We start from the raw sequence: 121,896 nt of genomic DNA, 5'->3' as shown, positions 1-121,896 counted from the left end.
TCCACATTCAGATCTCAGCTCACACATTCCTTCCTCGAGGTTGGGGGTCCTGCTGTTCTAGAGGTGCTGGCCTGATGAGTGCACTAAAGACGTTTGAACCTGTCTCCCTATATCTAGTTTGGCCTGGAAACTAGAGGAAAGGCTGAATCTTCCTATTCAAAGTCCAGCTTGTACCTGACACAGAGGTGGACTGAGTCTCCACATCCACTCATTCATTTTCACTATGCAAATATTCACTGAGGACAACCTGTGTGCCGCACACTCTGCTGAATTATGGTGACTCAGAATTGAACATCCAAACATGGCCCCTGCCCTCCTGGGCCTTCCAGTTGTATAAAGGAAATAGATAAAGCATCACAAGCATCCTGAAAGAGGAAGTAAAGGGCACAATGGCAGCTATGGGGAGTGGAGGAAGTAGGCAGGGCAACATGTGGCATCCAGTTATAACAAGGGAGCTATAGAGACTGGGAAATTGGCAGGGCCCACCCCCACCTTGAGTCCACATGTAGACATTTTTCTTTGAAACGGGACAACAGAAAGCTTGCATGTATATCCTAACAGTTTTCCTCTATAAACAGTTTAAAAATATATATTTCTTAGAGTAGCTAGGAATGTAAAATAAGGTATAGGACCTGGAAAACAATGGGTTCTTAAAAATAATGTCAATATTGGTGGTTGTTTAGCATCATTATCATCACTGTCAGTGTCCTGCCGACGATAGGTACAAGGTTGAGTGTGAGATTGCTGTCAGCCTGTGGAAGATGTAAAAAGCACAGTTTTCACCATTTTGTCTCCCAAGACATAAATAGAGATGAACAGGTTGTAGACAGAGCAAAGGATCAACTGGGGAGACTGTAGTTCTCAGCCTAATATTCTCATATGAAGGTAAGGGTCACATAATTTTTCACCAAAGCAAGGCCTTTGACTTCTCCCCTAAATCCTTCAAACCTTATAAGCTACTCCAAGAACAATAACAATGATAACAAAACCAAAACCAACTTAAGAGCCAACAACAGCTTAAGTGAATCCACACTTCCATTAATCTAGTCCTCCAGAAAAGGTTTCTGGAAATTACATTGCTCTTTCGCCTTTCTCTAGTCACAGAACTAGGGTGCTGCTCAAAACATTTTCTTTTCCAACACAACTGACATTTTCTTTTCTTCCTTTTTTTTTTTGAGACAGGGTCTGGCTGTATCACACAGGCTGGAGTGCAGTGGTGTGGTCATGGGCCACTGCAACCTCCACCTCCCAGGCTCCCACCTCAGCCTCTCAAGTTGCTGGGACTACAGGCGCACACCACCACGCCCAGCTAATTTTGTATTTTTTGTAGAGACAGGGTCTCATCATGTTGTCCAAGCTGGTCTTGAACTCCTGAGCTCAAGCAATCTGCCCACTTTGGCCTCTCATTCAGGGCATAGCAACTTTATGTTACCCCAGGAACCGTGAGTGGGGCCTGTATATGATTGTAACCGAGGGACCCAATCTGGTGATTTTATCAAAACAAACAACTGTAGGCATTATTGTTTATTCTGAAGTTGGATAAAGCAGAGCCTTAATAGGCAGGACTCTTCTGGGCAGGGAAAATAAGGGATTCTAGCCCCAGAACCTACTGAATAGATGCACTGAATTAGAATTTAAGAGTGTTCTGTTTTTTGTTTGTTTTTATGTTTTGTTGTTTTTGTTTTTAAGGTGGAGGTGAAACATGAGCAAATTACTTCTTTTACTCAGTGATCCAGAAGGTGGACCGTGAGATCCAGGTAGAAATCCAGGTAAGGGACACTGTGAGATTCTGGGGTCCCTTTGCCTGAGGAGCGAGGGACTTAGCTGGACAGTTTTCCACATCATGTCCAGCTTGTTCTCAGGACAACCAGATGCTGACTTTGACTTGGCCCCCTCCAGGTTAGCAGAAGCTGGGCCCAGCCTTGCCGCCTGTGCCCAGGTTTGGGTTCCACCTGAAGAAAGTTTTATGGCCAGAGCATCAAGTTCAAATTATTTCACATGACTTCCTAAGATTCTCCCCGATCTGCCTCCTTCAAAACTCTCCATTTTTCACTGATCCCCTGTTGTGGGCTATTTTAAAGCCATGTGAGATTTCTTTCAGTTCTTCAGCAGCCAACCCTTTTCTTCTTATCCAGAATGAATGCTTCTAAGCACTTCTCTCTGCCTGCAACTTTCACCTGCGAAAACACCTACCTATTCTTCAGGCATTTGCTCAGTCATTACGCCCCAGCCCAGAGGAGGTTCTTTGGGTTTTCTAGGAGGGCATAGATGACACAATCTTGCTCATGCATGCTGTATTTCCAGGCTCACTCAGCGCAATGCACACAGTCAGCAATAAATACGTATTGAAAGAATAAGCGACTGACTGAATGAATAGATGAAAGAAATATGCCTGCCCTCCACAAATGGCTAATCAGAGGGTTACTTTCAATAAGGACTTGGAAGGTGATGGCTGTTTTAGGTATCCTTGGACTGGGTGCCTCTGACTAAGGAATTGAAGCTTGTCTGAAGCACATGGGAAAACACTTACTTATTAGTTAAAATAAATAACAGTAAACTGACTTAGCCAAAATAAAATAAATCATGGAAAACTGATTGACTGTACTGAGCTTAAAGAGGATAAATATACAGCAGTACTCAGTGTCAAGGACACATCTGCCAGCCTGCTTCTGAGGATCTGATCTATGCTTCTCACGGGGAGAACCTTAGGTAGCACAGACCTACCACTAATGAAAGTCTTCAGATGGGTCCTCAGGCATGCTGCACAACAGCACTGAACTCACAGAACATACACTAAAGGGCTTATCCCCTCTGACTAGCAGTTGTAACTCAAGATTTGATTGTATGTATGGCCACATGTGGCAGGAAGAGAGGCCAAGACTTGGCATGAGACCTACCCACTACAATGGGACAGGCTTTGAAGAACTAATCTAGGTGCAGAGAATAATGCCAGTGGAAGAGCCAAATGGGAGTCATTATTAAGAGATACAGTAGCCTCAGTTACAAGTCAGGCAACAACTGGCCAGGGGGTTTCCAATCATAAGTATTGGGAGTTTGAAGATGGGTTCATGGCTGGCTCCAACAAGAAAGAGTCAAAGTGAAGGTCCCTACCGTCAGGACTCAGTTCAGGGCTGGGATACGGACAAGACATATTGGAACTGCCAATTGGCAGCAGGAGAAAGAAGCCAAAAACAGGTGGGACTGGGGCTGGGGAAAGTGACCTTGCTGAGGCACTGGCCTCTTCAGAGAATGGCAGCAGTGGAACACCCTGTGCCTGTGTAGGAAGGACCTAAAGATGGAGTGGGAGGCACAGAGTCAGTGGACAGTCACTAGACGCCCAGAAAGTCGGGGGGATGGGAAATGAGGTGGAGCTGATCCTCACAGAATTCCACACTAAAACATAGTAAATTCCACTGGGAGGATGAATGGCATGAGGTTCCCAGACCAGAGAGCACTTTGGGGGGGGTGGGTGTTGAAGCAGCTCTGGAGTTTGGAGTAATCACCTTGGGAGAGAGAGAATCATCCATAGTGATTTGTTCCTATTCAAATAGGGGGAAGAGGGCCTTCAAGCTAAGCATCTGAGGAGGTGGCTGGGAACTCTTGTGTGGGGATGGTGTTGGTGTGTGTGTGAGAAGGCAGCTTTGATACAGTTGGGAACTGGTGCCAGGATGTGAAGACACCTAGAGAGTGAGGCTGTAAAATCAAAGTTTGTTTTGTGAGTTCTGAAAGAGGAAAGCACCAGAAGATCATTTGAGTGTCTAGTCCTGGCCAACAGGGGCATTGCAGTGGAGTCTGAGGCATTCTTCCCAGGCCTGGGAGAGGAGGTGGGAGTGCCCTTGACCCAGGTATGGGAGACAATAGGGAGTCCTTGTTCTGTGTGGAGACCTAGATAGACTACTGGGTTAGCAGAGATCTGACTCATCCCTCTCTAATAAAGCGTGGATCCAGTGACTTTGGGTGAGGTCGCATGTGTTGAAAACTGAGAAGAACCTGGCCCCATCTGACATCAGTCTGGGTGGTGATGGAGAACTCAGGACCAGAGTTCGTCACTTAGGGTGTGGCTAGAGAGCTAGAGTTAGGGCCCTGGCAACTTCAGGAAATAAGATAACAAAGGAAATAAATGGATACTTTTATAATGACATAAGATTTCTAGCTTGTAATAATGTGATAAGTGAAATGATAACCCCATACTATAGAGGGACACTGGGCCAAGAGAAAATTAACTGAATTTAGTGACTGAGTTGCTGCCTCCTTATCTTGCTTCATTCAGAGAAGTAAAGATGAGACCAAACTACCCAAAGGGAACCTGGAAATCTCCCTGCTAAAAGAATTCTTGCCTGCGTATTTCTACAATTTTAAAATTAATTTGGGTTCACAAGTTTCCTTTTTAAAATGTTAGTATCCCAAGGAAGTATTCCTGCTTTAAGTAAATAACCTTAAGCGGGGTCTCACTCCTCCTAAAACCTGCAAGAGAGAAGCTGCATGAAGAAAATATGAAAGCTGGTTGAGCTGCAGGAATAGGAAATGGTGTGTTAATATTAGGATATACTTTGAGTGAGGGGAGTATTGGGCATTCAGAGGATAGCTTAGGGCACCACTCTCTCCCTGGCACAGGGGAATCGGGAAGAAAGAAGGGAATATCTCACGTGTTCTCTCAGCTCCAGCATTCTGGATGGTGCCCCCCCCACCCCCCTCCTGCTGACTTTTGGCTAGGCTTCCTCCTACTAATCCTTTAAAATTCCATTTAACCTTCACCTCCTTCCCAGATTTGCTCAAGCAGAGTTAGCAGCTCTGTTCTTTGGGCTCTCACTGTTGTTTATACACATATTTTGTTTTCATCTGTTTATAGCTACATTTCTCCTACAAACCATCAATTCCTTAAAAGTAGAGATTATATCATATTCATCCAGCATCTAACATAGTACATAATAGGATTCTATAACTTTGTTTTATTGGTTTTTTTGTTGTTGTTGTTTTGTTTTGTTTTTAGACAGGGACTGGCTCTGTCACTCAGGCTGGAGTGCAGTGGCACAATCTTGGCTCACTGCAACCTCCAATTCCCAGACTCAAGCCATCCTCTCACCTCACCCTCCTGAGTAGCTGGGACTACAGGTGTGCACCACCATGCCTGCCTAATTTTTGTATTTTTTGTAGAAATGGAGTTTTGCTATGTTGCCCAGACTGGTCTTGAACTCCTGAGCTCAAGCAATCTGACAGCCTAGACCTCCCAAAGTGCTGGGATTCCAGGATTCAATAATTTCTAAGGTGGTGAATGAATTTATGACAATTAAAATATCTCACCTTGAGCAAATTATCAGTGTTAATAAAGTGGACTTATATGAGAAAGACATTTCTAAATAGCACAAGGAGCATACACCTTGCTATGCTATTTTTGTGTAACTTTTAAATTCGTGAAAGTAGATTCTTTTCATACTTTTCTAAATAGAACTATGCCCAGTTAGTTACCAAAAACTAGAGATTTAAAAAAATTTCATCCTGGCCGTTTCTCAAATTAGAACAAGTTAACAAAGTATACCAAAACCATGCAAGCAGACTGTTTCACTGAGGTTTCTGGTTTAAATATAGACTGGCAGGAATTAAATGTTTGACAATCCCCAGAAGGAATACTATAGAAGGAATATTCTACTAATTCAAGGATATTGCACAGACCAAAAAATCCCAAGGGTAGCCAGGTAAATTTGGGAAACTTGGCGATATCACTTAACACATACAAGCTAGCAAGAATTTTCAAAAAATATAATATCAAGTGGGTTCAATGTTTGGTGAAGTAAATAGTGCCTTGCTGGTGGTGACAGATTGGTCTAAGTCTTCTAGGAAATAGTACAACAATGTATATGAAAAGCCAAAAAGACATTCTGTAATCCAACTCTTGGAAATTTATCCCAAGGCAATATGTGAGAAGAAGAAAACAACTTATAGGCCTAAAAATGTTCATTGTTCTATAATTAGGGTGTCCCCTTTTTGCCGATCCAATTCCTCCTCCCCATCAGCCTTTCAGGTAAGGGGTAATGTCTCCTCTGGGCTTACATTATAAAACCTCGGGCCTAGGGAAATGCTCTGGATGCAAGTAACACTTTGCTCCCCCATCAGGGAAGCCTGAATATTCACCTGGGCTCCCGGAAGTGGTTCCCCTTTTTGTCTGTCATCTCTGGGCACTTACCTGAATGCTTAATTCAGAGGCCATTTCTGGTCCCTTTCCCCTTTTCCAGTCTTTGGCTCCCACCTACAGACCCCTTAAAAATGAGTCTTCCTGTTAGGCCCCAATAGCATTCTGTGGCTTTCAGGAAGACAATAATTGCTGATTTAACCAGACATCAAAGTCTTAATAACCAAACCAATCCAAAGCAAACCAACCAAACCAAACAAAAAAGTTGTCCTTCCCATTGATGGAAGGTAGAAAAGAGGTGGGCATTTAGAAACACAATGTAAAGTCTATATAAAAGGAAATTTAGTTGATTTTCTATTTAAGAAAAAAAATCAAAGATTAGAAGAACAAATGTTCTTTAGAAATGGAAATGACCTCCAATAGGGGGTTGTGAATAAGTCTCCAAACATTTCAATTAAGTCTTCAAACATTTTTACTCATGGCACATGAGATGCTATCTACCCTCCTACATATTTTTCAATTGTCACCTAAAATTTTTCATCATAAGTTTAAGTATTTGCAAAGGTTGCAATTTTCTGCATAATGTAAAAATTAACATTTTCAAATAAAACAGTCATGCTTTTAAATGAATCCAACGAAATCTAAGTATCATAGCAGTTATGCTTACCATCAACCATTTAAAAATATATGAACAAATTATTATTTACCTATAGGATATTTTTACATAGTTTATTTTCTCTTCGCATTTATAATTCCATTCCAAATCCCATTCCCCAGGAATATATCCTAATTAATGTACTTTTATGTTTGAATATGTTTTTTGTTTTTGTTTTTGAGACAGTATCTCGCTCTGTTACCTAGGCTAGAGTGCAGTGGTGCAATCACAGCTCACTGAAGCCTCAACCTCCCAGGCTCAAGTGATCCTCCCACCTCAGCCTCTGGAGTAGCTGGGACTGCAAGCATATACTTCCACGCTTGGCTAATTTGTAAGTTTTTTATAGAGACAGGGTCTCACTCTGTTGCCCAGCCTGGTCTTCAACTTCTGGGCTCAAGCAATCCTCCTGCCTGGGCCTCCCAAAATGCTGGGATTACAGGCGTGAGCCACTATGCCTAGCTGAATGTGTTTTATAAATCACTCTATTATATTTCTCTGCAATGAAAATACATATAAAGGCCAGGCACAGTGGCTCATGCCTGTTATCTCAGCATTTTGGGAGACCAAGGTGGGTGGATCACCTGAGGTCAGGAGTTCAAGACCAGCCTGGCCAACATTGTGAAACCCCGTCTCTACTAAAAAATACAAAAATTAACAGCGTGGTGGCAGGCACCTGTAATCCCAGCTACTCAGGAGGCTGAAGCAGGGAGAATTGCTTGAACCTGGGAGGCAGAGGTTGCAGTGAGCCGTGATCGTGCCATTGCACTCCAGCCTGGGTGACAACAGGGAAAACTCTGTCAGAAAAAAAAAAAAATACATATATATATATATATATACACACACACACACACACATATAAAGAAATACATATAAGTTGAAATGTTAAGTTTCTTATGACTAAAGACTGTAAGTGCTCATTTTCTTCTAGATTGAGCCACCATTGTATTTACTAGTAATTCTCAAGTATTCAAAACAATACAAAATATAAATTTTTTGATTATTAAATGTGATGTTTTACAATTAAGTGCACATATTTATTGTTAAATACTACTTCTTACTAGAATGAGACAAAGTTCAGATTCAATGTTTTCTCAATTTTTCATTTTTATAAATTCTGAGAAAATGTTTTCACATTAATAAGTAGATGGAGGCTGGGTGTAGTGGCACACACGTGTAGTCCCAGCACTTTGGGAGGGGGAGGCAGGTGGATTGCTTGAGCTCAGGAGTTCGACACTCGCCTGGGCAACATGGTGAAACGCTGTCTTTACCAAAAAAAAAAAAAAAATTGCCAGGTGTGGTAGTGCACGCCTATTGTCCCAGCAACTTGGGAGGCTGAGATGGGAGGATCACTTGAGCCCAGGAGGTCGAGGCTACAGTGAGCTGAGATTGTGCTACTGTACTCCAGCCTGGGCAACAGAGAAAGACCCTGTCTAAAAAAAAAAAAAATAGTAGTTGGGTCTATAAGGAGTTTTGTCATTATATCAATGTCACTTAGTTCTTTGAACTCCTTCTAATCGATATCAGTGATCTTTAGGTCATACTTTGTTCAAAGCAATTATTTGGAAATCATCTGACTTGCAAAAGAATTTGTTACCCAGTCATTAGAAGTATACACTTTCTAATATAGACCAGTGTTTTAAATTTATAAAGAATTGGCAAAGATTGCTGAGGCTTTTGTAACCCAGAGCAATGCCTGTAAGATTCTCAAATGTCTTCCCTTTACAAATTGGGAAACATACAGCTATTGTCAAAGAGTTGGGAAATGAGACACCTTGACCATATTCCTTTACCAGCAGATCAATGTTAGGAAAGAACGTAGGTGTAAATAGAAGATTCAGAAACTGGTAGCCTTTTTTTCTTTTTTTTTTTTTTTTGACGGAGTTTCCTTCTGCGGCCCAGGCTGCAGCACAGTAGTGTGATCATGGCTCACTATAGCCTTGATGTCCCCAGCTCAGCTCAGGTGATCCTGCCACCTCAGCCTCCTGCATGCCATGCCCGACTAATTTTGTGTGTGTGTGCGTGTGCGTGCATCTGTGTGCGCGTGTGTGTGGAGTTGGGATTTCACCATGTTGTCCAGGCTGGTCTCGACCTCTTGGATTCAAGCAATCTGCCTGTCTCAGCCTCCGAAAGTTCTGGGATTACAGGCGTAAGCCACAGCAGAAATTGGTAGCCTTTAAACTAAGTGTCCATCTATCCCTTAACAATCCCATGGGGGATACAGAGCTCAGTTTGAAGATGGCTGATGTGAATGTTTACATCTTATTGAATTAGATGAGACAGACAGGTCAGTTCAGGTTAGGCCTTGGTTGGGACACTGTACACTGGTATCTGTACCCTGGGAGAGTATAGAATTGTGACATATGCTGGGGATAAAACAGCCAGTCCTCTTGGTTGGTTAAATTTTTATGGATGGTCGATCTTATCCTTTATACTCTATTCTCTTATATTTTCTTCTCAGTGGCAATTACCTTAACTTCAGTTTTGGGAATCTGATGTTGAGTGTAGTGTGATACTGACTACCTAAGGGAAATACTATGCTATACTTAAAAATTATTAAGACTGTAAAAACATAAGAAATGTTTAGAGTATAGAAAGGAAAAGCAAAATATATAGTTGTATGAAAATTATTTCAATTATGCAAAACTACATAAACTTCTGAACACCACCACAATATACAAAAATGAAGTTGTGATTTTTTATAAATGTTTTTAGTGCTGCATGACTTCTAACACAACGTTATTGATTACATATACTGAGGGTCAGACTGTCTACTGTAATATTCTATTTCTCCTAGTGGTACTAAGGAATTATGCGAGCTTAAGTTCCCTCAAACAAAGTGATTGAAGGTCCACTTCACTCTTGAGGGTCCATTTTCAAAAATTCTGTTTTCTCATCAGGATTCATTATGGGCATTATTCCCCAAACACTTTTAAACTTTTTCATCCTAGTTTAATGCAACCTAGATTTTAGCATCACAAATTCCAGAGGTTTATCAACTACTGTATGAAAAAGTTTTTCATTCATATGTATAACCTTTTAAGCTTTATTTCCCGGTTTATTATTCAGAGCTCAAGAAATTGACCTCAATGACTTTACATTGCTCTTAGGGTTTACCGTTCCTCGTAGCCTTTATGTTTTTTAGAGGCTACTTTAAAAAGAGAGTCACGTTTGGCAGCCTCCAAAACTAATCACATTTTCTGAAATTTCGGTTTCCTTTGTGTGTGTTCTGAGGTGTAATTACAAGCTTGGTAATTTCCAGGGCCCACCAGAGTAAGGACAGAAGACTAGTCCGAGAGCCTTCAAGTGTGTGAGGGTAATACTGGTCCGCACCCAAATTTGAATTTTAGCTCCCATGATTCCCACTTATTGTGGGAGGGACCTAGTGGGAGATAATTGAATCAAGAAGGCTGTCTCCCCCATGCTGCTCTGGTGGTAGTGAGTAAGTCTCACGAGAGCTGATTGTTTTATATGGAGTTTCCCTTTTTGCTTGCCTCTGATTTTCCTCTCTTGCCTGCTGCCAGGTAAGACGGGCCTTTCCCCTTCTGGCTTGATTGTGAGGCCTCCCCAGCCACGTGGAACTCTGAGTCCATTAAATCTTTTTATCTTTATAAATTACCCAATCTCGGGTATGTCTTTACCAGCAGCGTGAAAACGGACTAATAAACTTCCCTTCTGGGGTCTCTGAGATGGGACCGAAAGATTCCCTAAGGGAGCACTCCGAAAATCCGAGAGGAGAAGAGCCAGCGAGATATCAGAACTCGAGCTGCCTCGGGCCGCTTTGATGGGCACAGATCCGCCCCCTCGCAGCGCCCCGCCCCCCGGCGCGTTGCACGCAGGCACGTCCTCCCAGCAGCTCAGGCCCCGCCCCCTCCCCGTCGCCCCGCCCCGGCCGCGACGCGCCGCCCCGCCCCTAGGCGGTTGCTGGCCGCGGCCGCCGCCCTCCCCCGGCCCAATGGCGTGGCGGCACAGTCAGTGATGTGAAGCTCAGGCTTGTCCGGCCCCCGGCTCGCAGCCCATTACACCATCCGTCGCAGCAGTTGCTGCAGCCGCTGCAGCCCGAGCCTACTGAGGGCGGGAGGCAGCTCGGGTGGCGGGGCGGGGCGAACAGCGCGGCCGGATTCATTCCTGTGGGGCGCGGGGCATGGAGGAGCTGTGCGGCCGCAGGCGGAGCAGGGTGGCCCGGGCGGCGGCGGGGACAACGGTTTCCCTTTGAAGGGGACGGCCAAAGCCCAAGTGACCAGCGGCGGCGGGGAGGACTAGTCCCCGGGCAGGTAGTGGCGGCGGCGGCGGCCTGCCAGGGCTCGGGCCGGGGCCTGAGGTGCCCGCGGAAGGCCTGGGCGGGAAGGAGGGCGCCGGGGGAGCCGAAGGCGGGCAGCGGGTTGGAGGCCACAGCTTGGCCCATTGGGAGGGGGTTGTGGTCGATGGAGGAGACTGGGGAGGGGGCTGCTGTTGTTTGGAATTGGGAGAGGGGAAGGTTGTGTTGGGGCGACTGTGGTTTGAGGAACCTGCGGATCATCCCTTGGCGGGGGGTGGGGGTGATCAAAATGGGGCCGGCGAAGTTAATGACTAAAAGGCAGGCGGATTTCCTGAGAGCCGTGAGTAGTTTTAAAGGAAAGAGAATCTTTCGGGGGCAGAGTTTTGGCCTTAGCCGGGGTTTGGTGTGTCCGACCTTTTTGTTCCTTCTCGAAACCCGGCCTCAGTGAGGCCTTCCAGCCTGGCGCCCTTGGCCAGCTCTCCTGCAGTTGCAAGAAAGAGAAACATTTCTGAACCCGAGTCTCCTGCCTCTTTCGGTTGTACTCTCCCTGGGCGTGTGCAAAGCAAAACTAGAACAAAGCTTGGCTGGTTAGAGCTGGAGGCGAGAAAACGGGCTGCCAGTAGTGTTTAAATTTTCCGCACATGGAGGAGACTGCCTGCGACCAGAACATTTGGGTCTCTGTGTACCCTTCTGTATTTTTCTTTACCACCTTTTCTTTGGGGGGGGGAGGGGTGTGATGGAGTAGTGCCTGAAGTATAGCTTTTATTCCTTTCTTCCCACAGAAGTGGAAATTAAGAAGTGTTTTGCCTTCTTCTATAGAAAATTAAATGCTGCTACTTTTTTTTTTCTTTCTCTAGTTTGGTGCCCTGGTTGTCAGATGTTGGAAAGCAGTAGGACGCAACATACTCTTCGTGGTTGTATCTTCGTTCTGGGGTGCAGCAATTAACATTGAACTTTGGTTTCTGTGATTCTTGCCTGTGTCGATAGAGTTAAACTGGAGCTCTGCTTTGAAAGATAAATAAAGCACAGCCTCTCAACTGGACATAAATGGATCTAAAGACAGCAGTATTTAACGCAGCTCGGGATGGCAAACTCCGGCTTCTCACCAAATTGTTGGCAAGCAAATCCAAAGAGGAGGTTTCCTCCTTGATCTCTGAAAAAACAAATGGGGCCACGCCACTCTTGATGGCCGCCAGGTATGGGCACCTTGACATGGTGGAATTCCTCCTAGAGCAATGCAGTGCCTCCATAGAAGTTGGGGGCTCCGTCAATTTTGATGGTGAAACCATTGAGGGGGCTCCCCCTTTGTGGGCCGCTTCTGCAGCAGGACATCTGAAGGTGGTCCAGTCCTTGTTAAATCATGGAGCATCTGTCAACAACACGACTTTAACTAATTCAACTCCTCTTCGAGCTGCGTGCTTCGATGGCCATTTGGAAATAGTGAAGTACCTTGTAGAACACAAAGCTGATTTGGAAGTGTCAAACCGACATGGGCATACGTGCTTGATGATTTCATGTTACAAAGGACATAAAGAGATTGCTCAGTATTTACTTGAAAAGGGGGCAGATGTTAATAGAAAAAGTGTCAAAGGTGAGTTCAGCTTCTTTGTTTTTCTAAGTGTCTACCACTTGTTTTCAGGAAGTTTGATAAATAATTATAAGCACTGGTGTTGAGTAAACCAGCATTGACAGACCTGTTTTGATTAGGTAAGTTTTCCAGTATGACTTTGTTGAGTGTTTCTCTGATGTTTGGTAATACATTGAAAAAGTGTGATAAAAGACTTCTGTTACGCTGTTAGGCAGTATTTTCTCTCTTATTTGGAGTAACTTAAAATTCTTGGGAAATGGGTTCCCCAAAGTTACAGAGCATGTTAGTGGTAGCTGATCTTAGCCTTTAGGCTAATGCTTAATCTACTTGGGAATATGGTTAAGTGTAATACATTTTTCTTAGCTTTTTGTTTTGTTTTGTTTTTTTAGAACAACCTTGGAGTAGAAATTACTATATTTATTGAGTCATGGTCTTGTTTGTTCTAGGCAGTCATTTCACTTTTTCTGTCACAGAAGGCTAGGCCAAACTGACCTGGAAGGATTAATATCAGTGGAAAGGAGAAAATCTGTTCCCTTATTCTGTATTTGTTTGTGGTCAATAGATAATCCTTTTATAAGAACATGCATTAAATATAGCAAGAGAGAAAACACATTTTTAAAACTGCTTCAATACTGAGATTGAAAAACAAGGACTAGATTAAACAGATGTAGATTTGTTGGCTAGCAACAGTGTAAACACCTTTGTCCAGAAGAAGGGCTCTGGTTTACGATTGTGTATAATTTTGGTTGATTTTAATAAACTAAAAGCAGCAAAAAGTAGTTTAGAATTTTTTTAACCCTTAAAAGCAACTGCCTTGATAGCATAATTTTGATACTTGAAAACCTTAACTTCCCTTACACGAATCTATTTATATGACAGCAAAATAATTCACTACCTAATTTTTAAAAGCTATTAAAATTTAAAAGTAGCATATAGACATGTTAAAAAAAAATCAAACAGTGTAAATTGGTTTACATTGTTGGTTTACATTTGAATAAAAAGTCTTATTCCTGATTTGCAGATCTCTAATGCGCTGACAACCACTATTTACAGTTTTTTATGTGTCCTTTTAGAGCTGGTCTATGCAAATACAAGCATACTTGTCTATGTACAAGCATACTTGTTTGTGTAACCCTCCGTCTAGTGGTTGATTACATACTTTTCTATCTTTATTTATTTATTTTTCTAACCTTGGATGTCATTCAACTCTAACACACATAGTTACCTCATTCTGTTTCATGGCTATACAGTGTTTCGTTGTATGAGTGTTCATAATTTATCTAGTCTCTATTGGTTGATATTTAGGTCACATCCAGTACTTTGCTAATATAAACAATGCTGCTGTGAACATTCTTGAACAAAAATGTGTCTTTTCACACTTGTGTGAGAATAACTGTAGTATAAATACCTGTGTTTAGAATTGCTAAATCAAAGTGAATGTACATTTGCAGTTGTGATAGTGTCTGCCTTTCAGAAAGGTTAAACCACACAATTATGGGGCACTATATAGTTACTGAGCATATTTGCTGTAGATCGTATGATCTTTTATAAAAATGATACAAGTGTGATCTTTTATAAAAATGATACAAGATCATTGTGATTTTTCTGAATTTTTTTTTCCAGAGGAAGTGTAAAAATCCCACAAAATCCCAGTACTCAGGGATAATACTTCCAAAGATATTTCTGAATTTTGCGTACTGATATATGTATGCAGTTTTATATGCTGTTCTATAACCTGTTTTTTAGCTTAATAAATGTTATCTTTAATATTACCAATTATAGCTCTTTAATTTCAATAGCTGCATACTCTTCTACTGATGGAGTTTTATGTTGCTTCCAGTTTTTCAGTATGATAAAAAAATGTTTCTGTAAACATTCTTTCTAATAAGTGTTTTTGTTTGTTCCTGATTATCTTTAGAGGTGGCTTGGTAGATCAAATAACAGCATGGCTTTTTTTTTTTCTCCAAACAATTATCATTCTTTTGAAGAATGCTTGTTTTAAGACGACAAATTACTGCTGAACTAACCATGTTAGTATTGGCAATGGTTTGAAATCATGGCTGCTTGTTTAGGTTTGTTGAATTTTTTGTTTCTTTGTTTTGGGCTTTTTATTCATCAGCTTGATGTAGATATTATTGATAAACTCATATTTAAGTCAAATTGGGATATGTTTTAAACTCCTATGTTATTGGAGACATGAGAACTGGTATTACTTCCGTTATATTTTTCAAAGCTTCTTTATATACTTGTGGAGATATAGTATATGAGAGAACTCTAATATAAATAGCTCAGATTTTTTCAGCATTTTCTCCTGAGAAGCTGTGAACAGTATTTAACTTGATTACCTTTGAGCTCTTTCAAAACAATGTTCCCTTTGTCACCACTGTCATCTTTTAGCCTTATATGTGAGGGTATGTCTATTCTCTTTTGGCCAAACTAATTCTAAGTCATTTTTTTCCCCAGTATCAGTATCTGATATGTATGTCTTTAAAAAAACTACATATAACATGAGAAAACAATTTCATACCAAAAATTGTTTTCTCGTAACATCAACTTTATACACATACACGTGCATATAGATATTGTCACTTCATGTGCAGAATTTTTACCTTTCCATGGTATCTGTTAATTTCCATAGTGATTCTTCATGAATGTTGGAGGCACATTAAAGTACATGTTCATCCTCCTCCACTCTGATCCTGAAGCTTCACTGCTCATTCTCTCATTGGTTCTGGATTTTTTTCTATGGGTTAATGGTAACAAAAGCAGGAACCAATTGAAACTAAGGCAGGGACACTGGAGAAGGATGTGATTTAGCAGCAAGAGAGGATTTTTCCCCACTTTTTTAGCCCCATTCAAAAAGTAGAAAAGATTAATAAGACTAGAGTTGAAATAGAATAATTCCTTAGGACATTTTGTGTGTCATTCACTGGAAATGGTTCTGAGGAAAGAAAATGTCAATACATTGTGCTTGGTCTGCTTAAAGATAAAATGCATGTGACTTTTACATTCCATTACTTTTAAACAGGCGGTTGATATTTGAACATATTATTTAACCTCTTTTCATTACTTTTTAACAGGCTATTGGCATTTTGAACATGTTTTAACCTAAGGTGGAATTCACTAATTGAGAGAGCAGTTGTTGAGTCCCTCAGTGTGCCAGGCTGTTAGACTTAGGATATACAAAGAGAAATAAGACAAGATAGCCAGTCCTTGATTCCCTGCTCTTGAGGAGCTCATGGTTTGATTGGAGAGACAGGTTCATAAGCAGATACTTAAACCACAGTATGGTAAGTGCAACAGTAGTGCTTTCTTCTATTAGATATTTGGAAATGCTTTATCCCCAACAACTTACAACCTGACGGGACAATGGTTTTCTTCTTTTCCCATGGCATTCCAAAAGGGGAGAAAATCTTTGATATATTTAGGAATACCTCTTCAGTTTAACAGTCATAGCAATTGAGTTTTGAGACAGGAGTTGGTTCCTGTTTAAGAATCTAGACTGTAAATCTGTAGTGATTAGGTGAGTCCTTCTCAGAGCTATCACAGTGATCTCAGCGCTTCATGGTTATAGTCATCTTTGGCCTCCTTTGGTTCTTTTGTTTGTGTTTTGGGGTTGTTTTTGTTTGGACTTAGAACTTTGCAGATCCAAAGTGAAGTCCTCTTCAATTCCACTTTTACACCGTAATTCTAACACAAATTGAGCAGCTAAAAGTTCTTGATTCAGTACTACAGACCAATAGAAAACTCTGTAGGCTCAGATTTGGAGACTGGCTCTAGAAGACATTCTGTCCTCATTCCTCAGTCAGTTTAGATACCCAAAGTAAATAAGTAAATTGGTAATAAGGTAATTAACATGCACTTTCTGTAGGCAAGGCATTCTGTGGGACATTTTGGAGGTTATGAGAAGATACGAGGTGTCACATTTTTAACTTATGAAGGAATAGCATAAGCAATCCATGCTATAGGATTTTAGAGCGAGTGTACTGACTAGGAATGCTTCATGGAGAAAGTAGAAGTTAAACAGGGCTTTGAATTTTGGGGTGTTAGATCTACGGACAGGTTGGGGCTTAGATCTGCAGAAAGTTTATTGGGATGTAGATCTGTAGAAGGGTTTTGGCAGTTTTGCAGGTTTAGGAAATGGCATAAGGAAAGGCACTTTGAAGAATATGCTTGGTGGGTCCAGGAATTGGAAAGTAGGCATATTTGAACTAAAAGGCACTCAGGGCTGAATTTTAAAGGACATTTAATCTAGGTACAGGAGTTGGATTTTATTTTTCATGCCAGTGAAAGTTTTTCAGCAGAGGACTAACTGGAGTGGTTTGTTTGTTTGCTTGTTTGTTTTCAGAGAAACTTATCTAACTGCATTCTACTACAACATTGTGACATCTAACCGCATTTTACTACATAGTCTTTGAGGCTAAAGACCTGGTGTTTTTACCCCATGCATTAGGAAGAGTATCTGGCCCTAAATGAGCTTGTTGAGTGGACATGTTGGATTTAAGAGAGGAAAGATTATAAGCTCCTTGATGGCAAGCACTATGTTTTATAGGCCTTTCTGTAGGGAAATAAATACATGCATGAAGACTTGAAGTAACAAAGTAAGACAGTAGTTGGACAAAAATGAATAGCACAGGTAGAATATAGGGGTTCAGAAAAGGGAGAAATCCATGTAGGCATGTGGCAAGGATTGCTAGCATTAAAAGGGTTTGAGAGAACTAGTTCAGACAGATTATTTGCCTTTTCATTATGGAAATTTTTTAACTTACACAGAGAGAATACATTGAACCACTGTGTATTCATCATCTTCAACAATTATCCATTTGCTAAAGTTTAAAAAAAGTTTCTACTTTCCTTTTGTTTTCTATAGTAGTTTAAAGCAAATCCAAGGCTTTATATTATTTCTGTCTCATAGAATGGACATTTAGAGTATAGATGTATTTTAGTCAAGGAAATGCTAAAGAAAAATCTTATTTAATTCCCCACTGTAAATGCACAAGAATCTCAAATGAGAAAATCTCCATTGTAAACTAAAAACTGTTGGTATTCAGATAGACTAAGATAATGATTGCTGTCATTCTAGGTTATTTTAGTATACTTTAGTACTATCTGAGTGTTGAAAGGTGAAGTTCTCTTTTCCTTCTTGACTTTGAAAACTCTTCTCAGCTGTTGGTTACCTCAGCACACCTACTTACAGAGAAAAATAAAAGGGGGAAGGGAGGGACTTAAAATTATACTTTATAATATATCTATATTTATTTTGATTGAGTATAATGTTTAAATAACTTACTAGTTGAATTCATTAACACTTTAATCCCAAATTATGAAGTTATTCCTGCAAGTTGCTCCGTGTTCATTCTTTTCCCCCTTGTATCCCCTGGCACACTTTTCTGTGTCCTTGGGAAGAATTAGTATCTTAGTTGGATAAACTAAGCTGTAGATGGTGTGCAAATTGAGTCCAATAGGGAAATATCCATGTGGTCCTTTGTCCCTGGAGATTGGATTTTGAACTGTGAATCCTCACAGAATTGAATAGTTTGGTGAGAATGAGTAGATCCTGAGCACTACTGCTGTTCATATTGTTCGTGGCAGTAACATGAGCTTAAGATAGAAGTTACGTTTCACTTACTGGCCTTCGGGTACAATGTAGTTCCTTCACTGCTTCATTTTTTATCAGATTTTCATTGATTGATTGATAAAATATGTTTGTTTGAAATAAAATTCAGGAAACCCAGGGCATTACATAGATTTATGCTGTTGAGGCACCAGGAATATATGTGATGGAAGATAGAAGTGGAAGAGATAGGGAGAGACCCAGATGAAAAAGTCACATGGATGCATGTCTGATCAAAACATGTCTTCCTTCTTTTTTTCCTCCCTTTGGGAAGAGCTGTGATTGAACAGGGAGTCTGTGAACTAGAGGACAGGGAATTATAATTTTGAAGTTTTCTGTCATTAGATGAGTTTTTTACACATAATTAGTTGTTTTTAGTCCTCATCCCTTAGCTCCAGTGCTCTTAGCCTTGAAAATTCTACTTAACATCAAGACTCATTTCAAATGCAATTCCTCATCTCCCTCAGGTTATAAGAATGCATCTTACCTCTTTGGATGCAGATATTTTTTAGCGTTTAACTTTGTCGTAAGCTCAAGGACCTTTATTGTTAAATTTCTGTTTGTTCTTTGCTCAGTGTCTTATACAAAGAATTAATGAAGGGAGGGCACATGGTAGTCTTGGCACAGTTTATCTTCTTTTTTTTATTTTTTTTTGAACTTCTTGAGTATCTCTCATGATAGACTACACATAGGGAAGGGAAACATTCTAAGCAGAGAATCCTTCTAGTGCTCCTTTGATACCCTAAGTTGTTTTTTTCCCTTTATCCCTTCTTACCTTCTCCATCAACCTACACCTATTAGTTATTCAGGGAATAAAATACTTGGAATCAGCATTATTGTGCAATTGAACCACACACCCCATCCTCATCTTACAAGTGGACCACCTCTGTACTCAGCCCAACCCCAGCTACAAAGTTGAGGAAGGAATGGGTTGGTGCCAAGCATAGTAGGCTGAAGAAAGAGAGATGTGAGGATTGTTTTTGTGTCTTTCCAAATAAATCTATTATAATAAAAGACCCTCTAATTGCTGCTTCTATCAGTCAAAACTTATACTTTCACCAAAAATACAATATTTTTATTTTAATTGGATTTTTAAAACAGCTTTATTGAGATAAAATTCACAAAACCACTTAAAGTGTATACAATTCAATGGTTTTTTAGTATGTTCACGGGGTTATACAACCATCACAACTATCAGCTTTTCATCACCCCCGAAAAAATCTCATATCCATTAGCAGTCACTCCCTCCTATCCCTCCTCATTCCCCTGAAACTGCACTAGTCTTAGGCAACCAGTAATCTCCTTTCTGTCTTAAGTTTACCTGTTCTGGACATGTAATTTAAATGGAATCACATAATATGTAGTCTTTTGTGAGTTGTCTTGTTTGCTTAGTGTAATGTTTTCAGGGTTCATCCATTTTGTAGCATGTATCGGTGCTTTTCTTTTTATTGCAGAATAATATTCCATTGAAATAGATATATCACTTTTATTCATTCAGCAGTTGATGGGCATTTGGGTTGTTTATACTTTTTAGCTATTCATGGAGAAGTTCTTCTGTGGATACGTGTTTTCATTTCTCTCAGGCATATACCTAGGAGTGGCATTGTTGGGTTGTATGGTAACTCTTTTAACAGGAACCGTTAAACTGTTTTTCAAAGCAGTTGTACCAGTTTACATTCCTGTAAGCAATGTAAGAAGAGTTCCAGTTTCTCCACACCCTCTCCAACACTTCTTCTTCTTCTTCTTCTTTTTTAATATAGCCATTTTAGGAAGTGTGTAGTGATACCTCATTGTGATTTTGATTTATATTTCTCCAGTGGCTAATGACGTTGAGCATTTTTTCATGTGCTTAATTCGTGTGGTTATTGGCTCTCTCTGTCTCTCTATTTTCTTTGGAGGAGTTTCTTCATTAACCTTTGCATGTTTTATAACTGGGTTATCTTTGTATTACTGAACTGTAAGAGTTGTTTATGTATTCTTATGTATGTCTTTTATCAGATATATCATTTGCAAATATTTTCTCCCATTCTGTGTTTTTTTTTTTTTTTTTTAACTTTTTTGATGGTGGTGTTTATACCAATTTGGATTTTTATTTTACAAACTGATTTTTAAGGAAATTTGTGTGTCACTTATATAATGTCTTACTTAAACAAGAAAATTGTTAGGAGTAGACTGCAGAATTTACTGATACTATGCCATTTACTACGCAGGAACTTTTCCATGGATGAAACTTTGTAATCTAATTGTAAAACACAACCCTTTCCTGCTTTGGCATATGGTTAAATTTAGAGTAAAGAGGAATGATACAATTTTATTTCTATATGGTGTAAAACAGGGCTGTGACCTAGCCCTCCTTTTAAATTTATGTTCATATGACTTGATATTGCTATTAGATATATTAGCTATGTGGCAAGTATCTGTATACCAAACAAGAAAATAAGATTCCTTCTCTATTTTCTAGCTACTCAAGGACCAGCAGCATAGGTATCACTTGGATCCAGCCCAGATGATCTGAATCAAAATCTGCATTTTATTATGATTCTCTGGTGATTTTATACATGAACGTTTGAGAAGCACAGCTTTATTTGACTTATGCTAAACACAGACACACAACTTGAAATACATGAGGAATTTACAAATGGCAGAATCTACTGAGTTGTTATTGCTAGAAAAAGCAATTTAAATTAAAGATATTTTGTGTTTGTTAAATATTTTGCAGTCCTTAGGAGGACATTTTTGTTTTTTTAAAAAGAGCAGTAAATTCTGTCTACTCCATGAGGGTGGTTTAGAAACTGACTTGATCCTGGTGAATCTTGGTAATTTTATCCAAATTGAGATATTTATATGTTATGTTGAAGCTCTTTTATGATTTAGGTGGTTGGTTGGTAACAATCACTTGCCCTTATCAAACTCAAAACATTTGGTTTGGACCCAGATAATTCTTAGGCCTCTAACTAGTTCTTCCTCAAAATATAGCTATGTTTTTGGGTTACCTAATTTGAAAAAAGTGTTGATTCTATTCCTAGGCACCTAAGCTTCACAGTTGAACATGAATTTTTAATGTCTTACCTGCTATTAAAAGATTACAGGTGTCTTTAAAATTAACAGCAGTGAAGATTGGCACTTCAGATGCTTCTTGAGGAATACTACCACCCTTTAATGCAGGAGCACTTACCATAGTTTCCTGACCTTAATATTCATCCCAGAAGAATCCCAGGGAAAATGGCACTTTTCATTCTTCCAGATTTTCTTAGCATTGTTTTTGTGTTAAATTATGACTTTGAAAATTAATGTATTCGTATCATAATATTTTCGCTTTCTAGAGAAATGCTTTAACAGAATTAATACTTAATGTTGTGCCATTAACCTGATTTCTAAGAAATGCCTATTTAACAAACATGTCTTTTGAGAAATCATGAAATTTTTTTTTTATGAATTCAGTGCCAGAATATTTTTTTTCTCCAAATGAACTTTTTCTTAATCAGGCATTGAGAATTATTTAATATAATATGTTTTTCTTTTTCTCTTCCTTTTTTTTCTTTAGCCAAAGGTAAATTCATTACATTTCATTGCTGCATATCCTTAATTTCATCTCAGATTCCTGGTAGTATTTATTTTTGAACTTTGTGTTGTTTTATTTTTCATTGTCTTTCTCATTCTGAGAATGCAAAAAGAAGACATGATGTGGAGATGGAAAATCTTTGGGAAGTACGATCACTGTGTTATGGGAATGTTTTTAAAGGGCCTATGTAACCAAGAGAAAAATCTTGAGCTAAATCTATAGTACTTGCCATATATTGTTATGCACCAAAACTTTAAATCAATTATGTTAACTAGCAAAAAAGAAAATATGATTTTAATGATCTTTGGCATGTAACAGTACATACTAGTCACAAGACCGTGGTAACTCACTTTTTAAATTTGGCTTGTTATACTTTTTCACAAAAAATTACATTTAATACTTATAGCATATCTAACACTTGAAAAAACTGACAAAGCAAAATATTTACAGTAAATTTAACAAACTGGTTATCATTTTATAAAGTGCTTATACAGAGAAAGCCAGATTAATCTCAGAAACTGAAACATAGACATGTCATAAAAGAAAATAAAGTTTATAAACAGATATGAGAAAATATTCTATTTACCAAGGAATAGAGGTAATATAAATTAAAAAGTTAATTTTAGTAGTAGAAAGAATACTATAAAGTGGAACTTTGAACAATTTTTATAATCCCATTGATAGTGAATTGAAGATGTGTATTAAGCCATCACACATTTGTGATTCTATTTTAGGTAGGCGTTAATTTTTTTTGTCATTTGTTTATTGACTTATTTAAATGCAATAAAATTCATACTTTTTAGGGTACAGTACTGTAATTTTTGACAAACATATACTACTTATTTATTAAAGGTAAGAACAAAAATGTCCTTCATGCTCTTTTGCATTAAACCCCTCTCCTAGCCCCCAGCCCTTGCCAATCACTGCTCTGTTATCTGTCCTTATAGTTTTTTAAGCATTAATTTTAATAGTAAAAATTCTGAAGCAGTGCAGATGTCCATCAACGGGGAAATGTTTATGTAAAGTATGACTTGCTCCCTTGCTTGAACTTTCACCATAAAACCATTAAGAAGGATTATGTAGAATCTGTGTAATTACAGAAACTATGCAGACGATGTAATAACACATGACAGAATGCCCAAGATGTAGGTAAAAAGCAGGAAACAGTTATATATGTACTGATTATAATTTTGTCAAAGCATACTATATAAAAAGACTTGGAGAAATGACACAAAAGTTATAATTGCTTTAAGATCATGCCTTTTTTTTTTCCTCTGTTTTCTAAGCTGTAAGTAATAATGCTCTAGGCTATAATTAAAAAACTTACCTTTAGGGCATTCCAGGGCAGAAAAGTGTAGCGGTTATACACTTAACCTGTTAGAGTAATTTAAAAGATCTCCTTCTAGGATATTACTTTTTGAACTTACTTTGTCTGCAAAAGCTAAGATTGAATTACTTTTTGTGATATCAAATATTAAAAATTTAGAATCTACCTTAGCTTTAGCAGGTTGCTAGTTGCTTCTGGGATATAAAAGAAATGTAGGATCTGTATACTTTAAGAATAGACTGTTTAGGTAAGAACTTATTTGTGAAGCAGTAGCATTATACTAGTGTAAGGTATTATAATAGTAGATGTTATGTGAATAATTATTAGGATGACTCATATATTTATTCACCAGGCATTCTCACGATGATAAAATTGATATGATAAAACCAAGAAAACCTCTTTAAGCAGTTGAAATTTCTAGTGAAATTTGAAGGACAAGAAGTTAAAATGGTAAAGAACGAAGTGCTTTATAGGAAAATCAAGAACAGAGGCACAGAGGTAGAAGTGAACAGGGCTGTTTGTTCCTGGTGCTGGGAGAAGTGCTTAGGATGGAATAATGTGAAGCATAAGCAGAATTTCTCCCTTGTGTGTGGGAGTTGCAGACAATGTCTTCTGGGTTAGAGCAGGTTTGGCAAACTATGGCCCAGGGTTCAAATCCAGCCCACCCCATTTCAGTACTGCCTGAGAGCTAAGAAAGGTTTTTGCATTTTTGTAATGGTTGCGAAAGAAATCAAATGAAAAATATTTTATGACACATGAAAATCAAATTTTAGAGTACATAAGTAAAAGTTTTGTTGGGAAACAGCTATATCCATTAATTTAACATACTACCATAGCATATTTCATGGTACTTGGCGGAGTTTAGTGGTTACAACAGAGACCTTATAGTTTGGAAACCTAAAATGCTATCTGGCCTTTTACCGGAAAAGTTTGCCAGTCCCTGAGTTAGATGCACAGGGAATCATTCATTCCAGAGATAATGAGAAATGAAGCTAAAGAGATAAGGTAGGGAAATATTTGTTAGTCTTTTAAAATACATATCCTTGAATATCCAATATTAAACTTTACTGCACATAATGTTTTCTGAAACTGTAGATTTCTTCCTCATTGCTCTCTCCACACAGATAGTGCTTTGAGAATCAATGATGTAGAATTTTGAAGGCCATTTCAAAGATTGTCTGCTTTTCCTTAGAGAAAGTGTGAAAGTTTTTTGAGTTGGAAAGTGATGTGATTGGTTGAAGTTCTATTATGAAGTTTGGTTTTATATTAGATATAATTTATTCATTGAGGTTTAATATGACTGGCATTTAAAATATGACCTTAGAAATGAGTAGTACACTGAGTTGGCAGTTGGGAGACAGGAGTTTATGTTTTCCCACTAAATTCTCTTTTCTATTTGTATGTAGAATGAGTTTATCACCTCTACCTTGCAAAGTTATTAATATAAGATTAAAAGGGGGCAACAGTTAAATAAAATGTGGGAATATAAAAAAATGCTGTATTCGCATACTTATCCCTTTTTTCATTAATTTTTTTTTTACTGTTTGTTTCTTCTTTCTCTAATGTAATTTACTGTTTTTTCTTGTAACTTCTTTAGATGGAAACTTAGCTATTTAAAAAATAAGCCTTTTTATCTAATTTGTTATTTAGTGTTTTTATGATCACCCAGTTAAAAAAATTTTCTGATTTTCATTTGGCCTCCTTCTTTGACCGACGAAGCAAGTGAATATTAAAAATTCAAATAGACAGGTTTTTCTAGTTGTCTTTTTGTTTTGTATATCTAACTTCATTCATAAGTGGACTTAGAACGTACTCAGTGACCTCAGTCCCTTGACATTTGTTGAGACTTGCCTTACGGCCGAGAATATGGTCAATATTTGGATATGCTCCCTGTATCCCTGGGGGCAAAATTGTTTTCTATGGTTGTTGAGTGCCATGTTCTTTTATTTATGCCAGTTAAATCAAGTTTGTAATGTTCAAATCTTCATCCTTACTGGTTTTGGTCTTCTAAACTGAGAAAGATATGTTTAGATGTACTAATGTTTGCAGATTTGTTTGCTTTCCTAGTAGTTCTGTCGATTTTTACTTTACGTAACTTAATTCTCTGTTATTAGGTGAAAACAAGTTTAAAATTATTATATCTGTATATTTTGAATTTTTTAACATTATAAAATATTTCCTTTTTTCGCTAATTATGTATTTTGCATTAAAGTCTACTTTCATATTTTAATATCAGACAGCTTCTTAATATTTAGCTTTTGCAAAGGACATTTTTTTCCCAACCTTTCACTTCTAAAGATCATTTTCTACCCATATATTTAAGGTGTGTCTTGTAGGCAGTGTGTCTTGAGTTTTCTTTTCATCTTCAGTCTGACAGTTTTTGTCTTTTAAGTTTTTGTCTTTTCTTTGTATCTTCAGTCTGACAGTTTCTGTCTTTCAAATGTTTAAATTAAACATTTAGTTTACTTACATTTAATGTAATTACTGATATTTTTGGATTTTCATCTCCTGGGTACTTTTCTGATTTTTATTTGTCCTGCCTGTTTTGTGTTCCTCCGTCTTCTTTTTTGCCACCTTTTGGATTATTATTTCATTTTTTTCTATATGTTAGAGAAAATGTAGTTATATGCATACCCTCTATTATTTTAGTAGTTATTCTAGATAGCATTACTTTGACTTATCAAAGGCTAACATAAATTTCTAATTTTATATCTTTACAAGAAAAAGATCTTAGAACACGTTAACACCAATTACCCTCCTTAATTTCATGGTATTGCTGTCAAGTGTTTTATTTCTATGTATGTATTTCAAGCCCTACAAGATACTATTTTTAAAATCAGTATTTATTTAGATGTACTCACAAATTTACCCTTTTTGTTGATGTTTTTGCCTATATCTCCAGGCTTCCATGTGGCTCATCTTCCTTCTGCCTAAAGAACGCCATATAGTATTTAGATCTGCTGGTAATAAATATCTTAATTTTTTCCTTTTCATTTCTTTATTCCTGAAAGGGTTCTTTATTTGACATTTATTCTTGATATGGGTATAGAATTCTAAGCTGGCAGTTACTTTTCTTTCGTGCTTTTAAATATCGTTTAATGTCTCCTAGTTTCTGTTGTTCCTGATGAAAACTTTGCTGTCAGATTGTTGCTCTTTTATAGGTCATTTCCATTCATTCTCTTGTTTTAAGATTTTTCTCTTTGTCCTTAGTTTTCAGCAGTTTTGCTGTGTTGTATGTCAATGTGTTTTTCTTTTTATTTATCCTTCTTGGAGTTTGTAAAACCTACTGAATTTGCAGTTTAAGCTTTCATCAGCTTCTGAAAATTCTTGGACTTTATCTTTTCTTAAATATTGCTTTGGGACCCATTTTTTTGCTCTAGAATTCTGGTTTTGAGTATGTTAACAATATTCTGACATTGTTCCCTCTTTCTCTTATAGTCTCCATCTTTTCTGTTCTTTTAGCACTCCCTGCTTCTTTCCGTATATTTTCATCTGACTTACCTTCCAGTTACTAATTCTCTATTCAGCTGTGTGTAAATCCACTTTTAAAGCCACCCACCGAGTTTTTCAGTTCTAGAATGTCTACCTGAATTTTTAGTTTCCAGTTTTCTGTTGAATTCTCAATTTTAAAAAACTCCTCGGATATGCTAAGCATAGTTATTATTTGAAAATCTGTGTTGATAAACTGCATTATCTGGGTCTCCTGTTGGGCTTTTCTGTCACCTCTTTATTTCCGTTGTTTTTTGTGTTATGGTTCCTTATTTTCTTTTCATTATTTTTAATTGGATAACAAGCATTACATATGAAAAATATAAATAATTTGAACCCTAGTATGATAATATCTTCCTCTAAATAGTATTTATATTTGCTTCTGGCTTTTAATTATGTATACTAGCAATCCTGGATTATTTTAAATCAATAATGAGATGATCTTAAATTAGATTTAAGTTTTTGTGATAGCTAGTCTATTTGCAGTTAACTTTAACTCCCTAGGGTTAAAGTTGGAGCTTTAACCCAAAGTGTGGGGAATTTTCTAAGTTCCTTTCTTAGTAGGCTGTAGGCTCCACTTTTCCCCTCTATCCCTGCAAGGCTGTCAGAAGTTCTGCTCAGTTTTTCAGCTAGCTCTTCCAGAATTGGTGGAGGCCACTGTGGGAAAGCTGCCTCAAATTCTGGACTTGACCTTTCTAGTTTTTTCTTCTCCTGCATATTGTCCCCTTGTTATGTCTTAAATCCTGTCAAGCAGATTTTTAAAAATAAGTTTTTCAGCTTTTTAGTTGTTAGTGGCAGGGCGATCATGTTACATTATCTCTGCCATTACCGGATGTGAAAGTCTTCCTTATTGTTTGTTTTTTTAAAGCTATTTTTTTTCTTCTGGTATGTGGGTGTATTCAGAATAAATATATTTTGTATTTTTTCAATAAATACAGAAATATAGTTCATTAAATTGGCTTTTGCTACCTTTTTTTTTTTTTTTTTCTGAGATGAAGTCTCGCTTTGTCACCAGGCTGGAGTGCAGTGGCGTGATCTCTGCTTACTGCAACCTCCACCTCCCAGGTTCAAGTGATTCTCCTGCCTCAGCCTCCCAAGTAGCTGGGACTACAGGCGTGTGCCACCACGCCCAGCTAATTTTCGTGTTTTTAGTAGAGACAGGGTTTTACCATGTTGGCCAAGATTGTCTTGATCTCTTGACTTCATAATCTGCCTACCTCAGCCTCCCAAAGTGCTGGGATTACAGGCGTGAGCCACCGCGCCTGGCCAGCTTTTGCTACATTTTATTCTTGATTTTGTGCTACTCTAAATAGAGAAAAGTGCCATCTAAGCCATTTCTTTATATTCAGATTTCTCTTATATTGCCTATTTCTTAGAAAAACATGTATTGAGAAAAACTCCTCAATACAAAACAGTGTTTAAAATATACTTGGTATAGTAGTCATGTTTAATTGAAATTATTTTAAACAAATGAACATCGATAGTCAGAAGTTCTGGGCTCTTTCAGTGCTTGGTTAGCTTACTCATTGTTAAAACATTTTATCAAACACTATTTCGTTGTAGACCATTGAAATCTTGGGTCAGAATAATTATATAGTCCTTGTAGATATCATAGAAGACTAAACAGGATAAACTTGTGGAAAGACTCAATATTTCATATAATAACTTGTTTTTTTCTAACTTTAGTTACAAAGTAGATTTATTTGAAGTATTCAGGTTTAAAATACTTTCTGGTACACATGCTATGTTGGGCATCCCCAAAGCCACCCCCAAATTTGGAAGTAACTCACCATACAACTGTACTCATAGGTAAGATTTATTACTGTAATGTCATAAGGACATGCAGCTGAATTATGAGGGGTAAAGGCGCAGGTGAGGTGTAGAGAAATCTTTTTGTAGGTGTTTTTATGCTTTATTCCTCTTGTGAGGGGTGACATAGAGCATATTCTTCCCCAGTAATGTAAATACGTATGTGTCATTTTTCTACCAAGGAAAACCCATGACAGACCCAGTGCTCAAGGTTTTTAGTGGGGGCTGGTCATGTAGGTACCCTTTGCCTAGCTCATACCCAAAATTTTAGACTCCCAGAAGGAAACCAAACATTCAGCCTAAACTGCATTGTTCGTACAAACAGTTTAGGTACAGTGAGACACCCTTATCATTTAGGGAAAGTTTTAGATCAGTATAGAGAACTGTTTACCAGCCAGGTTCCCAGCTACCAGCCAAAGGTCTAACCTTGCAAGAAGGTTTTTCTAAGGATAGTGGTCTCAGCCTGCCATGCTACCTCTTTTCTACAGACATGCCTAAAATGACTGACTGTTGAAATTTTATGTAAACATTGTATGTAAATACCAGAGGTCGGCATGATAATTCCTATTTTGACGATTAGTAGAATGTTTATCATTAAACTTAGCTAAAATACCTGATGTTTCCGATGTCTTAATATGTTTCATACAGGCTTTTACTAATGTGCCAGCGCCTGTTGTCAGTTTTAATCTGTGTGTGGGAAGAAAAGGACAGTGTTAGAACATTTAGTACAGCTATAAAGAATGTTTAAAAAGTTAAATTATAATAGGAAATAATCCATTATGAAAGGACACTTCAGATATCGCCTTTTAAAGTTCATATTGAAGCACCCACATATTATTCAGATTCCATGAATTTGTTTTTCTTACGAGAGCTTTTTGGGGAAAGTCCTTTGTTACCAAGAATTTTGGCTAAGACAGTTGAAATTCAACTTGGCAATCAGAAATAAATATTGAAAAAATAATTTATGACTACTATTAGAGTCAAAATGAAGAATCTTAGATATATTAAAGACCAGTCTGGCCGGGCATTGTGGCTCACACCTGCAATCCCAGCACTTTGGGAGACTAAGGGAGGAGCATTGCTTGAGCCCAGGAGTTTAAAACCAGCCTGGGCAACATAGCAAGACCTGGTCTCTAAAGAAAAAAAAAGACCAATTCCTTGTTTATAAATGTGGAAACTGACCTGGAAGTTAAGTGACTTGTCAGTAAAATGGTGAATATCTGGTTATTTGTATTCTATCCATTTTTAGATCATAAAATGTGCACTTTAAAACATTAATGAAAAATACCAAGAGACCATGGATTAGTTTGAATTTCTTCTGGTGACTTTGGATGTCTTTTTATACCTAATTTGGTCATGTCATTTATTCAATAAGTTTAATATCAGATACTAGTTTTGGGTACTGGGGGAATTTTTTTTCTCGTTTGTAAACCAAGTATGTCCTACTTAGGAGCTTAAAGCTGCCTGCTTTTCTTTAGGTTCTAAAGTGCATATACATTTTACATTATATTTTGGTCCCTCAATGTATGTTATTTCTTTTTTCTCTCTCTCTCTTTAAGGTAATACTGCATTGCATGATTGTGCAGAATCTGGAAGTCTGGACATCATGAAGATGCTTCTAATGTATTGTGCCAAGATGGAAAAGGATGGTTATGGAATGACTCCCCTTCTCTCAGCAAGTGTGACTGGTCACACAAATATTGTGGATTTTCTGACACACCATGCACAGACCAGCAAGACAGAACGTATTAATGCTCTAGAGCTTCTGGGAGCTACATTTGTAGACAAAAAAAGAGATCTGCTTGGGGCTTTGAAATACTGGAAAAAGGCAATGAACATGAGGTACAGTGATAGGACTAATATTATTAGTAAACCAGTGCCACAGACACTAATAATGGCTTATGATTATGCCAAGGAGGTGAACAGTGCAGAAGAGCTAGAAGGTCTTATTGCTGATCCTGATGAGATGAGAATGCAGGCACTATTAATCAGAGAACGTATTCTTGGTCCTTCTCATCCTGATACCTCTTACTATATTAGATATAGAGGCGCTGTCTATGCAGACTCTGGAAATTTCAAACGATGCATCAACCTGTGGAAGTATGCTTTGGATATGCAGCAGAGCAATTTGGATCCTTTAAGCCCGATGACCGCCAGCAGCTTATTATCTTTTGCAGAACTATTCTCCTTTATGCTACAGGATAGGGCTAAAGGCCTGCTGGGTACTACTGTTACATTTGATGATCTTATGGGCATACTTTGCAAAAGCGTCCTTGAAATAGAGCGAGCTATCAAACAAACTCAGTGTCCAGCTGACCCATTACAGTTAAATAAGGCCCTTTCTATTATTTTGCACTTAATTTGCTTGTTAGAGAAAGTTCCTTGTACTCTAGAACAGGACCATTTCAAAAAGCAGACTATATACAGGTTTCTTAAGCTGCATCCAAGGGGAAAGAATAACTTCAGCCCTCTTCATCTGGCTGTGGACAAGAATACTACATGTGTAGGGCGGTACCCTGTTTGTAAATTCCCATCTCTACAAGTTACTGCGATATTGATAGAATGTGGTGCTGATGTGAACGTCAGAGACTCAGATGACAACAGTCCCCTGCATATCGCTGCTCTTAACAACCATCCAGACATCATGAATCTCCTTATTAAATCAGGTGCACATTTTGATGCCACAAACTTGCACAAACAAACTGCTAGTGACTTGCTGGATGAGAAGGAAATAGCTAAAAATTTAATCCAGCCTATAAATCATACCACATTGCAGTGTCTTGCTGCTCGTGTCATAGTGAATCATAGAATATATTATAAAGGGCATATCCCAGAAAAGCTAGAGACTTTTGTTTCCCTTCATAGATGATAACTTGACTGTATTTTAGCACTGTTAAAGCACGAATTGGTAACAGTTGTTTCATAAATGAGCACTGTTGTGATAACACCAGCATTCATTTAGCTTGATTGATATCATCGTGCTCTCATTGGCTAAAGCATTATAAGCATCAAATTTAGAACATTGGTTTCCCAATATTTAATATAAATATACCATATAATATATTGTTTGTGAATTATTGAGAAATGTAACATTCAGATTTCTAAAATTGTCTGCCAAAGGCTTATTCATTCTGGTTTTGTTTGCTGTTGGGTGTTTGGGGCAGAGTTAACCATTTTTCCATGGTGTCTTTATACTTTACTGGTTTGTGAATTTTATACGATTGAAAGTCTTTTTTTCTTGCTTCTTTCTTCTCTTCTCAAGTTTCTCCCCTGTTTCTACTTTATTTTTTGTCCTAATCATTTCTACTACAGTTTTTTCCTTATGGACCCATACTAGGTTGTACAAACTTTAAGGACTTGTTACCATTTGCAGTTACCATAAGTGCTTTATCTTCTCTATGCACAGGCTTAAACTTGACTGTTGTATGTTAGCATATTTTCTATGCAGCAGTTGGTCAACTTCAACTCAAAACACTGTTTTCTTATGTTTGTTACGAACTTAATTTTTTGAAAGTACTCTGTAGCATGACAATTTTTAGAGCTGCAGTTTAGCTATTTTAGCTCAAGCTTTTTTGTTTGTTTTTTTCTTCATTTTCTTCACATCTGAGGTTTCTTTCTCTAATCCACTGAAATTATTGTGTGCTAAATTTGGGAAACAGATCTATTCTAACTCATTAACCCAGTTGAAATTTAGGTCTGTCATCTTAATATATCATGCAGTAAAAGGAAGAATCTTTTTAAAGTGACCCACCTTTCATGCTGCTCCAGCATTGTCCTGCTTGTGCTGATGGTGTGATTAGGTGTAGAGAATTTGCTTAAATTTAACTTCAAAGTTTATCACACAGCTTAATGAGTCACATTGAAATATTCAGTAATTGAACTGCAAATCACTTTTAGTTACAAAAAGAGCTAAAGCATGTCAGTGGCATGATGCTTGCCAAGCCAGATCTAGGCATCTAGGATAATTAAGGTATTTTAGTACGCAATTTACTGCCATAATATCAAAGGTCAGTAACAGTGTTTTCTTTCTTTCTTCAGGCTTACGTATACCTTTAAAGATAACTTGCATGAATTACTTTGATTACTTTGGTCTCAATTATTTGTCACCCTAGTTAAACATGAAAGGTTGCAGTGCTTCCTGTTCCCTTACTGGAAGTTAGCTTTTTCTTTTCCCTTCCTTTCTTCCTTTCTTTCTCTCACTCTTTCTTTCTCTTTCTTTTTCTTTCTTTCTTTCTCTCTCCCTTCCTTCCTTCCTTCCTTCCTTCCTTCCTTCCTTCCTTTCTTTCTTTCTTTCTTTCTTTCTTTCTTTCTTTCTTTCTTTCTTTCTTTCTTTCTTTCTTTCTTTCCTTTTCTTTCTCTTTCTCTCTCTCTCACAGATTTGCTAATGCCACAGAAAGGGCTCTTTTAACTTGAAGATAAGTGAAAAGTACTAAAAAAGATTCAGGTAATTATCATTCAGCACTTTATTGTAATTCAGAATAAAATTTATGATGGCATATTTGCCCTGCAAATGTCTTAATGAAGTTGTTCTGAATAAAAAGCTCCTTATTGATTTGAGAAAAACTCAGTTTACCTGTGAGTTTAATGAGCTGGATCACTCACTTGGATTTTTGTGTTGACATTTTATTCTGAGGGTTGATGTTACACTATTTAAGGAGTCATCAATGCAAACAGTCACATTAGGTTTGTCATCATCTTTAGTCAGTAAAAACCTTGTAATGAAGAGTAGTAAATAAACAAGAGAACATTAGACTTTTTGGTTAAATAATTGAGATTTAATTTTTAAAAGATATTCTTACTTATTTGCTAGGTTGTAAATTTGATTTCACCATTAAGAAAAGGTAAATTGGATATAAATGAACGCTCTCCAACTTTTTGATGAAGAGGTTTTACTATCTCTTATTGTGGGAAAATTTGATGAAGTATTTGAACTGTCACGTATATTAAGAATACTTTGTGATTTAGACCAATATTCTAGAAATATCAAATGTCAGTGTCTTGAAATCATCTGCCTCTAACTTTGTGGTATAAGAATTATATATGAATAAGCTATTATTTTTATAAAGGAAAACTTTGCCATTATAGTAAATTACATTAGTTGATCTCGATAATTTGAGGATAACAGATGATAACTGAATTTTGAATTGATTTAGTATTTCCTCCTCCTCTTTGGGGGCTGGATGGGAGGGCTTACATGCTCTTAGAGTGAGGCACATCTCACTGTTTTGCAGCTGAATTTGAATTGTGCAACTCCTGTGTAAAGTAAGGATTTCTTTAAATAGCATTTTTGCACCACTAAAAATAGATAACTTAGAACTCAGTCTTGATAACTAAAATGACTTATTTCACTTAGAATACATTTCTCCCTTCTCTGCCATCTCCACAAATGCCATTGGGAGGTTTTGAAAAACCAGTTAATTTAATAGCTCAAAATTGTCCCTGATTTTATTTTCTTTTAGGGAAAATTGTTTCATAAATGTGACACAGATAAAGCCTTTGTCAGAAAGTATTCTCAAAATTATGAGATGGATTATAATAAAATACTTAAATTTGTGTTATTTTTTGAACCACAGATGAGTAAATCTAATAATGAACCAATTACACTCGTGAGTCTAACTAAACTGTACACTGTAGCATGGTGTTATTGACTGGAGTTAATGTGTAAGTTATTAACACTTCTATGGAAATGCCCTTTTGGGGCCTCCTGAATTTTAGATGTTCCACTGTTTTTGATCATTTCTATAAAAGAAATGGTCATTTTACTCAGATGCCAGTCTACTTTATAAAAACAAATGGATTATAGACTTAAAAATAGTCATTTTTCTTATTCATAAATCTGACAGGCATAAACCCAAATCAAAGATAATTTGGTGCCCATTATGAATTTGAAGTTAAGTGATAGCTCACTTGTAAAGTGACTACCTTAATGTGTATAGAGACCCCAGTCTACTATGATTTGGGAAAATTGTTTAGCTTATATGGGAAAAGTAGCTCTTTAAAAATCATATTGCCCAACAGAAACCTTAGGCTGAATTTACAGGTATGATAATTTTTGTAATTAATTTTCTTAGAATTGTGCAGGTTGGATGAGATAATGACATACTCTTTTACACTGTAACAGCAGCATTATTGCCTAGAACTTTAACCATTTTAGAGTTAGATACTAAGGAAACAAACTAATTGGTCATCATCATTTTCTTTTTTTCTTTTTCTTTTCTTTTTTTTTTTTTTTTTTGCCCTTATGTGTCACTAAACAACTAGTTTCTCTCCCTTTTGTCAGTTCCCATTGTGTATTTTTTCAAAAGAAGTACTGTATTCGGATGCCAGCTAATAAATTGTCACACAATGGAAAATCATATGCCACAACATTCATTGTAAGGTTTAATAAAATTAAATTTGCATCAAATTTAAGTGTATTCTTATTAACTCTTAATACTTGATTGGTATTATCCTAATGCAAATGATAGTAAACTCCTGTTTCAGAAAAACTTAATTGATAATTTGTAGCCAGTTAAAACTTAAAAGATAGGATTTATTGTTAATACTTCTATGTAAGTATGATTTATGTACAGTTTATTCTAAATTCTTTTTCTAGTAGAGATCACAGAAACTAAAGATGTGGGGAGACTTTTGTTGTCAACTGCGTAAGAGAAGGGATGCCTTTAATTCTTGTTTTTTAATCGGTTTGCTATGATCAGAAGTATATCATAAATATATTACTATGAATGCAAGTTTTATACGTTTGTTTGCCATCACTTTTCATTTGTAAAATCTAAGTAGTCATTGTTTCTTTTTATGTTTAACTTGCCTAATACAAAAGGTCTAGTTGAGTCAGAAAATGAAATGGCTGTAATTTCTAAACTCCAAGCGTAAATTGAAATCTCCAGTTTTATGGGTTTTTCCCTTTTGAATTGTTAATATCCCTTATTCGTGACAAGTATAGGCTTTGTCTTCCTTTGACTGGGACCTTTTAAACATTAGTCTTCTTTACCCTTGGTCTTGTGGTTCTATGGTTGTCTGCACTACCACCACCAGTATTTAAGAGGACTCTTACCAAATTTATAAGTAAAAGAATATTGTATGTTTAAGGCTCTAAATAAGAAAAAGTCTTAGTATGTCCTCAAGTTACTCTATTTCTTCAAGATACTTTATTTCATTTTTTTAAATCTCTGTACTAGTGGATAGAACGTTCTTTGTTGAGAAGTTTGGGGCTGTGGGAGTTAAGTGAAGTCATTGATTCCTGGGTTCCGTGTTACTTTATTGCATGTTTTTTTGTAAAGCTCTTTTAAATAAGATTTTGTCTCATAAAATTACAGCTTTATATAATTATGTCAATTTAATTGATTTTTCTAATATATATACATCTGTTTTCAAAAGTGAAATAATACACTTCCCTACCTTGAAAAAATTGAAAACCCTAGGATTGGTATCTATTTTTAATATCTTTTCATCCTTATAATTGTAGATTATGCAACTATAAAAGATACTTGTAGTAGTACATAGTTGTTCTAAAACCTAGTATCTTAGGTATGTTTTCCTTTTTTCTTTTTCTCATGTTGAATCTTAAGTTTTTTCAAGACAGAAATTCTTAAAGTAGTAGTAGCTAAAATTTGGTAAATTATGAAAGTGGAATTAAGTCACGAATGAATTTAAATAAGTGTGATCGGTATTATATACTGGAAAGTTGAGGGAAAATTAGGCATATTCCTCATGCTCTTTCAGAGTAATCTTTCACACACACAAAAAATAAGCCTGCATTGTATGCCACTAGGCAACAATATCTTTCTACTTATCTCTGCAGTAGCTGATGGTAGAATAGCTTCTACTCATCTAAATGTAACTTTTTACAGAAATGGTAGAAGCTTTAGTTATACAGAATTTGTAAAATGCATTTAAACCTTTCCGATGATCATCTTAAGAATAAACTAGTGTTTTGTACTATTTTGCATCACTTAATGCCTAGGATAATGTACTGAGATGTGTCCTTTAGGTGATTTTGTCATTGTGAGACCATCATAGAATGTACTTACACCTAGATGGTCTAGACTACTACATTACCCTCCTAGGCTATATCGTATAGCCCATTGCTCTTACTCTACCAACCTGTATAGCAAGTTACTGAATATTTTGGGCAATTGGAACACAATGGTAAGTATTTGTGTATCTAAACATAGAAAAAGTACAGTAAAAATATTGTTTAAAAGAAAGAAAGAAAAAAATCATGGGGGACTTAACCATGAGTAGAGCTTGCAGGACTGGGAGTTGCTCTGGGTCAGTTGGTGAGGAAGTGATGAGTTAATGTGAAGGCCTAGAATGTTATGCATTATAGTAGACTTTATAAACATTGGACTACACAGCTATACTACATTTATAATAAATTCTTTGATAAATTAGCTGATTATAACTTTTTTACTTTATGAATTTTACCTTTTTAATTTTTTTTGTAATATCAGTTAAAACACATTGTACAGCTGTACAGAAACATATCTTTATAAGCTTTTTTCTATTATTAATTTTTTTTTCCTTGTTGAACTTTGTCAAAGACAGATACAAACACACACACTAGCCTCGGCCCACACAAGGTCAGGATCATCAATATCACTGTCTTCCATTTCCACATCTTGTCCCACTAGAAGTTCTTCAGGGACAATAACATAGGGAGCTGTCATTTCCTAGGTTAACAATGCTGGAATATATCCTGAAGGACCTGCCTGAGGAAGTTTTTGCAGTTAGCTTTTTTAAAAAAATAAGTAGTAGTATACTCTAAAATAATCATAAAAAGTGTAGTGTAATAAATACTAGGTGATAGGAATTTTTCAGCTCCATTATAATCTTAGAGGACCACTATTGTATGAGCAGTCTATTGTTGACTGAAACGCATGGCTGTATTTAGTTCTCTTCCTGTATCACTGACTTTGAACGTGTTGATATATTTGAATTATGAAAATTATGTTTTTATTTTACAGATAAAATACACAAATTAGTAAGAGTTGTAGAATGTTTGGATTTCTTTAAATACTCCAAAACTTTAAAAAACCTTGGAGTAATTTTAGACTTACAGAAAAGTTGCAAAGTTAATTAGAGTTCCTACATTCACCATTCAGTTTCCCCTAATGTTAATACTTTAAGCGTGGAACATTTGTCAGAACTAAGATGTCAACATTGGTACAACACTATTAACTACAGACTTTATTTGGATTTCACCAGTTTTTCTACTAATGCCGTTTTTCTGGTTTTGGACCCAATCTAAGACACTACATTGTATTTAATCATTATGCCTTCTTACTCGAACAGTTTTATCAGTCTTTCCTTGTTTTTACAGATCTTGACATTTTTAAAGAGTACTGGTTAGACATTTGGTAGAACATCCCTTAATTTGGGTTTGTCTGATATTTTCTCATGACTATACTGGGATTATAGTTTTCCACGGAAGAATACCACAGAAGTGAGATAACTTTCTCATATCGATATGTACATGATATCGACATGACTTATCACTGCTAAGTTTAACCGCGATCACTTGGTTAAAATGATATGTGCCAGGTTTCTCCATTATAAAGTTACTGTTTTCTCATTTCATATTCTATCGTGTGGAAACAAGTCACTAAGTCCAACAGTGCTCACAGGGAGAGGAGTTAAGCTCCATTTTCTTGGGAGGGTTTGGAATTCTAATGTAGGGGAGATCAATTTAGTCACTCATTTTTCATTGTAGACTTGTAGATACGTATTTTATTTTTTCGGCCGTACTATCCAGTACTGTAATTATTTGTTTTGTTGCTCAAATTTTTCCAGCTTTGGCCATTGGGAGCCATATCTTTTTGACATGCTCCCATTTTTTTTCTTTTTAGCTTTTACTTTCTGGCACTACCACGATGCCCCAGCCTCATCTTCTGTTTTCTCTGCCCAGCCCTAGAATCAGTCATTTCTCCAAAGAGCCCTGTTCCTTTTATTGGAGGATGTTATTTACAATCCAAGATTTGAGTGCTGAATGCGCTTATTGTTACTGGGATGTCATGGCTTCTAGACCTCAGTGAACAGAGCTAGGAAATACATGAATGTTTACTAACATAGGTATACACACATATCTGCAATGATTTCTGTATATATTTAAAAATAAGTCTATATGGATATCTGTAACTCCTAATCCAGCACCATAGGATTCATTCTAGCTTTTCCCCTTCATTTATTTGTAACTTCTTTCTCTGCCAGTGAGAAACTTAACTTTCATTATCTATAATTTATGCCCCTATTTTTTTCAGCCCTAGTACACAGTAAAGTGGTTGCAGAATTGCTAACCTAGAATATGCATAATAAGTTTACCTACTGGAGTACACTTCTTTTCATCTTTAACCTTACAGTATCCAGTCAAAACATATTCCGAAGTTACTTAAAGCAGCACCTTTTTTCTTCCAACAAAAATTATCTTAAATGACTGTTTTTCAATAGGAAGCAAAGAGAGAGACATAAGATTCTGATTACCAGCTATAGCTCGCCTCCATCAAAACAAGGAAATGTATAAGAGGCAGTATAAGAGGCAGTTAAAATAGAGTCTGTTATCACTTAAAATTGTTCTCTTTTTTCTGTCCCACCCAATTGTTCAACAAGTCTAACTCTAGTATCTTTTCACTGCTTTTACTTGACTTTCTAGCTCACTTTATAATTTTTTTTTTTTTTTTTGAGTTGTAGTCTCGCTCTGTCACCCAGTCTGGAGTGCAATGGCATCTTGGCTCACTGCAGCCTTTAACTCCTGGGCTCAAGTCCCAAGTTGCTGGGACTACAGGCATGTGCCACCATGCCTGGTTAATTTTTTTTTTTTTGAGATGGAGTCTTGCTATGTTGCTCAGGCTGTTCTCAAACTCTTGGCCTCAAGTGATCCTCCTGCCTCAGCCTCCAGAGTCATTGTGTCCAGCTGTAGCTCATTTTTAAAATGTAGCAGTGATTATTAAAATAGAATCCAAAGTTTTCAACTTGTGAAATTTGTTTCCCGTCATTTTGAGTAAGGCCTTACAAATAGTGATGTCTTTTAATTATCTTTTAAATTTTATTTAAAAGTAACTTATTTAATAAAAGGGAATAATTTATTAAAAGAAAATTGTTCTCCATGTTTAAATAATAAAATACCTTAATTTGTTCTAAAAACCAAAATAAGAGTTAGAATTGCTGGTCACTTTCATAATACCTCATAGGGCTGTGGATTGAATGTACTGACTTTTCTTTAGGCCTGAACTACTTTGTTCAGAGAATAATGTGGGGTCAGATTGTCAGAACATAAACTCTTCTGGCCTGCTAATGTCAAAGCGTGGGAGAAAGAGTCTTTATGACCTAAGGGAAATCAGTTTTGGGGGAATTTATTGTGTAAATTTGCACATTCAACAAATTTATTGACCATCAAGCACTATGCAGTGAGACAGGTATATAAAGATGAATTATAGAATCCTGCCATTGAAGAGAGCAATATTTTGGGGGAGGCAAACAAAGCTAATTTTCAACTATATTTTGAAGGGCAGAGAATTAGTCTGACTTTTAGGTTTATAGAATTGGAGTAGGTCTTGAATTAAAATTGCTTCTATATTCATTGTCCACTTAAAAAAAACAATCATAGTTCACATTGTTTAGGGCTAGCTGGCTATTGCATCTTTTCATCAAGATGGGGGTTAGGGGAAAAGTCCATTTAGTCCATTGATGAAATTTTCTTCATCTTTTTTACATCATTGTGCTCAAAATTTGTATTTCGTATCTTATTTTGAAACTCACACTTTTTCTTAGATAAAATTGTAGGAGCTACCGTTTGGATGTGCATGTGTGTATGTTTGCAAATGACTTTTTAAAAGAAATTCTGAACTCATTAAAACTGACCCATGTTGTGCATTCAGAATTCGTGTTCACCATGCTTGAAAATCAGTCATAGTCTACAGGTTTGGTAAAAAGAGTTGTTCTTTGTAGTCAGGAATTTCAAAGAATTTTTTTGGTAATTAAGACATGAAATTGGCAGAAGAATAAAGATGAGTGGGGGATGAAAAATAAATCCTACAGCTTTAACCTTTTACTAATGTTTTAAGCCATCTAAAAGTACTTCAAAAATAAAAAATTTTAAAGCTGATCCAGAAAAATTAACTCATTGGCTACCACCTGAAAAGGAGAAATTTGGCTTGAAAGGGACTTTTTTCCTTTTTTCTATTCTGTAACCTCTGTAGGCTGAGCTTAATGTCACAGGTGAAAATGATTTGAGGACACAAATCAAATGAAAATGTACTTCTATCTTGCTAAGCTAAGGCACTGAAGAAGGTATTAAAGAGAATGAAACACATCTGTGAATATTTAGAGACGCAATGGTATGTGTGGGTCTTGTTTTTAATCTGAATTTGTCTTTTAACAATTGCATTTTAACTTGTTTGTATGTAAAATCATTTCTAATTTATTTGGACTTTGGTTTATGATTCACCATGCTTTTATTTCTTCTTTCCTACCTTCAAGGAGATTTCTATTACTGTTTGTTTAGAATGTATACATTCTACTTTTTAGAAAAACCTTCTTAGTAGCTAATTCTACATTTTTAACGTGATCACTAGGTTGACTTGTGGTCCTCAAAAAATATGTCCACCCAGAACCTTAGAATATAGTCTTATTTGGGGTAAGGGTCTTTCCAGATATAATTAAGGTAAGGATCTCAAGATTAGGTCATCCTGGATTAGAGTGGGCTCTGAATTCAATGATGAGGTTCTTTGTAAAAGGCAGAAAAGGAGAAGGCACATGAAGGCAATCTCACAAAGGGGCAAGCCACGTGAAGACAGAGGCAAAGATTGGAGTCCTAGCTACAAGTTAAGGAATGCCAAGGATTGCCGGCAGCCACCAGAAGCCAGGGGATTCATGAAACGGATTCTTCCTCAGAGCCTCCAGAAGGAATTTACCCTGTTAACATGTTGGTTTTGGACTTCTGGCCTCCACAACTGTGAGAGAATACATTTATTGTTTTACTTAAACCACCAAGTTTGTGATAATTGGTTGTAACAGCCCTAGGAAACTAAGACAACATGCATACAGGCTTAACAGAACACGGACCTTGGAATGGTTTAACTCCTGTCATCTTGCCCTAATTTTTCACATTGTTATAGATCACAGATGTTTGTTTCACCTTGGTTTTCATCCTCCTCCCATCCTCATTTTGTTGTTACTGTTTTAGTTTGTGATCAGTCGTACTTATTTACCAGTTTTATTGATAGCACTATTCATTACTTGCAACCCATTCCTTCCTTTTGGGAAACGTTTTCTTCTTCCTAAACTACTTCCGTTAATATTCTTTTGAGGGCAGGAAAAAGTGGATACTGTGTAAAACTACATTTGTCTCACTCAGACAGCTTTTCCCTCAATTTTTGTTGTTGTTGTTTAAGGAGATTCCTTTAATATAATGAATACAAAAGCTGTTGAGATAGTACCCCTACAATTACATAGCTTTGAACACGTCAAACTATGGTTACCGAATGGCTATTTTTATTATAGTATCTACAGTGTCTGAAAACGGATATAATAAATAACTGTAGATGCCTCACAAGACATCCATTTAATCACAGTAGTGGATCTTACTACATAGTATTCTCAGTGTCTTTATTCTTCAGATTCTCCAGGCTTATGAATGTCATCAATCTTCACAATCATTCTAACCATTTGTGTTGTGAAAGATGTCTGTTGCTTTTTGCCAATTAAGATTTCTATGACATGCTGTTGCTTCATATCATTTGTCCCCTTGTGGAAACAGTCAGTACCGAGAGCAGGGTTCATATCCTTCACTTGTCTGGCTCGGACTTTTGTCATAGTCTGGATGGGATTCATGCCACTGTTTTCAAAAAGGCCCATGGGGCGACTCCAGAGCGTTGGCAAACGCTCTTGTGGTGTACTGGTCTAAGGTGGGGCGCTTATCCACCTCTTGGCTAACTGCCAGAGCACAGGATATCTCAGCAAACCCTCCTCCGTATGCCACACAATTATTGCGGATGAGGTTGCTGATGACACACAAAGCATCGTGAAGGGATCGTTTCACCTCCTCAATGATCATCTTATTTCCTCCTCTAATAAAAATGGTTACAGCTCTGGAGTTCTTACACTGCTCGATGACCAGCATTTTATCCTTAGTTGTCCCAAATGAGATCTCCTGTACAAGACCGGTAAAGCCCAGCGTCTCGGCCGTGAGCTCTGAGAACCTGGGACAATCCGCCCTTTTGTTGAGATGGCAATAAGTTCAATTTCAAGTCCCCCTACCCAGCGAACCACAGGCAAGTTGTTCTGAAGAAATAAGTGATTTGCTTCATCATCAAAGCCCCACTGACAAATTGCTAGGTTAGCACCAGTCTGTTTAATTTTTTGAATCATCTCTTCAAATTTCTCCTTTTCATATTTCTGAAGAGCTTTATGATCTATGGAGGTCACATCCAGCTTATGCTTTGTTTTTTGGCTTCGGTGGTTCAAATGGACATGTGAGAATTGCAATCTTGGCATCTTCCACTTTTTTCGGCACCTATAGGTGACTGGAAATCCTTGTCCACAATCACGCCCTTAATCAGTTTTCTGTCCTCCAGCCTCCCGCCCACTTTGCCTTCTACGTTGATAAGCTCAAAGTCAGTATCTCTCCGCTCCATATCTGCTACAGTGAGGACAGCATTCACAGCAATCTCAGCCATTTGTTGGTGCCAACTTTGACCACTTTGGAGCCCAGCATGGTTTTTGCAGTTGGAATCAGGGGTTCAGTGTCCTTTATGTCGACAAGGACACTATGACTGATCTTGTCCAGGTGTTCAACAGCAACGCTGACAGCCTGCTCATAACCATCAGCTATTCTGATTGGGTGAATGCCTCAGTCTAGCAACTGCTTGGCTTCTTGTAACAAGGCAGCAGCCAGGACTACCACTCCTGTGGTTCCAAGTCCAATTTCATCATCCTGAGACTTGGACAGTTCCGCCATCAGCTTAGCAATTTGATGATCGACATCCATCATGCTTAAGATGGGGCCCCATCATTAGTTACAGTCATCTATCGCAAGAACAAAAAACCAAACACCGCATATTCTCACTCATAGGTGGGAATTGAACAATGAGAACACATGGACACAGGAAGGGGAACATCACACTTCGGGGACTGTTGTGGGGTGGGGGAAGTGGGGAGGGATAGCATTGGGAGATATACCTAATGCTAGATGACGAGTTGGTGGGTGCAGCGCACCAGCATGGCACATGTATACATATGTAACTTACCTGCACATTGCGCACATGTACCATAAAACCTAAAGTATAATAACAATAATAATAATAATAAAATATTTCCTTAACACAGTAGCAGCATCATGGCAAATATTAGTCTAAGAATTTTTTAACAATTCTTTCAAAAAATAAAAATTAAGAAATACAAAAAAAAAATTAGTTACAGTCATATCACCATCCTTATCCACCATCATCTTATCAAGCCCATTTGGCTCAAGTGATGTTCTCATCATATTTGCTACAGCCTTTTCTGCCACTCTATGAGACTTAAGGGCCTCAGTCCCATAAGACAGGACTTGTGGTCCTGATTCTTGATGATGAGGAAAGGGTGCCCATATTCATCAAAGGCGAGGGTCCCCATGGATGCCATGGTGCAGCCCCAGGAGCTACTTTTTCCTCAGATACTAATCTGAAGATACTAATCTATTGTTTTTTACCCTCTGAGGCTAGTGAATTCAGTCATTCTTTGCTCCAGTGTGAGTAATCTTTTTTTTTTCTCATGTTCTTTTAGATATTCTCTCTCTGTCTTTGGCATTTTTCAGTTTATGATGAACCTTATTTTTGATTTATTTATTTATTCTGCTTGTGACCACAGTATGATTCTTTAATCTGTGGACTCATGTCTTTCTTTTTAGTTCTGGAAAATTATTACTCATTATATCTTTCTATGGACTCTCATTCTCTTTATTCTTTCTTTCTGAAACTTCTATTAGGCATATTGTTAGACTTTTCCAATCTGTTCTTTGTGTCTTAATTTTTCACATATCTTCTATCTCTCTGTACTTGGTTCTAATTTTCTTAAATCTTCTATTCACAAATGATATTACTTTCTATCTTGTCTGCTAACATTTATTACTTTTTTAATTTCTATGCCTGTATTTTTATTTTTAGAAGTTCTATTCTTTACAAGTTTACCCATTTTTTTGTTTGTTTGTTTTCAGTTTCTACATATCATTTAAAACTTCCCTACTTTCTGGTCTCCTTTGGTTATGCTACCTCAAGTTCTTAGAGTGCTGATCCTCCTGTTGTAGTGCTGCTCACTGCTTGATGGATACTTGTCTCATGTAGATTGTCACTGTATTTTTGTAGGTATGCTCAGCAGTTAGCATTTCTCCAAGCGAAAATCTGTAAGCCCAGGGCTTTGGGAGAATTCCATCACAGTAATCAGGGCCCCTGCAATTCCAGAATCCGCTTCTTACATTAAATTTCCATCTTGGGCATTTTATATGAAGATGATGGAGTTAATTCGGATTCAGTGTACCAAGTACAGGGTTTAAGTTCCAGTTTTTAATGGGAGCATTTGGTTTTTAACCCAACCCAGAGTAATGGGCAGACAATGGAAGTTTCTTGCTGTGTCCCTGGACTTGAAAACTAAAGTTTTCTTGGCCCCCTTTATGCAAGGAATAGCCTTTTCAGAGTTCCTGCAATTATGTGAAATTCAGTTTCAGATAAGTTTCAGCTTCTGTTTAACTGAGACTCAAGGAGATGCCTTCTGTAGGTGCTAAACCCTCAGTCCCTAGCCATTAGATGGTCTCACCCCCATTAAAGTTGGTATTTTCTCATAGACTTACTATTCTGACTTTGAATAACTCTCTTCATTTTTGAAATTTACAGATTTTCCTTTCAAGCTTAGCCGTTTACTTAAATAGTTTTTTTGTGCATGTATCTAGCTTTTCCACGTGTTTGGAATGGGAGAATAGTCTGTACTAAGCTAATCCACCACTGTCATTTCAAACTATGCTGGATCTTAAGTACCAAGTATTAAGGGAGTTGCTGTTTTATAAATCAGAGTTGATTTAAGAACATTCTTATATTGACATTCTCCCTAAAGTTTAATTACACTTTGTTAATAGATCAGAAAAGTATAGAATTATAATTCTGCTGAGAATCATATGTGACCCTGGGTATGCCCATGGAATTCAGTTCTGAATGGGAACAGTGTCATTCCTCTGCCACAATAGAAAACAAAGTTGCTTAGAGCAACCTGTAATGAGGCCAAGATTTGAGACTGAGAACCTTTTGAGCCATTGAGCCTGTCTTCATTTTGTAGTCACAGACTGTAATCCTAACTCAACTAAACCTTCCTGCAAGGTCCAGGGTACAAGGAGGTTAAGAGCTTGTATAGTGCATTTCCTTTAATTTATTAGAAAAATTCACTCCTGTTATTTTACTGTATAAAGTACAACTTTTATTTATATTCTTATTTACTTGTATATGAATCATTTAATGTTTAATGGCCCTTTAAAATAATGTCATATGCCTCTAGCAATGGACTACTACCCCGAGGTAGCTAAAGGAAGAAAAGTGTATTTAATACATTTCTTTCCTCATAAACACTCTTTTAAATATCTATTATATTTTTATCCTTAAAACACTTCATTTAACATATACATATATGTAAATATATAGAGAAATACCTATATATCTACATACTCATATATTTCTATATATATGGAAAGAGAGAGAGATCTCTCCCAAGACACTACTTAATATAAAGCTGAATGATAATGCACTTTGTTGGATTGTGCCAACAGCATAACAGATAGTGCATTTGTTGGGGTGTTCATGTTGAAGTTAAGGAGTGGCTTATTAAATTATAATGGCAAGACTGTTTTTAGTCATAGAACATGCAAGCCATCAAGTGTCAGGTGTCTAAGAAAAAATCAGAATAATCAGATGACAACACACTTTAAATAATTGTGACCAAATTTGTTTTGCTTGCTAGTCACCTAGTTATCCACAGGACATGACAAAATTGCAGACACAGCGAAGATGGGATAAATCATCCTATTGTCAAACAGATGAAAAATAGTTTGGCTCTGGTGATGAGAATCTTATCTGAAATAACTCACAGCTCACTGAAACTTTCTAACTACATTGAATTCATTCAACATACCTTCTTTGCAACCAAAAATAACAGTGTAAAAGGATTAAGTGTTAATTCTGGATCTTTGCAACATATAATGACAGTGTAAAAGGATTAAGTATTAATTTTGGATATATTCAAATTTCCTTGGGAAACTACTGAATATCACCTTTTCTAGAAGTGTAAAGTTACATATGGTTTTATTCATTCAATTAGATTCAACAAACTAGGTCAAAGATAGTGATGAGCAGAGCACAAAATAAAGACAAAAAGGGAAGAAATAAATATTGGAGAGTAAAGATTAATATATTATTTACATGGCTGTCTACTAGCTGTGTGGCCTTGACCTAGTTAATTGACTATTCTAAGTCTCAGTTCCATGTTTAATGAGAATTAATACTTTTCACACAAGGTTTTTATGAGGAGCAAATAAAGCATTTAAAAGGCTAAATAGAGTACCCGGCACATAATTTCTTTTTTTTTTTTTTTTTTGAGACGGAGTCTGGCTCTGTCTCCCAGGCTGGAGTCCAGTGGCTTGATCTCAGCTCACTGCAAGCTCCACCTCCCGGGTTCCCACCATTCTCCTGCCTCAGCCTCCGGAGTAGCTGGGACTACAGGCGCCAGCCACCGTGACCGGCTAATTTTTTTTTTTTGGATTTTTTAGTAGAGACGGGGTTTCACGAAGTTAGCCAGGATGGTCTCGATCTCCTGACCTCGTGATCCATCCACCTCAGCCTCCCAAAGTGCTGGGATTACAGGCGTGAGCCACCGTGCCTGGCTCCTGGCACATAATTTCTAAATAAATGTAATAGTATTATTATTGGATGGAAAAGTGAATCATTAATATATCATGAACACTAGATGTATTTGGATTTTAACCTTTAAACAAACTTTATGCCTATAATGAGCTTATTTTATACTTGATTAAAAATGTAGGCTGGATGCAGTAGCTCATGCCTGTAATCCGAACATTTTGGGAGACCGAGGCAGGAGGATCCCTTGAGCTGAAAGGTTCAAGACCAGCCTGGGTAACATAGCAAGACCCTATCTCTACAAAAAAATTTTAAAATTAGCTGGGTATGGTGTCACAAGCCTGTAGTCCCACCTACACAAGAGGCTGAGGTGGGAGGATTGCCTGAGCCTGGGAGGTTTGAGGCTATAGGGAGCTGTGATCATGCCATTGCAATCCAACTTGGATGACAGAGTGAGACCCCATCTCAAAAAAATAAAAATAAAATTTTATTTTTTGAAATCTGGAATACAAAACTGAAGAGTGCAGCTGATAGTCAAAATGAGTGTGTTGATATACTTTCTCAAAAGATGAATTTGAGAGGTAGTAGGAGGAAAGAGCTTAGAATTAGAAATGCTTCATTCTTAATTTTGAATCATGACCTAATACAGTAAAATTCTGTAACATCATTAAAAATAAGCCCTGAAATAGCAGGCCCTAGAATAAGAAATTTGCTAAACTTTTCAAAAGCTGTACGTTGAAGGGTCTCAATTGTATTGTCTTTCAAACATGGAGAACTGATTTCTAATTCTGCATATAAGGGGAAATTGGCCACATTTTCAGTATTACGAGCAGACTCCTAATGCTCAAAGGAATTATGTTCTGTCTTTTATTGCCTGTGGGAGGAGTGTTGCTAAGAAACAGAATTCCTGATACATTCTGAGGAAAGCAGCTTGTCATTTTAGTGATGCACTGAGAATAAAATGCAGTGAAGGCAATGTATTTTCAAGATCTGAGACTGTTTCTAGCCAAAGAAGACTGCATCTCTGGCTGATTGGATGTAATACATTTGGTTATGTGAAGCTCAGAAAACAAACCTTTAAAGCCTGTATATTGATGCTCTGAAGCCTATATGGCCTGCCAAATCATTATTTTGTGTTTGATGGATGAAAAGCAAAGAGCTACAGAGTTTGAAGGATGGAAGGAAACGAATATACCCTGAGCACTTCCATATAAACATTAGGCTGGGCTCCCTCACAGCCACGTCTCATGGACTCTCCATGATAACTTGTGAAGGAGGTGCATTACTTCCATTTTACAGATGAGAGAATGCATTCACCTGAAACATGACCAAAGTCACAAGGTTACTAAGTGTCAGAACTCATAACATCAAGCCTCTGCTCTCTGACTCCAAGTGCAGAGTTCTTGCCACTACACTTACCATGTGTCTGTTTCCATTTTCAGAGACGAAGTAGGGTCAGAGTTAGACCACAACTGCAGACGAGATTGGGCAAATTATTTAATGTCAAAACACAGGCCTAGACTTTGAAGAAGGCCTAGATTTCTGGTTTCCTTTGTCTGCCTCAGAACGGGCACTTCCTCGTCACTTTTTGTCCTCTAAGGTCCTACACCCTCAGGTGAATATGCTTTCTTGACAAAGATCTGTAAGGTACACAGAGTAGCGAATTACTGACAGTCTTTCAGTAATAATACTGTCTGGTATAGTGTAGGTTATCTGAAAGGCTACAGATCTTCAGGGTCTCTTCTCATTTTGTTTCTGTACCAACACGTTTTTAGACTTTCACCCTTACCTTTGTGGCACTCATATCAGTCTTCTCCATTACGGTAACTGTGTTCATAAATAGCTCGTGGGAATAGACATTGTATTCAGAAGTAGAAAAATTCATTCGACAAGTATTAATTGAGAGTATACTATGTGATAGGTGACATTACAGGGCTGGAGAATCAGCAGCAATTAAGACAAAGTTCTTGTTCTCATGAATCTTATCTTCCCATGAAGGAGAAACATGCAAAAAGAATGTCAGATTATGTGTGCTGCAGAAAATCCCAATTTAGAGGGATGAAGAGTGAGTGAGAATGGGACTGGAGTGGCAATATAGAGGTGACTGATTACAGAGGCCTCTCCAAGGATCTGCTGTTTGAACTGAGATCTGAGAGGTAGAAAGGAGCAAGTTGTGCAGCCTTCTGGAGATACAGTGTGGAAGGCAGAGAGAAGAGCAAGCTTAAGGGTCTGAGATGGGCTCTCACTTGCTCATTCAAGGAATGGCAAGGACATAGCACAGGTGTGGAAGAGGTTGACAGGTGCATTATATCAGGTCTTGTTGGCCATGTGGAGGAGCTAGGGGTTTATTCTGGGTGTTATGGAAAGCTGAGAGATGGTTCTGACATGGAACTGACATACTCCATGTTATTAAAACATAACTGGCTGCTGCCTGGAGAATCAGTTGTTGCAGGTAGAAGCTTAGAAACCTTTAGAGGGCTCTTGCTACAGGCAAGAAGAAGGAGACTGGGACTAGGGTGTTAGCTGTGGAAATGGGAAGAAGTGGAAAAACAGGCTAACACTTGGAGGTAGTTCCTAAAGGATTGCTGGTGGATTAAATGAGGAGTGTGAGGGGAAGAAGAGGAATCAGGGGCTCTAGACAAATGCTTGGCAACTTGTCACTTTCTTAATAGTTATAGAACAAAACCGTCCTGCTTATGATAATCCAGTCATTTTCATTCTTCTTTGAACCACAGCAGCCAGCAGTCACTGGCAGTATATATTTATACATGAGTCCTAATGGAATTTTTATAGTCAAATATTTACAATTTTTAAAGATTAATTTAATTTTGTTACTGAAAGGAAAGAGCAAATATTCCTTTAGCTATCAGAGTCTTAAAAATTAAAGAAAATCCAAAGACATAAATAAAGGAACTCTGCATATGGTTGTTGGTTCACATGTGATATTGTTTCGATGTTACATTACCAGCGCTTCCCTCCAAATCTCATGTTGAAATGTAATTCTCAAAATTAGAGGTGGGGCCTGGTGAGAGGTGTTTGGGTCATGGGGCAGATCCCTCATAAATGTTTCGGTGCTGTCCTTGTGAAAGTGAGTTCTCACGAGATCTGGTTGTTTAAAGTATGTTGCACCTCTCCTCGCTCTCTCTTGCACCTGCTTCTGCCATGTTATATGCCTGCTTCCCCTTCACCTTCTGCCATGATTGTAAGGTTCCTGAAGCCCTCGCCAGAAGCGGATACTGGAGCCATGAGGTATAACCTGCAGAACTGTGAGTCAATTGAACCTCTTTTTCTTTATAAATTACCCAGCTTCAGGTTTTTTTTTATAGCAATGCAAGAATGGCCTAATGCAACATGGAACATAAAAATAAAATCTACAATGAAAAAAATTTTTGTTAAACATTGGCCATTTACAGATTCATAGGAAATATTAAGACAATTTAACTGTCTATGGTTGGAGTACATGTGTCTCCTCAAAATAATATTAATAGCTCAAAAGTGAAAAAAAGTAAGACTGTTTATGGGTCTTCAAGGAGTGCAGCAATTTACATACACCGAGTATTAAAACAAAAAAAGAGAACACGAATATATGGCATACACACTGTGAGAAATACATGCCAAAATAAATATACGGCATGCACTCTTTTTCATTGCTCTCTAAAATGAAAGGGAGACAGTATCTTCATTGGAACATAGGATATTCCTTCTGGTATAAATTTATGACAGTCACCATACAAAGAAGTCATCCTGGATTGCTAAGTCAATATTGTGTTACATTACATTGACATAATCTATTATGTTAGATGCTGTCATCAATTAATACTTAAAAGCACGTGACAGAGATGAAAACACTTTTATCAGTGAGTCACCTGGTGGTCTAGAGTGGACATTTATTCTCCTTCCCCCCACCATCCTAGCATCATCTGTTCTTGTCTTCTTGAAACAGCCTCATGATTTTGTTTGAGACTAATTCCTCCCCTCGTGGTTACAGCCTTAGTGGGGTTTTTCTGCTAACACTGATCAAGGTGGGGCAATCAGATGCACTATGTCCTGATTAGAATCTCGATGTAATACAAACATTAAAAAATGGCTGGCACTCATTCAACTCAACAATGGCATCTTGAAGAAATCCCCCCTATTGGTTTCAACTACCTAGATTCCCAGAGCAGCCTGGTTCCTGTGCCTGTTGAGACCTGGTTCTTCAGCTTTCCCTCAGCAAGTATCTGCTACCATATGCCCTTAATAAATCCTATTACTTGCTAAGTTAGCTGGGGTTAGTTTCTAATGCTTGCAGCTGAAGAATCCTAACGGAAACACAGTTAAATTTTATCTTTTTAGTAATAAATCCTTGCTTCAATAAAAACTGTTTCACTGTTTTGCAAAAGAATGCTCGAAGAGACTTCTGTGCTCTTTAAATACCTAGTTATAGCTAAGACTTTAGAAGGCAATTGTGTTAAGAATCTGTGTATTTAAAAATGACTTTAGATGCCCCATCAGTTCTCATGGCTTTCTCAGGGAGACACAGTGTGATATGAGTGTTCATTCAAACATATGCTGCTATTATTCCTACAAATTTTCTTTTTATATGGTTTAAAACAACTATGTGTCCTATACGGTTTTTGAAGGTTCATATTCAGTTTTTGTTGCCTTTTTTGTCTTTGGAAGTGTTCAAAATTTATTAAAATTTGCCAAAATGCCCCTTTTTCACTTGTGATTTGCTGTCAAGAGAAACAGTAGAAGGCACACATCGGGGGATCAGCCAAGGCACACATGGGGGATCAGCCAAGCAGAGATGTGAGCCTGGGCAGGGCCTGGCCTAGTGAATTCACACATGGAATGCTAGGCCAGCCTTGCCCAGGCTCATATCTCTGGATGGCTGATCCATGCAGAGATGGATGAGCTCATTTTGGAAGATGAAAGAAGAAAAGGGTGTTCAACTTTTCTTTTCTCTAGTATTTTTTTTTTTAACACCTTTAACATGTGTGATTCTGCACAATAAGCCTGTTGCTTTCATATTGCACCCTTGGTTGAAATGAAGAACCTACAATTTAAACAAGATATTCACAGAGATGTAGAAGGAGAATAAAGCCACTCAAGAGAAAAGCAACCTAAGTTGTAAATGACATGAATGGCAGGAGGAGTAGGAAGATAATTAACTTATGCAACCACGTTCATGCAGAAGGGGTGTTGGGCTAGGGGTGGGGCAATGCCTGCTTTTATTTGTCATAGGCAAGGTACCAGTAGAGTGTGAGCAATGTTCTGTATTAAAAAATAAGGTGTTGGATGTCATCACTGATGCTGCATTTTCTTCCAGCATTGAGTTATGGTTGGAGGAAATCTCTGAGAGACACACTAGTCACTCTACTTGCTTTTCAGCCAATCACTTCAAGCAATATTTTTTATTACCCTAAATTGTCAGATCCCTCTTCCCCAGCCTTCATCTTTCCACAAAGGTTCTTCCATTACCGGCCCTTCTCTCCATTCCTTACTCCAAAGGAGATATAATTACCCAACTGTGAAGCTTGTTGACTTAGACCTGTCAGGTGTCTCTCTGGCCAGCCTACTCTAAGACAGGTCCATTCTCCCTTCACCCCTGCCCCCCATGCAGTAAGCACATCTGGGTCAGGCCCCAAACCTACCTTCTGCAGACACTTCTGGATATCTCTGTCTCTCTGTCTTTGCTATCTAGGCTAAACAGGTACGAGGCAGCAATTTCCTTTGTAGCAGAATAGGTAAGCTTTGCATGGTCTGGATGCTCAGCCTCTTCTGCAGATGGATCTTGGTCAGTGCTATGAAGAAATCAAACCAGTGTAAGGGTATGTAGGTAGGGGAGAAAAGAGGATAGGCAGTGTATTCAGGGAAAGCTCCTCTGAGGAGGTGACATTTAAGCTGAGACATGAATGCTATAAAGGAGAAAGCCATTGTGAAGATTTGGGGACATACTGCTTCAGGCAGAGGATAGAGCAAATGTGAAAGGCTTGAGGTGAGAACTAGCCTGAATTTTCTAGGCTTGGATTTTCCAGGAATAGCAGAAAGGCCACGGTGGGAGAGTGGTAGGATATAAGATCGGAGACAGAGGTAAAGGCATGAGAAGAGATTGGAAAATTGAGACAGAGTTAACAAAGGAGACTGAGAAAGCAGCTGTATTCTGTTAGTTCTCCAAAGAAAGAGATCAAATTAGATAGATAGGTAAATAGATATAGATCTCATATGTGATATATATATGCATAATTCCATAATTATATATATAATTTATGATAAGGAATTGGTTCACAGGATTGTAGAGGCTGGGAAGTCTACACCTGCAGTGCAGGTCAACAGGCTCAAGACCCAGGAGAGTCAATGGTACAGATGAAGTTCAAGGGCAGGTCTACCGGAAAATTCTCTCCTACTCAGGGACAAGTTGGTCTTTTTGTTCTATTCAGGCCTTCAACTGACTGAATGAGGCCCACCCATATTATGGAAGGCAATTTTCTTTACTCAAGCAATTCAAATGTCACTCTCATGTTAAAATTTACCAATTTAAATGTTTATCTCTTCCTGAAACACCCCAACTTAGAACAGAAACACCCACAATAATGTCTGACCAAATATGTGGGCACTCCATGGTCCAGTCAAGTTGACAAATAAAATTAACCATCATAGCAGTACAGTGAAGTAGGAAAGTTGGCTTCTTGATACGATTTTAACACTTTCTGCTTTGCATGTCAGCTGAACAAAGGCAGCCAAAAAAAAAAAAAAAAGAAAAAAAAAAGGAACATTTAAGCCCACATTTTAACTAGAAGCACAGCTGCCTGGACGGGACATTAAGACTGGCTAGGCCAACTTTCCATTCAATGAAGATTTTTCAGTCTCTGTTTAAATACTTCCAGTGCTGGGGAGGTAACTATATTATAAGGCAAAAAGTTCTGTTAATGTGAGTCTCTATTAAACAATTATATTGAGGAAAAAATCTTGCTCATGAAGCCTGAATATCCCTCAGCTTCTCTAGCATGTAGTAAGGGCACAGCCCATTAATATTAACATCTGAATGTGTTAACTCTGAAGCACCACCCCTGCAGAGGACTTTGCCAGTTCTGGAGCATTGCAGAGTTTGGGGACAGCTCTATCAGTCCTGGACTACAAATATATTTTTTCCCAGGGCACAGTCATGCCCCCACATAGTTGGGTCAGGATGGATTCAAATATTGTTTATCTGAAACCACTTGTCTCTGACATGCAAGTCTTGCTGCCAACTCTGACAGGCTGCCTCAAAGTGGTGAATTCACTCTTAAAGGCCTCTCTGATCCCATAATCTGGCTTCTGTCAAAGTCCTAAAAGCTGTCAGCCTTGTCTGTATATGCCTGGACCCAACTGTAGACAGATTTTTTTTCCAGCTTACATATAGATCAGTAGACATAAACAGATATGAGGAGAAAGGGGTGTGGTCCAACTCCAAATACATATATAAGTATTAGCTCCATTCTGGCTAAAATGCTTTAGTTGGAGTGACCACACATTGGTCCCAGTTTTGTCTCCTGGTGACACATCTCCTTTTTACCCTGTAGTCAGAACACAACTTTGTCCTAATACTAACTCTATTTTTATGAAAATGTGATTAAATTACAACCTAGACATTGATGAACAAGACTATTTCTTTGTAAATGAATCTCCTGAATATAAACCCACCTGAAAGGCTACCACAAGACCAGTGTTTTCAATGTTGGTGGAGAAGCAGGTTTCAGAACACTGTGTAGATGCTGCTCTTTAAAAATCTCTGATTGGAAATTGGCCACAAGAGAATATTCAAGTTAGTCCAAAGAAAGAGGATTACAGAATAGAAAGTCCAGAAATAAATCCATGCATCTACAGCCAAGAAAATCTACTGATTTTCAACAAAGATGCCAAGAACACGCAATGGAGAAAGGACAGTCTCTTCAATAAATGATGCTCAGAAAATTGGATATCCACATGCAGAAGAATGAATCTGGACCCCTGTCTTTCATCATATAGAAAATTCAACTCAAAATGGATTAAAGACAAATGTAAGACCCAAAACTATAAAACTCCTGGAAGAAAACACACGGGAAATGCTTCATGACACTAGACTGGGCAATGACTTTTTTTTGGATAAGACCAAAAGCAACAGCAAAAAATTAGACAAATGGGAATATATCAAACTGAAAAGTTTCTGCACAGCAAAGGAAACAATCAGCAGAGTGAAGAGAACCTACAGAATAGGAGAAAATATCTGCAAACTATACATCTGACAAGGGGTCAATAGTCAGGATATATAAGGAATTCAGTAGCAACAAACCCACCCCTGAAAGTCCCAAATAATCCAGTTAAAAATGAGCAAAAGACCTGAATAGACATTTCTCTAAAGAAGGCATGCAAAGGGCCAATATGCATATGAAAAAAATGCTCAACTTCACTAATCATCAGAGAAATGCAAATCAAAACCACAATGAGATACCACTTCACTATAGTTAGAATGGCTATTATCAAAAAGACAAAAGATACAAGTGTTGGCAAGGATATGAAGAAAAATAAACCCTCACACACAGTTGGTGGGAATGTAAACTAGTATAGCCACTGTGGAAAACAATATGGAGGTCCCTCAAAAAATTAAAAATAGAACTACCGTATGATCCAGCAATCCTGCTGCTGGGTATATATCCAAAGGAAATAAAATCAGTATGTCAAAGAGATGTCTCACTCTCATGTTTATTGCAGCACTATTCACAATAGCCAAAATATGGAATCAACCTAAATGTTCAAAAACAGATGAATGGATAAAGAAAATGTAGTACTTGCACACAACAGAATACTATTTGGCCATTAAAAAAATGAAATCCTGTCATTTGTGACAACATGGGTAAACCTGGAGGACATAATGTTACATGAAATAAGTCAGAAATATAAATGCTACATGTTCTTACTCATATTTTGGATCTTAAAAAGTTTATCTCATAGAAATAGTGAATAAAATAGGGGTTACCAGAGGCTGAGAAGGGAAGGATTGGAGAGAGTTTGCCCAGTAGGTGCAAATTTAAAATTAGAAAGAATAAGCTAGGTATCCTATTGCACAGTAGGGTGATTATAGTAAACACTAAGGTATATCTTAAAATACTTAGAGGATTTTGAATGTTCCCATCACATAGAAATGATAAATGTTTGAGGTGATGGATGTGCTACATGATGATTTGATCATTACATAATGTATATATATTTTGAGACATCACTTTATACCTCATAAATACATATAATTATTATGTGTTAGTTAAAACAAAAAAGATTAATACAGGGCATGGCCCTACCTCTTTAAAGCTTTGCTTTCTACTTTAAGAAGTGAAAAACTTAATAAATAATATTCTGGAGGGGACTGGCTCTAATGTTCAGAACACGGCAGGCAAATCTCGAGTATTTTTAGCTTTCTATTGTGGATTAAATATGTCCCCCCAAAATCCATATATTGAAATCAAATCCCCAGTGTGGTGGTATTTGGAGGTGGGAACTTTGAGAGATGAGTGGGTCATGAGGTGGAGCCCTCATGAATGGGATTAATGCCCATATAAAAAAGACCCTAGAGAGCTCCCTGACCCCTTCTGCCATGTGAGGACACAGTGAGAAAACACATCTAAAAACAAGGAAGTGGGCCCTCACCAGATACCAGATATACTGGCACCTTGATCTTGGACCTTCCAGCCTCCAGAACTCTGAGAAATACATTTCTTTTGTTTAAGCCCTCTGGTCTATGTTGTTTTTGTTATGGCAGCCCTAATGGACTAAGACACCTGCTGTTTGCACAGACTAGGACATAACATCTTTTGTCCTGATTTGTTTCATTAGAAAATTCAGTAGCTATAACTTTTAAAAATGTATTTTTAATCCTGAGGAGGACTGGTTACACAAATCTGCACATATGATATTTTTGGCCACTGGGCTCTAGTAAGAAATTGAGGACACCACTGAACAGAGATTCTCAGCAGACATGAACCACTCTGTGTGCAAATCTTTTTTTTTTCTCCTCTGTAGTGCAATGTTCTTTCATCTCTTTCCCAAGCCCTTCATCCCCTCACAGAATCATAAACTTTGTACCTCCAAGAATTACATGTGCATACCAGCATTCACATTTTCTCCTCAAAAATGAAGTTTCTAGTATTTATAAGAATACTTATGCTTTTGTAGTATTTGTGATGATATCATTTGTTACTAAATTTTGATCATTTAATTATAAACTGCTTGAGAAAGGGATAATATCACAAATAACTTTTAGGCTTATATGTTTTAGATAACATCATGCACTTAAAGAACTATTTGGTGAAGGGGTAAAAATAATAAATGCATTATATCTATACATTAACATATTGTTTGAAAGTAAATTGCTTTCTTTTAAAAAGGGATTGTATACTTAGTATAAACGGTTTTTTAAAATATTTTACAAAAATGAATGTCATTGTAATTTCACTATTCACATATAATCACTACTAAAATTTTGATGTGTTTAGTCTCTGATTATTGAAAAATCACATTAAACAACTTTTTTTGTAAGTGGAATGTTTCTTGTATAATTGTATTGTTTCTAGCTCTTATCTCACTGCAATTATATGTTAATAGATACAAAGAAGCTAATGTTATTTCTCATATTTATTTTATTTAAAGAGAATCCTCCTTGGATTCAGGGGCGAGTGGCTTCATTGACATTACTGTTTAAATTTGAAAAGTGCCTGCAGAAGCTAAGGTTCATCACTCAGGAGAAGCAACCCCAAGCCTACCCTATTGAACTTCAGGGTTTGAGGATGTGCCTGTAAGTGAAAAAAAACAAAAAACAAAAAAACCCACTGAACCAATTATTTGAATGATTAGAAGTTTTTGTTTGTGTGTTTCTTACCTTTTGCTTTAGTGATCAGGCAAAGTTGTTTTGAGATCTGAGTTATCTGGAAGCTCTTCACTTTTCTACTTTTGTGGCTTTCACTAATGGGCTAAAAATGTTCCTGTTGTGTCAATCACTAGACAACATTTCCAAATGCTACTTTCTCCTCCCAAAAATGTAGTTTAGCCATCGTTGGGCTGAAACTCTCCTCCCTTGAAGATGAAGGGCTCTAGGCCTCAGGATTCACTTAGAAGATGCTATAAACTGTTCTGCTTAGCACCCATTCCAGCCATCTTTTAGCTTGGCTTCCAGTTCAAAGAGGATAGAGAGCTAATCATTCATTTTTCCACATCCCTTGAAGTGAGGGTTCTGCATGCGACCTTGCTTCAGCTAAGGTGATGGTTCTGTGTGAGACTCGGATGTGGAGTATAGTAAGGCACTGGCTGGGCATAGGAGTGGGATGGGAAATAGTTCTTTTGACAGGCATGGTGCTAGAGCCATCTGTTCTTTGGGGGCAGCCGAGGCAGCGTTTCTGGCATCAGCCCTTATCAATGTAGATGCAGTGCCACAGACAGCAGGAGCGTGTGTTTTGCCAAAACGGTCACGTAGTGTGGGGTGGCTTTCTCCTAGGGCTCAGCTCTCTGGTCCTCCCAGATTCTATAAGCTTCTCAGATCTTTTCATGAACCCCTTTGTTTACCCTAGACAGAAAGGACTCACTTGACTGTAAACAAGAACTGGACTGTAGAATAAGATGTATGGACTAGAGCCATGGGAGTTGGCAGACGTTTGAATTCGTTGGATAGTAAAATTTCAACAAAATATTTTGGAACTTTGTTAAAGTTGCCAACATTTTGTTTTTCCAAGAAAGGATTTTAACAATACACAATTTATTATCACTATAACTTAGCTAAAGAATTGTTTCGAAGACTAAAAAGTGGAAAGAACATACACTCAGAAAAAAATAATTTTCAAGTTGAAATAATCTTACTTGATGAAAAATCTCACAGTAAATCCTTATGTCTTCTTTTTATTGTCCTTGGTAAAACTCATTCATAGAAAATTATTGGGAAACCATTGGTCTAGGAGGGGTCAGCAAGCTTCACTCCACCACTGACTATTTTTGTAATAAAGTTTCGTTGGGATACAGTCTTGCTTATTCATGTACATAATGTCTATGGCTGCTGTAATGCTGCAGTGACAGACTTGAGTAGTCAAGGCAGTGACCATATGGCCCACAAAGCTGAAAATATTTACTATCTGGTTCTTGAACAAAATAAGTTTGCCAACTCTGAATGACCTAAGGGGTTCCTTCTATCTAGATGATTCTAAAAATCCTTGAGTGATACCTTTAAGGATTCGCTTAATAGATCCACTGTTTGCACTACCAAAGTCGTTGGGGAATTCATTCCTTCAGCAAACATTTATTGAATCCCTATGATGTGCCAGGCTCTCTTCTGGGGATTGAGAATATAGGAATGAATTAGAAAAACAAATTTCCTAAGTTCATACAATGCATGTTCCAGTGAGAGGAGACAGACAGTAACAAGTAAATGAATAAATAAATGATATTATTTTACGTAGTAATGAATGTTTCCATGAAAAACTAATAGGTGCTTTACTGAAGACTGATCCAAGGGGAGGGTGACTGTGTCCTCATTTAGGAGAGGTGCTCAGGGATCATTTTCAGCTCTTCATTTCTCTTTCTGTGGAATGGGTTTGACCGCAGAAGAGTAGAGTTAGAGATCGTGTGTAAGTACTTATGCCAGGGCCAATTCATGATAGTGCGGTGAGGGGTGGGGGCAGGAAGAGGAGCATAAATACATAACCCAGAGAACATAGTCACGGGTTACAAAAATTTTAAGTCCTCAATCTGGGAAAAGTAGGTCAAATAACAGAGCTACGCAACTAAATCCTAGCTGTATGTTTTAGACTTTTTTTTCTACAGCAGAACACAAAAATAAGTTGAAGAAAAAAAGTAACTTACCTCACATAGAACATTGTGATACAGTTTTGAAGAGTTGGGAGCAACACATGCTTTTGTGTGTTTTCTATATGCTTTATATCTTTTTATAAAGCTGCACTGTAGGAGGTGGGGACATGCTCTCATAAGGATGGAAAACTCCTAAAGAGAAAATTAACAGTGATACTGAATTGGCAGACAGAAGTATTATAGTAACCCTCTTCTCAGGAGAGAAATCTTATTTATTTTTCTATTTTTCCTTGTTTAAATATAAGGTATGTTTTCCTTTAGTTTATTTTAGCAAATTCATGACACAAAATAAACCAGAATAATTAGACTCATTTATTCCAATCTAAATCTCTGGTCAGCAAAGTTTTCAAAGCCAAAACCAAATGAAACCAAAAATACCCTCAGTCTGAACTTTAATACCAATATAATTTCTTTTCAGGAAGAAGAACATTTTCTTTTCTTTCTTTTTTTTTTTTTGCCCATAGTTTCTTAAGATCAAATACCTCAAATCATGACCAATGCTAAAATATGGGTAGTATTGACTGGAGCCCTACTTTTGAGACTGATGTTAAAAAATGGATTAGAGATGTCTGATCTTTTGCTTGTTTTGAAACAATAAGCTCCATACTGTAAAAGTGGCAGAGTTCTTATGGTCCCTGGTTGAGCACAGCGAATTCCTGATCCGTGGGAGCATGTTTATATTGCAGTGATTCTAATTTACCCATAAATAAATTATTGTCCTCTGAGGCCCATAATAAATATAGTTTTAATTGCATGCCAACTGTTAGACCCTAAAATTAGACAGCTTTGGTCCTCCTTTGCCAATGGGAGGAGGTGTTCTAGAATATCTGAGTTGAGATTTGCCGTGGCTCTAGAGGCACTTTGGGAGACAGAAGAGGCAGAGATATTTTTGATGACTGTCTAAACAGATTTCAGTTGTAGAAATGTTATTTCTGGGTCAGACAGAAGCCACGCTCAAATGTTTTCCAACAAGCTGAAGGGTCGTGCCTGGCCCTGCTTTTTATCATTTCTCTTCTTTTGAATCCCCCGAGTCCATTTTCACAGATGAAGCCAAAGAGGGTGAGTCAGAGACTGCCCTCCTGGCTTGTTCCAGTGTTCGCTCTTCCTTAATTAGCAGAAACAGTACCCACTTAGAAAAGATGTTTGTGCCCTGGTGACGAAGTGCCTTCAAATTGAGTCACTCTCTGAAGAAAAATGTAGGACAATCTTACAAATTAATTTTAGCACAAGGGAATACAGGCCATGTGTGAAATTAGGTTGACCCCAATAGAAGTGAGCTTATGAGCAAGCGGGAGATTTTGAGCTCCCCCAATCCCCATGAGCACTCCTTTCTCACCTCTGCTCAACATAGCAATTTACACACCCTCAAAGCTGAGCAGCTTTGGGCAAGGGTTTCCCGATTCCTCATTGGAAAAATAGGGACAATAACAGTACCTGCCTCATTGAGTTGTTGAAAGGATTAAATCAGACGATGCTTATAAGGTGCCTGCACACATGTGTGTCAGAAAGAGGTTGCTGCCCCCTCCTCCCCTTTCCTTCTGGGAGGCATACTCTTCAGGAAGCATCTCTAGTTCTGCTTTATGCTTGTTTCCCATTTTTCTCTGTACTCACATTCTTTTTCTGTGTAATGATGAGGGCTGCTGCACCAGGTTAGATTTCTTTTGAGAGAAAATGTACCTGTATGCTAATACTGAACTCAAAAATCCCCTAGTTCTTGCTTAACATGGCAATTGCTAGAAATAAGTTAGCAAGCCAGGGATGCTGGAGGAACCTCAAGATCAAGTGTGATGATGTAAGTCAGGCCATTCCTGTCTGTTATCATTCTGGCATTCTGAAAGCTTGCTTTCCTCCCTGAACGTATTCTAGGGCTAAGCACCAAGTGTGCTTTAGTTCCTCAACTCACATTTTCAACAGATAAAAGCAAATCTTTTAAAACAATTATTCAAACAATGTTGGAGGATTCCACTGTTTTTTCAAACAGCGGGTATCATCTTTTTACCTTTTTACTAGTTAAAAATGTATTTATTTAGATACATTAAGAATGTCACTGAAATTCCTACAACTTTGTTTTTCAGTTACAAACTAGTATTTGGTCAGCGGCACAAAATTATTTGGATTTTTTGTTTCTTTCTCCTTTGGGAAAAATATGAATTTTCATTCCTCTTTCATAATGGTCCTTGTTCACCTTTGCCATGCTTTCAAATTTCTTTTCTGTTTAGATCTGTTCTTCTACACTTACAAGCATGTTTCAGAAATTTCCAAAATGCTGACTAAAACATTTGGTACTTCTTGTGCTTCTCCCAACAACTTTGCACCAAAAAGTTTATGATGACATTTTGACTCTGGGCTTCTTAGGATCTCCTTTGCCCACATTTAGTTATTTCTCCAAAGGTTAGAAAATAACGTTGCTGATTCTTGTGCTTCCATTACTTAAGAAATAAACAGGAAGCAAGAGAAACAAAGGAAACAAATTCCAGAAGCAAATTCCAGGCTTCAATTAAGTATAGATTTCCCAGTGATTTCTTTAAAACTATCTCATCTGCCTAAGATTTTGCTTCTATGAGAGTGGGGTAAAAGGCTTGTGTCCTCTGATAGGGATTAGGTATAGCTGTTAACTGCATTGTAGCTTACTTCCCTATTGGCTTAATTGCACAATGTATTTATCTATTTTTCCCTTTAAAATTTTTGAATAGGTAATACCTGTACATGTTCCATTCTTTTGTGGATCTGCGGGACAACACCATAAACTAGTGCACCTCAACTTTTGTTTGCTTCCACAACACGTCCTTCAGGAAAAACTGCACAAGGGAAATTGATGAAAAGTGTCCCTACATTCCCAGTCCCCAACCATCAGTCCCTGCCACCACGTCTATCAGTTCACTCATATATCCCTCCCGAGATAGTTCAGACATATTGCAAGTATGGGTGTATATATAATTCCTCCTTACTTTTACACAGTCAGTACCATATCCATCACAGTGTTCGGCAACTTGCTTTTCTCATTTAATAATATGTTTTGGTCATTACAGTATTGTAAGTCAGCACACTTAGCTTTCTATGTTTCTAAAGGATGGGTTTTTATCCCCTCGTCTTGTATGTGCATCTGTGCGTAAAGCTTTCACTCAGTGACTTTTTATGTGTGTGCAATTAATGCCTGGACCCCTCACTTTTAATAAATAGGAGAATAAACATAAAATTTAAGATCCCTGGCTGTTTAGTGAGTGTTATGGATTTAATGTTTGTGTCCCCTCCACAAATTCCTACTATGATGTTCTGTATGATGTCTTAACCCCCAGTGTGGTTATTTTTGGAGACAGGATCTCTAAGGAAGTTATTAATGTTAAATGAGATCCTAAGGGTTGTGTCCTGATCCCATAGAATTCATTTCCTTATAAGAAGATAAATTAGAGAACTCTCTCTCTCTTTCCCTTTCTGAGATGATAGCCCTCATTTACAGAATCAGCCGGCACCTTGATCTTAGACTTCAGCCTCCAGAACTGGCAGAAAATAAATGTCTATCATTTAAACCACCCATTCTGTGGTATTTTGTTATGATAACCTGAGCAAACTAACACAGTGAGGATTCTGTGATGCTCCAAATTATTGTCTGCTGCTTCCCTCCGTGACTTAACTCTTGAACATGTGTCCAGGATGGTTATTTTCAGGAGAGGGCCATTGTGGAAGGGTCTGTTTCTGGTCCCACTCCAGCACAATTTGATCCTAGAACTGGGGTTTTCCTCTTTGCCATATTCAAAGGACTCTTGGAGTCTCGTGCCATCAGAGGAATTTTTGATCTAATAGTCTATGATACCTTTCTTAGTACAATCATGTATTGCTTAACAGCAGGAATACATTCTGAGAAATGTGTAGTTAGGCAATTTCATTGTTGTGCAAACAGCATAGTGTGTACTTACACAATCCTAGATGGTGTAAGTACTACACACCTAGGCTATATTCTATAAGGCAGAGTACTATACTAAATACTATAGGCAATCATAACACAATCGTGTTTGTGTATCTAAGTGTATCTCAACATAGAAAAGTACAGTCAAATACAGTATTATAATCTTATAGGACCGCTATAATATATATGGTCTGTCATTGACTGAAATGTTGTTACATGGTGCATGACTGTCTTCTTGCTTACTTACAACTTCCAAGCAAGTAGAGATCTTTGAGGTGGGGTGAGGAACATGAGTAAAAGTAGGAAGGTAGATCAATGCCAACAATAATTAAATAAAATAAATGGTTTTTTTGGTCCTGTGATCTTATGGATGGGTATATCCCACCCCGCCACCCAACACACACACACACAAATTGACATTAACTAGAGACTTGTTTCTTAGGTGTATTTGAAAATGGTCATGTTTCCAGATCTAGCACAGAATAAACAGCTATTAAGAGTAACAGAAGGCCTGGTGAGGTGGCTCAAGCCTGTAATTCCAGCACTTTGGGAGGCTGAGCTGGGAGGATCATTTGAGCCCAGGAGTTTAAGACCAGCCTGAACTCTATTTAAGAAAAAAAAAAAAAAAAAAAGTAATGGAGTCTTAAGGGACAGCTATAAATGTTTGATGCTTTAGGGTTATCCAATGAATCATCCTGGCTTATAGCACCCTAATCTTCTTTTGTACTCTGTGTCATGGTCCTGGGAGGAAGCCCAAGGGCCTAGCTGTGGCCTCTTCCTGCCCAGAATAGCCTGGGGGAGACAGGTGACTTGCGTTTGGCCATTGGATGATGCCACCTGTACGTGGCCTCTTGAGAGAGTGTTGTCCCATTGTTGCAGTGCTAACAGTAGACATTCATGCCAGTAGGGTGGTTCCAGGCAGCCCCAATGAGTCTTGCTGTGTGACAGACCTTTGCTGTAGGCAGGATCTTCTTTAGACCCGGACAGGAGGGCCCCCCTGGGCTATAGAGGGCCCCACTGTGATCTCTTCTGGCTTCACCTCTGCTCACCTAGAGTCCGTATTCTCTAGACTATCCTCCTAGACTATACTCTGGGTACCCAAAATCCTGGGATTCCCTGCCCAAAGGGCCCAAAGCCTGTGAGAGCAGATCAGGCCACCACTGTTTGCAATCACAGGTCCTCAGAGTGGCAGGAGCATCTGTTTGGGAATGTGAGCAATGCATAGAAAGAGCTTAGACAAGAGGGCTGAGTGTTCTCACCAATGTGCTTGAGGGCCCTTGTGGTGTGAAATGGGGCTGGGGCTAGGATGAAAAAGTGAGTAGGTTGTGAGCTCAACCATGGGCTCTATTTGTACTCTTGTTCTGGGCCTCATGAATGTTAGGAGGGAGACTGGCTGTGGTCTTGATGCCTTAGCCTGTGTGCAGCAGCCTTGATTCCAGCCTGTGTTCCAAGCCTGACCTTTAGCCTGCTGTAGACTGTGAGCTCCTAAGAACCTTCTAATAAATGTTGTTCCTTAATATAGTCAGAGTTGGTTTCTGTTGTTTATCACCAAGAAAACAGACTGAAACAGAAATGTTAAAGGGAATTCATTCTACCTTCCATCCAATAAAGACTGTTAATAAAGCACCCTGGTGAGCATTCTGTTTTCTGGGAGTTAAACACCCAGGTTAGAGGCCACAGTCCCACCCTGTGACACACAACCAGACTCTGCTTCCTCCTCAGGCAGGATCAAGAAAGAATGAACAGATGGAATTGATAAATATCTAAATACAGTTATAGCAAGTTGTCATGCAGGTTTCATTTGTTCTGGAAAAATGACATAATCTCAAACATTTAAGATATTAAATGTTGTTAAAGAAAATTCACCTTTTTTTAGTGAATGCATCTAGTGTTTTTTTTTTTTTTTAGATACGTCCACTTCAAAGTCTCTGAAATCCATCAATCTCTTTTTAATAAAAGATCTTGATTTCAGATAAAATTAATATTTCTATAATTAGAATGAAGCAAACACACATTCTTATCTTGAGTTTATTATTTCAGGTGATTTATACTAGAAATGACTTCCATGAGTATTAGAGTTCTGAGTGACATTCAAATATTTGCCTACATGCTTATGGGAAGCTTCTGTAGCTTTAACTTGGTAGAAATTCCAGTTTTTCTGAGTTCTTACATTCCTTCAGGTATTCCATTTTGTATTCTTTGTAAAAGACTGGATCATTATAGTAAGCAGTTAAGACAGTCTTTCAATGCAGAATTGTATTTCCAGTATTTTACCACCATAAGGATTCTAGAGTTCTTGCAACACTTGGTAAAATCTTGAACTTTTTCAGAATACCTCTCTCTGGCCATTTTTCTCATTATGTTAGGCATCAGAACATCTTTTTCGACATATCTTAGTTGCTGCTGGGCTTGAACACCATCTTGGTGGGCAGAGAGGGTGCTGTGTTGCCACCTGGGTCACATAAACCCATCAATCTTTCTAAAAGGCCTTTACTATTTTAGAAGTGTTTTATGTATAGTGCTTACTTATTCACAAGTCTTAACTCCCAAACTGGAATATGTCACCTCTTTGAGGCCAGGAACTCTTGTTAGAGTCATCTCTGTAGCACAGTGTTATACACACAGTAGGACCTCAGCAAACAGTTGTTGAAATCACATTTTATTTAGCATTTATAGTAATCACTACTATATGCTTCTTTGGCATTTTACATATTCTAATTTAATACCAGTCTCTGTGGGGCTGAGGAGGAGAGATTAAATTTAAAATAAATTTAAATGTATGTATATACACACCACTATCCTATAATAAAAGTTTAAGGCACATTTGAGAGATTGTAAGTAATGATACATAAAGATTTGGGTAGAAGAGAAAGTAGAGATATTGGAGATTATGGTAAGTAGTGACATAGTATAGGAAAAAGTTCCAGGCAGGAAGCCAAAGAAAAGCGTAGGTGATAAGAAAGAATGAGACAAAAATTGGAATCGTAGGAGATAATACGTATAAATAATGAGACATCATATGTTGAGTTTCAGTCTTCAAAACATTTTATTTGGAACCTCTCATCTCTGGAGAGAAAAGTGGGCCAATCCTTTTACTGAAGGAGTACCTGATACTTGGAGGCCATGTGGCTCCTAAGAGAAAGAACAAGAATTGAAGCCAGATTTTTCACTGCTCCTCTTGTAGTGACAATTAGCAAAGTAAATAAAAGACAGAATAGAGTAACTGCATCTTTATATGAAAACAGTAAATGTGCTAACAATGGCTGCCCTTATTCACCATTTACACGCAGGCATTTGTATTAACTTGTTTAATCTTCATAAATTAATGAGCTGTTACTCTCTTTTGCAGATGAGAAAACTGAGCACAAGGCAGTTCAATAACTTTCCCAAGATTCAGTAACTTTCCCAATAACTTTCCCTAAATGGTAGCAGTGGGATCTGATTTTGAATCCTGTTTGTCTCCACAGCCACTCCTTGTCTCTTCATTCTGAGCAAGCTTTCTCATTCTGGAGAAGAAAGAGTCTATTGAAGCACTGCATATAGACTTATGTTTGTATTCAATAATTTCAATGACTGTTGGTATAACAACCAATCTGATTCCTGTGCCTGTTGCTCGGCCAGAAGTACTAATGATAGTTTCACTTATTAATCACATACTCTGTGTGGCTTAATTTTATTTTCAAGCATCCATTAGATGTTGGCCTTCGATAGCTGTGGAAACAAAGGCATAGAGGGTAAATAACTTGTTTGCAGAGTTAGGAAGTGGCAGAGCCAAGAGTTCAGTTTGTGACTCCAAATTTTGTGACTCAAAAGACTCTTCTCTTAGGAGCTCCATTAAATGACTGTAGTGTCCTCTTTACCTCTGTCCCAGATGTGGCTCTCTTCCCTCCCAGAACTCTGTCCTCTAAGAGCCCATAGTTTTCATCACCATTATTGAGGTGGTTGATGTCAGTTGCCTTCTCAACCACCACATCCACCTTCTTGCTTGCTCACAGAGACATGATTTTGTTCATCTCTTGAGAGGCCAGTGATAGGTTCAGGCATCAGCATGTATAGGAATTCTGGTTAATGAGATATGAGGGAAAGTCTGCTGGTTCATGGTGGTTTCCAGAAAAATTTTCTTCTGTCTTAAAAAGAAAAGAGTGCTCTCTTCCTTCTTCCACTGTGGGAGGATGTTAGAAGATATCATATCTGGAGTAGTGCAGTCATCTTGCACCCATGAGGGGACAACCCAAGTTAGAGACAGCCAACTTGCTGAGAAACTCTGAGTGAAGACAGGAAAGAACTTAAGTCCTTGATGAAATCTTTGAACCAATGAATTACCCATTCGGGAACATCTTGAACTCAGGACTTCTTGTCATGTGAATAATAACATATCCTTGCTGTTTAAGTCACTTCTGCCTGGGTTTTCTGTCACATACAGTTGCAAGCATCCTAACTGATATAATTAATATATTCAGCATCACCATCATAATCATTAACACGTATTGCGTGCTTACAATAGCCACTGTGTTGAGCTCGTTATGTGCATCTTCTTATTTAATCCTCACTACAACCCTAGGAGCTATGTGCTTTTATAATTTCTACTTTACAGATAAGGAAACTGCAGTTTAAAGAGGTTAATCTGACCAAGGGCTCACAGCAGGGAAGTGGCAGAACAATGATCTGAAGAACAAGGCACTCTATTTCCTTCATCTTTATTAAAACTGCAATAAACCACAAGTTTTATTATCCTTGTTTTGTTGATAAGGAACCTGCAGTTCCTCATCTACAAAAAGAGATTAAGTTCTGCCCCCAACTAGTAAGTGAAAGATTCAAACTGAGGTTTCTCTGATTCCAAGCTTGTGTTTTTCGCTGTATGTTCAGGCTTCTCACTTGACCGCTTTCCCAGACTCTGAAAGGATTCCTTGTTCTCAGACTTTTAACTCTTTCTTCTCCATTCCTTACCTGTTTTGTGCCCCAGTCTGCAAGCCCCTTGCTTTCTCCTGAATGACAATAGATATTTATCTCTACTTACTAGTGATCTAATTAATCTACTACATCTCCTAGGAACTGGGTTCCTTAACTTTGTCAACACGCACCTGTTGCTTGGCAGTATGGACACCTTGCTGAGAGGATGGAGACCTCAGGCTTGTGGCATAAAAGACACTTGATAGGGTAAAGCATGTGCTTGGGGTGGATCGGGGGAAGGGGCTGGAGGGAATGCTTTCCTGTATGTGGCTCATGGGCTCTGCAACCCTGCTCCTCGGAACAATGAGAATGGAATACAGAAAGCCCCTAAATTTAGACCAAGGGAGAATCAAAATATTGACAATGTTCAAACTTTAGAGGCAAAAAGAGGAGGAGGACAGAGAGAAAGTTAATCGCTACTTTCAGTAATGTCAATTTAGTCCGGAGACTCAAACCCCTTGCTCCTCTTGCCCAGTATGCCTCCTTATCACTTCCTCTCCCACCATGGTTTTCCACATTTGAGCCGGACCCCTTGCCTTTATTCGTGCAGGTCTGGATTATTCCTGCTACTCTCCCTCCCCATTTTTCAGCCCAAATCCTACCCATTCTTGGAGACTCAGTGCAAGTCCTACATTCTCCGTGAAGCCTTTTTGAAACACATCTGCTTACATGAGTCTATATTTCCCTGTATTTAGGAGTTGTGATGATTCAACTCTGGAGTGTGGATGCTTCTGAAAGTTGTTTTCACCACTTTCTCTAAAACCTTTGAGCTTCTGAGCTATTGACATGATTGGTCCTTAGAACTGCTGACCCTTGAGTAGTCCTTACCTATACCCTCAGCAGGCTTTCTAAGACCACCACACACCCATCTAGTGTTTTGCCTGACCTCCATCCTTTCTGTCTTCTTCTGGTAACATCACCTCAGTTTTTCTTTGGAGTAGCTAGGGGAGGGCATGTGACCCAAGTTTTAGTCAATAAGCTTATTTATCTCCCAAGTCATCTGATTTGTGCAGAGAACATATCATTCAGGCCAGTCCAACAGGAATCTCTATGAGATTTATAAGGAGCTATTTAAAAGGAGAGAATGGGTAAGTCATGGTGGCTCATGCCTGTTAATTCCAGCACTTTGGGAGGCCGAGGTGGGCAGATCACTTGAGGTCAGGAGTTTGAGACCAGCCTGGCCAACACGGTGAAATTCTGTTTCTACAAAATATACAAAACTTAGCCAGATGTGGTGGCGTGCACCTGTAGTCCCAGCTATTCAGGAGGCTGAGGTGGGAGAATTTCTTGAACCCAGGAGGCAAAGGTTGCAGTGAGCCGAGATCACGCCACTGCACTCCAGCCTGGGCGACAGAGCGAGACTCCGTCTCAAAAAAAAAAAATAATAACTTAGAAATAAACTTAACCAAGGAGGTGAAAGATCTGTACATGGAAAACTGTAAGATTCTGATGAAAGACATTGAAGAAGACACAAATAAATGGAAAGATATTCCATGTTCATGGTTAGAAATAATTAATATTGTTAACATGTCTATACTACCCCAAGCAATCTACAGATTCAATGCAATGCCTATCAAAATTCCAGTGGCATTTTATACAGAAATAGGGAAAACAATCCTAAAATTTATATGGAACCATGAAAGACTCTGAATGGCCAAAGCAATCTTGAGCAAAAAAGAAAGAAAGCCAGAGGCATCACACTACCTGATTTCAAAATCTACTACAAAATTACAGTAATCAAACAGCGTGATCCTGCCATAAAAACAGATACATAGAATAGAGAGCCCAGAAATAAATTAATGTATTTACCATTAATTGATCTTTGACAAGGTGTCAATAATATACAATGGGGAAAGGATAGTCTCTTTAGTAAAGGATGTTGGAAAAACTAGATATCTACATGTGTAAGAATAAAATATGACATTTATCTCACACTGTATAAAAATCAATTCAAAGTGGATTAAAGACTTAAATGTAAGACCTGAAATTGTAAAACTATTAAAGAAAAATATAGGGAAAAATCTTCTTGACATTGGTCTGGGCAATGATTTTTGGATGTGAGCCCCAAAGCACAGGCAACAAAAGCAAAATAGACAACTGGGATTGCACCAAACTAAAAGGTTTCTGCATAGCACAGGAAACAATCAACAGAGTGAAGAGACAACCTAAAGAAAATGTTTGCAAATCATACATCTCATAAGAGGTTAGTATCCAAAATATATAAGGAACTAAAAAACTCAATAGAAAGAAAGTAGAATAGAAAGAAAGTAAAATAGAAAGTAATAAAATAAATAAATAAAGTAAAATAGAAAGAAATAAAATAAAAGAAAGTAAAATAGAAAATCTTCTTGACATTGGTCTGGGCAATGATTTTTGGATGTGACCCCCAAAGCACAGGCAACAAAAGCAAAATAGACAACTGGGATTGCACCAAACTGAGAGGTTTCTGCATAGCACAGGAAACAATCAACAGAGTGAAGAGACAACCTAAAGAAAATGTTTGCAAATCATACATCTCATAAGAGGTTAGTATCCAAAATATATAAGGAACTAAAAAACTCAATAGAAAGAAAGTAGAATAGAAAGAAAGTAAAATAGAAAGTAATAAATAAAGTAAAATAGAAAGTAATAAAATAAAAGAAAGTAAAATAGAAAGAAACTCCAGGCATGGGGAGTTTCAGGGCTCTCAGTAAAGCAGGAAGGCTAGAGATGAAGTGGGAAGGATATTTGCAGAGAATGAAGCAATTTTCAACCGGAAAATATAAAAATGTAGCAACTGCAGAAACCCAGAACTGATACTTCTCTGCTGCTTATATTGTGTGAACACGTGTGTGTTTGTGTGTGTAGCAAGGTTAAAAAATTGAGTAATCAGATTGTTTAGCAATCATTCCTCATTAGGCCCCGAGCCTTGGTTGTGGTGCCTCGTTCATGGTTTGGGGAGCACTGGCTGGAATGTTTGCCCTGAAGCCCCCTGCCTCACCTTTTCCTCTGGGGGTGGGAAAGAGGTGCAGTGGGCTCCATCCTTGAAACTTGGCCCAGTGACACAGAGCATGGGTCGCTTTGCTTTGTGCAGATCACCAGACCTCAAATAGGAGGAAAAAGGCTCTGATGCTGACAGGTTTCTAAGTGAGGCTGGCTGGAGGCTGATGTGGCATTGTCTGGGGAAGCTGGAGATCGGGATTATTGGCATTTTCCTTAACCACATGACACTGGACAAATACTAGCCAACTACCAGCTGACTTGGTACCTTTAGGCTCCACCTCACCCTTTCAGTTGCCTCAGTGGAATCGAAATATAGGTCTTTGTGCTGTAAGACTTTTTCTGTGTTTCCCAAGCCTCCCAAATTCCTTGAAATGTATTTTAGGCCAGTTTTTTTTCTTTTCCTCTTGTTAACTCTTTTTTCTTAAAATTACACCAAGAATTCATGCTTAACCATAGAAACATGAGAAAATTCAGAAAAACAACATGTAAGAGTAAGTATAAGCCCATTGTTAACATTTTGTTGTTAACATTTTGTTACATGTACAATCGTGTTAATCATTGTAAACATGTTGCTACATGTGCAGTCATGTGTTGATTAACAACAGAGATTTTGTCCTTATATGAACATCATAGAGTGTACTTACGCAAACCTAGATGGTACAGCCTACTACACACCTAGGCTACATGGTATAGCCTATTGCTCCTAGGCTGCAAACCTGTACAGCATGAGACTGCACTGAATATGGTAGGTAATTAGAATACAATGGTGTTTGTCTAAACATATCTAAACATAGAAAGGATAGAGTAAAGACATAGTATAAAAGATTTTAGAAATAGTACGCCTATATAGGGCACTTACCATGAATGGAGCTTGCAGAACTGGAAGTTATTCTGAGTGAGTCGGTGGGTGAGTGGAGTAAATGTGAAAGTTTAGGACATCACTGTATACTATGGTAGACTCTATAAACACTGTACACTTAGGCTATACTAAATTTATCTTAAAATATTTTTACTCAGTAATAAATTAGCCTTAGCTTACTGTAGATTACTTTATAAACTGTTTAATTTTTTAAACTTTTTGACTCATTTAATAACACAACTTAAAACACAAACATACTATACCACTTTATAATGTGTTCTTTCTTTATGCCCTTATTCTATAAGCCATTTTCTATTTAAAACTTTTTTAAATGTTTAAAACTTTTTTGTTAAAAACTAAGAGACACACACACACACACACACACTACACACTAGCCTAGGCCTGCATGCGGTCAGGATCAACAAAATCACCATCTTCCGCTTCCACATCTTGTCACTCTGAAAGTCTTCGGGGCAATATCATGCATGGAGCTGTCGTCTCCTGTGATAACAATGCGTTCCTCAGGAATACCTTTTGAAAGATCTGTCTGAGGCTGTTTTACAGTTAACTTAAAAAATATATATAAGTAGGAGTATAATCTAAAATAACAATTAAAATTATGGTATAGTAAATACATAAACCAGTAACATTTATTGTCATTATCAAGTATTGTGTACCGTACATAATTGTATGTGCTATGCTTTTATATGACTGGCAGCACAGTAGGTTTACACCAGCATCACTAGAAACACGTGAGTAATATACTGTGCTATAATGTTACGATGGTTATGATATCACCAGGTGAAAATTTTTTTGCTCTATTATAATCTTACTGGACCACAGTCATATATACGGTTCATCACCATCCATCATGTGGTGCATGACTGTTTTTTCTTTTTGTGTTTATTGCATGGTAGCCTCTTTTTTAAAATTGAGTATATTCTAGACACATTTTCTTATCAATAAATACTCTTCTATACAATCATTTTAAAGGTTGCCTGCATTGTGTCCTATTGTCTGGATATACATAATTTATTTTGCCAGTCCTTGTTGCTGGGCAAGAAAGTGGCTTCTGATTTTCCTGTATTCAGTATAATAACCTCCTTATAGTTACATGTTTGTGTACATCTTTGAATATTCCTCATAGCTTTCTTGAATTGGAATTGAAATTTTGTGGCTTATCATGTTTGTTTTTAAGGTTTTGATGACTTTGTCAAATTGTTCTACAGGAGGTTGTGCCACTCATTTATGAGTGTCCATTACCTGAGTACCAGTTTTCATGAACTAATGATCATTCCACCCACTTTGGGGCTGGAGCACAACAAACCACACAGACTCACTTTCTTTTTCAATCTATTTACTTCTTTGTAGTTTTGCTTCTCATTATCCTAGATACATTATGAATTTTTTGTGGAATGCAAGTATCTTGGTCCTTCCATACATTTAACCATGTTTGTTCAGTGCCAACATGTGCTCAGGCTGGGGCCCAGACTACACTCTACCCTCAGTGAGCTTGCAACCTAATGGTATTAGTTAGAACCAGAATTTCATGTAAGAAATAACCAATTCAGGCATAGCAATTTTAATGTTACCTCTTGATGTGTATTACCTCATTTAATGTATACAGTAACAGTGATATCAGTATTACTACCATCCATTTTGCAGATAAAGACATCAAGACTGAAAGATGCTGGTTAAAAGCCTATGCAACTGACACATGGCAAAGTAGCAATTCTAAATCTCATCCTTCTTCCTTATACCCCCAAGATGGCAGGAGGAAAGAAAGTATTCTATTAAGGACATATGGAAGGGCTTCTTACCCAGACTTCTTTGCCTCATTGTCTCTGCATCTCTGAAAATCCCCCATGCATTCCTTTATTATCAACATCACTTTTTGAGATAAACTTCTTTTTAAGAGGTAAATAGATATAAAGTTCCAATAAAAATAATAATGCCTATCAGTTTTCTCCTTATAGGAGGGTCTAGGGTGGAGGTGGGGCTACATCAATGGGAGGGAAAATGAGTCTACATAATGCCACTGGATTGTACACTTAAAATGGTTAAAATGGTCATTTTAATGTTATGTATATTTTATCACAACTTTTTAAATTACCAAAATAAAACATTAAAAATTAAACATCATCATCTGTGGGAGAAAAATAGGAAAGTAGATTTCAGGAGATGAGCTTCACCTATCCCATATTTAACATGCATGGACCTTTCTTCCATAAGACACTGGGACTGTCATATGGAAATGATTGATATTCTAAGAGATGCCAATTTTTAGAGTTGTTTGGATTTTCAGGTTCAATATTTCATTTTCATTTCAGAAGTATAATTTTAAACATCATAATGTCATTACATATTCCCTACATAGCAGCATATGTAAAACCCAGAAACAAGACAGTGGCCTCTGACTCTCTGGCATACGGCAGTATCAGTTCCCAAAATAACAAGACATTCTTTTTATGATTTAATCATAACTGGGAAAACCCAATATGTAGAGAGGTCATCTTAGAGTTTACAGGTGGAAAAATTTTTGTTTCTCTTAATGAAAAAATGTGTTTCCTTTTATTAGATGACAGTTTTTAAATTAATAGTTTTCCTTTTTTCACCTTGACTACCAGGAGCACAGAGCTAATTTGGGGGATGATTGCAATCATTTGTCTATAGCTTAGGCTTCATAAGTCAGTGTTTTCCTAGTTTTTCAATCCAAGTCTTGGTTCTTCCACTTTCGTTTTAATGGGTCAGTCGGATTTTTGACTTTTGTCATAAACGTCCTCATTTTTTTAAATAGGTAAGGAATAGAATATAAATAAATGGAAGGGCAGATGAAAAACAACCACTTGACTGGCAGGCTGAAATAGAAGGGCATAGTAAATTACTTTATCAGTCACCTATCCCAGTTTAGATTCCTGCCTGGCTACACTTTACTTAAGTTAGCTGCTTTTCTACTATCTGTATGCAAGGTATGTGTTCTCTCATCTGTGACTTGCTTGGGCCTGGCCAGCTGAAAGAAGCAGCTGGTCTTCACCTTCTGAAGCTAATATTGGTATACAGTGCTTAAAGAGCCTCTGTTAGAGGAGAAGTGCTGTGTAACATACCTGCTCTTCACATACTGTCAGAAGAAAAGTCAGTTGAGCAAGAGTGGGCAGGTTTAACAAGGTACTGCTGGTGGAGGGGCCAAGCCCAGGGCTTCAAGATAGTAGCAGAAGCAGGAGGAAGGCCAGCCCTGCTGAGCTTGCCCTGGAGGTTGAGCCTGAGTTGATGCTGTCTTTGTCAGAGATGGCCTTCTAATGATGGTGGGTGTGCCTGTGTACCCCTGACCCCTGAGTTTAATGTAAAGCTTCTTTCTGCTTGTGTTCTAGCCCCTGAGTGTCTGCCTTATGTTTTAGGTTGGTTGTGGGGAAGAGTTTTCTGTGTGAGATTTTAGAGTGTGATGCTTGAGGGAGTAGGTGCTGGGATAATTGGCTACCCACATGTAGGAGAACGAAACTGGGTCCTCATCTCTCACCTTATACAAAAATCAGCTCAAGATGGATTAAGGACTTAAACCTAAGATCTGAAACTAAAATTTCTGGAGGATAACATTGATAACATTGGAAAAACCCTTCTAGACATTGGCTTAGGCAAGGATTTCATGACCAAAAACCCAAAACAAATGCAATAAAAACAAAGATAAATAGCTGGGACCTAATTAAACTAAAGAGCTTTTGCACAGCAAAAGGAACAGTCAGCAGAGTAAACAGACAACCCAAAGAGTGGGAGTAAATCTTCACAATCTAGCCATCTGACAAAGGACTAATATCCAGAATCTACAGTGAACTCAAATAAGTAAGAAAAAAAAATCCCATCAAAAAGTGGGTTAAAGACATGAATAGACAATTCTCAAAAGAAGATATACAAATGGCCAACAAACTTATGAAAAAATGCTCAACATCACTAATGATCAGGGAAATGCAAATCAAAACCACAATGTGATACCACCTTACTCCTGCAAGAATGGCCATAATCAAAAAATCAAAAACAGTAAATGTTGGCATGGATGCAGTGATCAGGGAACAATTCTGCACTGCTGGTGGGAATGTAAACTAGTACAGCCACTGTGAAAAACAGTGTGGAGATTCCTTAAAGAACTAAAAGCAGAACCACCATTTGACCCAGAAATCACAGTACTGGGTATCTACCCAGAGGAAAAGACGTCATTATTCGAAAAAGATACTTGTACACACATGTTTATTGCAGCACAATTCACAATTGCGAAATCGTGGAACTAACCCAAATGCCCATGAATCAACGAGTGGATAAAGAAACTCCGATACACACACACACACACACACACGCACACACACACACACGATGGAATACTACTCAGCCATAAAAATGAATGAATTAACAGCATTTGCAATGACCTGGATGAGACTGGAGACTACTATTTTAAGGGAAGTAACTCAGGAATGGAAAACCAAACATTGTATGTTCTCACTGATAAGTGGGAGCTAAGCTATGAGGACGCAAAGGCATAAGAATGATACAGTGGACTTTATGGACTTCGGGGGAAGAGTGGGAGGGGAGGGGAGGGATAAAAGACTACAAATATGGTACAGTGTATACTGCTCAGGTGATGGGTTCACCAGGATCTCACAAATCATCACTAAAGAAATTACTCATGTAACCAAATACCACCTGTACCCCAATAACTTATGGAAAAGTAAAAAAATAATAAATGATGTTTTATTTTTTAAAAGTATTCTCTGACAATACTTAAAGGAAGAAAAACAAACCCCTTGGGCTGGGATCTGAGTGAGAACAGGGTGTGTCCCCCAGGGTGAAAACAACCTCTGTTCTTTGTAGTCCCTCATCTACCCCACTCATTTCTGCACCACTCTGGATCCAAAATGATAAGATTTAGAAGCTCACCAGCACATGTTTTGATTTTATGTTTTAAAGTCTCCTCACAACCCTAGATAGTTTATACTGAGATTAAGGAAGGGAAGGGATCATATTCAAATGACTTCGCTTTTTCTCTCTTCTCTCATTTGTTAGTCATTCTGGAAAATCAAATGTCAGGTCAAATATGATGAAAGTTCAAAATCTGTTTCTATGATTAATTTTAATATGTCCTTCAGAAAAGGAGATTCCTTCCCTTCCCAAAAGTAGACAGCTTTGCTTCCTAGGCATTTCCTTTACAAATGAAGTTTTCTCTTTATTTTCAGTAACCACACAAAGATGGCAAAAATGTTGTGAGCAGGGTCTAAATTTTAGCAAGTAAGAGGAAGTTTCTGAGGATTTATAAAAATGGAAGCAAAGCAGAGAGCAATGAAACCAACCCTGTAGTTCAAGTTCAGGGCACTGTTTAGCTCAATACTATTCTTTTAGAGGATCTATGGCCATGTGTTATAATTCCTTGCTACTCAAAGTGTAGTAGGTAAGCCAGCATATTTGACATTACTTGGGAAATTTTCAGAGAAGTCTTGAATGTCCTAAATTGACATGAATTTGAAAGAGGTCACATTAACTGTTAGTTAATATTAATATACCCCAAATTGTATTTGCGTCATCAGTTTATTGGTTCCAATGAGCTCTCATTACCAGTAATAACTGAACATTACCAGCTCAGTTTTCCCCAGCAGTGCCAAAGACAGGATCATGTTCATCTTCAGAGTGCCCATAAGCTTTCCTTGGTATCCTCCAAATGTCAACCATGCTACATTAGGAACAGATCCTGCCCCTGTCCCCTTGCCTGTTGCTTACTGCCTGCCAGGTGTTCCATGGGACTCCACTAGGTCATGAGCAGAAATAGGGAGGGTGCCGCCTCCTCCAGTCCCTGTCGGCTGTTGTGCCCGGGCCCACATAGTCTTGTGTATACCCAAATTTAACTCCCAACCCCACTCTCCACAGATCTAAGCTATCTTAAAGGCTACAATTTTGACTGACTTCTCTTGTTCTCGCTACTTCACATTTCCATCCCCAGGCATTCTGGCACCAGACCCCTCCCACAGGCTTCTTCCTCCATGAAAATCACCTCCTACAGAATGATCAATGCCTGTGGGTTACCATTAATAGCCATCCTTCATATATTGTACTTGCAACATTTGAATCCAGTTCAGGCTCAGCTGGAACCCCACCTCTGAGAAGCAACAGTATAATGTAGCTGGTTTAAACATCAGCCACCACCATCAGCACCACATCAACAGCCAATGTATGCTGTTGTTTCACTACTAATAAAACCGAAACATTCGGAGAAGCATTTTCTGAGATTACTAGAGATACTTTTTGAGCTATCTGCTGAGATCACAAGGATATACAATTTAATTTGGGGAACTACATTTTAAGATGGGCATTGATAAACTAGGGAGGAGCCCCGCATAGGCAACAATGATGTTGAGGTGTCTGAAAATCATTTACATAGAGTGAAAGGAAGTGGAGAGGGTAACTTGAGAATGGAGGCCAAGATAATGTCTTTAAATGTTTAAACTGCTGTCATGTGAACAGGTAGGGTCTCTTGTTCTGGATTATTCTAGTGTCCAGACTAAGATCAATGGGAGGAAACTACAGAGAGACAGATTCTGAAACCAGAAATCGACCAACAAGGAGTAAATGCCCGGGAAGGCAGAGTTCTCTGCCACTCATGTGTCTAAGCTAAGACAAGTATGTTTACTTTGGAGCACTTTAGGAGACATTATTGAATCGGGGGGAAATGAACACAGAATGCATTGTCTCTTGAAACATAAAAGCTGGAAGTAATCTTAAAGACTATCATCCAAGCTTAGAAGACTATGGCCCAGAGTGGGGATTTGATTTATCCCAGTTCACACTAATCACTGTCAGGGGGGACTAGAGCCTGCATTTTGAGTCTCTGTCTCATGATGCTTTTCTCTACATGCCATTCTTCCCTCTAAGATCCCATACAAATTTCAGCCTCTCTAATGAATGCCATAGATGGGAAAAGAATAGGCACAGAGAGTCCAGGTGACAGTGGCTGGGACAGACCTGGGTGGTGTCAATGATATGGAGACCAATTTTAGAGTCTACATTGGGATTATAGAACAAGATGACTTTTCTATTCATTTTACTCAGCAAAAATGCATTTTTGGTTCTTTTCTTCCCACATACTGAGTTTTGAAGAATCTGCAATTTCCTTTCCAGTAATTTTTTCTGATATCATTTTCATGTATGAGCAATATCAACATCAACTCAATCAAAAGTCACTTGTCCTGGTTCTTCTCAACTTCGTGTTTCCCTTGGCTGCACCATGCTAAGTGTCCCTGGGCTCTGTCTTCTCTTTTGTCCTTCCTTTCCCTGTCCCTTTCCTATGTTGCTTCCAGTGAGGTATGAAAGGAGGAAGTCACTTGGAACCTGTAAAGGGGAAGGGAAAGACTGTGGAAGAAGGGAACCAAAACAGGAGATGGATGGCCCAAAGAAACTTTGCTGACTTCTTCTAATTTTTGCCTCAACCTTTTCTTATTTCAGTCATCTGTGCTAAGAAAAAGAGAAGCTATGAGCACATGCCCTTTCACATCCTACCTCACATGCCCCAGGAATGATGGTCACAAGGCCCATGTAAGCAGAAGTAGCTCCCTCATGGCCTGACATTCAAAATGGCTACAATCATAGTAATTCCTTTGGGGGAAAAACACCTCTAAAATGGAGTTGTTATTGAGAATTTCACTGATGCCCGAACATCTCTGAGGGAAGTAAGACAGTGCTGCAAGGGGGTGGGGCATGACACTGGGCATCCTTGGGGATAGATGGTTAGAGACCTTCCTGGGAAGGGTTTGGAGTGGACCTCATGTATCCTGGGATCCCTGGGCTAAGGCATTAAGGATGCCTGAGACAAATCAGGTAAGTTCCCTGGAAGGTCAACACATGAATGCATTGACTCTTTGACTCCAAATCCTTTATTAAATCAGGGAATAAGGGAAGGGCTCAGCATTTTCTTAGTGGTTATATGAGGCAGTAAGAACTTCAGCTGGACTTTACCCTAGTGGATTGTCATTTGAGCTTCCCTTTTTAGGCATGATCTCTAAACCTCTTATAAGAACTGTGTTCTTATACAGTTGCTCAATAAATATTAATTTCCTGTTGTAACTGTGCCACCAGTTCAGTGACTTTGGATAAATAATATCGCCAATCTTCAGATTCCTTTGACTATAATATGGGGGCTTGAACTAAATGGTATTCAAGGTTCCATGTAGGCTTAATTGTTTAAGACAATTTAAAAAAAAAAAAATTGGTCTTTGTCCTCAGTTTCTAAAACCCTTGGAATTTCCTGAGTGATACGAGTGTATCTTGTTATTCGTAATGAGCCCCTTTCAACTACACCTGAGTTTATGCTAATGATGTGACCATTGATGGGCCCCTAGATAGCTTCAGGATGGGGCAGGAGGCCAGGAAGACCAAACAGGTAATTAGAAGTTTGCAGCTTTCAACGCTTCCCACTCTGGGAAGGAAGAGGCCCTAGAGAGTGAATTCAATCACCAATGGCCAGTGATAGAATCAGTCATGCCGATGTTAAAAATAAAGCAAAACTCCATAAAGACCCCTGGCAGCAGGGGTTCTGATTCTGTAGGCCCTGGATGGGGCCATGGATTCTGTATTGCAACAACTCTTCCAGAGATTTGGATGAGCAATCATATCTGGGAGAAACTTTTCTGGAAAACCCACTTTCAATAGTTCAAGTTGATCCAGGTCACCAACTAGTTTTGTTGAACTTGTTTTTGTTAACTAGACTTTGCTTCCCAGCATTCCTTTTCCCTTTCCTGTGATAATAGCATGTTGATTTTCATAGGGGACACCATCTCTTTCTTCTTTCCAGTCTGTGGGGCTCCGGAGGAGCTGACCCCACCTCTGGTTACAGCAGTAGCTCGTAACACGTGGTGGCCAGTTAATAGATTCTGTCCTTTTCGAAAAAGTGATTGTTTCAAGAATAGACATATAAAACAACCTGGTTCAGTAAAACCAATCCTTGCATTTTTGCTAGATATTGCAGAAGAAATTTTCTTTTTCTTTTGGGATTGCTAGTCTGGAGAGATGCAAACCATGGCCTGCTGATGGCCATCTTGCCTCCCCGAGGGTGGGGCTGCTTGGGAATGGAGCTGAGATACGAGAAAATTTGAGGGGATGGGAGTGCAGGAGAGAGAAAGTCAGATCCCTGGTAACATCATGTAAAGCCCTAAATCAATCAATGCCATGCCTAAAGCTAGATCATTACCAAAACTTTCTCTTATAGGCACCAACAAATTCCCTTTTCTTCTATTTAGCCAGTTTAAGTTGGGTTTCTGTCACTTAAACCAAATATATCCTTCATAGCATTTTCAAATTGCCCTTCCACTCTAGCTCCAGATGGCCTGGGAGGAACATAAACAAAGCTCCTAAATCTCACTGCCTGAAATAATTTGAGGTCAGGAGACTGAGTTTGAGTCTTAGTGCTACCATCATTCACTAATAATGATCAGAAACAAGCAATATTGTCTCCTGTAAAGCATGCACAGGGTTATTGTGATAACTAAATGGGATGAAGCATCTACATTTACTATCTCAGCGGTATGAATGTGTTAAAATGTAAATGTGGGGCTGAAGAGAAAAGCAGTGATGACATTTGGTGTCTGCTCTGTGCCAGGCACAGTGCCAGGCACTCTGCATATTTAATCTTATTTCATCTTTACAATAGTCCTGTGAGGCAGGTTGTGGTGAGGGTTCACATTCACTTATATAGCACCTAGTATATTTCCTGGTTTGGAGAAGTTGCTCAATAAATATTAATTTCCTGTTATAACTGTGCCACCAATTTAGAGACTTTGGATAAATAATATCTCCAATCTTCAGATTCCTTTGGCTATAATATAGGGGCTTGAACTAAATGGTATTTAAGGTTCCATGTAGGCTTAATTGTTTAAGACAAAATTTTTGAACATGGCACTTGGAAAAAGCGTTCCATGATCAGAAAGGCTGGGGACAGGCTGGGATCAAAGTTAAGCAAGGTCTTGTCCAGGGTCATGTAGCAAATCTGTAGTCAACCCTGAGGTGATGGTGTTCTGTATCTTGATAGGGATTTGGGTTACACAGGTGCATATGTTTGTCAAAATGAGGCACCTGTAGACTTAGTATTTGTGCATTTCATAACATGTAAATTTTACATCAAATGAAGTATTTAGATGGAAACATATTGAAGCCTGTAATTTACTTCAAAATGCACCAAAATTAGGAAGAAGTAATGGATGGGTAGAGGGAGAGCTGGATGGACAAATGCAACAAAACACAGACAGTAAAACTATAATGATAGAATTTAGGTGGGGCTATGCCAGTGTTCACTAAAAAGTGCCCTCAACTGTGCCATATGAGATTTTTCATAATAAAATGTTGGAAAAAAATAACCTAGAGCCAAGCCTGGATTTCTGCCCAAGAGCTTCGATCAGCCCATGGCACCTGCTTCCCTCGGGGCCTCCATGAGAGGCCCCATTGCCTAAGGGTATGAGTGCTCCTTCTCTGTAGGACCTCTAAGCTGAAACAGGCACACTCTCTTTTGTGGCGATTCCCCTCCTGGGCAAACAAGGCTCACCCTTTCTCATAAAAAGGGAAGCAAGGTTTCCTCTAGCTCATTCCCCTCATTTTAATGAGAGCCAAAGTGAAAGAGGCCACAGGGAACAGTTCTGAAATAACCCCTTTCTTCAGCTGTCATCGCCTCTACTCCCAGCTGCTCCTTTGGCTTCGGCAGCTCCTTTCCTCTAACAGTCATTTTAGCACCTTTGCCCCTCCCTTGGCCTCCCTGTCTCCTGTTGGCCTCATTTCTGGGCCCAGCAAAGCCGTGGAAACATCTAGATTCCTCTTTTGCCTTCCTTCTTTTCATCTTATCTGAGACAAGTCCAGGGGTTTAAGCAGACTCCTCTAATTATGGTTTTAATCTGTTTAATAAATTAATCAGGCACATCAAATCTGCTCCTGCTCTTAAACTCTGACTTCAGTCCATTTTTGCATAATAATAACTCCTGTCATTTGCATTTGCTTTTCTTAATTCCAAGCCCCTTTCGTTCTCTATTCATTGCTCTATATACATTTTCACAAGCTAGATTGGCAAGTATTATTTCTGTTTCACAGATGGAGACTCTGGGAGATGTTACAAATTAAACAGTTATTGAGTTCCTACTGTGTGCACTCACGTGCTGTCTGCTTCTGTGTACACAGTCCCACTTGAAATCCATAACCTCTTTGTGAGGTGTCTATTGTATGGGCACCACTTTTGCAAATGAGGAAACTGAGGCCCAGAGGGAATATTTTCTGAGGTACAACCACCAGATGGTAATTGCCATGAGAAGTGCAGTCCCACGGAATGTCAGAGCAGGAGGGATGTTGGTAGCTTCCTAGGCCAACTCCTATATTTTCCAGTTGAGGATATTAAGGCCTAGAGAGTTAAGTGAGTTATTTAGAAGCAAAGCTAGAATTAGAACTCAGGTCTAAATTTTCTGACTTGGCCCAATTTAGCAAATGAGAAACTTCACATAGCTCCAGACATATGGGGAAAGTTGGAGTGTTACACGCCCTCAGGGTATCTGGATGCCACTCTGTGCTGGCAGTGCACATTTAAAATCTGGCAGGAGCTGAGTTGGGTTGTCTTGAAAACTTAGCCACTCACAGCCTGTGAGGCCCTCGGGCAGCCCAGACATAACCGATGTTCCCTTGTGCAATACTTGTCTCCTGTGCCAGGAGGCTTTGAAAGCAGGAGCAGCATCAACAGTTGCAGTATAAACATGGGAGTGGGGAGTGAATGGAAAAACATGGTGCATAGACCCCAGACCAGCTGGGCACCAGGGTCTTTTCCTTTACAGCTCGCACCTGCCACATCTCGATTCAGTTTGATTGGGCTTGAGGGTGAATGGGGAATACAAAGCTGGATTTTTTCATTGGCCTGGGATTGGCATCACTTCCATGCCAATAGCATAAACTTGCTTGTCTGATACACTTTGCATATGGCTGTTCACACCCAAGTGTTGCAGACAGAAAGAGTCTTACTTCTGAGCTGGTAGAGCTGATATTTGCTTTCCTTTCCCAACAGAGTTGAGAGTTAGGTCAGAGGTTTATTTGGTTTATTTATCTGTATATTTAGTTGCTTATATATTTGCTAAAGTTGCTTAGTCCTCTAACACCACGGGGCTCCTATCATTGACGGGGAACCATGCCTTTTAAACTGTCCTGTGGACAAGTGGCTCATAAGTCTGAATGTTGTATAACAAGGGATTCTGTCAGGCTGGACTTTAAGGTTGTTTGGACTCCTAATCAGCAGAGGACTCACCTCCCACTAGAGGTGTGACTGAAAAGGGAGAGCACTGATCCTGCCACCATGGAACTTGGATTGGACTAGTGATGCCCACATATGGTATTTTGTAAGGTGGAATGGGCCAGACATTGGTAAATGCACTACTTCCAGACTCTTGGTGTATGACCATTGTTGGGCCCCATAAGGCTGGATCAGTCCCTTGGTGTTGGGATGGGATTTCCCAGAAAAGAATGGATATCCTCATGACCAGTCTTCCTAGAGCAGATTATTTCTAGACAATGTGACCATGTAGCTGAAAATCAAATTGGGGCTATTTAGGGAGTGAGAGGGGGAACTATTAATAATTACTAATAATTACACTGAGACATCAAGTGTAAACTGGGATGGATGGTCATTCTCCTCTTACAGCACTAAGAGGTGAGATAAGGGAAAATACTGCCTCTCTGGGCTGGGAGGCAGAAGCCTGGAGCACTTCACTGCCACAATGAGCCCTAGAGAAGAACAGGGACATAATGGACCCTGAGGGCAGGTCTGGGTCTTGGCACTTACTAGAAGCTACTCCCTGAATTGTACTTCTGATCCATTGGCCATTATGTATATTTATGAGGCATAGTCTCACTCTGTTGCCCAGGCTGGAGTGCAGTGGCACGATCACAGTTCACTGCAGCCTCAAACTCCTGGGTTCAAGCAATTCTCATGCCTCAGCCTCCCTAGTAGCTGAGATTACAGGCCTGCCACAACTCCCAGCCAATTTTTGTATTTTTAGTGGAGACGAGGTTTTACCATGTTGGCCAGGCTAGTCTCGAACTCTTGGCCTCAAGCAGTCCACCCACCTCGGCCTCCCAAAGTGCTAGGATTACAGGCATGAGCCAACGCGCCCGGCCAATTATGGTTCCTTAAACGTTACCACCCTGACAAATGTCCAGGTGGCAACGTTTAAGGAACCTGCACATAAAAATCAGAGATGTTTGTGATTGTGCTGGGCACAGAAGAGTCTGGGGGACTTACCTCCCAGGAGTGAGCAGGACAAGAGGCAGCAGATGACAGCAGCACCAAGACACTGGTGCAGGCAAGGCAGAGCCCAGGGACCAAGTAAGAAGAGGCAGGGGGAAGGGCATGGGTAGTGGCCATGGCTGGCTTGCCAAGGACCTCAGCCATCTGTGAATGCAGCGCTGGCTCTGAGAACTTTACTCACCTTCCCAAGTCCACCTTCACTCTTTCCCACCTGAGTGACCTTAAGAGGGTTTTTCCATTGCAATCACAAGCAAAAATGCTTTTGCTTTCTGTTGCTATTGTGTTCCTTTGTGTGGCTTCTTACCTTTGGAGAGATAACGGATGTCTTTGGGAAGAAGTCTGAGCTCAGGCTTCCCATGCCCTCACACACACCTCCAGAATGGCATTTGAGTTCTGAATTGTAATTGCTGTTGGCTTATGTCTCTCCCACTCCCTCTGCTAACAGCAACTTGAGGTTGTCACATGCCCAGTGTCCCATGCAATGCCAGGCAAAAAAGTTAATCTAATTAAATGAAGGAGAAAGATGAAAATGACGCTGAGCTGGCATATACAAAGGTTAAGATATAGACTTCATGTTCTTCAAGGTCTCAAATATCCATGTGGATTCTCCAAGATAATATAAAAACTCTATTCTCATTTTTCTATTGCTTTCAATTTGATTTTGTTAATCTGGTTTCTACCCTACAGAGAAAAAAAAAAGGATCTTGGCATTGCAGCTTAAAAACAAGAGGCAAGCAGGATTTATTCTTAATAAAATGCTTTCAGAAATATTTCTCAATGCATTTTTTTCTTTGCAGATCTTAAGTCTGATAATATATAGGGATGCTGTTTTTATCTTTTTTTTTTTTTACTTTCTCCACAGTACAGAAATCAATTTAAAAATTGTCATTATTGCCTTAGAGTTATTTGATATAATCTTAGAAAGAGTACTCCCCTCTTTTTAACTTGGCTTGCTTGCAATTTTCCTTAGAAAATTTTCTAGATTGAACCCGGGGTGTTAGGAAAAATTATATAACATATCTAGTTATTTGTTCCACATATTATAATCATTCAACAAATGTTACTTAAATAGAACGTTTCCTATTTACAAAAGCTGAATAAAGTATTTTTTTTTTTTAGAAAAAGAAAGATCACAGAAGCTTTAGCAGATAGAAATATATGCAGGATTTATGCGTGAGCACAGTTTTTATAAATCCCACGGTAAGTAATAGAGGGATAGTTTAAAGGTTAAGATTAAACCTTCACTTTGAACTCTTTTAACCTTTTTCTTTTTAACAGTTTTTATTTGAAAAATGTGAAAAAAGGAGAAAATGAAAGTAATAATCACTGACAACTTCCCCACATTTTTAGTTATGATCTCTCCATCATCACCACCACCAAAATCTAGTTACTGTTATTAACAATTTAGTGCATGTTCTAGGCTGTTGTTGTTCTCAATTTCTCCTTCCCCTGCACTTCTCTCACACATGCATACACACACACACATGCACACACACAAACTCATATATATTTTTACTTAAAAAATAGAATTATACTAATCATACTGTACTCCTATTTTCTTTTTTCACCTAAAAATAGCTTATAGACTTATTTCAAAGTCAGTACATACAGATATTATCTCATTCTCTTTAAATTTGGGGTTTTGCATTTAGCTTTTGGATCTGACTGAAATTTCTTTCTTTGTACGGTGTGAGACAGGGATCTAACACTGATTTTTCAAAATGAATTGCCAGTCATCAATTAACGATCCCTACTGATTTAAAATACTGCTGTTAAAAGGCTGCCTTTATCATGAAATGAATTTCCATATTAATTTGAATATTTATCCTGTTTAATGGAACTATTTGTTTATTTCTGTGACAATTATTGTTTAACTTACATAATTTATAATGTATTTTGATATCTACTTATGTATTTCTGTGTAATGACAATTTTAATTTCCATTTTAATTGTTATATCTGATAGGAAAAGGGCCCCTTCATTGCTTCTATTTTCTGGTTTGTTTTGATTTCATTTTTGTCATTTCAATTTTAACAAAGTAATGCATGTACATAATTTAAAAACCAAATAAAACAAGAAGGCTCATAATTATAAACAGCACTTGCCTCACTACTCTTCATCCCTTACCTCCTTCTTCTCAGAGATAGTCACTTGCATTTATTTTAGCTGATCTTTCTGGCACTTACCTCTATAATTCTAAATAATATGATTATGCTACCAATTCTTGATCTACATCTTTTAGACCTCATTTAGTGGCTTCTATTTTACCCAGTAAGTATTCCTCTCTCTTACATTCCACTCTCCTCCCTCTTCTGCTCAGCAGCGTGTATAACAAATTTTAGCTCAATTAATAAATAGTGTTTACATTGAGATTGGGCAAACACTTTTAAATTGTGAAATCAATCCACAGGGTATAATTGCATTTCCTTTCTTGTCTGAAAGAAACCTTTCATGGGATTTTTTACAATTATTAATTGCTTCTATTTTCACTGTTGTTTTAAAAAGCTAATATCCAAATTTTTCTAAATATTCCATCAGAGACACCATAGACCTATCAGCTGATCTTTTTCCCCATACTCAGAGGCATCAAAGGTTTATTAATTCTCTGCTTTACCTGGAAACTTTCTTCCCATAATCCTTTGTCTTCCAATGCCAGTCCCCTGTCTCCTCAATCTCATGTGTTATTTTTTCCTTAATATATTTTCTCATTTTGTTGGAGCATATTTTCTAGTTGCTGTAAACATTTCTTTATTTTTATGTTTTATTTTTTGCCCCTTTAAAATTGATTTTTATTTTTATGTCTTAGATATGTTACTTTTAAACAACCTATATCTGGAATTTGTTCATCAGTTTTTTTTTTTTTTTTTTGATCCAGAAGGACAATCTTAGGCTTCTAATTGCAGCAATTGTATTAACTGTACCTTTGTGTTTAAATCTACCATTTTATTTTGTACTTTCCATCATACCAGCTGCTTTATTTTTTCTCTCTTCTTTGCCTTCTTTTTGATTTTTCTAGTTTGAAGTTTCTTCCCCTTCATTAATTTGGAAGTTGTACACTTTGCTTCTATTTTCTTAGTGGTTATTCTAGAAATTACGATACACATCCTTGACTTACCAAATGTTCATTATTACCTTTACCCTCCTCCTAGACAACACAAATTCTTTACCACTTCCCCAAATTCAGTACTATTATTACAGTGTATTTAAATTCTCTATATATTTAAAACACTATAAAACATGTTATTATTTTACATAGTATTCATTTAGATTTACCCACATATTTACTATTTTTCTTGCTTTCCTTTTTTTCCCTCAGCTTTACCTTTTACCAATGATCATTTTCCTTGTGTCTGAACTACATGCTCCAGAATATCTTTTAGTGCAGATCTACAGAAGATAAACTCTCTTTTTACTTGTCAAATAGAGTCATCATATTACTTTAAATTTTGAGGTATATTTTTGATGAGTGTAGAATTCTAAGTAGGCAGTTATTTTCTATTACTGTATTCAAGACATTCCCTCGGTGCTCTTTTTTTTTTTTTTTTTTTAACTTTTAGATTCACGGTTACATGTGCAGGTTTGTTGCATGGGTATATTGCATGATGCTGAGGTTTGGGTATTAATGATCCCATCACTCACATAGTGGGTATAGTATCCAACAGTTTTTCAACCCCTGTGCCCCTCCCCCATCTAGTAGTCCCCAGTGTCTGTTCTTGACATTTTTATGTCCATGAGTTTAGCTCCCAGTTGTAAGTGAGAACACGCAGTATTTGGTTTTCTGTTCTTGTGTTAAATCACTTAGGATAGTGGCCTCCAGCTGTATCCATGTTGCCGCAAAGGACATGATTGCATTGTTTTCTGTGGCTGTGTAGTATTGCATGGTATGTATATACTACATTTTCCTTGTCCAATCCACTGTTGATGGGAACCTAGGTTGATTCTGTGTCTTCATTTTTGTGAATAGTGCTGCAATGAACATACAAGTGCAAGTATCTTTTTGTTCGAACAATCTATTTTTTTTAAATAAAAGAAATAGGATTGCTGAGTTTAATGGTAATTCTGTTTTTAGTTCTTTGAGAAATCTCCAAACTGCTTTCCAAAGGGGCTGAAGTAATTTTCATTCCCGCTAACAGTGTATAAGTGTTCCCTTATCTCTGCAGCCTTGCCAGCATCTGTTGTTTTTTGACTTTTTAGTAATAGCCATTCTGACTGGTGTGAGATGGTACTTCATTGTGCTTTTGATTTGCATTTTTCTGATGATTAGTGATGTTGAACATATTTTCATATGTTCGTTGGACACTTGTATGTCTTTTTAGTAGGGTCTGTTCATGTCCTTTGCCCATTTTTTAACGGGGTTGTTTTTGCTTGTTGATTTAAGTTTCTTTTGGATTCTGGATATTAGATCTTTTTTGTCCGATGCATAGCTTGTGAATATTTTCTCCCATTCTGTAGGTTTTCTTTTCACTCTGTTGGTTGTTTCTTTTGCTGTGCAGAGGCTGTTTGGTTTAATTAGGTCCAAGTTGTCAATCTTTGTTTCTGTTGCAATTACTTTTGAGGATTAGTCATGAATTCCTCCCCAAGGCCAGTGTCCAGAATGGTATTTCCTAGGTTTTCTTCTAGGATTCTTACAGTTTGAGGTCTTACCTTTCAGTCTTTGTTTTTTGATACTGAGAAGTTGGTTGCCACTCTGTCACGACCCTGAAAGTGTTCTTTTTCTCTAGCTTATGATATTCCCTTTCTCTTTGCTTTTCTTGCAAACCAAGGTATGGGTTTCTTTATGTTTATCATATTAGGGATTTATTGAACTCTTGAATTTTTTGAATTGGCGCATTCATCAATTTTAAAAAATTCTTGGTAATTTTTTTTTCATTTACTGTCTGTACCCCATTATTCTCCTTGTGGTCTATTTGGAGACCTATGTCTCCAAGACATAACATACATATGTTAAAATTTTCATTCTTTGTTAAGTGTTGATAAACTGTGGCTTTGGAGGCAGTCACCTGTTTTTGTAAATAAAGTTTTGAATATAGTCATGATTATTCAGTTGCTTGTTGTCTATGGCTGTTTTTGAACTATGGTGGCAGAATTGACTAGTTACCACAGAGACTGTATGGCCTGCATGACCTGAAATATTGACTCTCTGGCCACGCAAACAAATATTTGGCAATCAGTACTCATCCTTTCGTTTTTTTCTGGATACTTTCTTCTGATTTCTATTCCAGTTCCCTAATCTAATATTTGGCTATATCTGTTCTACCTGTATATCTGTTAAACCTGTAGAATTCTTAACTATAGTTACTGTATTTTTTAGTTCTAGAATTTCTACTCAGTTCTTTTTCAAATAAAAGCAGCTTTTTAAAGTTTCCACTTCCCAATTGAAATGTTCAAGATTTTCTTTTTCTCTCTGAAGACAGAAAACATGATTTTGGTGGCTGTGCCCAATACTTTCACTATCTGAAATTTTTGTAGGCTTGTTTCTGTTGTGTTTTTTTACTCCCTGGTTCTGTCTCATACAGACCTTATGCTTGACATTGCATTTGAAATCTTATTCGTAGAAATAATTTGAGCATAGATTGAAAACATCTACCTCCACAGAAAATTTTAACTTGCTTTTGACACTCTAGACTACCTTAATTGAAATTTCAGGCTTGAGATTCCCTGGATCATCCATATGACAAGAGTGTTGTTTTCAATTTATTCTTTCTCTAACAGCAGTGATTCTCAAACTTGTTTGTACATTTGAGTCATCTGGGAAACTTTAAAATGTACTGATGCTTGTTTCCTACTGTCAGAGATTGTGATTTGAATGGTCTTTGGTGTTACCTGGGCTTTGGAATTTTTAAAAGCTCTCCAGTGATTCTAATGTGCCCACAAGTTTGGGAAGCTCTGCCCTAAGAGTAAAGCCCTTCAGGACCTTAATTTAATGTGTGGGTATTTATCAGACTTTCCACTTGGCAGGTCCTTTTATCTATTTTGTCCAGTGAGGCTGCCAAATACCACAGCTCCATACTGCAGCTGTTTCTTCCTAATCAGGGCCAGTGCATCTGTGAGTACTTGCTTTTTCCTTTTTATATTCTCCCTAGTTTTTGGCATGGTAATCCTTCACTAGTTTGCTTTTTAAGGATTTTAAGAAAAAAAGTATGTATGTGTATATTCATCCTCTACATTACTCAATATACATATACAGCTGTTTTAGTCAATCTCATCAGGAGGGTTGGTCTAGGCTGCCATTAAAATAACTGAAAGTCCTCCAGTTGCTTTTAAAAAAAAGAAATAGGGATAGTGTTTTTGCATTCCTACTCTTCTGAAAATGTCTTTATTTGATCAACTCTCTGGAGTTATAGTCTGGCTGAGATTCAAAGTCTAGGCTGAAACTAAATTTTCCTTCACCTATTTGAAGGCACTATCTTATTGATTTCTTCTAACATTTATTGTAACTGTTGTATAATCCTATTCCTTCCTCAAGCCTATTTTCTTGTGACTTTTCCCCTCTCTTTGGGGACACAATTATCTCATAATGTTTCTCACATAATTCGGGGGTAACACATAATCTCACAATTATGTAGTTTGGCATAGGGTGGGCCTTAATTTATTTTTCTGTTCATAAAAGCAATGTGTTCAATCTGGAGATTTTTGTTTTTACTCCTGGGAAATTTTATTGTCACTTTACTTTTATACTTCTATTTTTTCTCTCTCTATTTTTATTTATTGTTATTATTATTATTATTATTATTTTTTGAGACAAGATCTCACTCTGTTACCCAGGCTGGAGTGCAGTGGCATGATGATGATTTTTTTTACAAATCATTTTGGTTGAATGTTAGTTAGCTTTCTTAGATTCATCCTTTATACCACAAGGCTTTTCCTTCCTAATTTTTTTGTGCAATTTCTTTCTGTGCTATCTGTTGAAAGATTTCTTCAAATTTATTCCTCAACTCTTCTATTGGATGTTTTGTTTTGATTACATTTTTATTTCCAGAAGAAATTTTTATTTCTTGTTCTTTGACTCACTCTTTTACATTACCTCTATTTCTGGTTATAAGGATATAATGTCTTCCCTTATTTCTTTTATTTATTTATTTATTTTTTTCTGAGACAGAGTCTCGCTCTGTCGCCCAGGCTGGAGTGCAGTGGTGCAGTCTCGGCTCACTGCAAGCTCCGCCTCCCGGGTTCATGCCATTCTGCCTCAGCCTCCTGAGTAGCTGGGACTACAGGCGCCCACTACCATGCCCAGCTAATTTTTTGTATTTTTTTTTTTTTTTTTAGTAGAGACGGGGTTTCACCGTGTTAGCCAGGATAGTCTCAATCTCCTGACCTTGTGATCCACCTGCCTTGGACTCCCAAAGTGTTGAAATTACAGGTGTGAGCCACCGTGCCTGGCCTGTTTTCACTTATTTCACTAAAGTTTATAGCTTTAAAAATCTTATATCCTCTTCTATTGTTTTCTCCAGATTTATTTTTTTAAATTTTTTCTTGCATTGATCTTTCTCTTTCATGCTAGAGGCTTTCCTCAGCCGTCTGGGGAGCCTTGGCACTCTGTTCACATTAAGAGTGAGCATTTAAAAGATTGTTCAGATGCCCTGTGTGTGTGGGCAGAACTTATTGACCTGTGGGCTCCATTTATGGGTGATTGAACATGGAGTTCATAAATGCAAATCAGTCAATCAATAAAGCTGGAAACTTTTTCTTTAGGATAATTTAATTTGTCAAAAGATAATCTGATAACCATCATTCTACTCTCTACCTCCAAGACATAAACTTTTTTCAGTTTCACGTATAAGTGAGAATATACAATATTTGTCTTTCTTTGCCGATCTTATTTCACTTAACATAATATCCCCTAGTTCCATCCACATTTCTTCGAAAGACAGGATTTCGTTTTTTATGGCTGAAAAATGTATTTATATACAATAGCATTCTATTGTATATACAGACCTCATTTTCTTTATCCATTTATTTGTTGATGGACACAGGTTGATTCTTTATCTTGGCTATTGTGTATAGTGCCATGATAAACATGGGGGTACAGACATTTCTTCAATATTCTGATTTCCTTTCTTTTGGATATATTCCCAATCGTGGGATTGCTGGATCATATGGTAGTTCCATTTTAAGTTTTTTGAGGAACCTTTATATTGTTTCCATAATAGTTGTACTAATTTACATTCTTATCAGCAATGTATAAGCATTCCCCTTTCTTCACATCTTCACCAACATTTAGCTTTTGTCTTTTTGATAACAGCCATTCTAACTGGGGTGGGATGATATCTCATTGTGGTTTTGACTTGCGTTTCCCTAATGATTAGTGATGTTGAGCATTTTTTCACATACCTGTTAGCCATTTGTATATCTTCTTTAGAGAAGTGAGGCGGAGAAGAGTAGTAGGGAGGGAGAAATGAAGAGAAGTTGGTTAAGTTTGCAGACTTCCATGTCCCTCCCCTCTGTTGCCCCTATTTGTGTAGCCCCAAGTCAAAGCCTTTCCCATTCAAATTACACACACAAAAAAACTCTTTCATCACCAGCCTGGGAAACTAGTAGCCTGACTGTGCAAGGTGAGAGAAGAACATGATTGCTTCACAAACAAACTTTCAACGTCTATTTTTAGCTCCTTACCTCAACCCAACCCTTCATTGTACCTGCTGTCTCCAAATCTTGAGCATCTCAGGTTTTCCATTGGGTTGAATGAGCTAATTCATTTGTGGTAACTTGTCTTCAGGTGACTTAAATCCTTGCTTTCTCTGTCTTACTTAACCACTTACCTCCATCTGGTCCTATCTTTCAAACTTGTGTGGAATTCTCTTGTCTGCTTGTTTTCTTTATTCTCTTTGTCTTTTATGGGTTTCTACATTCTTTTAGACTCTAGTTAGCCATTTAAATTCCATGATTCATCAGTTCCTCATCCATACATGAAAATAATGCTGGCTTTGCCTATCGGACTCAGAGACTTTTTGTGTGTGGATGTAGTTAGATAATATACGTGAAAGTGATTGTGGGAAAGCCTAAAGGTCTTTATCATTATTTTCCTTATGATGTCTTTGTCTTCATTAATCTGATTTTCTAAATAAATGCTGAATTCGAATTATGCTCTCATTTCTCACCAGAATGAGCAGTGTCTGTTTCTTCTTGGTTGTGGAAATTGTATCCCTCTTCCTTTTCATCTGCTACCATCTCTTTACTGTTGAGGTTTTCAGGGTGTGCATGAGTCACCACTGCTCCAAATGACTGTATGATGTTCTCTGCCCCACCCTTGAAGCACTCATCACTGTCTGGGTGGATTCTCACTGAGCTCTCATGGGTGGCGACACCTACTGTCTTTGAGCTTCCCAAGGAGTATCCCAGCTGCTAAACTGAGACTGATCAACAAGGGGAGGCTGACTCTCCATTGCTGGAGTTCTGATTTCTACCCAATGGGTGCTTTGTTGTGAAAGAGATTTCACTAACTAGTCAGGCCAAACCACCTATTTTAAATCAAGATAATGATCGTTAACACTTCCAGATTCTAAGAACGTTACATGTGTTAACTTATTTAATCTGCACAACACCCTGTAATATCCTATGTCACGGGGAACAAAACTGAGACCCAGGTTGATTAACAAACTTGCTCAGTTTCACAGTGCTCGTCAGTAGCAGAGCTGGAATTTAATCCCAGACAATCTGTCCCTAGAGTCTAGGCTCTAAACCACAATTTTATCCTGTCTCTTAAATCTGCTTTGTTTAACTAGCTAAGAGTCAAGAAAATCTCCCAGAATTTAAAGTGCATAGCAGGGTGCTGGCCTTCCTTGATTCTTTGATAATGTAAATAAAAGTCAACACTGGGGTTCTACCTCTAAGGTTCTACCTTGTTTGTACCCAATACTCCAACCAATTGGACACTGATTTCTTAGGTGCTTGAATAATAGGCTGATGGCAGGTTGAACCATATGAAATCATCAATATTTGGCCATTTTTGACCTATATAAATGGCAATGTCATATGGTTCAATTCAATATTTGTTGAGCCCCTACCTACTTTGGTGCAAGATATGGTTCCAGGCATTTTTCTTACGTTATTTAACCTTCACAACAATACTTCCAAGTATTTTTACCTCAATTTTTCACATGAGGAAATAGGCTGAGACTAACTAGCTGGAGATCACTCAGCAATTGTAGTGGTAGAGCCAGGGATCCTGTTCCAGGGTGGATTCCTTTCCACTGCACAGCTCTGCTGGCTGAGCCCCAGGAGCTGAGTGGAGCTAGAGGTCCTGCAGGCAAAAAGGAAGGTCACATTCGAGTGCCAGACTCAAGTTATATCAGTTTTGAAGTTGAGCATGAATCAAAAGGAGGAAATCAAATGACCTCTGGTAAACAGATATGAGTCAATCAGGGACAAAAGTCAGCTTTGGGAAAGTGAATCAGACCTATTCCATTTTATTCAGTATTGTCACGACTGTGGGTGTACTTGCTACAGCTTTAAAGAAAATTTGGGGATTGAAGGGTCATTTGCCTAATTGGAGAATACTGTCATGGGAAGCCCAGCCAGGAGAGCCCAGATGGGGGCGGGGAGGCGGGGCATCTAAAACAACTGGTGACTATTGGGATTCAGAATTGGAACAAATACAACTATGGAACTTAGGGAGTTTGAGGAAGAGATAGGATGGGAAGGTCTTTGGCAGTATAACCAGAAAAGAATGATAATTTGGGGCTCTCCAGAATCTCCAGTGCTAATTGAGCCGGATGAAGCTTGGCAACCCAGGTTAGCCACATGGAAGCATTTTGGAATGAGTACAGGCTGTAAGTTAAAGATGCTGGGTTGAGAAGACAGGGAGTGTTAAATGGGCACAAACACACTGAGATATGTTCCAGTTAAGTGGAATATTATTCAGGGATAGATGCAAAAATAGTTGAAGTGGTTCATAGACATTCATTTTAATTCTATGACTTTCCTCTGTGGGAAACTACTTTCATCTGGTTCTTTTCAATATGAATTGAGTCATATTCTTTTTATTTGCCACAAGCATTTATTTGCCATAAGTGTTTTAAAGCATTTGACAATTGCTGCCTTATTTTCAAGAAATTGATTGAAACACCCTTGCTGAGCTGCTCAGAATTTGAGGTTAATTCTCAACCACTGGCACAGAAGTATCAAGAGAAGATAAGAGTGAATGTGGTCATTGATCAACAGATTTTTGTTTTAACTCTTTTCTGGAAAACCTGCCAAATATTGGGGAGTATAAAGGCATCCAGACTGCCTTCTCTGAGCTTATACTCTAATTGGGAGAAATATGACATATACATAGAGCAGAAGACGTTGATTTACAAATGCCAAATGTGCAGTGAATAAACAAAGTTACAGGAAGCAAGGAGGCCGACATTGGCAGTGGGGCTAAACAAGGCCCATGATTCCTGGAGAGGGTAGATTTGAGCTGATCCTTAAAGAATGAGCATTCAGGGATACTAGGAAAAGGGAGGAAGGCATTGCAGGCAATGAGAATGGCACAAGAAAGAAGTCCAGGGGTGAGAGAACCCCTATTTGCTCAGAACCCAAGAGGACCGGGTTGGACAGAGTGGAGAAATTGTTGGTGAAGTAGTATGAGTGCCCCCACTTCTTTTCTCTACATGATTTCCTGAGTGATCTCATTCTGTCTTTCTCATTTAAATAATGTCTATATGCTGATGATTCCTGGATTTATAATTCCAGCACAGACCGTTCTTCTGTATTCATGACAGAACTCTTGATTTTTGCCCTCCCAGCTCATCCCTGTCTTCCCACTTCCCATGTCTTTCCCCTGTTGTTAAATGGCACCATGATTTACTCAGGTGATCAAGCCCAAGCCGTGGGAATCATGCTTGACTTCTTTCATTTACTAGCCCATCTCTGATCCATCAATGAGTGACATCAGCTCTTCCACAAGAGCATCTCAAATATGTTTATGTTTTTCCGATTTCTACAAATACCACCCTGGTTCAAGGCACCAAGCTCTCCTGCCTGTCATTCTATCATAGCCCCTGATTTCAATCCTTCCAAGCTTAGCTCCCTGAAGTACTTTCTGTAACCTGCAGCCAGAATATTCTTTTTGGAATGTCATCAGAACATATGTCAGTGTATCACTCTTCTGTTTAAAATGCTTTGATGGCTTCCCAGTGTTCATAGTATAAAATCCCAACTCCTCACCATGATCTACATCGCCCTGCTTTGTGGACACCTCCCATGCCTGCCCAGCATCCATGCAACTTCTTCTAATAGCTGATTCTCCATTTTTCTATAAGGGAACTACCCCTCCCTGATTCTTCCTGCAAGTGGTCTGTGTGAGCTGATTCCAACCCATTTCCTGTTTCAGCAGCCAGCAAGTAACTCCAACATGGACAATTAGCATATTCTTTCCCCATGTCACAGTGGTTGTCTCAGAGATGAGCACATCTCCTAAGTTGATCCGATAAAACTCAAGCCTAGATCTTTTACTAGAACACTGGTGCTTCTGGTGAGGGCCTAAAGAATATTACAATCATGGTGGAGCGAAGGGGAGCCAGAATGTCACATGGTGAGAGACAGAGCAAGAGAGAGAGGAGGAGTGCCATGCTACTCTAAACAACCAGCTCTCACGTGAAATCACAGACTAAGAACTCACTCAATGCGGCAAGGACAGCACTAAGCCATTCATGAGGGATCGGCCCCCATGGCCCAAACACCTCCCACTAGGCTCCCCCTTCGGCAGTGGGGATCACATTTCAGCATCAGACTTGGAGAGAACCATGTCCAAACCATATCACCTGGGAACTGCTGGCTGTAAAATTATGCATACTTGGAGTTAATAGGGAACCATCTGTAGGAGGAGGCTTCCTGAGTGCGAAGCCAACTCAGAACGAAGGAGACTGGGAATGGAGAAAGACCAAGTTTTGTGGACTCTGAGTCCAGCACAATCCCTCTTCCCATGCAGTGCCTCTACTTTTCAGTTACATGAGTCAAAATGTTCTCATTTTAGTTCTACTGTATGCCTATGCCTATACCTATCTATGTCTATTTATCTTTTGACGAGATGGGAAGATCTCTTTCCAACGAGCCTCCCTGGGAGTCTGCCCATGTGTCTCGTTGGCCAGCGTTGGTTCCCATGTCCATCCCAAACCAATTCCCAGAGGCTTAGGCCAATCCCTAAAGTGCATGGATCCTTGGGAGAGTAGGCAAAATTTGAGTTCTGTTAGAAAGCAGGTGGCAGGTGACTCATTGCTGGTTGTAATTTAACAGGGTCTGCTACTTAAGGTTATCTTCTTTTCTTGGAGTTTTCCAGGCGCTATAAATGTGAAAGAGGCCTGAGACCATGAATGGGGGAAGCAGTTGGTTGTATATCTAAACAGGATTGGTGGTTTCCAAACTGACCCCTGATGGTCTGCATGATTTTGGTGGAATCCCCTCTTCTTTCTTGATTTTAGTTTCAATCCCTGTATTAGGAATTCAGAGATTTAGCCACAATGCGTATACAGCACAGACCATCTCAGAAAATAGATTTTAAAAAGGACCTTGCCTTCTGTGTTATTGCCTTATAGAAAGTCATAAAACATTTTTGAAGCCACAGGGTTTTATCATTTTGCTGCAGCTTTTTTTTTTTTTTTTTTTTTTTAAATTTACCCATTCCTGCCCCGTTCCCAGTGCCACCTCTTTTCCCTGTTCTGGTTATTTATAATTTAAAGAAAATATACTCTGCCTCTCAAACACTGTCTTTTGGAAACCACTGACACAGAAAAGGAGAATCAAAATCAGTCTCCTTAGGCTGCCTCTGAAGGATTTCACGCAGCTGTAATTGAATTAGTGCCTTTTCTGAATGGTCTGGGGCCAGGATCAATAAAGCTCCACAAAAGTTTAGACTCCTAAGGGGAACTGTGGGGAAACTGCAGGAAGAATTCCAGGGAGGGCAAATCCTTGAGGGCTGCAGAGCCCAGAGCAATGCAGCCAGCATGTGCCAGATGTTATGAAAGTATGTATGCTTGTAATGTAAATTAATAGCCATCAAAAATAACTGCAACGTCCTGGGGCAGCCACCACCACCACCAAACCTAGGGCTCAGGGTAGCCACCCCAGTTTCCCTCCCGGAAGAACAGGCTTGATTTAGAAGGGGTCCCCTGCAGGGTGGAGCCGAAGGTGAGGAGTTAGGCGAACAGATGAGGCAACTTGGCCCCCGAAGACACCCAGACCTTTGTTCCTAGGAAGTGGATTCTCCTTTTTTGCTGTCTCCTGTTGATCCTCTGTGACTCGGCTCAAGCTCTGCCTTCTTCTTAGAGCCTGCCCTGACACCTGCCCACAGTTCTGATAGTTCTGTGCTCCCACAGCACTCTGCCCTTGACCAAAGAAGCTCTTCCACAGGCTGAAATTGCAGGGCCATTTGTTTTTCTTCCCCACTAACCTTGTTTCTTGAGGATTTACCAGTCACCTCATCAAATGCTAGCTGTGTAGCCTCAGACAGATTTATTAGATTCTCTGAGCCTGTTTCCTCGTCTGTAAAATGGGGATAATGACAAACCTTTCTTCAAATGGTTGTTGTGAGAATTAAATAAGATAGTGTGTAGCCCAGAAGCTGGGGTATAGTACTCTGTAAATATTGTTTTGGGCTTATTACATCATCATTATTATTATCTTTATATTTGATTCCTCATCACTGAGTCAGGGTACATGTTGCATGATCAATATATGTTGTTGAGGGAAAATGAATGTGGGATTGCTTGAGCAGAGAAAGAACACATAAACAGGTAATGATAATGAAGATCATTATTATAGTAAGCCAACAATGCAGGGAGACATGACAAGGTGGCAAGTGTGTGTAATTAACTCTCTAGAGGGAGGGACCTACAAGAGTTCATTGATTGCAAAAGATTGAAATATCCCTGTGAGATGAAGCAGTCAGGCGAGACTTCACCAGGGCCAGTAGAGCCTGAGATGTCTGTAAGGATAGATGGGACCTGAATACACAGAGAGGAAAGGGGAGGAATTTCAGATAGAGGTCCCCTATACTCAGACCTGACATCTTGGAAAATGTGAGCATTGGGGATGTTCGCTTCAGGAGCTGATATTTAATTTGACTTTAGGATCTGTGGCTTAACCCTAAAGGGCCCAGCCCAATCCCAGTGTCTGTTTTATTCTTGTTGGAGAGTGGGAGGCGGTGGCAGTACCAAGCCCACACATCTGCAGAAACATTTTCTTTGTAAACCAGCTCTCTATGACAATCATTGCATGTGTTTTGGGGTAGGGGCCAGCTGACTCAGGAATTAATAAAACCCTTTTATGCCCATTCTCATCAGCTTTCAAATGGTCTTTACACAGAACACTCCTAAATGAGCAGTGAATGAATATTCATAGACATATTTTCCTTACCACCGATCCGGAAGGACACCACTCTCAGAGCCATTTTGCTGTTTCTTGGTAGAGTGGACTGACTTTGGCCTTTGTGCTTATTGCAGAGAAGAGGGAAGTGAGTCAGCCCATAACACTAACGAAACAGAATGTCTTTCTCCCATCTGTGATAAACTTGTCAAAAGCCAAGAAGCGTGGAGGAGTCAGAGGGTTTCCAATCAGAGCACTTGTCTGCAATGGGTAGAACAGGTTGGCATGTGCATTCACCACAGATGACCCAGATTACCCTCCATGAACCAACGGACTCCGTTTCTCATGACCTACTTTTCATTCATTTGCCTTGCCAGATCCACGGTTCTCGGCATTCTGATTGGACACTGCCTTTCAGGAATAATAACTCCTACATTTAAAGAGCAGTTTCCAGTTCGTGGGGGCTTCTGTCCACATTATCTGATTTCTTCAATGATCCCGAAAGAAAGGAAGGGCAAGAATCATTTAACCCATTGCACAAGTGAGGCATCTGAAGGTGAGAGGTGAGTTCAGTCACAGAAAGGCAGACGCGAACTTAGAACACACAAATCCCAACTCCCAGGCCAGGGCTCTGCTGCATGGCCCCTTTGCCCTCCTGCTATAACCAGGATTTGAACTATTGACACTGCAAGTATCATATGCTCAAAAACTCAAATAATGTTTGAGTCCTTCATCAAAGGAGTAAGGCAGTTGTTCAACTTCTGCTCTGAAAGAGGTCTCCCAAAGGGCAATCCCGTTGCAGAACACTTTCTAAGGCCCACAGGAACTCAAGTGGATTTGGCTTCTCTGAAACTCATTCCAGTGTTCTTCTGAGTGCCATGTAGTACAGCACGAACCATCTCCTGTCTTGCACCTCTCTTTCACATGGTGTCTTGAGGTCTGCCCTGGCACAGGGAACTGTCTCCTCTCTGACATTTCCCTTGACAAACAGTCACTTTCCTACAATACTTGTGAGGGGTTAAACAGGCCAGGTCTATGGAGGACAGTTGTGTTATATTCCTTAAAATTACAAATGCATTGACACTTGCATTCCAAACAATCTCACTTCTGGGGATTTACCTACATACATACCTATATATGTATAATAAGATGTACGTACAAGGTTTTCAGCTGCAGCTCTGTTTTGTAATAATTAAAGATTAAATTCAATCTAAGGGATCATCTGTAGGAAACCAGTTAAATAAATTGTAGTAGAACCACATAAACACTATGCAGCTACAAAAACGAGTGAGGAAGTTTTCAGTAAATTAATAAAAATTGTCAGGGTATATTATTAAGTGGAAAAGCAAAATGCAAAACAGTGTATATAGTTTGCTACATTTTGTGTAAGGGATGGGAAAGAGTACATATTTGCCTGTGTTTGCATAAAGGAACACTGGAAGGATATTCAAGGAACTCATAAAATGGTTACTTTTGAGAAGAAGAGAATGGGATAAATGAGCTAGTGGTGAGTGAGAGGGGCCTAGAGTTTTTAAAGGGCACTTCTGACATCATTTTGAGTTTTGAAACACATTAATGAATTATCTATTCAGGTTATTCAATTAAATCCAATCCACTTGCCCCTATGAGCCAGCCAAGGTTTGCTGACCTCTTGCCTTTGAATTTCTACCTTGGAGGCTTCCTACATGTATTTGAATGGAATCTATATTGTTAAGTCTTGGGCCATTGCTCAGGCATCTCATGAAGTCACTGGAAGATACTATCACCTAAAAAGACCCAGTCAGGTGAGAATGTGTCACCTCAAGTGGAGATACGGAAAAAGTGAGGAGGTGTCCTGAGGCTGGGCAGGGTGGAAGGATTGCTTGGAGGATTGAAAGGCTTTCCAAAGTTGTTTGAATGACTTTGGGATTTTGTGGAAATTAAGGCCTCCCCTTTTGGAGCTCAGGTGAATTACCAGGTTATCTTCCTGCTGCGTTCTAGGCCTCGAGCCAGTCCTGTGGCACTGAGATATGCCAATCTAAGAATCAGTAGATATTCTAATGCTAGCTCAGCTGCAGGTACGACCTCACCTGGAATGAGGCCTGGCTTGACTTGGCTTCTACGAGTAAGGTCTCAGCACCGATTGCTCCACCCCATTATGTGGGATATGCTGGAGACCTTAAACCACCCCGAGGACAGAGAGGTTTCCCACTCAGCAACAACCAAGTGCCTGACTGCTCTGGCTCTACTCAGAGGAAATTAAGCAGTTTAATTGCACCAACTCCCCTCTCTCCTAACAGCCTCTGCCCTTCCCAAATATGCCCTTCTTTCCTTGTTATTGGTATATTCATTTCAAGAAAACTTGCATGCTCGATTTTACTAGACAACATAAAATGAGCCCTGCCTCTACCAGCAGAGCTGGCAGTAAACCGTGGTCATCATCACTGATTCTCCTTCCCCACTTCCACTTCACTGCAGGGTGGGGACAGGTGTTGGAGTAACTTTGTCATTTTTACAATTTTCCTAGAGCAGTGAGAATAAGATATAAAGGAGCAATTTTTTCCTGCCAAGCAAAGATACACTTGCATTCCACAGCTCAGAACACCTCCAAGTTGGCTGCATTTGTGAGGAATTTTGAACCATGCCTCAGCATACCCTAAGCTCCCCTGAGCATTCAGTAAGGGCTCAGGAACTCAGTGAGGTGCACAGGAAACTCTGGACTCTTCCTACAGGCATAATAGAAGCATACAGAGAGTAGGGCTTTGCTGAGAAAAGTGGCTCAACTTGGCTAATTTGCTTCACTGTTCATTTGCCTCCACCATGAGTAACAGAAAGGAAAATTTTAACTGGTTTCTTTGTTTTTTCTCTTCACTTAGATAAAAGACATATTTGTTTTGTTTCATTTCACTTGTAGGAAAATGGTCTAGATAGGTCAAAGGAAGACAAGAAACTTAATAGAGCTCTGAGTTGAAAGTCTAGGCTCAGATTCAGGCCCTGCCCACTGATGGTCTGTGGTTGATTTTATCAGTCTATGGGCCTTGATACCCTACCTGTGGAATGGGTGTAACAGATCTCTTTTGTATGTCTTGAAAGATGTTATGAGAAGAAATGAGCTGGATCTTCACAACTGTTTTCCTTTCCTACCCACTACTAAGAGAACCTGTGGAGAAATACCTGTAATCCACGTCTTTAAGGAGCTCACTGTTTACAACAGAAAAGAGACAGAGCACGTATATACTTACAAAAAAAATACTGAGATAAGCATACACTAAACCATCAACAAGAATCAAGTCATGTGGTAGGACAGTGAGTACCTGTATCAAGGAGCCCGGGAGAGGAGCCATGGGAGTCAGTGGTGCCTGGAAGGTGCAGGCAGGACTCAGAGCCAGGTGTTAAAGGTCTGGGGATGACATTCACCCGCAGGGCAGACAAGAGCATGTCAAGTGGCCAATGCAAGCCAGTGAGCTGATGAGGGCCATAGTGAAGGTTTTCAGGATAAAGAAAAAAAGATCAAACTTTGCCAGATGAACAAAACCCTCCTGCAGGCAGACCCCAACCCTTGGCTGCAGTTTGTGACCTCTGGGCTAACAGGTCTGTACAGACACAGAGAGGTGGGGAAAGGGAAATAGCAGGGGTCACGACTTTTGGGGCTTCCAGTAGATGTGCAGGATTCAGTGCCCTTGCGGGGAGAGGGTCTGAGTGCCGAGCGACCCCCACTCAGGTTAGCACTTAGCTAAGCTGGCTCTGAAGCAACGGGTCCCTGCTGAGAAGCACTCTCAGTCCTGCTGAGGCCTGGAACTCTACATGCTCATGTTATTTTTTAATATTGTTATTATTGTCACCAGATACTGCACGTAGGAGCAGAGCCTTTGTCTGGGTCTGTGGGAGCCCACTCACACCCCGTTGTCAGAACTGCTCACCTTGCCTGCCACAGCCCTCGGACTGGCCCACCTGAGTCTGTGCCCAGAGCCCTCCGTCCCACCCACCAGAACAATGGGAGTGGCTGGGTGTGGGCTGCCGTTGTACACATGGCAGACTGGGACACTTGATGAATTAAATCATTGACCTCAGCTTCTCCAGCACCTGCTCAGCTGCACAGCTAGAGCTCCTCATCATCACACACACACACACACACACACACACACACACCTATGAAGCTGCATTTGGTAAATTTCTAGTCACAAATCAGTCAAAGAAGACAGTTTTAACAAGGAAGGCCCCTGCTTGTTTAGAGTTGTGGCACCTCTCAAGGTGATGGCCTCCTGCCCCTTAGTTGTATTACAAACAATCTAGGAAACACACTCCTGACACATCTAATAGTGTTTCTCGAAAGTCTGAGAAAGATAGCATAGTCACATCAGAACCAATGTGCAATTATAATGTATTTTTTTTTAATTTTCTCAGAAAAGATTGACCGTGGGGAGTGAATAAGCTTACAATAAAACCTGAGGAATTTAATTCCACATTAACTGAACACACATTTTCACTTGAAGCATTGCCTCATTTCACGTCTCATCCTAGCTCGGCCCCGCCTAGCAATTACATTTCATATTCATCATTAGTATTTCTGCTACGATAAAGGGTATCAAGGGGAGTTCAGTTGATTCACAGACGGTACGATTTTGCTCAGTTCTGGAGGCTGAGTCTATAGTAAATGGGATAGCCACATAGAAAGTGTGCAGATTCCATTAATCATCTGGAAGCTTCCCAGAAGTTGCTGCATATCTGCTTTACAAACAAAATTCAGAGGCCTTCTGGAACTTTCACATTTTCTTTAAAAACTCTTTCAGAACTGGTAGCACTGAATTCTTGCTTAACTTGGGAAATTCCCTCTATTTCCCCATGGCCCTGGACCTCTGGGCCATGTAAAAGTTGCTGATGTTTGTTCTGGGGAGACAGTCTGGCTTGAGATGGGCTGACAATAGCTGCTCTTAAAGCTGAGGCTCTAATTTGTTCTTTAAGGAGGTTGAGGATGAAAGCTTGTTTTTGTTTAGGGTCTTGGCTTACTTTCATTTTAAACAGAGGGGAAGAAAGGCAGGAGGAACTGGAATGAGGTCACAGGCAGTAATTGGTCTAGGAAATGGCTCCGCAGGACCCCTGCGAAATGGGCCTTCATTTATCAGCCTGGGAAATAGAGGTCAGTGAGAAATCTGAAATATTTTTTAGCATGGTGCTGGAGGAAGAACCTGACTGGTGGGTGGGGTACAATCAGGGATTCCAAACTCTGTGCCTACAGGGACCAGGCTGGTAACTTAAGCAGGGTGGGAAAAACTTGTGGCTACCTGGAGAGTCTTGGCTGTGTCCCAAAAAGGCACATACGTCAGCCGCATCCAATTGTCTTCCAGGGTCATTCAGTAGGTCTAGTGTTGCTAACTGCAATTGTTTTTCAAGAGAAGCTGGAAATCCAGATGTTTGTATGTAACCTTCCAACCTAATAAAGATTGAGAAATTAATTTAAATATTTAAAACCTTAGGAGGATCATTAAAATATATTTGCAATCAGTATATGGCCCCGGGGCCACCAGTTTGCTATCTCTAGTTGGGACATCTCCTGGCTCAAGGCAGATTTGTTCTCTTCGGATATTTTTCAAGTCTACGAGTCCCTTAAGTAGTAGAGGTTTATTGAAATATCTGTCCCACACTATCCTGAACTTTGAATGAGGGTAGGAATAGAAGAATATAAGGCAAAATTATTACCCTAAGTTTATATTCAGAAGAGGAAGCAAGATGAACACATATTATTACTTTCTACAAGGGCTTTATAGTTGTAGATGTAGCTTATTTGTCCTCTCAGACTGTAAACTCTTCATCACTTCAGGGGCTTCCAAGACAAATTAAAGTAATAATGAAAAATTAGAGGTGCACAAATTGCAACAAAGTAATGTGGTGAAATGCCAAAATGGCAGAGAAAAGTCTATGGATTTCAGGGTAACTTACTGAAAAGGGGATGCTGAGGAAAGCACCTGAGTAAAGATGTGGAGAATGAGAAACCAATGTGATTGGAAGCATCCAAGAGGCTCATTTGCCAGGCGGAGCAAGAACAATGAGGTTGCTATTGCAAGAAAGAAGATGAGAATGAAGAGCCTTTACCAGATTGGTGACAGTGAGACATGAAAGAAGAGGACCAAGTGAGAGACTGAAACACTGGACTGGTAGAATCAATAGTGCTTGGAAACAGGGTCAATGTTGGGGCTAAGGCAATACAGAGATCAGACAATTCCCCTAGAGTTTAAGCCTGAGTTCTTGGAAAATACATACATATATACATATACACACACAATTGAGCAAGGAGGTGGACAATGTGAAGGGGGCCAGCCCCTCCATACCTGTGGATATTTCTCGTCAGGCAGGACGAGAGACTGAGAAAAGAAGTAAGACACAAAGACAGAGTATAGAGAAAGAAAAGTGGGCCCAGGGGACCGGCACTCAGCATATGGAGGACCTGCACCGGCACCGGTCTCTGAGTTCCCTCAGTATTTATTAATTACTATTTTCACTATCTCAGCAACAGGAATGTGGCAAGAGAGCAGGGTGATAGTGGGGAGAAGGTCAGCAAGAAAACACGTGAGCAAAGGAATCTGTGTCACAAATAAGTTCAAGGGAAGGTACTATGCCTGGATGTGCACGTAGGCCAGATTTATGCTTTCTCCACCCAAACATCTCAGTGGACTAAAGAGTAACAGAACAGCATTCCTGCCAACACGTCTCACCTCCTGCCACAGGGTGGCTTTTCTCCTGTCTCAGAATTGAACAAATGTACAATCGGGTTTTATACCAAGACATTCAGTTCCCAGGGGCAGGCAGGAGACAGTGGCCTTCCTCTATCTCAACTGCAAGAGGACTTCCTCTTTTACTAATCCTCCTCAGCACAGACCCTTCACGGGTGTTGGGCTGGGGGATGGTCAGGTCTTTCCCATCCCATGAGGCCATATTTCAGACTGTCACATGGGGAGAAACCTTGGACAATACCCGGCTTTCCAGGGCAGAGGTCCCTGTGGCTTTCCGCAGTGCATTGTGCCCCTCATTTATCAAGACAGGAGAACAGTGATGACTTTTATCAAGCATACTGCCTGTAAACATTTTGTTAACAAGGCACATCTTGCACAGCCCTAGATCCCTTAAATCTTGATTCCATACAACACATGTTTCTGTGAGCTCTAGGTTGGGGCAAAGTTACAGATTAACTGCATCTCAGGGCAAAGCAATTGTTCAGGGTACAGGTCAAAATGGAGTTTCTTATGTCTTCCGTTTCTACATAGACACAGTAACAGTCTGATCTCTCTTTCTTTTCCCTACACAGTGAATTTTTGACATACTGAGATTTAGGTACTAGGGTGGCAGTCAGATGAAAAGGTCCTGAATATTTTAAAAATACATATTAGTCTAGAGCTATTGAGAAAGTTTGAAATTAGAGATGCACATTTTGGAGTCTTTTTTATCAAGTTGATGAAGTTAGAGGGTAGATAAAAATTGTTTTCTTTTTTCTTTAATTATACTTTAATTTCTAGGGTACATGTGCACAACGTGCACGTTTGTTACATATGTATACACGTGCATGTTGGTGTGCTGCACCCATTGACTCATCATTTACATTAAGTATATCTCCTAATGCTATCCCGTCCCACTCCCCCCACCCCACAACAGGTCCCAGTATGTGATGTTCCTCACCCTGTGTGTGTTCTCACTGTTCAGTTCCCACCTATGAGTGAGAATATGCAGTGTTGGTTTTCTGCCCTTGTGATAGTTTGCTCAGAAAGATGGTTTCCAGCTTCATCCATGTCCCTACAAAAGACATGAACTCATCCTTTTTTTATGGCTGCATAGTATTCCATGGTGTATATGTGCCACATTTTCTTAATACAGTCCATCATTGATGGACATTTGCATTGGTTCCAAGTCTTTGCTATTGTGAATAGTGCCTCAATAAATATATGTGTGCATGTGTCTTTATAGCAGCATGATTTATAATCCTTTGGGTATATACACAGTAATGGGATGGCTGGGTCAAATGGTATTTCCAGTTCTAGATCCTTGAGGAATCGCCACACTGTCTTCTACAATGGTTGAACTAGTTTACAGTCCCACCAACAGTATAAAAGTGTTCCTGTTTCTCCACATCCTCTCCAGCACCTGTTATTTCCTGACTTTTTAATGATCACCATTCTAACTGGTGTGAGATGGTATCTCATTGTGGTTTTGATTTGCATTTCTCTGATGGTCAGTGATGATGAGCATTTTTTCATGTGTCTGTTGGTTGCATAAATGTCTTCTTTTGAGAAGTGTCTGTTCATATCCTTCGCCCACTTTTTGATGGGGTTGTTTGATTTTTTTCTTGTAAATTTGTTTAAGTTCTTTGTAGATTCTGGTTATTAGTCCTTTGTCAGATGGGTAGATTGTAAAAATTTTCTCCCATTCTGTAGGTTGCCTGTTCACTCTGATGGTAGTTTCTTTTGCTGTGCAGAAGCTCTTTAGTTTATTTAGACCCCATTAGTCAATTTTGTCTTTCGTTGCCATTGCTTTTGGTGTTTTAGTTATTAAGTCTTTGCTCATGCCTATGTCCTGAATGGTATTGCCTAGGTTTTCTTCTAGGGTTTTTATGGTTTTAGGTCTTAAATGTAAGTCTTTAATCCCTCTTGAATTAATTTTTGTATAAGGTGTAAGGAAGGGATCCAGTTTCAGCTTTCTGCTTATGGCTAGCCAGTTTTCCCAACACCATTTATTAAATAAGGAATCCTTTCCCCATTTCTTTTTTTTTGTCAGGTTTGTCAAAGATCAGATGGTTGTAGATGTGTAGTGTTATTTCTGATGCCTCTGTTCTGTTCTATTGGTCTGTATCTCTGTTTTGGTACCAGTACCATGCTGTTTTGGTTACTGTAGCCTTATAGTGTAGTTTGAAGTCAGGTAGCGTGCTGCCTCCAGCTTTGTTCTTTTGGCTTAGGATTGACTTGGCAATGTGGGCTCTTTTTTGGTTCCATATGGACTTTAAAGTACATTTTTCCACTTCTGGGAAGAAAGTCATTGGCAGCTTGATGGGGATGGCATTGAATCTATAAATTACCTTGGGCAGTATGGCCATTTTCACAATATTGATTCTTCCTATCCATGAGCATGGAATGTTCTTCCATTTGTTTGTGTCCTCTTTTATTTCGTTGAGCAGTGGTTTCTAGTTCTTGAAAAGGTCCTTCACATCCCTTATAAGTTGGATTCCTAGGTATTTTATTCTCTTTGAAGCAATTGTGAATAGGAGTTCACTCATGATTTGGCTTTCTGTTTGTCTGTTATTGGTGTATAGGAATGCTTGTGATTTTTGCACATTGATTTTGTATCCTGAAACTTTGCTGAAGTTGCTTATCAAGTTAAGAAGATTTTGGGCTGAGATGATGAGGTTTTCTAAATATACAATCATGTCATCTGCAAACAGGGACAATTTGACTTCCTCTTTTCCTAATTGAATACCGTTTCTTTCTTTCCCCTGCCTGATTTCCCTGGCCAGAACTTCCAACACTGTGTTGAATAGGAGTGGTGAGAGAGGGCATCCCTGTCTTGTGCCAGTTTTCAAAGGGAATGCTTCCAGTTTTTGCCCATTCAGTATGATATTGGCTGTGGGCTTGTCATAAATAGCTCTTATTATTTTGAGATACGTCCCATCAATACTTAGTTTATTGAGAGTTTTTAGCATGAAGCGCTGTTGAATTTTGTCAAAGGCCTTTTCTGCATCTATTGAGATAATCATGTGGTTTTTGTCTTTGGTTCTGTTTATATGCTGGATTACATTTATTGATTTGTGTATGTTGTACCAGCCCTTGCATCCCAGGGATGAAGCCAATTTGATCACAGTGGATAAGCTTTTTGATGTGCTGCTGGATTCAGTTTGCCAGTATTTTATTGAGGATTTTTGCATCGATGTTCATCAGGGATATTGTTCTAAAATTCTCTTTTTTCTGTTGTGTCTCTGCCAGGCTTTGGTATCAGGATGATGCTGGCCTCATAAAATGAGTTAGGGAGGATTGCCTCTTTTTCTATTGATTGGAATAATGTCAGAAGGAATGGTACCAGCTCCTCTTTTGGGCTGAGACAATGAGGTTTTCTAAATATACAATCATGTTGTCTGCAAACAGGGACAATGTGACTTCCTCTTTTCCTAATTGAATACTCTTTATTTCCTTCTCCCTCTGGTAGAATTCGGCTGTGAATCCGTTTGCTCTTGGACTTTTTGTGATTGGTAGGCTATTAATTTTTGCCTCAATTTCAGAATCTGTTATTGGTCTATTCAGGGATTCAACTTCTTCCTGGTTTAGTCTTTGGAGGGTGTATGTGTCCAGGAATTTATCCGTTTCTTCTAGATTTTCTAGTTTATTTGTGTAGAGGTGTTTATACTATTCTCTGATGGTAGTTTGTATTTCTGTGGGATCGGTGATGATATCCCCTTTATCATTTTTTATTGCATCTATTTGATTCTTCTCTCTTTTCTTCTGTATTAGTCTTGCTAGCAGTCTATCAATTTTGTTGATCTTTTCAAAAAACCAGCTCCTGGATTCATTGATTTTTTGAAGGGTTTTTTTGTGTCTCTATCTACTTCAGTTCTGTTCTGATCTTAGTTATTTGTTGCCTTCTGCTAGCTTTTGAATGTGTTTGCTCTTGCTTCTCTAGTTCTTTTAATTATGATGTTAGGGTGTCAATTTTAGATCTTTCCTGCTTTCTCTTGTGGGCATTTAGTGCTATAAATTTCCCTGTACTCCCTGCTTTAAATGTGTCTCAGAGATTCTGGTATGTTGTGTGTTCTCACTGGTTTAGAGATTCTGGTATGTTGTGTGTTCTCACTGGTTTCAAAGAACATCTTTATTTCTGCCTTCATTTTGTCTGAAGTCATGACGTCATTCTGACTTCATAGTCATTTGGGAGCAGGTTGTTCAGTTTCCATGTAGTTGAGTGGTTTTGAGTGAGTTTCTTAATCCTGAGTTCTGGTTTGATTGCACTGTCGTCTGAGAGACAGTTTGTTATGATTTCTCTTCTTTTACATTTGCTCTGAGAAGAATGTATATTCTGCTGATTTGGGGTGGAGAGTTCTGTAGATATCTGTTAGGTCCACGTGGTGCAGAGCTGAGTTCAATTCCTGGATATCCTTGTTAACTTTCTGTCTTGTTGATCTGTCTAATGTTGACAGTGGGGTGTTAGTCTCCCATTATTATTGTGTGGGAGTCTAAGTCTCTTTGTAGGTCTCTAAGGACTTGCTTTATGAATCTGGGTGCTCCTGTATTGGGTACATATATATTTAGGAGAGTTAGCTCTTCTTGTTGAATTGATCCCTTTACTGTTTTGTAATGGCCTTCTTTGTCTCTTTTCATCTTTGTTGGTTTAAAGTCTGTTTTATCAGAGACTAGGACAGAGACTGACACCTCATACGGCCGGGTGCCCCTCTAGACTAGGATTGCAACCCTTGCTTTTTTTTGTTTTCTGTTTGCTTGGTAGATCTTCCTCCATCCCTTTATTTTGAGCCTATGTGTTTCTCTTCACGTGAGACGGGTCTCCTGAATACAGCACACTGATGGGTCTTGACTCTTTATCCAATTTGCCAGTCTGTGTCTTTTAATTGGAACATTTAGCCTATTTACCTTTAAGGTTAATATTGTTATGTGCGAATTTGAACCTGTCATTATGATGTTAGCTGGTTATTTTGCTCGTTAGTTGATGCAGTTTCTACTGCACTGATGGTGTTTACAATTTGGCATGTTTTCGCAGTGGCTGGTACTGGTTGTTCCTTTCCATGTTTAGTACTTCCTTCAGGAGCTCTTGTAAGACAGGCCTGGTGGTGACAAAATCTCTCAGCATTTGCTTGTCTGTAAAGGATTTTATTTCTCCTTCACTTATGAAGCCTGGTTTGGCTGGATATGAAATTCTGGTTTGGAAATTCTTTTCTTCAGGAATGTTGAATATTGGCCTCCACTCTTTTCTGGCTTGTAGAGTTTCTGCTGAGAGATCTGCTGTTAGTCTGATGGGCTTCCCTTTGTGGGTAACCCTACCTTTCTCTCTGGCTGCCCTTAACATTTTTTCCCTTCAGTTCAACTTTGGTGAATCTGACAATTATGTGTCTTGGAGCTGCTCTTCTCGAGGAGTATCTCTGTGGCATTCTCTGTATTTCCTGAATTTGAATGTTGGCCTGCCTTGCTAGGTTGGGGAAGTCCTCCTGGATAATATCCTGAAGTGTTTTCCAACCTGGTTCTATTCTCCCCATCACTTTCAGGCACACCAATCAGACGTAGATTTGGTCTTTTCACATAGTCCCATATTTCTCGGAGGCTTAATTCATTTCTTTTTACTCTTTTTTCTCTAAACTTCTCTTCTCGCTTCACTTCATTCATTTGATCTTCAATCACTGATACCCTTTCTTCCACTTGATCGAATTGGCTACCGAAGCTTGTGCATGCATCACGTAGTTCTCATGCCATGGTTTTCAGCTCCATCGGGTCATTTAAGGTCTTCTCCACACTGTTTATTCTAGTTAGCCATTCGTCTAATCTTTTTTTGAGGTTTTTAGCTTCTTTGCAATGGGTTCAAACATCCTCCTTTAGCTCTGAGAAGTTTGTTATTACCGATCGTCTGAAGCCTTCTTCTCTGAACTCATCAAAGTCATTCTCTGTCAGCTTTGTTCCGTTGATAGTAAGGAGCTGTGTTCCTTTGAAGGAGAAGAGGTGCTCTGATTTTTAGAATTGTCAGCTTTTCTGCTCTGGTTTCTCCCCATCTTTGTGGTTTTATCTACCTTTGGTCTTTGATGATGGTGACATACAGATGGGGTTTTGGTGTGGATGTCCTTTCTGTTTGTTAGTTTTCCTTCTAACAGTCAGGACCCTCAGCTGCAGGTCTGTTGGAGTTTGCTGGAGGTCCACTCCAGACCCTGTTTGCCTGGGTATCACCAGTGGAGGCTGCAGAACAGCAAATATTGCAGAATGACAAATGTTGCTCCCTGATCCTTCCCTTGGAAACTTCATCTCAGAGGGGCACCCAGCAGTATGAGATATCAGTCGGCCCCTACTGGGAGGCTACTCGGGGGTCAGGGACCCACTTGGCAGTCTGTCCATTGTCAGATCTCAAACTCCATGCTGGGAGGACCACTACTCTCTTCAAAGCTGTCAGACAGGGACGTTTAAGTCTGCAGAAGTTTCTGCTGCCTTTTATTCAGGTATGCTCAGCCCCCAGAGGTGGAGTCCACAGAGGAAGGCAGGCTTCCTTGGAGTGGGCTTCAACTAGTTCGAGCTTCCTGGCCGCTTTGTTTACCTTCTCAAGCCTCAGCAATGGTGGATGCCCCTCCCCAAGCCTCACTGCCACCTTGCAGTTCCATCTCAGACTGCTGTGCTAGCAGTGAGTGAGGCTCCATGGGCGTGGGACACTCTAAGCCAGGCACGGGATATAATCACCTGGTGTGCCATTTGCTAAGACTGTTGGAAAAGCATAGTATTAGGGTAGGAGTGTCCAAATTTTCCAGGTACCATGTGTCATGGCTTCCCTTGGCTAGGAAAGGGAATTCCCCAACCCCTTGCACTTTCTGGGTGAGGTGATGCCCCACCCTGCTTTGGCTCTCCTTGGGCTGCACCCACTGTCTGACAAGCCCCAGTGAGATGAACCAGGTACCTCACTTGGAAATGCAGAAATCACCCATCTTCTGCGTCACTCACACTGGGAGCTGTAGACTAGAGCTCTTCCTATTCGGCCATCTTGGAACCTCCAAGGGTAGATAAAATTTTTAAGAAGATTGTGGGGGAGATGAGAATTCAACTGAGGATAAAACTTTAGGGAAATGCCTGCATTTAAGATGTCAGATAAAGAAGAGTATCCTGAAAATACAGGACCAGCAAAAGAGCCAAGAAGAAAGATGCAGTAACAACCCCAAATGCAGCTGGAGGCCAAGGACATTGTGGCCCCAAGAGAATCTGATAACTAATCAGTCATCAAGAAATCTCCAGTGAGCAGCTTCAGTTAGATGGGAGTGTAGCACAGAAGTCAGGAGACAAAAACATTTAAGAGTAAGTGGGAGACTAATGTGAACAACAGGGCAAACTAGAGTTGCCTGGCACTTGTCCCCCAACAAAAGGGGATGAAAACAAGTAAAAGACTGTATTTTGACTGGAGGGATTGAGGAACAATGCTGTAGAGTACCATCAGAGCAACAATATACCTGTGAAGCACAGAATTCCCAGATTGCACCATAAAGAGGGGAGCAAGCCTCCCTGCCCCTGCTACACTGTCTTCCCTACCAGATGCAGCCTAGAGTTAGGGGGTGGCAGGGAGCAGATTCTTATGGGGGAAAAGTGAGCTGGAGATCCTCTGTGGTCCCCATTGCTACCACAGACGCCAGTGGTCCTTGCTATAGAAGAGTCCCCCAATCCTTACAGGCCCAAATCCCGTTTGGACAGTTGCCAGGAGTTCAGGTAAATGCATTTCCTCAGAATAGGAGACCACATTGTGCATCCTGTAACCTCTATAACCTAAGCTGCTGTGTCATGGCACCATCTTGAAAGCAGACCCACTGCTAGAGACCACTGTTAGACTGCATTTTGCCCTGGCGGCCAGTAGCCACTGATTCTCTCTGCCCCACCACCATTCCATCAAGTTCACAAAGGTGCATGAATCTTCATGACCTCAGCTGCCCAGAGGCTAGACAGAATGAGTGGGATCCTGGCATCCAAACCTGAAAGGCACCCCTGGGGAACAGGCAGACCTGCAGTGTGGGGAAGTTGCTGCACAGCCAGCTGGCCTGCCTCAGCCAGAGTGTCAGCAACCCTGCTCCCTGAAAAGACAGCTATACAGTTGGCTGGTGTACCCCAACAACCAGCCCAACACCCCTGCCCCCAGCAAAACCATGCTGCTGTCATCACAAACTCCCATAGCCTAAGCCATTGAGGCAATCACAGCTATCACTTACAAACATTATAGCTGAAGAAACTGCATGGAGACTACACCACCAAGTCCACCCAGAACCAAAGCCAATGTGTCATTACCAACCAGTACTGTAGGACCCATCTATAAGAAAAAGTGTCTCCCTATGAAAACTACTCCATGAAATTAGAAAAAGTGACAATTCTGCTAGATATGCAAATATCAATATAGGAAAACAAGAAATATTAAAAAGCAAGAAAACATGACACCCCCAAAGGAGCAATCTCCAACAGCAGACCCCAAATAAAAGGATGTTTATAAAATGCCTGAAATGAATTCAAAATAATGATCTTAAGGAAACTCAGCAAGATACAAGGGAATACAGACAAGCAATTCAATGAAATCAGGAAAGCAATTCATGATCTGAATAAGAAATTCCACAAAAAGAAATTACAAAAAGAACCAAACAGAAATCTTGAAGCTGAAGAATTCAGTAAATAAATTATACAACTGAGAGTTTCAACAACAGACTAGATCAAGCAGAAGAAATAATTTTTGAACTTGAAGACACACGTTTTGAAATAACCTGGTCAAAAAGAAGAAAATAAGAATAAAAAGGAATGAAGAAAGGTTATTGGACTTACGAGACACCATTAAACAAATTTTTGCGTTATAGTAGAGTCAGAGGGAGAAAGGTGGAGAAGGGCACAGAAAATCTAACAAAATAAGAGTTGAAAAAAATCCCAAATCTGAGGAGAGATATGGACACCCAGATTCAGGAAGCTTAAAGTCCTCAATTAGATTCAACTCAAAAAGACCCTCTCTGAAGCAGATTATAACCAAACAGCCAAAAAACAAAGAGAGAAAGCTGTAAAAGTGTCAAGTCACATACAAGAGGATTCATGTTAGACTATCAGAAGATTTCTCAGCAGAAACTTTGTGGGCTAGGAGAGAATGGGATGATGTATTCCAAGTGCTGAAAGAAAAAAAACCTACCAGATAAGATTTTTATTTCTAGAAAATTTGTTTTTCAGAAATTAAGGAGAAATACAAGCCTTCCCAGATAAACAAAAACCAAGGGAATTTATCACCACTAGATTGGATTTACAAGACATGCTTAAGAAGGTGTTTCAACTGGAAACAAAAGGATAATAATTGCTATCATGAAAACACATGAAAGTATAAAACTCACCAGTAGAGGTAAATTTATAATAAAACTCAGAATACCCCATTGCTGTAATGGTGCTATGTAAAATTTTCAATTCTTTATTATGAAGATTTAAAATAAAAAAGGTAAACATTTATAATTGGTGGCTAAGGAACAAATAATAGGTAAAGATCTTAAAGTAAGGCAAAAAATATATAAACGGGGGAGGAGGGAAGAAAAAGTTTCAAGTTTTTGTGTGTGACCAAAGTTAAGTTATTAGATGTTGTTGTAAAAGTACTTTAAAAATGTGGTTAACATTCATACTCAGTAGACTTTTATTAAAGCAGACTAATCTGTTTGAAATGAAACTCTACCAAGTTAGTTGCTATTTACTGTTCCCAGCAGCTGAGAGGTCCAGACAAAAGAGCACCAGGAGGGAATCTACTTGCATGGATCCCTTTCAGGCAGCCTTGGCATCAGGGGTTGGATTGTAGGCACAGCTTCAATGACAAAACAATCATGTGTAAGTTTTATTTGATTGATTGATTGATTGACTGATTGACTGATTTTTGAGACAGAGTCTCGCTCCATCGTCCAGGCTGGAGTGCAAGGCTCACTGCAACCTCTGCCTCCCAGGTTCCCTCCAGGCTAATTTTTGTACTTTTAGTAGAGACGGGATTTCACCATGATGGCCAGGCTAGTCTCCTGACCTCAAGTGATCCACCTGCCTCGGCCTCAAAGTGCTGGGATTACAGGCGTGAGCCACAATGCCTGGACAGTTTTAAAGTTTTTAGTACTTACAGACCCTGGAGAATATACAGCATATGTGGAGGCCACACACACATGGAGGTCAGGGAGAAAAGACAAAGAGACAGAGAGAGTGAAGGAACCAGTGGGCCAATGCCTTTATTGGGTCCAGGGCATTATTCAAACAGGTTTCCTGTGGGGAGCTTTAACTGGTGGGTTCACAGAAAACAGGCACTAGTTCTACAGTGTGACTGGGGGGTGGTCACTTTAAGTTCATGGACACATATTTAGTTGGTCTGTTTACAGGAAGCAGTGGGAAAGCAGGAAACCCAGCCTGCTAGGCAGGAGAGATGCCCCTGAATTCTATCTCTGACCACTGGCTAGAAACGTTTAGGTGGGATATAGTATTGGAAACTACATCAACGGTGACTGAGGCCTGTTTCTGGTATGAGAAAGTTAAACTTATATTTAAAAATAGATGCCAAGGCAACATAAAGTTATAAGCACCCACTACAGCATAATAATGTGCATGGGCCTTATCCAATCAGTTGAAGGCCTTAAGAGCAGATACTGAAGTTGCACAAAGTAAAAGGAATCTTGTCTAAAGAGTAACATAGAAACTCTGCCTTAGTTCCTAACCTGCAGACTCAAGACTGCAAGCTCAACTCTTACCTGAAATGCCAGCCTGCCCTACATATTTTGAACTTGCCGGTCTCTACAGTTGCAAAATCTTATTTCTTGATATCATTCTCTCTCCCCACCATTCCCCATGTGTGTGTATATATGCATATATGTATGTGTACATATACGTGTGTATATATAGAATATATATATATCTATATTTTAATCTATCCTATTGGTTCTATTGCTCTAGAAAACCCTAACTAATACAAGGCCCTTAAAACTCCCAGAAGGTTTCAGGAAACCTGAGAGCAGAGGAGGCTTTCCTAAGTATAATACCCCAAAGAAGAAATGGTGACATAAGAGAGTGAAGTAGTGGCAGAGAGAAGGGTGAACTAACTCCTTCAAAAGGGGCGACTTCTACTTAACCACATGTTAGTGTTGCCATGGGAGAATGAGAGTCTGGTGTTATTAGTGTGATTAATTAAGAGAAGCCAAAGTCCAAATGACTATGGGAAATCACTATGGGGAGGGTTTTTGCAGAACCATAAATTTTGAGCATACCCATAGAATTGCAATCTACAATAATGTGTAGGGTTTACTGGATTTGAAGCCATATAAATCAGGCACAAGACCCCTTTTACATTCAGGGACCTCCCTACACAAAGAGGGAAATATATGTCATGAGTTTGAGCCTCTCTGAAGAAAAATAAGGCTAACATGGTTTATCAAGAGGCATTTATTTTTATTTAATCACCACAATGCTTGCTTGTTTTAAAGCTTAGGAAAAAAGAGAAGAGTGAAGAGGGCTCATCTTTTCATTGACTTCATTTATGTTATGCTTTTGAATCCTGTCAGATATATTTTTAGAAGCCTGTAAGTGAATAAAGCTTCATAAAGACAAGGTAACTTTCTGAAACTTCAACCCAGGTTATTTCTGTCTTGCTACTTTCAAAGGGCATCAGAGCTCACAAAGCAGAGACAAGAAGAAACAAACAAAGGTGAAAAGCAAGCCCTGTACGTGGGAGACAGGCTTGCATGGAACATGTGATTATGTGGCAGGCAGTATGGATGTGACTCATGAAATTGTATAGCAAATTTTTTTTCCCCTAGGGTAAAAGGTTCAATGAAACAGACCAACCTCTCATTGAAAGTGACTTAAGTGCTGGTTTGTATTATCAAGCTATAGAAAGCTCAACTGATTATGATTTTTTTCTTTTAAAAAGCAGCTAATTGCTAAGGATTATACTTCCCCCTGTTTTTCAATGTATTCTGATGTTAAAGTGAATTTGATGATTCATGTAATTGAACAAAAATATGTTATTACATAAGAGGAGGGAAAAGATTAAGCTGTCACTTGGGTGCCTCTCATTTCCTAGGTCATTATGCAAAATATAGCGTACCTTGAAGTTTTCTATTCTCTTAATAGTGAAAAATATACTTTGGCTGAAATGGTTTAAGGTAAACCATTTTTACTAAGAATCCAGCATGAACCACAATGATGGCCTAATTCTGGAAGCTCTCCCTGGAATATGCTGAGTGCCAGATGGCACTAGGAGCATCAATAAAAGAAAATAATTTCTAATGCAGCAAGTGAAATGCTGATGGCAGATGCTGCTAGCTGCAGGCCCACATTGGCTGCAGACAGGATACTGGGGAGTATTTAGCTGGGGATCTTTTCTGATTCTGTCAGTTTGCTCTTCTAGAAGATTACGGAGTGAAACACAATAGTGATTCTCACCTTGGCTGCACGTTGGAATCACCTGGGGAAATTTAAAACATGTATTGATGCCTGGATCCCATCACCAGAAATTCTTATGTAATTTGTATAGGTTATGGCTAGAAATCAGCGTTATTTTTAAAGCTCTCAAGCTTTCTCTAACATGAAGCCAATGTTGAGAGCTACTACTCTGCTGGAGAGCTTACAGAATGCCAGAACTTGAAGAGAATGAATTCCTTGCTTTATAAATGAGGTCACTGATACTCACAGAGACAAAGTGATTTGCTCAAAATCACACATCTTATTAATCCATTTATAGCAGGGTGGTCACTAGAACCCATCCCAACCCAATGTTTTTTCTTTTTCTTTTTTTGAGACAGAGTCTCATTCTGTTGCTCAGGCTGGAGAGCAGTGGTGCAATCACAGCCCACTGCAGCCTCAACCTCCCAGGCCCAAGTGATCCTCCTACTTCAGTCTCCTGAGTAGCTGGGACCACAGGCATGCACCACCACACCCAGCTAATCTTTTCTTTTTTGGTAGAGGTGCGATCTCCCTATGTTGCCTACGCTGGTTTTGAACTCCTAGACTCAAGCCATCTTCCTGCTTCGGTCTCCCAAAATATGTTTTTTCTATAATACCCTACCACACAGGCTTTGATTGATGGGTGACAGGGAAATTAGAGACTTGAAAGTGCTTGGGAGAGTTGTCAAAATATTACGTAAGTAGCTGCCACTACCTATATATAGGACCAGCCACAGTTCACCACTCAAAAATGCTCTCACTCAAAAATGCTCACCACTCAAAAATGGGTTGCTGGGCATCTGTATGCAAATGGAATCAGTTATCTCATCTGATCTGCCTTTCGGCTTTATATTTGAAGTTAAAATCCTTTCCAAGATAGGCAGGCATCTACAAAGACTCGTTAGTAACCTGTGTATGTGAAAATTATGCTTGGTGAGATTCTGGGTTCTTGCTGCAAACTGCCATTGTGTGGGTTTTGCTCAAAGGAAAACCCACTAGTTGCTGAGTGTTCTACACCAGTCAATCAACTGGTCAATAAGTGGAGATGGGTACCTACTAGAGAGAAGGATCCATGATAGCTGCTTTGAGTATGAAAATACATTACATGGTTGCTCCTTCAATCAATGTGTAATATAAATGTGGGGCAAGACATCAGAGTGAACATCTTTCCTCGCTTGCTCAGCATCTCTTGGGAAACCATACCTCTGTCATTTCTGGTCATATGTATGTGGGCAGCCTGACCTCCAGATTGAGGACTGTGCATGACTGTAAGGCTAAGAGTCTGAAATGAAGGGATGAGCAAGTAGTGCAATCTGTGCCCAGTTGGGGAAGCCCTGGGTCTCACTGGAACTGTGAAGAAGAGGCTCCAGTCTGTGGAATGACTCAT

The 121,896-nt window shown here is 38.9% G+C and overlaps 1 protein-coding gene and 2 pseudogenes across 2 annotated transcripts; 1 reads left to right on the top strand and 2 right to left on the bottom strand.

Moving 5' to 3' along the window:
* Nucleotides 1–1,741: 1,741 nt before the first annotated feature.
* Nucleotides 1,742–34,832, top strand: FEM1C (fem-1 homolog C). 2 transcript variants are annotated; one of them, XM_063665150.1, is made up of 3 exons: nucleotides 1,742–1,769; nucleotides 11,895–12,628; nucleotides 29,986–34,832. In XM_063665150.1, the coding sequence occupies exons 2-3, from the start codon at nucleotides 12,085–12,087 to the stop codon at nucleotides 31,293–31,295; spliced, it is 1,854 nt and encodes a 617-aa protein (XP_063521220.1). In that variant the 5' UTR covers nucleotides 1,742–1,769; nucleotides 11,895–12,084; the 3' UTR covers nucleotides 31,296–34,832. The 2 variants fall into 2 exon arrangements, with proteins under 2 accessions (XP_063521220.1, XP_054344462.1); XM_054488487.2 differs by lacking the exon at nucleotides 1,742–1,769 and adding an exon at nucleotides 10,665–11,053.
* Nucleotides 34,833–42,028: 7,196 nt separating this feature from the next.
* Nucleotides 42,029–53,042, bottom strand: LOC129036848 (T-complex protein 1 subunit epsilon-like; annotated as a pseudogene).
* Nucleotides 53,043–66,142: 13,100 nt separating this feature from the next.
* LOC129036847 (COX assembly mitochondrial protein homolog) lies at nucleotides 66,143–66,439 on the bottom strand (annotated as a pseudogene).
* Nucleotides 66,440–121,896: the final 55,457 nt, after the last annotated feature.

This window comes from Pongo pygmaeus, chromosome 4, assembly GCF_028885625.2.
Source record: "Pongo pygmaeus isolate AG05252 chromosome 4, NHGRI_mPonPyg2-v2.0_pri, whole genome shotgun sequence".
NCBI classification, from domain to species: Eukaryota; Metazoa; Chordata; class Mammalia; order Primates; family Hominidae; genus Pongo; species Pongo pygmaeus.
This window is presented reverse-complemented; position numbering and strand designations above follow the sequence as displayed.

Bases quoted from the DNA above. Each gene is read 5' to 3' on its own strand.
- FEM1C (XM_063665150.1), top strand. From the start codon at position 12,085: ATGGATCTAAAGACAGCAGTATTTAACGCAGCTCGGGATGGCAAACTC. The intron at 12,629-29,985 runs GTGAGTTCAGCT...TCTCTCTTTAAG, and splicing joins TAATAGAAAAAGTGTCAAAG to GTAATACTGCATTGCATGAT.